The 144179-nt window shown below is 44.0% G+C and overlaps 3 protein-coding genes across 6 annotated transcripts; 2 read left to right on the plus strand and 1 right to left on the minus strand.

Moving 5' to 3' along the window:
- Nucleotides 1-11344: 11344 nt before the first annotated feature.
- Nucleotides 11345-18297, plus strand: btf3 (basic transcription factor 3). Of its 2 annotated transcripts, none has more exons than XM_038964571.1 (6): nt 11345-11422; nt 12544-12612; nt 12795-12908; nt 13142-13343; nt 13768-13824; nt 17978-18297. In XM_038964571.1, the coding sequence occupies exons 2-6, from the start codon at nt 12544-12546 to the stop codon at nt 18022-18024; spliced, it is 489 nt and encodes a 162-aa protein (XP_038820499.1). In that variant the 5' UTR covers nt 11345-11422; the 3' UTR covers nt 18025-18297. The 2 variants fall into 2 exon arrangements, with proteins under 2 accessions (XP_038820499.1, XP_038820501.1); XM_038964573.1 differs by having other exon boundaries at nt 11391-11573.
- A 185-nt stretch (nt 18298-18482) lies between these two features.
- On the minus strand, nt 18483-24341 carry LOC120020929 (ankyrin repeat family A protein 2-like). 3 transcript variants are annotated; one of them, XM_038964568.1, is made up of 9 exons: nt 24264-24341; nt 23428-23814; nt 22605-22763; nt 22317-22382; nt 22022-22119; nt 21677-21802; nt 21438-21504; nt 21193-21273; nt 18483-19572 (listed from the first exon to the last, which is right to left on the minus strand). In XM_038964568.1, the coding sequence occupies exons 2-9, from the start codon at nt 23699-23701 to the stop codon at nt 19517-19519; spliced, it is 927 nt and encodes a 308-aa protein (XP_038820496.1). In that variant the 5' UTR covers nt 23702-23814; nt 24264-24341; the 3' UTR covers nt 18483-19516. The 3 variants fall into 3 exon arrangements, with proteins under 3 accessions (XP_038820496.1, XP_038820497.1, XP_038820498.1); XM_038964569.1 differs by lacking the exon at nt 24264-24341 and adding an exon at nt 24015-24245; XM_038964570.1 differs by lacking the exon at nt 21193-21273.
- Nucleotides 24342-47338: 22997 nt separating this feature from the next.
- Nucleotides 47339-116278, plus strand: LOC120021853 (rho guanine nucleotide exchange factor 28-like). Its single transcript, XM_038965699.1, has 29 exons — nt 47339-47629; nt 55696-55816; nt 56221-56631; nt 60798-60981; nt 61196-61385; nt 65263-65347; nt 85263-85342; nt 85542-85819; nt 87174-87345; nt 87554-87677; nt 91756-91828; nt 94144-94267; nt 95136-95274; nt 96477-96606; nt 96715-96827; nt 96938-97078; nt 97463-97713; nt 98058-98183; nt 99518-99635; nt 99952-100206; nt 100369-100445; nt 100749-100927; nt 101058-101149; nt 101413-101598; nt 101771-102021; nt 105103-105150; nt 110428-110616; nt 110845-111147; nt 115895-116278. Exons 1-29 carry the CDS (start codon nt 47339-47341, stop codon nt 116276-116278), a joined length of 5115 nt encoding a protein of 1704 aa, XP_038821627.1.
- Nucleotides 116279-144179: the final 27901 nt, after the last annotated feature.

The following is a 144179-nucleotide window of genomic DNA, read 5'->3' on the forward strand; positions in this document are numbered from 1 at the left end:
TGCGCTATACGTTTACGGACTGTTATGTCATGATTGTCACCTACATTATTTGGTCTATATGGGGAAAGCATTTAGCCTGTTTGTATCATGTTTTCTATAATTACTCATTTGACATCATTTCGTTAAGTTATTAGTATAGGCAAGGTTTAGCCTATAGCTAAAGGAGGGTGATTTTTTTTTAAACTGACACTTAAAAGCAGGGCTCGCATGTGTGTTTCTAAATTCCCCTCTGCGATCGGAGGGTGTTTCCGTGCCACGGGGTACCAAGAAAGCACTTACTGCTGAACGCAATCCCTGACTCCCTGCCTCTAGCTCTGACAAATCCTATGAATGTCACCAAAACAGTCCGTCTCTCCGGGGACTTGGTAGCCTGTGATTCATATGTATCACATGCATAAAGGGCAAGACAATACCAGTGCACGTATTGTGAGTGCGTGCGGTTGTACGTGTGCATGATTAGGGCTAATGTGTAAAGTGTTGTTTGTGTGTGTGTGTGTGTGTGTGTGTGTGTGTGTGTGTGTGTGTGTGTGTGTGTGTGTGTGTGTGTGTGTGTGTGTGTGTGTGTGTACAGTTTAGGCTACTTCAGGAAATATATAGCATATTTGTGAATAACCTGAGAAATAAATAGGCTACTTAACAAATACTTGTGAAAATATTTTGTTGGGACAAAATAAACATTGCTAACTTTGATCTGGTAATGTAGTGGTGATTCAAAATGACACCCTATTTGCACAGTTTGAGATCAGTTCAAGATGTGTCCACAGAATTTACTTTCCTAACTTAGATAGTTGGTTGGTGTTCCCATCCCATGCATTTAGGCCTATGCCAGATTATCAAATGCAGAGTTCCAATATATTTGATTTACCATACAAATTTGATTTACCATATTCTTCCAGTGAGACAATAAGAACCGTCTGCTCTCTCCTCTCACCTGTGGGAACACTTCCTGGTCTCCTGGTCAGCTAATCTGTGTACCTGTATAGGCTAGGCTACTTGTGACCAGTGACCTATAACCCCATGTGAGAGTGTCACTACTGTACAAAACCAAGTTCAAACATTCCTAGCCAGACAACATATACACAACAGATTCAATGAGCTTGTAAGCAGACCAAAATGGCTTCTACAAGTAAGGTGAATAGATTGACAAGGTGTCACAAAGTTTTCATCACAGGAAGAGCCATGATGCCTCATGTGCTAGCCCACTGTGGAGGGTTATGTTAGGAAGTTCTATTCAAATCTGGACAAAGAGACACTTTGGCCAAAATGGGTGGGCTATCATTGTTTGCTTTTCTGTTGCATAGTGTTTAGTCTACATTAGGCTACATTTTTTGTGCTCTCATTACCATGGGAGTTTTGTACTGGACTGGAGTTTCTGTTGTTGTTGTAATTCTTTGAATATTAGCATTCCACAAATAGGTATACCAGTTTGGCAGTCTGTGTAGGTTACGTCTAGGCTTACTGTTATTGCATTGTAACAGGCTTTAGGTATGAGATCCAAGTTTTATGCTGTATTGAAATTATAATACCATTCTGTACAGGCTAGGGTTGGTCTAGGTCTAGGCTATGGTGACACTTTCCACCTTGTTCTCACACACAGAATGAGAGGGCCTTCAAAATTACATTATGACTGATAACGCAGGATGTAATGCAGCTCATCGCCTTATAGCCATTACTTATAAAACATTTTTTATTTTATTTTTTTATTTCACCTTTATTTAACCAGGTAGGCCAGTTGAGAACAAGTTCTCATTTACAACTGCGACCTGGCCAAGATAAAGAAAAGCAGTGAGACACAAACAACAACACAGAGTTACACATGGAATAAACAAACGTACAGTCAATAACACAATAGAAAAAATCTATATACAGTGTGTGCAAATGAGGTAAGATTAGGGAGGTTAGGCAATAAATAGGCAGTAGTGGCAAAGTAATTACAATTTAGCAATTAAACACTGGAGTGATAGATATGCAGAAGATGAATGTGCAAGTAGAGATACTGGGGTGCAAAGGAGCAAAAAAATAACTAACAATATGGGGATGAGGTAGTTGGATAAAACATAAAGATAGACAAGTGAAAGGTAGGTCTAGGCCTACTCAACAGAATAATTGGCTGCAGTTTTATTCTATAACCGATGAGTAACTACAGATTAAGATCACTTTATTGGCCAATTGCACACAAGGTCCAACCCGCTTTTAAGCCAACCAATTCGAAAGACACATAGGCCTATATACAGATTTTTTGGAGACGTGTGGGGGGCTGCCACACTGGGCGCTGTTGTGCCTTGCTCAAGGGCACAACGGCAACCCTCCAGTTGCCAGCTCACTTCCCACTAGATTTGGGATTCAAACTGGCAACCCTCCGGTTGCTGGCTCGCCTCTCTAACCCCTAGGCTACCTACCGGTTAGAAAGGCTTGCTATTCAATCTAGTCATAAGAATAATATAATTTCACTGAAACAAGCGCTGTCTTGGTGAGGGCAGGGCACTCCATTGGTCTTTCAGTTAGCGGACGTGTGCACAAGCTAAGCATGCGTCAGATAAAGAAACCGACACAAGGTGAGCACGTGAAAACATGTTACAGATGTAAAGGTGATCACATGGCAAGTGAGTGCCATTTTCAGGATGAAAAGTGCCATAAGTGTGGTAAACAAGGTGTCACGTTCTGACCTTTATTTTCCTTTGTTTTCTTCAGACGAAGAGGAGGAAATCAGCCGTTACAGAAACACCCACCAACCAAGGACCAAGCAGAGTGGTAAAGGACATTAGCAGCAGCAGCGGCAGAAGACACAGGATTCATGGACTTGGGAGGAGATTCTGGACGGCAAAGGACCCTGGACTCAGCCAGGGGAATATCGCCGTCCCAGGGCAGAGTTGGAGGCAGCGAAGGCAGAGAGGCGCTGGCATGAGGAGGAAGCACGGCGACGCGGTTGGAAGCCCGAGAGTCAGCCCCAAAAATTTCTTGGGGGGGCACACGGGGAGTGTGGCTAAGCCAGGTAGGAGACCTGAGCCAACTCCCTGTGCTTACCGTGGAGAGAGAGGGCGTCGTACTGGTCAGGCACCGTGTTATGCGGTGGAGCGCACGGTGTCCCCAGTACGCGTGCTTAGCCCGGTGCGATACATTCCAGCTCCTCGTATCGGCCGGGCTAGGTTGGGCATCGAGCCAGGTGCCATGAAGCCGGCTCAACGCATCTGGTCTCCAGTGCGTCTCCTCGGGCCGGCGTACATGGCACCAGCCTTACGCATGGTGTCCCCGGTTCGCCAGCACAGCCCAGTGCGGGCTATTCCACCTCGCCGCACTGGCCGGGTTACGGGGAGCATTCAACCAGGTAAGGTTGGGCAGGCTCGGTGCTCAAGAGCTCCTGTACTCCTTCACGGTCCGGTATATCTGGTGCCACCTCCACGTACCAGTCCTCCGGTGGCAGCCCCCCGCACCAGGCTGTCTCTCCGTTTTCTCTCTACAGTTGCTCCCGCCTGTCCAGCACTGCCAGAGCCTTCCTCTTCTCCAGCGCAGCCAGAGCCTTCCTCTTCTCCAGCGCAGCCAGAGCTGCCCGTCTGTCCGGCGCCGTCTGAGCTGCCCGTCTGTCCGGCGCCGTCTGAGCTGCCCGTCTGCCCGGCGCCGTCTGAGCTGCCCGTCTGCCCGGCGCCGTCTGAGCTGCCCGTCTGCCCGGCACCGTCTAAGCCGCCCGTCTGCCCGGAGCCGCCAGAGCCGCCCGCCAGCCAGGAGCCGCCAGAGCCGCACGCCAGCCAGGAGCCGCCAGAGCCGCCCGCCAGCCAGGAGCCGCCAGAGCCGCCCGCCAGCCAGGAGCCGCCAGAGCCGCCCGCCAGCCAGGAGCCGTCAGAGCCGCCCGCCAGCCAGGAGCCGCCAGAGCCGCCCGCCAGCCAGGAGCCGCCAGAGCCGCCCGCCAGCCAGGAGCCGCCAGAGCCGCCCGCCAGCCAGGAGCCGCCCGCCAGCCAGGAGCCGCCAGCCAGCCAGGACCTGCCAGAGCCGCCAGCCAGCCAGGACCTGCCAGAGCTGCCTGTCACGCCGGCGATGCCGGAATTGCTCCTCAGTCCGGAGCTACCCCTCAGTCCGGAGCTGCCCCTCAGTCCGGAACTGCCCCTCAGTCCGGAACTGCCCCTCAGTCCAGAGGTGCCTTTCAGTCCTATGAGCCCATTTATTGGGGTTACCAGGCCAAGGTCGGCGGCGAGGATCGCCGCTCGTAAGAGGCCACGGGGGCGGTTAAGGAGGCGGACAAAAACTATGATGAAGTGGTGTCCACGTCCCGCGCCAGAGCCGCCACCGCGGACAGACGCCCACCCAGACCCTCCCCTATAGGTTTAGGTTTTGCGGCCGGAGTCCGCACCTTTGGGGGGGGGGGGGGGGGGTACAGTCACGTTCTGACCTTTATTTTCCTTTGTTTTGTCTTCAGTTAGTATGGTCAGGGCGTGAGTTGGGGTGGGCAGTCTATGTTATGTGTTTCTATGTTTAGGTTTGTCAATTGGCCTGATATGGTTCTCAATCAGAGACAGGTGTTTTGCATTGTCTCTGATTGGGAACCATATTTAGGTTGCCTGTTTTCACTGTTGGTTTGTGGGTGTTTGTTTCCTGTGTCTGTGTTCATGCCACACGGGACTGTTTCGGTTAGGTTACTTTGTTATTTTGTATTTTTTGTCGTGTTCAGTGGATTATATTAAAACATGGACACTTACCACTCTGCGTCTTGGTCCGATCCCTGCTACACCTCCTCTTCAGACGAAGAGGAGGAAATCAGCCGTTACACAAGGACACATAAAATGAGCATGTAGGGCTAAATCACCTTGCAGAGAGTTCCAATCCAAAAGGGAGAGGAAAGCAAAAGCAAGAAAAAGGAGTAAAAAACACAGCGGGGAAGCTGAACAAAACAAAGAGGAAGAAGAGGACTCTGTTTACAATGTACAGCATGTCAGAGAAGATTCCCGAAAGTGTCTCCTATCACATTCAAATTGAATGAGTCAGATGGGGAGTTTGAAGTGGATACAGGGTGCAGTGTAACCATAATGAACAGGTCAGAGTACTCAAAGTTGTGGAACGGTATAACCGTTCCGTACACGGGTGAGAGAGTAGACATATTAGGTGTAGCTGATGTAACTGTGCAGCACAGAGACACAGTGACTCGGCTACCTCTAGTAGTCATATCAGGCACTGGACCAAACCTGCTAGGTCGGGGCTGGATAAAATAATTGAAGTTAGATGGGGAACAGAAAATCAGATTGTTGCAGGTCACCAGTGAATATTGGAAGATGTGTTGACAAAACATGAGAATGTGTTCCAAATCTATGCAGACAAGGAGGACACACCAAGGTTTTACAAACCAAGACTTGTACAGACCATAAACCTCTACTGTCTCTTTTTAATGAAATTAAGGCAAATCCACAGAAGGTGTCTCCGAGAATCCAGAGGTCGGCAGTGACGTTGAGCACGTACAAGTATGTCATCGTCTTCAAGGCAGGAAAGTACCATGGGAATGCAGATGCCTTGAGCCGTCTTCTGCTGCTCTACACACCCATTATAACAGCTCAAGAGGACAGAGTGCTGATGTTCGAGGACACGGACACCACACATGTGACTGCAGAGCAAGTGAGAACCTGGACAGGTGAAGAGTCCTGTCTATAGTTAGAGAATATGTGGTAAGGGGATGGCCACAACAAACAGAAGGGACTGAATTCACACCATACAGTGCCAGGAAAGTTGAGCACACAGGATAGTTGCATTTTGTGGGGAGCAAGAGTGATTATTCTACAGCCAGCACTCTAGGATATCCTACAGCAACTACATTAGACTCACCCAGGGGCCTCATGTATGAAAGCGTTGGCTAGGAGTTACTTACGGTGGCCAAAACTAGATGACGAGATAGAGAATCTAGTCAAGACATGTAACACATGTCAGGAACACAGAAAAGCACCAGCAGCAGCCACGCTCCACACTGGGAGTTCCCAGAGAAATGCTGGAGATGATTGCACATACGGTTGAAGTCGGAAGTTTATATACACTTCAGCCAAATACATTTAACCTCAGTTTTTCACAATTCCTGACATTTAATCCTAGTAAAAATTCCCTGTTTTAGGTCAGTTAGGGTCACCACTTTATTTTAAGAATGTGAAATGTCAGAAAAATAGTAGAGAGAATTATTTATTTCAGCTTTTATTTCTTTCATCACATTCCCAGTGGGTCAGAAGTTTACATACACTCAATTAGTATTTGGTAGCATTGCCTTTAAATTGTTTAACTTGGGTCAAACATTTTGCGTAGCCTTCCACAAGCTCCCCACAATAAGTTGGGTGAATTTTGGCCCATTCCTCCTGACAGAGCTGGTGTAACTGAGTCAGGTTGGTAGGCCTCCTTCCTCACACATGCTTTTTCAGTTCTTCCCACAAATATTCTATAGGATGAGGTCACGGCTTTGTGATGGCCACTCAAATACCTTGACTTTGTTGTCCTTAAGCCTTTTGCCACAACTTTGGAAGAATGCCTGGGGTTATTGTCCATTTGGAAGACCCATTTGCGACCAAGCTTTAACTTCCTGACTGATGTCTTGAGATGTTGTTTCAATATATCCACATAATTTTCCTACCTCATGATGACATCTATTTTGTGAAGTGCACCAGTCCCTCCTGCAGCAAAGCACCAACACAACATGATGCTGCCACCTCCATGCTTCGCGGTTGGGATGGTGTTCTTCAGTTTGCAAGCCTCCCCCTTTTCCCTCCAAACATAACAATGGTCATTATGGCCAAACAGTTCTATTTTTGTTTCTTCAGACCAGAGGACATTTCTCTAAAAAGTACAATCTTTGTTCCCATGTGCAGTTGCAAACCGTAGTCTGGATTTTTTATGGTGGTTTTGGAGCATTGGCTTCTTCTTTGCTGAGCGGCCTTTCAGGTTATGTCGATATTGGACTCGTTTTATTGTGGATATAGATACTTTTGTACCTGTTTCCTCTAGCATCTTCACAAGGTCCTTTGCTATTGTTCTGGGATTGATTTGCACTTTTCGCACCAAAGTACGTTCATCTCTAGGAGACAGAACGCATCTCCTTCCTGAGCGGTATGACGGCTGCGTGGTCCCATGGTGTTTATACTTGCGTACTATTGTTTGTACAGATGAACGTGGTACCTTCAGGCGTTTGGAAATTGCTTCCAAGGATGAACCAGACTTGTGGAGGTCTCCAATTTTTTTCTGATTTCTTTTGATTTTCCCATGATGTCAAGCAAAGAGGCACTGAGTTTGAAGGTAGGCCTTGAAATACATCCACAGGTACATCTCCAGGGGGTACTCAAACTGGCTCCGCGGCACTGCATTCTGCATTAGCATCGAATAGCCCCCGTGATATGCAACTTTTCAGGGAAGTTAGGAACCAATATACACAGGCAGTTAGGAAAGCTAAGGCTAGCTTTTTCAAGCATACATTTGCATCTTGTAGCACAAACTCAAAAAAGTTCCGGGACACTGTAAAGTCCATGGAGAATAAGAACACCTCCTCCCAGCTGCCCACTGCACTGAGGCTAGGAAACACTGTCACCACCTATTAATCAACAATAATTGAGAATTTCAAAAAGCATTTTTCTACGGCTGGCCATGCTTTCCACCTGGCTACCCCTACCCCGGTCAACAGCCCTGCACTCCTCTCAGCAACTCACCCAAGCCTCCCCGATTTCTCCTTCACCCAAATCCAGATAGCTGATGTTCTGAAAGAGCTGCAAAATCTGTACCCCTACAAATCAGCCGGGCTAGATAATCTGGACCCTCTCTTTCTAAAATAATCTGCCGAAATTGTTGCAACCCCTATCACTAGCCTGTTCAACCTCTCTTTCGTATTGTCTGAGATTCCCAAAGATTGGAAAGCTGCCGCGGTCATCCCCCTCTTCAAAGGGGGAGACACTCTAGACCCAAACTGCTACAGACCTATATCTATCCTACCTTGCCTTTCTAAGTTCTTCGAAAGCTAAATTAACAAACAGATTACCGACCATTTCGAATCCCACCGTACCTTCTCCACTATGCAATCTGGTTTCAGAGCTGGTCATGGGTGCACCTCAGCCACGCTCAAGGTCCTAAATTATATCATAACCGCCATCGATAAGAGACATTACTGGGCAGCCGTATTCATCGACCTGGCCAAGGCTTTCGACTCTGTCAATCACCACATTCTTATTGGCAGACTCAACAGCCTTGGTTTCTCAAATGATTGCCTCGCCTGGTTTACCAACTACTTCTCCGATAGAGTTCAGTGTGTCAAATCAGACGGGGTTCAATTCTCGGGCCGACTCTCTTCTCTGTATACATCAATGATGTCGCTCTTGCTGCTGGTGATGTCGCTCTTGCTGCTGGTGATTCTCTGATCCACCTCTACGCAGACGACACCATTCTGTATACTTCTGGCCCTTCGTTGGACACTGTGTTAACTAACCTCCAGACGAGCTTCAATGCCATACAACTCTCCTTCCGTGGCCTCCAACTGTTCTTAAATGCATGCTCTTCAACCGATCACTGCCCGCCCGTCCAGCATCACAACTCTGGACGGCTCTGACTAAGAATATGTGGATAACTACAAATACCTAGGTGTCTGGTTAGACTGTAAACTCTCCTTCCAGACTCACATTAAGCATCTCCAATCCAAAATTAAATCTAGAATCAGCTTCCTATTTCGCAACAAAGCATCCTTCACTCATGCTGCCAAACATAGCCTCGTAAAACTGACCATCCTACTGATCCTCGATTTTGGCGATGTCATTTACAAAATATTTTCCAACACTCTACTCAACAAATTGGAAGCAGTCTATCACAGTGCCATCCGTTTTGTCACCAAAGCCCCATATACTACCCACCACTGTGACCTGTACGCTCTCGTTGGCTGGCCCTCGCTTCACTCTCGTCGCCAATTCCACTGGCTCCAGGTCATCTACAAGTCTCTGCTAGGTGAAGCCCCGCCTTACCTCAGCTCACTGGTCACCATAGCAGCACCCACTCGTAGCACGCGCTCCAGCAGGTATATCTCACTGGTCACCCCCAAAGCCAATTCATACTTTGGCCGCCTTTCCTTCCAGTTCTCTGCTGCCAATGACTGGAACGAACTGCAAAAATCACTGAAGCTGGAGACTCATATCTCCCTCACTAGCTTTAAGCACCAGCTGTCAGAGCAGCTCACAGATCACTGCACCTGTACTTAGCCAATCTGTAAACAGCCCATCCAACCCATTCCCAACCCCATTCCCATACTGTATTTATTTATTTATCTTGCTTCTTTGCACCCCAGTATCTCTACTTGCACATTCATCTTCTGCACATCTACCATTCCAGTGTTTAATTGCTATATTGTAATTACTTCGCCACCATGGCCTATTTATTGCCTTAACTCCCTTATCTTACCTCATTTGCACTCACTGTATATAGACGTTTTGTTTATTCCATGTGTAACTCTGTGTTGTTGTATATGTCGAACTGCTATGCTTTATCTTGGCCAGGTCGCAGTTGCAAATGAGAACTTGTTCTCAACTAGTCTACCTGGTTAAATAAAGGTGAAATAAAGTTTTAAAAAATAAAATAAAATTGATTCAAATTAGGTCAATTAGCCTATCAGAAGCTTCTAAAGCCATGCCATAATTTTCTCGAATTTTCCAAGCTGTTTAAAGGCACAGTCAACTTAGTGTATGTAAACAATTGTTGGAAAAAGGACTTGTGTCATGCACAAAGTAGATGTTCTAACCGACTTGCCAAAACTATAGTTTGTTAACAAGAAATTTGTGGAGTGGTTGAAAACGAGTTTTAATGACTCCAACCTAAGTGTATGTAAACTTCCGACTTCAACTGTATATCACGCAGGACCATTCATGGGGGAAATGTTTCTGATATTGATTGATGCGCATTCTAAATGGGTGGATGTGTATCCTGTGAGTCCTGCTTCATCCACCACTATTACAGATTGCCTATGACAGCGCTTCAGTCACCAAAGGATACCGGAGATGGTGGTGAGTGACAACACAACCTGTTTCGTGAGCACTGAAGCACAATAATTCTTCAGAAACAATGGCATTGTGCATGTGACATCAGCTGCATATCAACCATCTTCAAATAGTCTGGCAGAACGCGCAGTACAGACATTCAAAGAAATTATGAAAAAAAGTGCAGAAGGGAGCATAGCAGCAAAAGTGTCACCTGTTCTGTTCAGCTACAGAATAACACCTCAATCGACAACAATACTTTCTCCTGCTGAGTTGTTATTAGGTTGTAGACTACGCTCCACACTGGACCTAGTCCATTGAGACCTGAAAAGGAAAGTTAAACGCAAGCAATACACACAGAAAGAGAACCATGACAAACCAAGGGCTGAAGTTTTGGAGAGGGGGACCCTATCCTTACCAGAAATGTCAGTCATGGGCCAAAATGTATTCCTGGATTCATAGACTCAGTGACTGGTCCTGTCTCCAACGTAATAATGGGAGATGGTAAAGTGGTTCGCATATATGTTGATCAGATTCTTACCAGACATGAGGGAACAACAAGTGAGTTACTAATTGTGATGGCAGAGGACAGGCTGTTCTCTAGCTATCCACTTGCTTCTATGGTGCACATTCCACAGACAGAGACCGTAACAAAGGGAACAGTTCAAGAAGAGGAGAACCCAGTTTCAGAGTCAGATACTGAGCCCAGCTCAGAAACAGCTGGTGACTCCTCCACTGTTGAGAATGGACACTACCCCTAGTGTTCGTCACAAAGCTTCCAAGCTGCTTAAAGGACTTTGAACTGTGAACAGGGTAAACTAAAATGCTTGTGAACATGTGAAATGTAATGTCTATTGTCATGCTTATTGTTTACACTGACTTGTTTAGTTCAGTAGAGTACAGAACAAGTTAAAAAGAATGCTGTTTCAGTTAAAGGAACGCTAGTTCAGCATTAGTTCATTAATGCAATAAAATAGCATAAGGAATGTCTTCTTATGTTGTATATCCTAAAAAAAAGTTTTTTGGGGGGAAGATTTTATATTGAAATCTTAATAAGGGAGGAGGAATGTGGTAATGTGGTATTAACACGTCATTACACATACACGGCACCAGGTCTGTAGCACTTAAAATGAGTACATATAATCATTGTTAGAGTATTGGGGCGCACCAATACACACATTGAGTGCAGCTACGACTGTCTGCCTGTTACACCATGCTCCGGGTTAATAATAAAGTAATCAGTTTATAAAGAGCTACTGCCTTATTTCTTCTAAGGCATAAAGAGTTCCATGGATTATTACAGATAAATCCATTCCTCATTCCCATGAATGAACTGGCCCATCAGCCACTGAGGTATATGAATGACATCAGGCACTTTTGCGGTTGCACGTCTGCCCGCACGTCACTTCCTCCAGCCTCTCTCGCTTCCATCTTGCTCCCCGCGTGTGCTCGCTGCTAATGTGCAGGTCAGTGAGGAGCTCTAAAATACCTTATTTCCTGCACTGTTTCTGCTCTTCTCCAACTGCACACGGTGAACAATGTACTTGGTTATCAGACCGGTAAAAATCGTGGAGTTTGAGCACAAGTGGACTTGGTAATAGAGTTGAGAGCTGGGAGGTGAGGTTTGAGTGACAGGCCCAATACCGCTGGCGCTAATCGAATTTAGCAACTTGGTAGCTAGTCAGAGGCAAAAAGCCCGATACATTGTTTATCTGGCTTTTACTTTTCAGTGGTCATCGTCGACATGTCAAATGTATGTAGATATTTAGCTAGCAGCGGTGTAGATGGCAGTGTTTTTTCATTTTCTCGACATGTTCCAGTTCGCTGACATCAACAGTTACAACGGCCTATTAGCATAGCTAGCTACATACGTGCCTATTATTATCCAGCTAGCTAACGTTAGCTCTCATATCTAAACAGAAATACCTTACTAGCTAAGTACTGGTAAGTTTGTTGATAGTTTGTCTGCTAAACTTAGACAACATGTAGCTAACGTTGTTAGCTAGCTACAGTTCATTGATTTAAGCCGTGGCGTCTCTGCTTTTTTTGGTTGCAGGACTGCGTCTTAACGACGTTGGCAAGCAATTAAGCATCTAACTTTTTTATGTTCTATAACGTTTGCTAGCTGATACTGCTCAACAGGCAGTTTGGTTGCTAACGTGACATATCGTAGTGTTGCCTTTCAAACTTCTCAACCACAATATTGATTTACTGTTTTGGGGATTTTTGCTAATTTACTGTACATCAACAGTACACTCACGTGTGGGGGTGTGCCTTCAACTTGTATTTCATGCAAAAATTAATTTAGGCTACATGTAACGTTACTGGTCTAAGGAAGGGGAAAGGGGGATACCTAGTCAGTTGAACAGCTGAATGCCTTCAACTGAAATGTCTGACGCATTTAACCCAACCCTTCTGAATCTGAGAGGTGCGGTAGTCAGATGTTTGTAGAAAATATTTTCAGTAAGAAAAATACAGGCTTAAGTGAGGCGGGGCTTACAAAGGTATTACAAATGTAACTTTAGTTAACCAGAAACAAATAATCCTAATTATATAATACCAGTAACCCAAATGCTGTCTATTTCAGATGAAAGAAATAATAATGAACCAAGAAAAACTTGCCAAACTTCAGGCACAAGTCCGTATTGGCGGCAAGGTAAGAATATAAGCCATTAACACCAATCAATTTCTTCCTATTATGCTCCGATCATGTTTTTCCACCTAGTAACACAGCACTATTTAAAACAGTATGTTTAGAAAAATAACATGTCATTGTAAAGCTCATCTTGCACCTGGTGTTAAAAGAGCATGCACTTGGATCTGTCTTCTGTTATACAGGGCACCGCTCGCAGAAAGAAGAAGGTCGTGCACAGAACCGCAACAGCAGATGACAAGAAACTTCAGTTCTCCCTAAAGAAACTAGGCGTCAACAACATCTCTGGTATCGAAGAGGTAAGGTCTGGTCAATGGTTAAAGACTGACCCATTCACTCTCTGTAACCATCTCTTTTTAAATGTATGCCAGAGTACTTGAATTGGTGTGAAATTGGAACGCGTTGATCTCTTTGAAAGCAGAGGGTTATTTTCAAGGCACAACTTAGCTAGCTGTGGTCTGTGAGTTTTCAGAAATGGAGATGTCTAGTGCGACTGCAAGTAACATGGCATAACCATTCTCATTCCTCGCAGGTGAACATGTTTACGAACCAGGGGACAGTGATCCACTTCAACAACCCCAAAGTGCAGGCCTCCCTGGCAGCCAACACCTTCACAATCACTGGCCACGCCGAAACAAAGCAGCTGACAGAGATGCTGCCCAGCATCCTCAACCAGCTGGGAGCAGACAGCCTGACAAGCCTCCGGAGACTGGCTGAGGCTCTACCCAAACAGGGTACGTGTTCCTGGGGGAGGTAGCTGGATGGTGAGGGGGTACTGGCCGAGGCGCTGCCCAAACAGGGTACATGCGTCTGGGGGACATTTCAAAAATAGTCTTCACCTCATCTGTTTGATTTGGCCACAGGTACTAGAGACTTCTGTAGTGTTAGTGTGTGAGGAGGTGGATTGGTAATCGAAACAGACAGAAATGCACAGTAATAATTTGAACGTTTTTGCACTTGTAATTGGAATGTTTGGGATTTGAAGTAGGGCTGGAGTTTCTTTGATGAATTTTGATCACTGTGCAGGCACTGACATTGTAATAGAAATGACATTTGTTTTACTTATTCTTCATGGTTGGATAAATCTTCCTGAAGACGCGAGGCATTTGTACATTGCTCTGCAAGAAGTTTGTAACATTTCTTATTTCTTCCTCACAGCTGGAGATGGAAAAGCACCAATTGCCCCCATAGAGGAAGAGGATGATGATGTTCCAGGTGAGTTATATGAAGAGCAGTCTCAACGTGCTGAGGTTGTGATTGTTTGAGTTTCAATCTGAGATTTAGCTCAGACTTCTGTTTCCATTCATGTGGGCGGGCACCTGTTTCTCACTAGCCCGTGGCTCCGGCAAACCTGCTCTGACTTTATGCCAAAGTCAGGCCATTGGTACTTTTCCGCTGGCATTCACTTAAAAATGGCTAGCTGAACTTTAACACTTTCTCACAAAGTAACTGTCTTGATGTAAAAGTAGTTGATTCTGCTCACCCCAAGTCTTTAGTAACACTCCTGATGGAAACACAATTACACAATTACACATTAACAAGAAGCACTAGTGACACACTGGTGTGGGTTAAGTCTTAGAGGAAACCCCCCCCCCTCAAAACCACTCATTCCTTTAATTTACAGTGAGAACATAATTTTTTTGTGAACAAATGTTTAATTTTGGCGTTGTAATAAGGTTGGTAGCAACATGGGAAATCGTTGTGGAAGTCTGTTGCAGCTCAGGTCGACTACAAAATCCACAAAACAATGCTCTCTATGGGCTAGCTAGCAAATGTAGCTACACAATAATACCAAAGACAATATCAGCATGTGAAGGAGCTAGTTTGCTGTAAAATCGCCTAAACCAACTGCACTATCAATTTAAGAGTCAACAATCTCACCATGTTCAACCTGCAGATCGATGTGCCTCAGTGGAGTCGGACATTCGCAACAGCAGATATACTGTTGAGGAGATGGGGAAACGTTGCCCATGCTACGTCAATGGACCGAGCGGTGCGCTCTGAGCGATTCTGGGACGAGCGCTCTTCAAGGAGTGAATGGGAGTCTATTGGGCGCTAGCTCAAAAACCCAACATTGGCACCAATTTCATGAAGAAGTACAACATTACAAATCTTGTCCAAGATGTGAGAATTAACTTGCTATCTGTAATATCGTAACTTTGGATTTGTGTCGTTGCGTTCTCGAGGAAAATTGGCACGTTTCTCGACAAAGTCAGTTTGAGAAGGGATTATGTAACGATTAGCTTAGCAACTGCGGGACGCAGCATGACAACGTGAACGCAATTGGTGGGGCGTTAACTCAGCAAAATAAGAAATGTCCTCTCACTGTCGACTGCGTTTATTTTCAGCAAACTTAACTTGTGTAAATATTTGTATGACATAACAAGATTCAACAACTGAGACAAATTGAACAAGTTCCACAGACATGTGACTAACAGAAATGGAATAATGTGTCCCTGAACAAAAAGGGTCAAAATTAAAAGTAAGTCAGTATCTGGTGTGGCCACCAGCTGCATTAAGTACTGCAGTGCATCTTATCCTCATGGACTGCACCAGATTTGCCAGATGTTACCCCACTCTTCCACCAAGGCACCTGTAAGTTCCCGGACATTTCTGGAGGGAATGGCCATAGCCCTCACCCTCCCTGATCCAACAGGTCTCAGACATGCTAAATGGGATTGAGATACAGGTTCTTTGCTGGCCATGGCAGAACACTGCCATTTCTGTCTTGCAGGAAATCACGCACAGAACAAGAAGTATGGCTGGTGGCTTGTCATGCTGGAGGGTCATGTCAGGATGAGCCTGCAGGAAGGGTACCACATGAGGGAGGAGGATGTCTTCCCTGTAACGCACAGCGTTGAGATTGCCTGCAATGACAACAAGCTCAGTCTGACGATGCTGTGACACACCGTCCCAGACATGACGGACCCTCCACCTCCAAATCGATCCCGCTCCAGAGTACAGGCCTCGGTGTAACGCTCATTTCTTCGACAATAAACGTGAATCCAACCATCACCCCTGGTGAGACAAAACCGCGACTCGTCAGTGAATAGCACTTTTTGCCAGTCCTGTCTGGTCCAGCAACGGTGGGTTGGTGCCCATAGGTGACGTTGTTGTCGGTGAGGACCAGGCCTTACAACAGGCCTGCACGCCCTCAGTCCAGCCTATTGCGGACAGTCTGAGCACTGGTAGAGGGATTGTGCGTTCCTGGTGTAACTCGGGCAGTTGTTGTTGCCATCCTGTACCTGTCCAGCAGGTGTGATGTTTGGATGTACCGATCCTGTGCAGGTGTTACACGTGTTCTGCCACTTCGAAGGACGATCAGCTGTCTGTCCTGTCTCCCTGTAGCGCTGTCTTAGGCGTCTCACAGTACGGACATTGCAATGTATTGCCCTGGCCACATCTGCAGTCCTCATGCCTCCTTGCAGCATGCCTAAGGCATGTTCATGCAAATGAGCAGGGATCCTGGGCATCTTTCTTCTGGTGTTTTTCTGAGTCAGTAGAAAGGCCTCTTTAGTGTCCTAACTGTGACCTTAATTGCCTACCGTTTGTAAGCTGTTAGTTTCTTAACGACCATTCCACAGGTGCATGTTCATTAATTGTTTATGGTTCATTGAACAAGCATGAGAAATAGTGTTTAAATGAAGATCTGTGAAGTTATTTGGATTTTTACAAATTATCTTTGAAAGACAGGGTCCTGAAAAGGGGATGTTCTTTTTTTGTTGAATTTACGCTCCTTCCTTCATTGGATTCCTATCGCCTTTCTGGTATCTCTGGCAATTGCACCATGATATGCACCCTGGACTGAAGAGGCAGACAAATAGGAAAATTGTGCTAGACCCTCTGTTAAATTACACATATCTTGAGGTAGGAATATTGCAAAAATATGATCAATGGCTCATTCGAGAGAAGACATCCTCCCGAGTTATGACATTGGCCAGTATTGAAGTCTGACATGTATGACAGACCTTTTCGCAATCTAAAAGTCGTTTTCCTATTACCTTCCAGTGTAGCGAGAGCAACTATCACAGTGCCTCGTCATACCGGCTGGATTTCTGCCTGCTTGAATGCCAATAACTCAAACATGAAATGACCCAGGGAATCGATAGAACATCACTCAGATGCACAAAAACAATAGAACATTCAAAATTGGTGAATCGTTCCTTTAAGAGCTCTCCAGTCATTTCAGTCTCTGCAAACGGAGCGATCCCAAAATTTCGGCTGTGCAAAAGTACGTGGTACTAAGCAAACAAAGCAATGTCAGATCCGTTGCATACTGTGTGGAGCACTTTAGGTGGAAGTGTAGCAATGGAGGCATCCGTGTGTGAGAATCACACCAGCCTCTGGCAGTACATTTCACGCTGTCCCACTCCCACCCTCTTGGCATGGATGGACACATCTCTAGTTATTGGTTATTTTCCTCCCTGCTTATTTCTACTTGACCATAGGGATTGTGTAGGTATATTCAATAATGGACCATGTTCTTGGCCTCTTGTAAATTTGCTCAGTGACTCAACATCACCCACATGTCTAGTTAGTATACATGTTATACTTTCTCTGAAGTCTGACTCCAGAAGAAGTTACATCTGGGCTTTTACTTTCCCTCTGATTAATAAAACCTTGCCAGGTTTGCTTACTTTTGGGAATTGAAGGGGGTCATGCTCAGGGGATCCAACAATGACTAGAGTAATTGGTGATGGGTGGGAGTCGGGGTGGTGGGTTTAGTGTTTGAAACGTTGTGTTCGTTGTTTATGAGTTCTGAAAGCAGTTTGCTTTTCTTTGTTGGAGAAAATGGGTCCAAACACATGCGGTTGCCATTACAATTACCCACAGCTTTTCCCAGGGCTATCCTTTTCCCGTAACCCAAAGTTTTCTCAAACGATTACACTCCCGTTCAGTGTGGGGAATGGTTGAAGCCCGATGACAGTCTATGTCTATGCCATCATGTTATTACTGGTGTTTAGTTTCCCTTTGTGTCCACCCCCCCCCCCCCCCCCACTAAAATATATTATATTCAGACCGTCGGAATTGTTTCCATTTGAACCCTCAACCCCTCTGAGACAAATATGGACTTGACAGATTTCAGTCTTCATTGAAAAAATAGGACCCTCCTTGTGATCCTCAGTGCCTTTTTGATCCTCTGCCATGATTTTTACATCTGTTTTCTGTAGTTCTGTGTACCTTCCCCTTGCAGAGCGAGACTCGTTCTGAGTCTAAAGGGAGAGCTGTTTGTGTGGGGGGGGATTGTCCTTTTTTCCTTAAGTGATCTGAGATTAGTAGAAAGAGGCATGTATGTTTGTATTTAGGCCTGTTTCTTAACCTTACTGACACGTCACTTACCCACCGTTGGCTCTTGTGTTGTTTTTAGATCTGGTGGAGAATTTCGATGAGGCTTCCAAGGATGAGGCAAACTAAAGAAGAAAAAAAACAGACCTTCAGGAGTCTCAACAGGACTGGGTTGGATAGGGGCACTAGGAGTTCTTTTTTGTTTGTATTTTTATTTCTGAAATGCTATTTTGTGCACTGTGGTGTCTGTGTCCAGTTTGAGTCAGTGAGAGATTGTACGGGTTGTCTGAGGTTCGTGCTCTTCATATTCTCTTCAGCTGTTTCTTCCATGTTACTGAACCTGATTTCTTTGCAGTCTGGCTGAAACCATATCTGGAATAAACATTTGCTATTGTCAATTTATATTTTATCTCCGATTACTGTAAAAAACACTTTAATTGCACCCCATGGTCAACTAAGGCATGGTACAGAGCAGTGCGCTGGACTGCCGACAATGTGACTTAAAGGTCATTTATGCTTGCGCCGACGTGCACAGCATTTACTTTGAATAAATGACGTGTACAGATAAATCTGTGCAGTACATTTGGTGAAGATGGTTTACACGGTGTTTATTTACAATAAAGCAGCACCAGCAAAGATCTGAAGGAACATTCTACAACACTAATGTACCCTGGGATGGCATTTCAACCATATCTTCCAATGAAGTCGCTCAGATAAACACACAAATATACATTAAACTACAACCTACCTACAGCAGGATCTCTCCCCTTTAGGATCGCTGCTCTTTATTAAGCTTTATGTATATTTGAAAAAGCTCTGAACAAGGCCTTGAGACTGATAAGTAAAGCTTAATAAAGAGCAGTGATACTACCAAGAGCAGTGTGCGGGTTTCTTTTTTCTGGACACAATTTGAAAAGCTTTTTGTGGCTATGGAAAATGTCTTTTTTTAAATTTCAGCTCATGAAACATGGGACCAACAATTTATTGATTTTTATATTTATTGTTCGATGTACTTCATTTCACCACAACTTTAGTGTTAAAAGTAGCCCGTGAAATGACGTTACCACGAGCAGCACTGCAGATATTGAGATGCAAGACTTTGTTCCGTCACACACAGTATGTGCACGGGTTCGCTGAATGCCATTACGTGGGAGCTAGGGCACCAAAACAGCATAGAAGTTGACACTCTTAATAGTTGCGGCAGTTGACCCACTAGGCTGTTTACTTTCATGCTAATACCCTTTTCATGAGGGGCAGAATTCTCAAATGACGTGTGCAATTAACTCCACTTTCAACATCCCCCATTTATTAATGCATGATTAGTGTAGACGTTTGGGTTTATGCACTAGTTTCTCACATTGGCATTTTGCTCAGAAGTTATTTACATGGTTACAAAACTCAATAGGACGTCTACCCAAAACAGATACATGGGGTGCCTAAATACTCACACACATGCTTCCTAAACGTTTCACATATGAGCCTAACAGGTGAGTCTCGTAGACGTGCTTCACGTTTGTCCTCAGACATATTTCTTAATTCATTATGGCGTCTGCTGTATACTGTGTTTCCATTCTCAGGCAGTCCATGTCCCCCAGGTTAGTGGCTTTTCCCTGGGATCTGGTCACTCTCGCATCCCCATAAGCAGCTTCAGTAGATGGGCCTCCATCACCTGTTGAACTGATCAGAGAATAGAGGCGTTTCATGAAAGTTTGAGTATTGTACGAAATCAAAAAGGCAAGTATCCGGTAGAGTTGGTTAAAGGTAAATAGGAAAGCTAGGTTGCTTAAAACCTGAACTGACAAAGAAAAGGACAGAATGCTATCCTCAAACAGAGATCACAGCTCAAATGCAGCCATTTTAAACATTACGTCTCTTTATTACCAGAGTACAAATATCCAAGTCATGAAATTGTAACAACTAGTGGGTTAGTTTGAGCATGGCTTGATTGGGATATGTTTCCATAACAGATGACATGTCTAGCCTCGGCATACACAGCACCATGAACTGTTAACTTCCTGGTTTGACTGATCCTAGTCAGGTCTAGTGAAACAGACCCAGAATCAGAAGGTGATCATTCTGAGCTGGCTACTTTATGCATAATTGTATCAAAACACAAAGTCTGATTGCGGAAGAGGATGCGGTTGGTTACTAGCTATGTTTCCACTAACTTGTCCGGCGATTTTAATTGTTAGAAAAATTGACAGAAAATAGATGCGACAATTGCCTGATACGGTGCAGTTCCATTGAACGGTCTTGTGCCACTAAAAACAGCTGGATGTAATGTCACACCTAAAAATAACACTCGCAAAAACCTAGTGTCTAATAAAAATAGTGGTTGGAGTGTTTCCATTATCAATTTTGGCAAATTGTGCATTAAATTCCCGACAGGTGGTGGGAGGGCATACAGGCGTTGTCTCAGGTACACTGGGAAAGCCAGCATGACTAGAATGCAAGAATTGACATTCTAATTCTCATGTGCCAACGTATTGGCATGGTGCATCTGTGTAATGATCACGCTGTTTCAATCAGCTTCTTGATATGCCACTCCGGTCAGGTGGATGGACTAGCTTGACAAATAACTGCTCACTAACAGGGATGTAAACAAATTTGTGCGCAAAATGAGAGAAATAAGCTTTGTGCGCATGGAACATTTCTGTAATCTTATTTCAGCTCATGAAACCAACACTTTACATGTTTATTTTTGTTCAGTAGTTACATATTTAGCAAGCAGTATGCATTTTAAGAATTAAATGTTGAGTGGAGCTTTGTAGTTATGTGATGACATCACGTGCCCCGTGTACCTAATAAATTATTCTGCAATCAGCATTTAAGTTTATTTGTTTCTATATATATATAAAAAAAGAAGTTTGACAAATTAAACATCCACCCGTCGAACAAATACAAGTCGGCCTTTAGAATATTTCTCCTATAGCTGCTGTTTCCATTACACCATGTCAGTGTTTTTTTGCGACATTGCTTTTGTCAAATAAACCAGGGTCAATGGAAACCTGCCTATTGTTATACACTGACTAGAAGGAACTTTCACCAAATACCCTTGTTTCTTTCAAAATATTCTAATATGTAGTTAATAGAGTTGTCTGTCTGCACCATATGTATCTTTATGAAAGTAGCAAGTAGACCTGGCAAAAGACGAGTAATGAACTGCTACATTTCTGCTTTATGTAGCCTGTGTATGCATAGAGTACAATACCGCTTTCGTGAAAAGATTCATGATATTTCAACCTGTTCATGATAAGTATATAGCCTAAAAATGATATGAAATGCATATTTGTATACCATTCCTATGGCCCATTGCCACAGCCATATCCATAGCGTTGAAGCCAGAGTCGGACTCAGTGGTGGGGTCGGCTCCACTTTCTGTGACAGTAAAGGTTTGAATTCATCAGATGACAGACCTGTCTACACAAATACAGCCTACATCTAAACATAATTTACCTAAACATTAAAAGTCAGTTTCAGAACCGCCACTGCTGTTGATAAGTACAGTATGTCTGCTGAGTGGAGGGTCAGTCAGTCCTTACCCAGGAGCATTTCCACACAGGGCACATGGTTCCCATGGACAGCGTAGAGCACGGGAGCCCCGCCGTTCTGAAACCAACCCACAAACACTGTGTCACATTCGGGCAAACACCTTGGGTAGCCTCCAGAAAGGTAAGCTCACCACATTCACATCACTGATTTGGGGGATGCATATCCATTTGTTTACATAAGCCAGACACAAGAATACAGTTTAAAATCCTGAATCGGCTAACTTTCCTACCCAGTCATATTCATTGACGTCCACCCCACAGTCGATCAGCATCTTCACGATGTCTGTGTATCCCTTACTGCATGCCAGAGACAGAGCACTCTCTCTGCCTTTAGCCAACAGGTTGGGGTCCGCTCCCTAAAGGAAGAGAACATGGAGACCATAAGTGAGAAAAGAGTCAGGTCTAAGCGGCCCATTTATTAGTCAAAACGTGATTTCAACAATGTATTTTGCTGTTTTATGTAGTATGTGCATTTTGTAACAATATCGGACTATTTTGCTGCATATTTCTGTACCATGTTCAAATGAATTTAGTAATTTGCTGAGTTATTGGTCTCAACATGTCATTGTGCTTACGTTCTGAAGCAGGAACTCTACGATTGCAATCTGTCCATGTGCTGCAGCCCACATCAGGGGGGTGAAGCCTTCCTCATCCTGTAGGTTAATCACGGTCTCTACAGCCATACAAACACCAAAGCAATCAGTAACATGTTCCACATCTTTCAAGTCAACCAGTGAGAGCCCTATTATAGACATTATTGAGTGCATATTGTTCTTACCAACTGTTAATTATGTGACTCTGCATGGTTCTAAGGAGCCCGACAACATCAATATAACAACACATATAACTCCACCTTGAGGACATCATCACCTTGTTCAATCCTGCTGGCCAGGAAAACCATTTCACCCTGTGCTGCTAGCTGGTGAATGGACAGAGCTGGAAAGACATCATAGGTCAGAGGTCAAGCAGCCATCGTTCGATTCAGGTATGTTTTGTGTTGAAGTCATGTTTGAGGGTAAGTGATGTGTGACAAATCTAGGACGAACGCAGTCATATAGCTGCCCACTGTTCCGACCTCTATCTTTCAGAGGGGTTGGAAGTCTGTGTACATTGGACAAAGAAACCACCTTTTAGTTTAAGATGAGCTCAGGTACTTACAGTGGACCAGAAGAGGTGTGGAGGACACCTCGTTACCACGGTGCTTGTTGGTGAGTGTTGTCGACTGTTTGATGGGAGAGAAGTGTTTGGTGGTGGACGGGGTATAAACATGACGCACTTGTATCCCCGGTGAGGGTGACGTCTGAATATTACACTCGGCTGAAAGAGGGAAAAGAGACAGCATCAACCATTAGCTTAGTTCAATTGAGCAGCAAAATTAGCCTAAGATCATGGCTCTCAGTTCCACTACATTACACATAACTAAGTCATTGGACGAAGGCGTCTTCTAAGACCCCCAACGCTCGGCCTGAACATTAACACGCATCCCTTGAGCTAAGGGTTTGTAAGCATATCAGTGAGAAAAACTATATATTTTTAAAACTTTTATAGGGTTAGTGTTCCTACGTGGCCATTTCTCCATGTTACAGCGCGTGTTTTGAGGAAGACCGAATGACCACCTGTTCTAATTCGTTATCTAGCATACTCCGAACACCTGTGTGAAACGCTAACGGAAGAAGGCCGCCAGAATCATGTCAGTGAAAATACTGTCGGCTTGCAACTGTGAGAAAGCCGGTTATATTTAGCGTTTGTGAAATTATTTTCATGTGATATGAAATTCCTTTGTTTCTAGAACCGTTTCGTGATTGAGAGTCGATTCACGTTTAAATTGATATTTTGTGCTGCCAGTCTACCTCGGAAAATAACACAAGATCCTTGACTGAGGAGTAACGGTAGGCACCTTAAGAGTACTGGGATAGGGTGAAATATGGAAATTGCATTGTAATACCAATGAGTGCTTCAACAGTTGGTAGTTAGTTGGTACCTTTAAATAAAACAGAAGCCACCTCCAAATCGGAGTTGACTTGGTCCTGGATGTTTTTGCTGTCCTCCTCGTTGAGTGACTTGACGAATCTTGAGCACACGTTCATATCGAAGCGGTTGGGCAGAATGAACTTGATCCCCATGGCCACGTTCTGTGCACCTGTGTTGTCCGCACTCCCACCCGGGTGTTCCAACTTGATGCCACTCATATCTGGCATCACACATATCTCCTCTGAGATCGAACTGGTCCTACCTGGTACCAAACCTTTGTCCATGACTGAGTAGTCAGAGGGTCGACTCAGTGCTAGGTGGATGTGATGGCGACTGTCTGGTTAATAAAGGCTTTGTATACCACAACGGGTGTGCCATAAGAGAAGTCAGTGAAAGCCTAGAATGAATTAAAACGTAACATCAGCATTGGGTAGGCCGAGGGTTAGTGCTAATATGCATAAACCCACAGGAGAGTGGTTGCAAGAAAACAGACAAGGATCATTCCTAATTAACAACATAGGATCAAATCAGTCCAGAGGCTTACATCGTTCTAATTCTAGGGCCTAGCTAGCTACTACCAAATGCTGTCTGACTTACCATTACTGGTAGTTAGCTAATACTTTGAAATAAATAATAGACGAAACCAAACTGATTGACTAGTGTTAGCTAGCCCAAGATGGGCCAACTCGTTGAACGAGAGCTAGCTAACGTAACGTTAGCTAGCTAAGTGTTAGCAAGCTAGCTAACAGACCCAGTATAATCAATTGCATGCAACCTAACGTACTGATTAGAAGCACAACTAACACCGTTGTTAGTGATTTACATTTATTAATAATAATTTCTTACTAAGTAGCTAACACATTTTGTGTAATGTCCACCGATGGTGCAAGGATTTGATAGCTGGCTTTTCACTTGTTTCTCGCGCATGAGCACTAAAGGTTGTTTTTATTTTTTTCATAATGTGCCAGACTGTAAAACCAGGTATATGAACCCTAAAACAGTCGATAACATGCTTTATTCTAGCGCGACACCTACAATTATTGAAAACATACAGAAACATATTTTATATTTTAGGAAATTTGACAATGAATGACACTTAATAACCAAGCCTATTTTTTTGTTGTTGTCCATATTCTGGTTGTGGAGGCTTATCACATGCAAATCTTTGAGGCCTTGGGGACCTGTGTTTTACTTGTGTGTCAGCTCCAAAAACCTAACCTGGGTGAATTTAAAGTTTTACCATGACATTTTGCAATGTTTTTGTTAATCCATTTTAATACGAAAGCTTGGATAATAGATTAGGCTACACTGGTTACTCTGCTGTGAGATTACCTTCGGAAGCACAAAGATCACAGTTTTGGTCAAATGCTAAAAATTGGTTTATGGAATGTTAAAAAAAATTGACCACAGGTTCTTTAGAACAATTGCTCAATTTTCCTTGAATATTTTCGTTGAATGAAATGTCTCATTGTAAACCAAAGACAAAGGAGCTGATCGTGGACTACGGGAAAAAGAGGGCCGAACAGGCCGCCATTAACATCGATGGGGCTGTAGTGGAGCGGGTCCCCCTCAGGAGATTTGGCATGTGTCTCCAGATCCTCAAAGTTCTACAGCTGCACCATCGAGAGCATCCTGACCGGTTGCATCACCGCCTGGTATGGCCACTGTTCGGCAGCCGACTGTAAGGCGCTACAGAGGGTAGTACGAACGCCCCAGTACATCACTGGGGCCAAGCTTCCTGCCATCCAGGACCTATATACTAGGCGGTGTCAGAGGAAGGGCCAAGTCACCCAAGTCATAATAAACTGTTCTCTCTGCTACCACACGACAAGCAGTACAGGAACGCCAAGTAGATCCAAAATGCTCCTTAACAGCTTCTACCCCTGAAGCCATAAGACTGCTGAACAATTAATCAAATGCCCCTCCCCTTGTTTTTACACTGCTGCTACTCGCTGTTTCTTATCTATGCATAGTCACCTTACACCTACCTACAGGTACAAATTACTTTGACTAACCTGTACCCCCACACATTGACTCAGTACCGGTACCCCTTGTATATAGCCTTGTTAGTGTTATTTTATTGTTATTTTATTGTAACTTTAATTTTTTTTTTTTTAATTACTTTAGTTTTATAGAGTAAATATTTTCTTAACCAACAACGCAGTTCAAGAAATAGAGTTAAGGGCTTGTAAATAAGCATTTCATGGTAAGGTCTACATCTTTTGTATTCAGCGCATGTGACAAATAAAATTAGATTGGATTTGAATCAAATAAGATGGAAACAGGCAAGTGTTTCTCTCATAAGCATGTTTTAAGTTACTCTTTTCATTCTCAACTTAAAGTAATAGAGCAGTAGAGTGTACGTTTGTAGAAATGTATATAGTACCATTCAGATCAAATTAAAAACATTTATTGACCCAGCTAGCTATCTTAAGTGTTTCCTTTGTGCTGCAAAGTCTCTACATTTGAAGCATGTTACTTCTGCTTGAATAATCTGGAATTACTCATTCGTTTGAGCACTCAGAGGTTTTCCCCTTCACTGGTCAAAGTTGCAACATGCTAATCTGATTTAGGGGGATATGCCAAATATTTCTCCCTAATCTGTCAAGTCCTGCCATAGACGAGTGTAGTCCTAAATTAAGCGCCATTCGTTTTTGTCTGCGTGTTTCACAGCTAAACCCCTGTCCAGATCAGGAAATTAGGAGCCACCTCTCTTAACCGCTAGTATTTCTGTGGCTAGGGCATTTTCAAATGCTGCTAACTTCGCTCATAAAATGTATTAATGACTTTTAATATTTTGGTTAGGGATCAATTGGCCAAGCAATAGATATTATTCGATTTCTGTCTGTGGAAATCTGATCTTGTACAAGGATCAAAAGCAAAATCAACCTGCTATCAACATTTGTCTCACCACAGCTTTCTTTCTTTTGGTGGTTTATACCTGAGTAATAGGGACGTTTTTGTATGGTCATGGTAAATAGTTTAGTTTTTGAATTGGTGACAATAGTTTGTGAATAGCGACCCATTCTAGTCAGGTCTTTCGTGACATCACAACAATTTCTGGGAATTACGCCTTCCTGAAACTAACTGTATGCGATGCAAACCATAACACATGTGAATGTCACATTCATTACGCTACTTAAGTTCCCCTTTACCAGAACATCCCCTGTAGGAAAGTATCCTAGAGTGTGGCGTTGGTAGATTTTAATAGATCCGTTTCACCTTCTATTGCGTGCTGGTTGACTTTACTTTCTTACGTGGCCTTGGCTTTCAAAGTTTGTTTATTTTGAGGTGACTGTGAGGCTAATCAACACATGTCTACAAATCTGCTGCAAAGTGGGGATTATCTAACTACGTGATTAGGCTTATGTTGCCTGGATGAAAACAGTTTTTCAGCCCCTGCCCTGTAGTATTTATGCAGTTCATTAGTCCCATAACCTCTGCTAGTGACATACACTTTGGCAGCGTTTAGACAGGCAGCCCAATTCTCATCTTTTTTTCACTAATTGATCTTTTGACCAATCAGATCAGCTCTGAAAAAGATATGATGTGATTGGTCAAAAGAACAATTAGTGGAACAAATATCAGAATGGGCTGCCTGTGTGAATGCAGCCTAAATAACCTCTAACCTGTTTGCTGTGTGTGCATAATCTCTCTCTCTGCATGCTTACACACAAATAAAGCAAATATTATGTTTTCATAATCATGCATCATTGTGTATCAAAGTGAATAACACTATTCAGCCAAGGCATATCGTGCATGTCTACAGTTGGGATTACCACCACTTGAGGGGCATGAATTAAACACGTGCCCTTTAGGTCAGAAGTCAACTGGTTGCCATCAATATATTTCATACACTTATCATGCTGTCTGATCAAAGAGAAAAGCCTTATAGGTCAATAAGTCTGAACAAGAAAAGTTGAGTAGGGAAATGTTTTATTTTCCCTCTTCTATTAATACAAATGTACAGCACCCCAAGAGAGACAGGGATAGCTTTTACAGTCTTTTAGTTGAGGTAATGAATCAACTTAAATAGCAGACCATCTCAAACCAAACACGTTTTGTGTGACTTTCCAGCCATGTGTTTTTGAGAGGTTAAGAAGAGCTTTAGGAACTGAATTTGCTCGAGTAAAACTAACCATAAGCTGTTGTTCTTGGAAGGCAAAGGTAATACCCTTGCAGTGATATCGAGGAGAGAGGCTGGGGTAGGGGGGGTTGTTCAGGGGCTAGCCTAGCTGTGCCGGTAAAGGGGGCTTTTAGCTTACAAAGGGGTTGGAGAGGGGGCTGGAGTAGGGTGGGTAACAAGGGAGTGAACAGGCAGGAACAAGGGGTGACCATGGTATTTTTTATCTTTTCTTATTTTTGTTGCATTGTCGAGAAGGCACCTGCAAGTAATCATTTTGTTGGACGATGTATCAAATCAAATGTAATTTATCACGTGCCGAATACAACAGTGAAATGCTTACTTACAAGCCCTTAACCAACAGTGCAGTTTTAAGAAAATAGAGTTAGGAAAATATTTACTAAATAAACTGAAGTATAAAAATTATTGATAATAAAAGTAACACAAAATAACAATAATGAGGCTATATACAGGTACTGAGTCAATTTGCGGGTGTACAGGTTAGAAGTTTACTATGCGTATACCATACATACGACTAATGAAACTTGAAACTAGTCATAGACCATGCAATGGTGCATGGAATGATCTGGGATGCTGCTGGTCGGTACACCTGCTTCTTCCAGTCCATAAAACCTTATGAGCAGGCTTCTCTGGGGCCTTGTTGCCAGCAGCGCCAACAGGCCTGCTCACAGCGCCTGGGTCCTTTGTGCCTCCCGTGCCTGGTCCTCTGCCTCCTGCTGTTTGGTGCTGGACTACTGTAGCCCATGACGTGATTTCACACAACACAACCAGCCATGGCAGAAAGAGAGGGGGTTTTGTCCCGGGACACTCTTTTGTGCTGTTTAGTTTGTTTGTTTTCAGAGTTTCTAATGAAGAAGGCCACGAGTTGTAGTCCGTCACTGCCACAGTAGGGACACCAGGGGGTCTGGAGAATAAAAAGCTTCCAGGTCAATAGCATGGAGCAAATCGCCTCGCTCTAATATCTATGTCAGTTATCACACGCAACTCCGGCCTCAGTCGCCTTGTTCCCCCAGCGTGTGAAGGGCACTCGCGTGATAAGTCTGCGCTCTTGCTGTGACCACAACTCATACTCCTCACGGCATCTACAGGATAGCCTACTGAGTTGACTGTTAACTCGACTAACACTCAGCCGTTGAAAGAATGATGCTGAGCTGACCTCAACCCTCTAGCAGGCTGAACTATGTTAAATCTGATTATTGGTGCATATTCATTTATGCCTGTAAAATGCCACAACCACAATTTATTCTAATGTCTTTCACATGTAATCTATGTGAGTAAATGTAATTAGAATGATAATATATCATCATACATTCTTGACTTTATAACAAAAGTTGGATGTGGCAACCAGTCCCAAAATGTTGCTGAAACAGACTGGCAACCGGGCTAATAGAGAACCATAGTGTTTTTTAAACTGCTTGTATGACAAATATATGTTGATAACATAAAAAATAAATGTCAATGGATGTGTAAGAGGAAGTTAAACAGATCTAAGTTTCAGGTTTTACCCAAGCTCTTCACTCAATTGGTGTTTGGTATCAGGGACTAGATCTGCCCCTAGGGGCCACCTACCCCAATCTTGTTATAATTTTCCCCCAGTATGTGATGACATCTAATGAACACATGGTGGCAGTATAGACCAATCTGACACACCGGCACTTGACTTGCAACAAATCAAGTTCATGATGAGTAACTGAACTGAAATTGCTGCTATTGAATGTGACATCAAACAATGAGTTGGCGAGTCTGATTGTACTTAAAGCATCAGAAAGTGTTTTTTTATTGTCTTTATAAAATAATAATATTTAAAAGTGTTTTTCCTGTACTGTGAGTATAAGAGATGCATTTGAGAAAACAACGTGTCATACAGTATATGCAGTCATGTACTCTCATGTCATCTATTGTGTCCAGTTGCACATGTGGGATTAGTGATTTTGACTGCAGATGGCAGAACTGGTTCAGTCCAATAACAACGATGAATGAAGTGTTGTCATCCGAGGGGCCGAGTCCTCTGGTCTTCATTTCACACATTTCTCCATTCATTCAATAATTGCTGCAGGCAATTTGGGTTACAAGCTGTACTCAATGGTAAAACTGTAGTGGTCTCTGCCTGGCATTCAACTGTTTCCCCAGAACCAGCACGCATTATAGGCCTACTCATAGCTTTATATTTGTTTATGGTTGTACTGCTGCTACTGCTGTTGTTGCTGCCAATGAGCAGTAGCCTTAACTGATTCTCCAGTCCATGTTTGCTCAATTTGAGTTAATGGGTTAAGCAGGAAGGGCGGTAACTCCATTTGGACTCCCTCTCATTTCCTCCCGTTGCTATGGGCACTAGTATGAGTAATGACCTTGTATACATGAGTGCAGCAATAAGTTAGTGGAGAACAGCAAGATGTGTTTTCAGTATGGGAGGGGGTTGGGCTCACTTATGGTAGACCATATGGGAGGGCAAGCAGTGCAATAGAAAGTGCAACACTCACTAGCCTTCCCATGCAAATAAAGTGTTTTGGATGGCATACAAATATAACTCCCCATGGAAATAAATTTCGTACAAATTCATTCTTATGTTATTAGTTTGTATTTAGGCTACCTTTCTACCATGTAAGGGGCTACTGTAAAAATAAATGTTGGAAACATTTTCAAAAGACTAGGCCTACTGTCTCTTCAGGAGGCACTGATAAGGGAACATTTTATTTTCTATTATTTTCTACAGTGCCTTCAGAAACTATTCATACTCTGATGTATTCCACATTTTGTTGTGTTACAGCCTGAATTCAAAAGGGATTAAAGAATTTTTTCTCTCTCACCCATCTACACACAATACCTCATAATGACGAAGTGAAGACATGTTTGCAAATGTATTGAAATACAGATATCATGTACATAAGTATTCACATCCCTTTGCTATGTGCTTCTACAAAGTATTGACTCAGGGGTGCTAATACTTATTTAACCCTTGTGTTGTCTTAAGGGTAAAAAAAAATGCTACGTCCTAATCAGCAGCAAACCCGGAGAGCAAAGGGATTCAGAAGGGGCGTGACATTGATGGAGTTCGATGCGCCATGATTTTTGTGTTATTAGCACATAAAGCATGGAGCTTATTTCTACATATAGTACATAATTAATGACTGGGTTGTCACTGATGGAGGAGGGGCTGGACCACCAAGCACCGTGGAGGAGAGGGCCGGCAGAACGAACCTGGCAGCGGTGCTTAGGGAAACCCAGTTCTTCAAAAATAAAGTTTGCCTACACTCTTCGTACCGAACTGAAGACTTCACGGAATAGATTTGCAAACTGTCGTGTTATTGCTCGTTTTTACTATTGCCTATTGGGGGAATTAGTAAACGTTAAGACTTTTAGGAGATAGATAGGACGTTGGAAAGTGATCGCTCAACTTTCTACACAGGAAGCGCTTTCAACAAGTCTAGCGAACAGAGCGCGGACGACTCAGGTAAAGTCAAATCCGACAACACAATGTAGCGCTTTGCATCTAGTCTAGCAAAAAAAATATAGACTGACAATTTGTAATATATATCCCCACTCAATATTCAAGCAGTTGTGTGCCAACGCTCTTCCAATAGTACATTGGCATAGGCTAGCTGACTGCAGGCAGATGATGATGTTACAATGCGTTATAAATACGTATAACACGGTGTACTGCTGAGCTTGGGCTCTCTAGAGAACAGTTCCTCTCAAGGTTTCTTCCATACCTTTGCAATTATTTGCCACTGACACCCAGAGCTTTTCTTTCTAGACACTTGGGTCCAGCCATGTTTTTGTTTAACACTTTGTGACAAATGCAATACAATGACAAAATGTGCTGCAGTGTTAGTTCCTAATGTATTGTTAGAGGGAGGTCATTTGTTCCATAAGGTCTTGGATAAGGATCTATGTTTTGGACTCTAGTGAGAGTGTTGATAATGCATTGCGTATAGAGCTGTTTCACTTTCTTGTACACTTAGGAACAAAAGGTGCTATCAAGAACCTAAAAGGGCTCTTTGTCTGTCGCCATAGGAGAACCCTTTGAAGAACCCTTTTTGGTCCTAGGTAGAACCCTTTTTTGGTTTCAATGTAAAAACCCTTTTCACCGAGGGTTCTACATGGAACCCAAAAAGGGTTCTTTCTACCTGGAAGTGGAACCAAAATGTTTTTTCTTTTCTTTTAAGTGACAAATTATATCGTGTTGGTGGCCTGGACTGACCTGGCACGAGAAGGTTATTTTCCACATTATCTCTGGTTCACTGGAGAGAAAAGTAAGAACCATATTCTATTGAAACCTGCTCCTTAATAACATACAACAGATAACGTTTCCACAACCATAAAATCAATCATATTTTCATACCAGCTATCTTCTAAAATGTTGTGACGTGACGATAATGGAGCACTTGTCAGGATGACATCGTTTTAATAGGTTATACTGTCTGCAACTTTAATAGCATCATAAATCAGGTTGAAAAAGACGTGTCTAGTCGTTTTCCTATCTTGGTTCACCTGCGTATCAGCCCTTACTGGAGCAGAATGATTCTGTTTCCTTGACTGAGGACTCACAATGTGCTTGTCTTGGCAGCTGTGTTACATTGTCATCATTCCAGCTTGCATCCCTTTCTCAGGGGCCATGAATCAACACATACATGAGCATTTAGCTAGATGTTCCTGGGAATCATTTCTATCTCACAACCACACGTGCACCAAAGATAATGAGCTGCTACATTTTGGAATTACCAAACGATATGGTGAAATCAAGATTCACCGGTTCAGGTAATGTACAGTTGACGTGGGTGATGTCATGTGACAGAAACCAGATTCATTCACACTTGACCTCTCAGGATATTGACATTTGAAAATATTTGGGTACATGACCAGATGTCAAAGCTTGTGTTCCTTCTGGTTTTGATGTGCTTGTTCTCTATTGTGTAGAGAATGACTGGTTAGTCATTGTTCACATAAGCTAGTCTCCTCAGGCCCCGTGTCTGGCTAGGGGCCAAAATCAGGTTTCTTACACACAGACGCACTGAAGAGTAGAGCAGTCAGGGTTAAGAGGACGTCACAACACCTGAGGCTTTTTCAAGGTATGCAGGGCACAACACCTGAGTCTTTTTCAAGGTGATGCAGGGCACAACACCTGAGTCTTTTTCAAGGTGATGCAGGGCACAACACCTGAGTCTTTTTCAAGGTGATGCAGGGCACAACACCTGAGTCTTTTTCAAGGTGATGCAGGGCACAACACCTGAGGCTTTTTCAAGGTATGCAGGGCTCCAAATGAATATTTTCCCAACGTAAAAAAAGTTAAAAGCACAACATACAATCTAGGTGCAACAGAATATACATATTTTTTAAATTGAGATATAGCAAGAGAAGTCATTAATTAATTTATATGATCATTGATCTTTTGAAAAAGCTATTTCCTTATTTCTGTGCCCCCAAATGTTTAGATATACTGGTAAAGTAACCAGGTTGTTAGCTAGCTAGCTAATGAGGTAACATAACTGAACAAGGTGTAAACAAATGCCTGTGAGTGGTTTTGGAGCAACCCACAACATGGTTTATGAAGGCCTAAAAACAACCTTTTTGGTCCACCAACCACTGTGGCAGGTAGATGAAAAAATCTACCAGCCACTCATTACCTGCCATTTATAATTATTACCAGCCAATGCATTTATTTGCCATAATAACACCAACAACAAATACGGTGTCTCAGTTTTGTTTTTCCAGATTTTGGATTTCCCCCAGATTTTCTTCAGGTTTTCACACAAAAAAATCACTTATTTTAATAGAACATCCGATTTTGTTGTTTTTCCAAGTCCACAACAACCCTTAAACCACATCAGGAGACGACCTTTGAGGTCTGGGAAGAAAATAAAAATCACATTTTGGAGGGTATAGTTGCCCTTTAATTTAATTTGCGTACCTCTAGAGACCGTTTTTTTGCATGGAGTTTTTTTTCTGTACTGAATGCACAAAATACCACCCGATTGATACAATTCCACATGACATTATATCATTCTGCCAGGGTATCCTGCTTTGCAGTTAATGGTGTGCAGTTACCGGGGTAACGGGGCTCTCCCGTGGTGCCTGAAAAAATAATAGAAAAGATGAGAATCTTCAATGTCTCTTCGCTAGCAGTTCTTTCCAACTCAAACTAACATTGTTTTCTTCACATGCTAGGTTGTTTTCCAATGTAAATATCCAAGAAACACGAAGACAAAGTCACACTGAATATGTTTACATGAGCGCTAATAATCAGATTTTATACTGATTATGGCTGTAGGCCGAGTGTGGCATTTGTCATGTGAACACTTTACTCTGCTAATCTTAATCGGTGTCAATTCAAAATCAAAGTAAGCATACACTGATTGCCCAGAAAAGCAGATGTTTCAATCTTTTTAATTATTAAGACATGTAAACAGCTTAATTTGTGTTGTAGCAGTGTATTTGATATGCGCATGTGCCAGCAATGGTAGTGCAAGCCTCCCTCCTTTGTGTGAGTGAAGAAAGTGCGGGAAAATGTATAGTTTTCACATACAGACTTTATATGTACGATCTCAGAATCAAATAGGCTTTGCAAACATTTATTTAGATTGGAGATTTTCTGCGTTTATTTAAATAGGGACTATGCAGAAATTTCCATCTTTGCCTGGTTGCTAAAATTAGAATAATTCGCCTAATTTCAGTTTGTGACCAAACAACCTTTTTTTTAACTAGGCAAGTCAGTTAAGAACAAATTCTTATTTACGATGATGGCCAGGGGCAGGACGTCAGATTTTTACCTTGTCAGCTCAGGGATTCGATCCAGCAACCTTTTGGTTACTGGCCCAACACTCTAACCACTAAGCTACCTGCCGCCGTAGCAAGTATAGTATAGAGAATCATTGTACCATCTAAACCGCCGTGAAATATAATTTCCATAACCAAAAATATTGTATACCGCTTCTTAGACTTGCTTTCAATGAGAATAACAGATATATAGCTCACATTTTTATGTGAATTTGGTCAGGTCACCTAAAACGTTACATATTGCAGCTTTAAGTCCCATCAGGTAGCCTGATTTCAGATGTGTCCATTAGTGATGCGCAGGTTGATTCATAACCCACAGTCACTGTGGTTATATCCGCAGGGCGGGTAGGTTTAGGGTCATGAAATATTATTTTAGGATATCTGGCATTAGTGCGTAATTCTAGGCTATAGGGCCTAACTGTACGCGCATCAAATAATCCTACACACCAATCACCAAATGCTTTTGGGAACGAGCAAAAAAAGTTAACATCTATTAATGGAGGCAAAAAAGATAATGTCGGAGTTTAATTCATTAAGAGAAAAGCTGCGAAATGGAGAGTAAAGAGTAAGTAAAGAGAAGGGAGGGCCAGAAAAGTAATGTTTTGAAAAGATTTGTTGAAGTGGTGAAAGAGGATGATAGCAGTGTTATGTGTGATGATTGTGAGGCACTATACCATTTCGACAGTCACAAGATGGATTTCAAATAGGCTTGACCTGTAGCCTACTGGTCAGATGGGTTAAATAGAAACTAAAATCTGGACACTGACTGTAGGTCTATAACCTCTCACATAGCCTTATAAACTCCTGCAGAATTAAGCATTTCTTGCAGGTGAACAAACAGCTGACCCGCGCACCACAAGTGTCCATATAAACAGGATTATTAGGGAAAATCATTCTTGTTGCAAAGCATGCAAACGTTTTAACTTCTCTGGGATATCTTGGCCAAAAGCCAGTAAAAATGCAGAGCGCCAAATTCAAATAAATTACTATAAAAATCAAACTTTCATTAAATCACACATGAAAGATACCCAATTAAAGCTACACTTGTTGTAAATCCAGCCAACATGTCTGATTTCCAAAAGGATTTACGGCGAAAGGACACCAAACGATTATGTTAGGTCAGTACATAGCCACAGAAAAACACAGCCATTTTTCCAGCCAAAGAGAGGAGTAACAAAAAGCAGAAATAGAGATAAAATTAATCACTAACCTTTGATGATCTTCATCAGATGACACTCATAGGACTTCATGTTACACAATACATGTATGTTTTGATCGGTAAAGTTCATATTTATATCCAAAAATCTGAGTTTAGGCGGGACGCTACTGTCTCACTTGGCCAAAAGCCAGAGAAAATGCAGAGCGCCGAATTCAAATAAATTACTATAAAAATCAAACTTTCATTAAATCACACATGAAAGATACCCAATTAAAGCTACACTGGTTGTGAATCCAGCCAACATGTCAGAATTCAAATAGGCTTTTCGGCGAAAGCAAACGATGCTATTATCTGAGGATAGCACCATAGTAAACAGAGAGAGAAACATATTTCAACCCTGCAGGCGCGACACAAACGCAGAAATACAAATATAATTCATGCCTTACCTTTGACGAGCTTCTGTTGTTGGCACTCCAATATGTCCCATAAACATCACAAATGGTCCTTTTGTTCAATTAATTCCGTCGATATATATCCAAAATGTCTATTTATTTGGCGCGTTTGATCCAGAAAAACACCGGTTCCAACTTGTGAAACGTGACTACAAAATATCTCAAAAGTTACCTGTAAACTTTGCCAAAACATTTCAAACTACTTTTGTAATACAACTTTAGGTATTTTTTTACGTAAATAATCGATAAAATTGAAGACGGGATGATCTGTGTTCAATACAGGATTAAAACAAACTGTAGCTAGCTTTCTGGTCATGCGCCTCAAACAGTACACAACAAGTGACCCTGATTCAAAATGGCCGTACTTCTTCATTACACAAAGGAAAAACCCTCAACCAATTTCTAAAGACTGTTGACATCCAGTGGAAGCGGTAGGAACTGCAAGAAGGTCAATTAGAAATCTATATTCCCAATGAAAATCCATTGAAAAGAGAGTGACCTCAAAAAAAAAAAATCTGAATGGTTTGTCCTCGAGTTTCGCCTGCTAAATAAGTTCTGTTACACTCACAGACATGATTCAAACAGTTTTAGAAACTTCAGAGTGTTTTCTATCCAAATCTACTAACAATATGCATATCTTATCTTCTGGGGATGAGTAGCTGGCAGTTGAATTTGGGTATGCTTTTCATCCAAACGTGAAAAGGCTGCCCCCTATCCCAGAGAAGTTAAACAATTTGTTATATATATATATTTTTATATTGATCTGACTATCTACAATAATCATATTATTGTGTGCATTTAACCTAGAGGGGCTATCAAGATTAACCAGTGTGAAGGAACAAAGCTTGAGTAGGGAGTATTAGGCAGAAATGAGGAAAAGCGTAGAGCAGCACTGACACTACCCCTAGGAGAGTGCCTGTAACGAAGATGAAGGGGCTCCTCCAGTGGCGGAGGACCGAGAGACAGACTGTGGTCACCTTTATCTTTCGATGTAGGTGACAAAGTACACAGGCACTGGGCAGAGACCCAATGCTGGAAGTCTCTCATCCTCAGTAGTCCCAGTGGTACTACTGAAATGGTGGAAGCCATCAACCCCAGTACTCTGAGACATGTTCTGAACAGGGCAAAACACTGATGGAACGACGTGATGCGGCTGACCGATAGTGTGGTCCAGAAGAGATAGAATACAGTCTGACACCCAGGTGTTCTTTCTAGTCTCTGAGTGGGCACCAAACAGCTCTTTTTCTGGTTGATCTTGAACCAGGATGCCAGAGCCGCTTTCACACACTTGCTGAACGTCTGGGTGGCTAATGCAAGCCCGAAGGAGACAGCAAGGTACTCGTAGGCCGTGCCCTGGAAGGCGAACCCGAGAAACCTGGCAGAATGCTAATGTGAAAATAAGCACCCTGCAGGTAAACTGTGGTGAAACAGTCACCTCGACGAATAGAGCGAGACAGCACGTTGAGCATAAGGAATATGAACTTTCTCAGATAGCTGTTGAGGACCCGTAGGTCCAAAATGGAGCGTTGAAAGCGGGTGGTTTCATAGCAAACTGCAGTGTCTACCCCTTTGTGACTGTGGACAGGACCCAGGGCTGGACTGTGCATGTGTGCCAGTTCACTGCTCTTGTAGCGAGTTGCCCACAAGTTATTTTTCAAACTTATTTCATTTGCTGCTTCACATTTCTCTAGTTTAGGCTACTTACCGTAATGAACGATATCGGCAAAATGCCTGCGATAAGTGATCGGTATGGTCTGTGTCGATGTATTTTCGGTTTATCATCCCAGACCTAGAGTTGAGTGAACTCCCTCCATCTTCCCTGCGGGTGGAAACATAGGAATGAGCCGCTGCATGGGGGATAGGGCTCTTGGAGCGCAAATGTGCCTCTCCCCCGTTTTGTTGGGGGAGCAAAGTCTGCGTTCAGCCCAAGAGGGGACAGGCCAGAACATGATGTGAACTATTGACTGCCCCTCTCTGCCGCTGGGGACTGACCTCTTCTTCGCTCCAAGGGAATCAACGGGGCGGGGCCTCGTTGCAGGTGCAACAAAGCACCGCTTCCCCCACTGGCTGCCTCTGTTATTGGGTCTTGACTGGGGGCTCGCAGTCTGCAGCGTCACAGGGGTTTTAGTGGCCCTAGCGCCAGTGTACTGCCCTCTCCCTGCCACGAAGCCATGCTGTCTTCTTGCTGGGGTTCCACGGTTCCTAGGAATGTGAGGCAAGGCGAAGTTGAAGGCTTCGCCCTCCTCCTTGTGAAGTTCGCACCTCTGCCGCATGGCGGTGGCCTGCCGCCCGCCCAAACAGTTCTTTGGGCTCAACAGGAGCATTGAGGAAGTCTGCCTTCTCCTTGTCTGATAGGCTGGACAAATTCAGCCAGAGGGCTCTCTCCCCAACCACCGCAAGGCTCATAGTGCACCCACGGCTTTAAATGCCGCCTCTGGAGACACAAAAGTTTTTATACAGTTGAAGTCGGAAGTTTACATACACCTTAGCCAACTACATTTGAATTCAGTTTTTCACAATTCCTGACATTTAATCCTAGTAAAAATTCCCTGTCTTAAAAAAATGTGAAATGTCAGAATAATAGTAGAGCGAATTATTTATTTCAGTTTTTATTTCTTTCATCACATTCCCAGTGGGTCAGAAGTTTACATACACTCAATTAGTATTTGGTAGCATAGCCTTTAAATTGTTAAACTTGGGTCAAACGTTTCGGGTAGCCTTCCGCAAGCTTCCCACAATAAGTTGGGTGAATTTTGGCCCATTCCTCCTGACAGAGCTGGTGTAACTGAGTCAGGTTTTGTAGGCCTACTTGCTCGCACACGCTTTTTCAGTTCTGCCCACAAATTTTCTATAGGATTGAGGTCAGGGATTTGTAATGGCCACTACAATACCTTGACTTTGTTGTCCTTAAGCCTTTTGCCACAACTTTGGAAGAATGCCTGGGGTTATTGTCCATTTGGAAGACCCATTTGCGACCAAGCTTTAACTTCCTGACTGATGTCTTGAAATGTTACTTCAGTATATCCCCTTAATTTTCCTCCTCATGATGCCATCTATTTTGTGAAGTGCACCAGTCCCTCCTGCAGCAAAGCACCCCCACAACATGATGCTGCCACCCCCGTGCTTCACGGTTGGGATGGTGTTCTTCAGCTCGCAAGCGTCCCCCTTTTTCCTCCAAACATAACGATGGTCATTATGGCCAAACAGTTATGTTTTGTTTCATCAGACCAGAGGACATTTCTCCAAAAAGTACGATCTTTGTCCCCATGTGCAGTTGCAAACCGCAGTCTGGCTTTTTTATGGCAGTTTTGGAGCAGTGTCTTCTTCCTTGCTGAGCGGCCTTTCAGGTTATGTCGATATAGGATTCGTTTTACTGTGGATATAGATACTTGTGTACCTGTTTCCTCCAGCATCTTCACAAGGTCTTTTGCTGTTGTTCTGGGATTGATTTGCACTTTTCGCACCAAAGTACGTTCATCTCTAGGAGACAGAACACGTCTCCTTCCTGAGCGGTATGATGGCTGCGTGGTCCCATGGTGTTTATACTTGCGTACTATTGTTTGTACAGATGAACGTGGTACCTTCAGCCATTTGGAAATTGCTTCCAAGGATGAACCAGACTTGTGGAGGTCTACAATTTGTTTCTGAGGTCTTGGCTGATTTCTTTTGATTTTCCCATAATGTCAAGCAAAGAGGCACAGAGTTTGAAGGTAGGCCTTGAAATACATCCACAGGTACACCTCCAATTGACTCAAAATATGTCAATTAGCCTGTTAGAAGCTTTTAAAGCCATCACATAATTTTCTGTAATTTTCCAAGCTGTTTAAAGGCACAGACAACTTAGTTTATGTAAACTTCTGACCCACTGGAATTGTGATACAGTGAAATAATCTATCTGTAAACAATTGTTGGAAAAATTACTTGTAGAAAGGTTACCTTTAGAGAGGTTTTGGCCTTTCTAGGGAGTTTTTCCTAGCCACCGTGCTTCTACACCTGCATTGCTTGCTGTTTGGGGTTTTAGGCTGGGTTTCTGTACAGCACTTCGAGATATTAGCTGATGTACGAAGGGCTATATAAAATAAACTTGATTGATTGTCATGCACAAAGTAGATGTTCTAGCCGACTTGCCAAAACTATATTTTGTTAACAAGAAATTTGTGGAGTGGTTGATAAGTTTTAATGACTCCAACCTAAGTGTATGTAAACTTCCGACTTCAACTGTATATGCGACAACACAGATTTCCTCCCAGAGATCATAGTTAGCCGTCCCGATGCATAGGAGGTTGCCCATCTCCTGTAACAGCTCCGACCTGGTAGGCCATCAGTAGGGATGTGTTATTAAATCAAATTTTATTGGTCACATACACATTTATTGTGCATGTAGCAAAATGCTTGTGTTCCTAGCTCCAACAGTGCAGTAATATCTAATAATTCACACCAATACACACAAATCTAGAAGTAAAAGAATGACGTTAAGAAATATATCAGTATTAGGAAGAGCAATGGCGGAGTGGTATTGACTAAAATAAAGTAGAATAGAAACCAGTATATACATCTGAAATTAGTATAGCAGTGTCGTTGGCAAACTCAGTCCATACTGAAAGTGCCACAGACTCGTAGACCTTCTGGATTGAGACTGAGAAGCTTTCCATCTTTCCAGGAAGGGAAATGCTGGTCAGAGGAGACACAGCTGGGGTTGTGGTGGTTGTCCAAGGATTGCTCCACAACCGGAGGCTTGCTGAAACCCAGCACCTCCATGCCCTGCATGTCCAAAGCTGCAAACTCCCTAGTCAGGGCATTGCTGTACAGGAGCTTTTCCTAGTTACGTTTGGCTTCCGCCAAACAGGCTGGGACCATCGGGAGGAGTTGCTTCCCCGGCATTGTGCGAGAGGGGATTCTCTTCTCATCGAATCAGTCCCTCTCGGCATTGCCGCCCCCCTCAGGTGCATTCCACCCAATATTGAGTTTGGCTGCAGCCCGCTTGCAAACATCAATAAGCCAGTACTTCTTCTTGTGTTTCAATGCTCCGCTTAGGGCACTGGAAGGCCTCGAGCCCTGGGCTTGGAGTTCCTCTTCCCGATTGTCTTCGTCAGGGAAGAGACAACTAATGCTGTCATCGTCATCCTCTTCGATAACGAGCTCCCTCTCCCCCGCTGTGTGTTCGTCAAACAGCGGGTGGAAGTTCAGGGAGGGAGCTCAGGAGGTCTGGGGTTGTGGAGTTTCCTCCTCGCCCGAAGGCTATGAGGAAGAGGAGCCTCGAGGAGGGGCTGCTTTGCGCAGTCTCCGTTTGAGGCCGGTCCTCGGCAACTCCTTACAATGCACGCAGGACACCGGGTGAGCGAGAGCCGTCAGTGCATGTTCTTCCCCCAAGCAGGTGATACACGAAGTGTGTATCCTTGCCAGCTATCATAGCCCCACATGGCTATCCAGTGCCGGGGCAGGGGTGTGCTCGGTTCTCCTTGAGTAGGGGTAGCAGGTTCCATAACTCTAAGAGACACACAATGGTTTTATCCTCGAGTTAAAGGGATACTTTGGGATTTTGAGGCCTTTCATCTACTTCCCCAGAGTCAGATTTTTGTGTCTCTGTGTCCAGTATGAAGGAAGTTAGAGGTAGTTTCACGAGCCAATGCTAACTACCGTTAGCGCAATGACTGGAAGTCTATGGGTATCTACGAAGCGAATTTTACTCAAAGCAAATCTTTCCTTTCGGTCAGTACTCACGTTCGGTAGCGTTATGCCTTGCAGTTCGCCTGAGAACAGTGAAGCAGGAAGACAAGGATCAAGTCGTGCTGAGGAAAGCTTATAGAGAGCGAGAATGACCAGAGCGCGGGGCGTGGGGAACTGATAATGAGTAGGGTCTCTCCTCATTCGCCACTCGACCTGTCTGACTTTGAAAGATGTTGTGTGATTGGACCTTCCGTAGTGATAGCCTTGTCCAACGATATCCCATAGTGAGATACCGGAAAAAATATTTGAAAGAGAACATACAGGTTATTCTATATCAGACAGTGACACACATAGAGACCCTACACACACAAACTGTTACGCTGCACCCATATTACAAAAGTTCCATTTTCTATCCATAGTTCCAAAGTTTTTTTCTGACCCCGCAGCCATGAGAGTGATAACACCATTATAGAATGATAATATCCTGAGTGACAATACCAGATAATAGCAATACCTGTTACAGGATCATGAAAATCACGCCCCAGCCCATGGCATCAGGCACCTTATCTATTGACAAGGATACATCTGACTACATTAGCAACCGTCAGTGAAAAGGACAGTGAAATTCATTTCCTGTGACATCCCTCTAGCACACCACTCAGAGTAATCACCTGTCAAAACTCTGGGTTTTGATGTCATTTGAGGGACTTTTATCATGTAACGACAGTGGAAAATGTAACTCATAAGACGAGGAAGATTTCTTGGTTGCTTTCCTCTATGATAGTTGTTTCTCATCATTCCCTTGTCTAGACTGAGCTATACCTCTATAGGGCTGACAGCATCTCTCTTTCACTTTGAAGTCATGCAGTATTCACACACACAAACAGCTGAGAGGTGTATTCAGACCGGATCAGGTGTATGCAGGTGGCTAAAGTTACACTTTCAGCACACTGTCCTCCATTCCTGCAACCTGCCACAAAATAGATAGAGAAACACAGCAAATACTGTACCCTGCAAAGACCGACTGCACACTAAAGCCTTCCAACGTTAGCTGATTCTCTAATTCTGGGAAAGTTAAGGTGAAATACATGTATTCTCGACACCGACAGACAGATTGGATCGCTCTTTCCCATGGAGTAAAAAAAGCCAAATATGAAGGGACGGAGGAATGGAAGGAGAGATGGGATAACAATGAAAGGATAACAGTGTTTCATAGAAGACCTCATGTTCCGACCATACCAGGGTGGAGAGAAGGTCAGGTTGTGTCTCACACGTAGAGTAGAGCCTTGTGGATGCTGTAGCTCTGACTGCCCAATTTAATAAACTGCTCAGTACTGGAATTACTGTAGAGAGGAGTTTGGACAAAATCTGGGATATATTTTCATGGCATGCTGATCATTGTTTTGATGATACCAGTGTGTTAATCAGATGTATGCAGGGTTGTTGTTACCTATTGGTTATTACAGTTGTACTATGGTTGTAATAATATATATGACTGTGTCACCTTTCTTCTTATTGGTTCATCAGATGCTCAGAACATGGAGTTGAACAGAGGAGAAGTGCCTCTATATGTAAGTACTGCTGTACTGTTGTTCACTCTCTCTGTGTGTGTGTGTGTGTGTGTCCTACATGTGTGTGACTACCTGTAATGTTTCTCCTCAGCTACCTCTCTCTCTCTATGCCCTTTCATTTTCCCTCTCTCCGTTTCCTCTCTCTCCGTTCCCTCTCTCTCCGTTCCCTGTTTCTCCCTCCGGTTGGTGGTTGACTGACTGGCGTTGTGTTGAGGTTGGGCTGCAGGTGAAATCTAACCCTGGTGTGTTACACTCCCCTGGGATAGAAACCTTCACATCCGGCCTGTTCTCCAGATGGACAAGGCCTACCGAGACCACTAAAAGCCCATTATTTTATACATACTTGTGTGTGTGTGAGAGAGAGACGGCATGTGTGTGTTTGATAAATAGTGTGCTCAAGTGGTAAGGAAATAGGGCCCAGTAAAAGAGAGAATGAGAACTATAAAAGATGAATGTACTGTTTATTGGTTCTGAGCAGGTAGGCCCAGACCTGAGTGGCTATATGTTTATTCTAAAGGTCAGTACATGTGTTTTCTATTTGAGGTGAATTAGGAGTGGGTTTTCAGAAGGTCATTTTAAAGCTTCTCATTTATTTTCATTAAATGTGTATTGACTCGCTCTCTTACTCTCTCTATCTCTCTCTTCCCCTCACTCTCCCACTGCCCTTTTCTCTCTTCCTCTCTTCTCCTGTGTGGTAGAATCCTGGGTGGGTGGGCCAGCCAGCCGGCCAGGCGCTGAAGTTTTGCCAGATTTCTGGAGGACAGAGCGAGAGTAGAGTATCAGTTTGTTTTTACCAGTGTTTCAGAGTTGACCTGAAGACGTTTTCTTTCTGTTATTGAGAGCCTGGTCGCCTGTTTGGTCTGTAAATCTGGCCGCAATAAGCAGTCATGGAACACGTAACATTCATGATTCATATCCTAGTTTTCTCTCGTTGTTTAGACCGTTATCTCTGGTTGCAGAACTTAAATTCTCTAGTGAGCCGTGACATTTTTACAACAGTACAGTACTCGCTGTTACTTTGAAAGTACTCACAGACACTCACTTACTCTTACTAGAGTTGACTAAACTCTCACTGGTGTATGTCTGTATGGACAAAAATGTACCGTAAAGGTTGAACCTATACATCTGTGTTACAAGATGAAGTGTAGTCTCCACCCTGAGGTCATAGCGCTGCCTCTGCAGCACGGCTCCTCTCACCTCTGAATGAGAGCCAGACTTAAATGCTCTGCTTTGTGGATGTAGGCTGTGCTATATTTCACTCATTTAAAGAGTGTTATTATAACTGGCCTGCAAAAGTGTTATGGTGTAGCGGTCCTGCACAAAGACAACATAGAGCCTTGCCTCTCACCACACCAGAAAGTCCACAATCGGTACAATGAACAGACGGTAGTATTGATAGAAGTTCTCACTGTGTAACTGCCTGTGTCTGGTCTGAAGGGGTGGTTTGTGCTGTGTGTGGAACCTTCAGACTGCGATTTACTGAGTTTGAATGAGATGAAGTGTGTGTGTGTTTTGGGGTGTGTGTGTGTGAGGTGATCTGGCAGTGCTTTTGTTGGCTGGCTATGAGAGAATACCTGGTAGACGACTGGCAGGCCGCTGGTGATTTGCGTTAGAAGAGGAGAATGTGAGGGATTCTATTTAAGTGATAATGCCAGAGAAGCCGGTGTTGGGTGGATATATTGCCACGGGTGTTGTGCGGCCCGAGATGAAGTCGAGCCAATATATCCTCCAAACACCGGCTTCAAGGGCATTAGCACTTTTATACAACATATTCAAATAATGATTTGCATATTTTCATTAAAAATGTTATTTTGATGAATTTATTCATGCCATTTCATCCTTCCACAAGATATAGTCCCGACACAAGTCTAGGGTTGCTACCCAAGCCGGCTGGTCGTTCGTTCTATCGGTTCGGTTGCCAGAAACACGACCCAGTCGTTAAGTCTTTTTGTTCTGTATCTATGGATGCAACCCAGTCGTTTGTCCTAAAAGTTCTATTTCCATACAGGCTGGCAATGTTCTTATCCCTTGCTTACTAGCTAGCTAACTACGGCTAACTTACAGTCATGTCAAACAGTGCAGCCAGAATAACAAAAAAGTATCTGCATCTGTATTTGCATTTGTTTATACTGTTTTCTAGTGACATTTATTTGCATACATCCATAAAAATGAGCTAATGATGCACGATTTCACCTGGCTCTCTCGTCAGGACACTGTTGTTCAGAGGAGCTAGCCAACAACACAGCCAACAACACAGCCAACAACACAGCAAACACAATCACTTCAAACTGAAGCTGGAAAGACTGCAAACTAGCTGCATTTCGTTTCGTTTTACCAGTTTTTTTTTATTGATATTTCTTTGTATATATCCATAAAAATGATGCTGATTCATGATTTTGACTGGCTGAGAAAAGCTGCCTGCCTGTCATCCTGACACTTTCATACTATGCCACAGCTGAGATCGAATTTGAATATTGAAACAATATTGCAAATGTCAGAGAGACAGACCGCAAGGTTTATTCAAATCTCCGCTGTTGAAAACTAAATGTTAGTCTAAAAGAAATGTGAGAATGTCTAGATGCTTTTTATAGTGGAGATCAAGTTTATAAATTGCCTGGCTGGGCTGATGAGACAGTGGATTTGCGCAGTCAGATGGAACAGAGTAAATAGGCCTTTTAATGTCATAGATTTCGCCAGTGGTATTTGTATAAAAATAGTTAACTATGATTATTTAGAACCACTTTTACAAAGAGAAATGAAAGGTATACATATTGGTGTGTGTGTGTATATGTGTATCCCAGGTGCAACTATGCTTTGATAGAGGGGGTAAGAACTGCTGGTTGTGTCAGTATTAAAGCTTGGGTCTCTATCTACTGTACATACAGTTGTGGTTAATGATTACTGTAACCTTCTTTTTAGCAGCGGTGGAAACGGTTGCAGAAGGCGGGGGGGTATGGCTTAACTCTGTCCGGAATTGGCGACAGGGAGAAAAATCAGTATTTTTTTCAGCAGCTTTTTTTTCAGCTGATTCTGCAATTCAAAAAAATTACCCACAGATCTGAGCGAAAATGTAAAAAAATGTGAAAAAATACTCGGTCTAGCTTTTATTTAGGTGATTTCTAGTTCACAAAGATGATATAAAAAATATATATAGGTCAATTATCTTTTCTAAATACTTTGTCTGGGTTTAGTAATTTAACTGTACACTGAAAGCATTTTTCCATCCCAAAAATGGCTTAAACAAATAAATGTTTTAGTTTGTTTGTTTGGTGTGGCCGCTGCTAAATTAATACAGGGGAAACGCTGAACCTTTTTGTGTGTCAGATAATGAAGTTAATGTTTTTGCCATGCCTGGTTTACCAAACTGGGAATAACAGGAAAGTCTCACCATGTTGTTCCTCTATCACTGGATGATAAGCAGCTCAAAGTAGAGCAATAGATGTCACGCCCTGATCTTTCACCTGTCTGTGATTGTCTCCACCCCCCTCCAGGTGTCACCCATCTTCCCCATTATCCCCTGTGTATTTATACCCGTGTTCTCTGTTTAAAATTTTTAGTACGAACTGGCCATGACTGACCCAGCACACTTGGACCAGCTCCGCAATGCCATCTCCTCCCAAGGAGCCACCATTGGTAGGCACGAGGAGTTGCCCTCACGGCCTAATGGAAGGGTTCCAGGTCGTGGTCAAACGTCACAACCTAGCTTTGGATGCATTGCGGGAGCAATTCCGTGGGTTGCCTACTAGGCAGTCTACCACAACAACCTCCCAGCCCCTCAGTAACCCGGCTGGTAGCAGCGCCGTCACCCAGGTTTCCCGGGAACCTCGCTTACCTCCTCCGGAGCGCTACGATGGAGATTCCAGAACCTGCCGGGCCTTTCTCTCCCAGTGCTCCCTCGTTTTCGAGCTGTAGCCTATTTAATTCCCCTCGGACCACTCGAGGATAGCGTACATCATTATGCTGATGTTCAGGAGGGCATTCGCCTGGGCCACGGGGGTGTGGGAGCAACAATCCGCCGTCTGCCTCAGTCTGGAGGTATTTGTGGCGGAGGTGAGAAGTTTGAGGCTCCGGTGTCCGGGAGAGAGGCTGCCCAGAGGTTACTCCAGCTTCGGCAGGACTCCCTCAGTGTGGCAGACTATGCAGTGGAATTCCGCATGCTAGCAGCGGAGGGTGCCTGGAACCCTGAAGCGCTGTTCACCTCGGAGGAAGGAAAGGACGAGCTTGCAGCCCCGGAACTACCGACGGATCTTGACTCACGGATCGATGGACGGCTATGGGAACGCAGAAGGGAGAAGAGGTTGATTGTGGTCCCAATCGCTCATTCAAGGATCCCACCTTCAGAAGTCCCCGGCGTCTACGTCCCCGAGAGGATCCGAGCTTACCCGAGTTCTTCCAAGAGCCTCCGAAGACTGCCGATTTATCTCATCCCGAGCCGATGCAGCTCGGTAGGGCTAGGCTGTCTCCAGACGAACGGGTATGCAGACTTAACACCCAGAGTTGTCTGTATTGCGGTACTGCCGGTCATTATCAAGAGACCTAATTCATTGGTAGGAATGAGTACTCGGGTGGGTCCTAAGGACAATTTAGCTTCCCCCCCTACTCGCCACGTCACCATGCCACCCTGCTGTGGGGCGACCAGTCCAAGTCTCTCCAGGTACTCATCAACTCGGGGGCCGATATGAGTCTTATGGACGTTGCCCTGCCGTCCGAGCTGGGCATCCCCACTTAACCCCTCTCCTTTTCCATGAATGTTAGAGCGCTGGACGGGCGTTCTATAGGCTGGGTCACCGACCATACCACCCCCATCAACCTACGAGTGTCGGGGAACCACAACGAGACGATCCAATTCCTGCTAATTGAGTCTCAGTAGGTTCCTGTGGTATTGGGATTCTCTTGGCTCCAGCGACACAATCCCTCGATTGACTGGTCTACTGGTGCCATCGTCAGCTGGAGCCCGTTCTGCCACACTCATTGCCTGAAATCAGCTCTGCCTCTCCCGGGATGTCTTCCTGGGTGCTTGGAAATTGCCCGGATCTCTCCGCCATTCCCGTGGAGGACCAGGACCTCCGGGAGGGGTTCAGTAAGGCCCGGGACACTTCGCTTCCGCAACACCAACCAGTAAAAAAGGATGTTAAGCCGGATGCTCTGACACGCCACTATAGCCCCGCGGCTACACCCCCGGAAGCCGAGACCTTTCCCCCCTGCTCCAAGATCATTAACCCCTCTGCTGTTCATCCTCTGTTGCCCTGTACCCTCCGTATACTTCCTACTTTTGAGGTGTCTAAACCCATGTCTCACAGCCCTTTGCCAGGTGGCGTCCCTAGAGGGTGGGTACTGTCACACCCTGATCTGTTTCACCTGTCCTTGTGATTGTCTCCACCCCCCTCCAGGTGTCGCCCATCTTCCCCATTATCCCCTGTGTATTTATACCCATGTTCTCTGTTTGTCTGTTGCCAGTTCGTCTTGTTTGTCAAGTCAACCAGCGTTTTTCTCAGCTCCTGTTTTTCCCCAGTCTCTCTTTTTCTCGCCCTCCTGGTTTTGACCCTTGTCTGTCTGGACTCTGAGCCCGCCTGCCTGACCACTCTGCCTGCCCTTGACCCTGAGCCTGCCAGCCGTCCTGTACCTTGACCCCACTGCTCTGGATTATTGACTCCTGCCTGCCTTGACCTGTCGTTTGCCTGCCCCTGTTGCTGCAATAAAAATTGTTACTTCAACACAGTCTGCACTTGGGTCTTACCTGAAACGTTATAATGGGGGCCTTTTGGATGCAAGCAACTATGATAAAACACATTAAGTCTACCACATAATGTGTGTGGCTACATTGCACAGAAGACCCACTAATACAATTATAATCTTCTGCACCAATCATTCAGTGCAATAGCCTTGGGACAAGGTTTTTAAAGACTTACATTTAGACATGATGGTAACTTTCAATGTTGTGTATCATTCTTCATACATGGTATCAGTAGGTTTGCACAAAAAATTACTTTTTACTTACTTTTACAAATAAGTCCCTGTAATGCTTATGATGCCATGCGAGTTTGAGTGTCAGTCATTTTGACTTTTACATTAATGTGTCATTAGTGTGCTATATTTGTTCAGAGGTATGTGGCTCAGGCAGTGTACTGTAACATTTCTCTGTTCCGATGTGCGCACACACACACAAAGCCACCCTGAAGACCTCAGTGTGATTCACATTCTGGAATGTACATCAAGGTTCCCTTTGCCTTGTCATGTGCATAGGTATAAAACACTGTTTTATATCTATCGTCATGTGTGTCTTCCTTATCGTTCTGGATTTTTTGTTTGTTGTTTGTTTGGCTTGATTGATTGTCTTTGAGTAATCTTGAAATGCTTTTGGGTGTAGGATACTCATATATATATATTTTTTTTTTACCTTTTATTTAACTAGGCAAGTCAGTTAAGAACAAATTCCTATTTTCAATGTTGGCCTAGGAACAGTGGGTTAACTGCCTTGTTCAGGGCAGAACGACAGATTTTTACCTTGTCAGCTCGGGGATTCTTCGATCTTTCGGTTACTAGTCCAATGCTCTAACCACTAGGCTACCTGCCGCCCCAGGGGTTCTATGTTGGAATGGCAGAGTTCTAAGCACTATGGCCTCAGATGATCTTTGATGTAACAATGGCGCCGGAGAAGAAGGCTGATGTTTTACGTGTCCCCAACTGATTGTGTTTTTTGTTCGTTTATTTGCAACTTATTTTTAAACTTATTTTGTACATAATTTTGCCGCTGCCGTCTCTTATGACCGAAAATAGCTTCTGGACATCAGGACTGTGATTACTCACCACGGACTGGCAGAATCCTTTTTTCATTTAACGAGTCTGATGAGCCCGATGCGAATGATATACGACTTTCTCGGGAACAGGCCAGATCCCCATGATTTGCGTGAAGAAGAGGCGGAGAAAAGGGGCTAGAGGGCAGGCTGCCTTCTGAGAATTCGTAGACGATCGAATAAACGCCCACTTCCTTCTATTCTGCTAGCAAACGTGCAATCTTTGGAGAATAAAATCAATGACCTACGCGGAAGTTTAAACTTCCAACGGGACTTTCAAAAATGTAATATCTTATGCTTCACAGAGTCGTGGCTGAACGACGTCATTTCAACATACAGCTGGCTGGTTATATGCTGTACCGGCAGGATAGAACAGTGGCATCTGGTAAGACAAGGGGCGGCGAACTATGTGTTTTTGTAAATAACAGCTGGTGCACGATATCTAAGGACATCTTGAGCTATTGCTTGCCTGAGGTAGAGTATCTCATGATAAGCTGTAGACCACACTATCTACCTAGAATTTTCATCTGTATTTTTCGTAGCTGTTTATACATACCACCACAGTCAGAGGCTGGCACTAAGACAGAATTGAATGAGCTGTATTCCGCCATAAGCAAATAAGAAAACGCTCACCCAGAGGCGGCGCTCCTAGTAGCCGGGGACTTTAATGCAGGGAAACTTAAATCTGTTTTACCAAATTTCTATCAGCATGTTAAATGTGCAACCAGAGGGAAAAAAACTCTAGACCACCTTTACTCCACACACAGAGACGCATACAAAGCTCTCCCTCGCCCTCCATTTGGCAAATCTGACCATAATTATATCCTCCTGATTCCTGCTTACAAGCAAAAATGAAAGCAGGAAGCACCAGTGACTAGATAAATAAAAAAGTGGTCAGATGAAGCAGATGCTAAGCTACAGGACTGTTTTGCTAGCACAGACTGGAAAATGTTCCGGGATTCCTCCGATGGCATTGAGGAGTACACCACATCAGTCATTGGCTTCATTAATAAGTGCATCGATGACATCGTCCCCACAGTGACTGAGTACATACCCCAACCAGAAGCCATGGATTACAGGCAACATCTGCACTGAGCTAAAGGCTAGAGATGCCACTTTCAAGGAGCGGTACTCTAACCTGGAAACTTACAAGAAATCCCACTATGCCCTCCGACGAACCATCAATCAGGCAAAGCGTCAATACAGGACTAAGATCGAATCGTACTACACCGGCTCTGACACTCGTCGTATGTGGCAGGGCTTGCAAACCATTACAGACTACAAAGAGAAGCACAGCCGAGAGCTGCCCAGTGACACGAGCCTACCAGACGAGCTAAATAACTTCTAAGCTCGCTTCGAGGCAAATAACACTGAAACATGCATGAGAGCACCAGCGGCTGCGGAAGGCTCTCCGCAGCCGATGTGAGTAAGACCTTTACACAGGTCAACAATCACAAGGCCGCAGGGCCAGACAGATTACCAGGACGTGTACTGCGAGCATGCGCTGACCAACTGGCAAGTGTCTTCACTGACATGATCAACCTCTCCCTGTCCGAGTCTGTAATACCAACATGTTTTAAGTAGACCACCATAGTGCCTGTGCCCAAGAACACTTAGGTAACCTACCTAAATGACTACCAACTCGTAGCACTCACATCTGTAGCCATGAAGTGCTTTGAAAGGCTGGTCATGGCTCACATTAACACCATTATCCCAGAAACCCTAGACCCACTCCAATTTGCATACCGTCCCAACAGATCCACAGATGATGCAATCTCTATTGCACTCCACACTGCCCTTTCCCACCTGGACAAAAGGAACACCTATGTGAGAATGCTATTCATTGACTACAGCTCAGCGTTCAACACCATAGTGCCCTCAAAGCTCATCAATAAGCTAAGGACCCTGGGACTAAACACCTCCCTCTGCAACTGGATCCTGGACTTCCTGACGGGCCGCCCCCAAGTGGTAAGGGTAGGTAACACACATCTGCCACGCTGATCCTCAACACAGGGGCCCCTCAGGGGTGTGTGCTCAGTCCCCTCCTGTATTCCCGGTTCACTCATGACTGCATGGCCAGGCACGACACCAACATCATAATTCATTTTGCCGATGACACAACAGTGGTAGGCCTGATCACCAACAACAACGAGAGCCTATAGGGAGGAGGTCAGAGACCTGGCCGTGTGGTGCCAGGACAACAACCTCTCCCTCAACGTGATCAAGACAAAGGAGATGATTGTGAACTACAGGAAAAAGAGGACCGAGCACGCCCCCATTCTCATCGACGAGGCTGCAGTGGAGCAGGTTGAGAGCTTCAAGTTCCTTGGTGTCCACATCAGCAACAAACTAACATGGTCCAAGCACACCGAGACAGTCTTGAAGAGGGCATGACAACCTATTCCCCCTCAGGAGACTGAAAAGATTTGGCATGGGTCCTCAGATCATCAAAATGTTCTACAGCTGCCCTATTGAGAGCATCCTGACCAGTTGCATCACTGCTTGGTATGGTAACTGCTCGGCCTCCGACCGCAAGGCACTACAGAGAGTAGTGCAAACTGCCCAGTACATCACTGGGGCCAAGTTTCCTGCCATCTGCCATCCAGGACCTCTATACCAGACGGTGTCAGAGGAAGGCCCTAAAAATTGTCAAAGACTCCAGCCACCCTAGTCATAGACTGTTCTCTCTGCTACCGCACGGCAAGCGGTACCGGAGCGCCAAGTCTATGAGGCTTCTAAACAGCTTCTACTCCAAAGCAATAAGACTCCTGAACATCTAATCAAATGGCTACCCAGACTATTTGCACCCCCCCCTTTTTTACAACCCTGCTACTCTGTTGTTATCGTCTATGCATTGTCACTTTAATAACTCTACCTACATGTACATAGTACCTCAACTATCCGGTGCCCCGCTCATTGACTCTGTACCAGTACCCCCTGTATATGGTCTCGCTATTTTTATTTTACTGCTGCACTTTAATTGCTTGTTTCTTTTATTTCTTATCCTTATTTTTTTAAACTGCATTGTTGGTTAGGGGCTCGTAAGTAAGCATTTCACTGTAAGGTCTACACCTGTTGTATTCGGCGCATGTGACTAATAAAATTTGATTTGATTTCATCAAAGCTGATCCATGAAGTCATTTGTTTTTAATAAGGGCCATTCAGATCAGTCCTATTATGATTCTGTAAGAGGATTAGAACCTGTTTCTCTACTTCGGCTCTACTATGCACTTCAGTGAATAACAGAACACAGCTCCACTAGTTGTTATTGTACATTATTCAAGGACCAGGGAAGTTACACTAGGCGGTAGTGTGTGCATGTGCTTGTTTGTGTGTGTGCATGCGTGCACTTGTATGTGTAGGTGAGTCCTGCCAGCATATCAGATGCGTCTTCTGTTTTTCTAAATCATTCTTGTTTTGAGGCTACTAGGCTATTTATACAGGCCACTTGCTGTTGAACTTGTTGTTGTTGTTGCAGTAGCTCAGGGCAGTAGCTCAGGGCCGTCTCCCCTGACGTCACGTGTGTGTGTGGATCACTCAGAAGGATCATGCTACAGAGCCCTGATCTAATGACTCCTGATCCCCAAGAGACCACAGATGGGTTAGCGTGACCTGGCTGTTGTTCTATTCATCACCATCATGAGAACGTTAAGTTAAAAGTCATGTTGGTTATAGGCTTTAGAAAAATAGGCTATAATCAGGATGTGGCAGGCCTGGAGGTTGGAGCAGGGCAAAGGCTAATGGATCCACACTGGGGATCGACCTATTCGGATATAGCTGATTCCCACGGGCAGCACTGGTTTCCAGCTCTGCTTGGCCCAATTTCGGATGTGGCGTACAGTGTGTTTTTGTCAATTCCTGCGCCTACTGGGGATGATGGCTTCTATGATAGTAGTCGTTCCCCTGGGGCTATTATTAATGCAGCCTTTCCAGCACTGGGTGCTAACCACTGGATTGGAGACATCTCATCTAAATCGGTCGATTCAGGTGTCCCTGGCATGCCTTCGAGCACTGGCCTGGGGAGACCCCCAGGTACTGTCGCAAGCGGTTCTCATGGGCCAGGTGTTATTCTGCAAGGTGGTCACGACAGACACATCCCCCCCCAAGGGTGGGGCGCGCTGTGCAATGGCTACCCGATTCTGGGGGTATGGACTGTGGCACAGAGTGTCTGGCATATCAATTACCTGGAGCTTCTAACAGTGCTCACCTGGGTGGTTACCCAGATATGGGAGAGGTTCGGCAGGGCCAACCTAGACCTTTCCACATCGTGGGAAAACATGCAGTGTCGTCTGTTTTTCTCAGAGGGACCCGAGCTTTCCGTTGGGAACAGACGCCCTGGCGCTCCAGTTGCCTCGGACTCTCCTTTATGGATTTCCTCCCGTGGAGCTGATTGGAGCCCACGTCGGAGAGGGTTGCTCCAGGAGGGCTTATCATTGATTCTTTTGGCTCCCCGTTGGCCCAGACGGCCTTGGTTCGCGGAGATCGTTAGCCTGTTGGGCGGGGTCCCGTGGCAACTCCCGTTGCGCAGGGACCTGTTGTCCCAGGCACATAGGCAGGTTTGGCACGCAAAGCCATAGATTTTCTGATTGCTAGAGGTTTACCTCTGAACGTTATTGTTACCATTCAGTCCACAACCTGTATGCGTAAAAGAGGTAGGCGTTTGAGGTCTGGGAGGGACATCCTTATGTTCCTACAGGAGCTTTTTTAGCAGGGTCGGGCATTCTCCAAGTGTACATGGCCGCTATCTCAGGGCGTCATGTGGGAATTGACAGAGCCACACCGGGTGGCCACCCCCTGTGCTGTTCCTGAAAGGTGTGCACAGTCTCAGACTGGTCTCTAAACCTATTACACCTACATGCGTTTTGGCTCTGGTTTTGGAGGCACTGTGTGCGGCCCCCTTTGAGACTCTGGAGTCGGATCTGAAGATCCTCTCCCACAAGACCTTCCTGCTCATGGCTTTGGCCTCGGGTTAAATGTGTTGGGGACCTACACACATTCTCCGTACACCCTTCCTGTACTCAGTTTGCCCCTGGAGACTAAGGTGGCATATAGCAGGAAGGGGCAAAGGTTACCTAGCGGCGAGCGGGCCCACTCCACCAGGGGTCTGGCAGCTTTTTAAAGGGTTGACTGCAGGGGATATTTATGCTGCGTTGAGTTGGGCATCACCACACACTTTTGTGAGGTTGTATTGCTTGGATGTCACTGCACCCAGTGTAGCCCACAGTGTGCTTACAGCTGGGACAGGAGAGGGTCATGAGGCAGCGCGCAGGATGCGCATACCCAGGCTATTGCATCTTGCGGGGTTGAGGTCTGGGAGGTCTGCCATGAGCCATTTCATTTGGTATCCGTTGAGGCGGGACTCCATTCCCCATAGTTTCATTGGCCTTGTCAGGTGTGATTCTTCAATCGAAGTCGCGAGAGTACGACTCCCCATAGTTGTATTGTACCTTGTTTCTTTCCTTCAGAGAACAGTAGTTATCGTCCATGATGTAACGTTATTAACGGTGGCCTTGATGAACAGTCACAGGAATGTGTTGATGCGCTGTCTTATCTTCTTCTAATTTTCTGTTCTTCTCTCTAGATAGAAAACCAATGAAACCATATCGTGATATCACACGGTAAAACCCTTTTTATCCCCACCCCCTTTCTCTCTCTTTCTTTTGTTCTCTCTCTGTCGATCTTCTCAGGGCCAATTGGAAGTGTGTGCTCTTCTGCAGGTTCCAGATCTAGAACCAGAACAGACAGAGTTCTATGTGGTTTTAGAAGGTTCCAGACTAGCCCATGTTACTGTAGGGAAGAGAACAGAGGATGGAAAGTCTCTGTGCTTCACTGTTCCAGGTGAGTCCCACAATTCCTGGTGCCCATTGATCCCAGATCAGTCTGACAGTCACACACAGAGCTACTGACTGAGGTTCGAACAGAACCCTTAGTTTGATACAGGGTCATTGCCTCCAGTTATCATTAGTTCCCCTTTTATTCAAATTTTAGGTCAAAATAACAGCGATTCTAATAAAGTCAGTAGATGTATTCATAGCAGTAGTTTGCCTAACTTAATGAGGACCATGTTGGTCCAAACATTGTTGCTCGATCACAATCTTCAATAGAAATCATGTTTGGGAGCAGAAAACTATTCTTGTCTTATTGTGTCCACATTAGGACAGCCTCGGTGTCAGCAGGACTCTCAGACCGTATTTTTGTCATATTCCATCATCAGTCGTCTGTTCGTCTCCTCTCCTCCACAGGTCATGACCTTCAGGAGACTGTCTCTGTCACAGTGTATTGCCACACAGAGGGCAGAGCCAAGCCCTGTGGAGGCGGGGCCTCGCTGGACTACGTCTGTGATTTGCCACAGGAAGTGGCCGAGTACCTGCTAGCCAATAGCGACTGTCTGAGTCCCCAGAGCCACCTGGAGGTCCTGAGGAGGGTTTCAGCAGCTCCAGGGGAGGGGAACACGGAGGGTGACAGGAGTGCTGGCTCAGGAGAGCACGATCTGGGGAAGACAGACCAGGAGGATGGGTATGGGGGTGGGAGACCCAGACCTGATCCAGAGGTGGAGTGTCGTCTCAGGGAGATGGATGAGAAGATAACCCAGGCCGTGGCCAACCTGGACTACCCTCTGGAGTGGAGCGGCAAGGCCAGCCAACCTAGAGAAGGTAACTAGCTATCCTATACAATACAATATAAAACAACGTTATCCACTTAGCCAATAGGCTTATGTCATATAGATTACAATCAGTAACAGGTAAGGAAGATATGCCCCAAGACAGTTATCCCTGTTCAGAAAGATAAATAATTCTTGAAATGAAACAATGAAAACAATAGCTTCTGTATAGGCTACACAGACGTATTCAGATCAATACCATAATTTTTCAGTCATAACATTTCAGATAGTGCCATGTAATGTGTTCACACACAGCACAACAACACTCACTTAACTCAGCTCGACTTGTACTTACTGTAGCTGGTGCCATGGAACCATGGTAAGGGCAATGCAGACTACACATACTCTCTTTCTCTCTTTCAATGTGCTAATGTCATGTTCATTGTCACATGAGCGTTTTATATGGTGTTACATTGTCTCTACGAGTAAGGGAGGAAATACTATAGACAAACACCATCTCTGGTGCCAGCCTGTTTCTGCATGCAGCACAACAACAATGCCACATGGATACCTTGCCAAACAGGTCAACAGAACAACCAGCTGGCAGAGACAGACTGGCACCGCTATGGCCAGATTCAAACGAAAGCCTACATGCACACACAAAACTCATTATCAAAACTCGTTATTTAACTTTATCAAGCTAGCGAAAGCACACGGATCGCGATGACATTAGTTTGGACTGTGTATGTCATACTGAGAAGGGAAGAGTGAAGGGGGATGGAGAAAAGCGCTTCATTCTAGCCACAGACCAAGTTCACCCACAGCTTCTTACGTAAGAGGGGGGGGATTGTGTTTTGTAAATTGTTCTCTTCAATGCTTGCCCGTCTCATTGGAAAAGTCGCGTATTGTCTGTGTGCCTTCAGGTAGGAGGGGTGGGAATATTTGAGGTGTCCTTTAAAAACAAGTGCAAATGTGACATTTTCATGCAGCGCTAATGGGAAGTTTTAAGGTCCACAAAAATCGGGTCTTAACGTTCACGCAGTTGATAATGTTGCAGCCTATCCAGCCATGACACACTGTGCCCATGGAACGAGAGATGTGCCTTTTGTGCCGGTGAATCTCGTATTTAGAAACATAAAAAATAAATAGGTTTCCCCCCCCCCCGATTTCGTTGAATTTGATTAAAAACAAGCATAACCTACCCTCCCATTAATCAAGGCTAGCTTAGTTGCTTCACATAAGTGCATATTTAAAAAAATACTGGCCATGCATTAGCCAAGCAGCCTATAAATAAAGGGGTTTTAAAGGGTCTACTGAGAGGTTTTTGCCCTCATGCTTTTTAATGATTCACACTTCACATACCTGCCACTTAAGCTATCCGTCCCCATTTTCAAAGAGCGCCTCTCGTCCGATTACCAAAGACACGCTCTTCCAAACTATTCAGTCCTCCTCTAATGCAATATCAACGGCAGATAAAAAAAAAAAAATGTGCCTCAAATTTAAAGTTGATGATACAATTGACAGGAGCGTAGTATTTTGTGCAAATATTATGCGTAAAGACATGTAGGCCTGCGTGTGCACACAGTGCGACACCGATGTGATTTATGATATGTTTCTGACCCCATCCTATTTAGAAATATTGCTGTTATTTTAATAAACAGATTGCTTGTTTTTCTATTTCATTTGACACAAAAACAAGCATAGCCTCCCCTCAATGAAGGCTGTTTTTTGTTTGTCCTGCACAATGCATTCGCCAAATAGCAGCCTATCAGTAAAGTGTTTGGCTCATTCGACTTCTTTGAAATAAATATAAACCACCAAATCTTTATTCAAAGATCAAGTTTGGGAGCAGCAAAACAGTGAGCTTGACATTCTTTTTATCCTTATTTTAGCCAGCTCCCGTTATAATTTTGGATTTGCGTAAAAGCCTCAAGTCGACCTTAATATGATATTCTCGCGGGGAGCAATTATGGTACCTATACCTGTCTTTAGACATACTGTAGCCTATTAAAAACAAGTTGTTTTGTTTAGAATTATTCACTCTTTTTTTAAACCTTGTGAATTTAAATTTTGCTTATTGACAATGTTCTGATAGTCCATGCCTCTGACATGGCAGATATAATGTACAGTAGGCCTCGCCCTTATATCAGTGCGAATGTTAATTTTAACAATGTATTTCCATATTGAAAGCCATGCAATGTGGACTGCAAATATGTTCAACCTATTTAGCAAAGATGGGATAGGCCTACATACATTTTGTTATTTTGTTTCTGTAGGCTATTTAACAAACTAGGCTATAATGGATTAACAGTCAAACTGGAGTTGATGACAACGCAATACATAAAAGACCGTAAATACACAATTTTAAGCAACCACCTATTTAGCCATGGAGCATGTTCTGATTGGCCAGTGAGGGGTCAAGCCTTGACACACCTACAACTTGTTTAGTCATTAAAACCCAGCCTTTTCGCACCACCGCCAGCTACTGCGGCCATAATTCCGGTTGTGGAAATAGCTCAAACATTTCTGGCACTCCCCCGAACCTATAGCGCTAGCGCTAAGATTTAGCATTGCGTTAGGTTTGTTAAAATATTGTCTCTAAGGACATTTTTCAATACATTTTCTTAGTTGACCGAACTTTGACCTGGAAGGTACAGTATTTTTCCCTCATTTACAGTTCTTGGTCAAGTAATTGGGTCGTGGTTATGTGGTACATCGTTAAGCATTTGTGGTACAGCATGGGTAACTGTGGGAACGGACACAGTGTGAAAAAGATATGGAGAGAAAGTTCAAGTTTAGGACAGCGATTCCGAATGAAGAGATAAAGGCCGATTTCCATAGCAACTGTAGCTTTCTTTCTTAGTCTTGCTGGAAAGTATAGAGTATAGACCTGTTCCCCTCCTAAAAAATGTAATTCAGTGTGTGTAATCAAACGCAACAAGGATGTGTGTGCCCTGCTCTGGGCTGCAGCCACCTGATCCCTCCAACGCACCCGCTTCATTAACACATGCTGAGCAGGTTTAGAGGGTTACCGTATTTGTGTGTGTTTCTGGGCTCTTCTGATGCTCTCTCGCTGGCTTCTGTCAATGTCGTTATCATCCCTGTCACTCTCAATGTCTCATCTCTTCATTACGAGGAGGAGTTACTGAAGTCGCCTCTCAAATGACACCCGGTTTCTGGTCATTAGTAGTGCACTAGATAGGGAACAGGGTGCCATTTGATATGCCGCCTGAATCAAACAGGGGTTGAACTTTCCCAAGGACTTGTAGCTAACGTGGTACTTCAATTTTTCTCAATACCACAGCCCTAAGATACAAGCCAGTATAATAACTAACACCAGTGTGACATACCTGACCTGTTTTGTTGGTATGCATTGCATTCTCCATACAGTTTTCTAGTCTAGATGGACTTCACACAGCATGACACCCATCTGGATTGTGTGTTAACTACAGTAGGCCTACATACGGTACCATGTAGTTCTGTTCTTGTCTATTAATGTTCTGTATTATGTCATGTTTTGTGTGGACCCCGGGAAGAGTAGCTGCTGCTTTTGCAACCGCTAACGGGGATCCTAATAAAATAGCAAATACCAAATGTATGTGTTCTAGCTACAGTGCGTACCATCTATGCGCATACCATGTACTACTGTGTGTGTGCGCAGTCAGAGTGTATTTCTGCATTCACACCTGACCTGGAGCCAGGATATGTGTGTTTAGGTCTAGAGAGGGGAGTATATACAATAAGTGTGGACGGTGAAGATATCGTGTGAAGGATAACAGTGATAACAGTTGAGTGATCTATAGTGGAGATGTAAGAGGCCACAATGTTCTTATACGGAGGGCTGGTCACCTCTGTCTTAAATACTGTCTGTATTCATCTATTTTATGGAACACAGTGTTGTCTGTCTGCAATGTTATTAACATTGGCTACCATGTTATTTTACCCCCTCTTACCTTCTCAATTCAATACAAAGGGGCTTTATTGGCATGGGAAACATGTTTACATTGCCAAAACGAATATTAAAACAATAAACGTGAAAGGAATCTTCTGAAATTAACAGTAAACATTACACTCACAAAGGTTTCAAAGGTACAAAGGCATTTCAAATGTTATACTTTTAGCTATGTACATAGTTGAAGTATGAATATCAGGGGGAAATAAATAAATAAACTCTGACACTCTCTGTCACTCTGTCTCTCTCTGTCTCTCTCTCTGCAGAGCACCAGCCCAGAGACACTCTCCTCCACCTCTCCGTGCGTCTGGGTTTGCTCTGTCTCTCCCGCTTCCTGATTGGCCAGCCCAGGGGTCAGAGGGCACTGACACTTCCAAATGAGGAGGGGGCCACACCCCTCCAGCTGGCTCAGAACGGAGGAGACCACACCCTCTTTATGGCACTTACCACGTGAGTCTCCGCCTCTGCACCACAAAAGATTATATCATCATCATGTTTGTTTATTTATTGCCTTCATTTTACCAGGTAAGTAATTGAGGACACGGCCTCTTTTACCATAACAACCCAAGAGCAATGATTCGTGTGAGTGATGATTGTCCATAAAAAAAATGGCCAACTCAATCAGATAACTAACCCATTACCTTCCTACTTCACTTCCATACAGCCCCCCTGTCCCACAGAGGTCTCCCCCTGTCGGGGTGTGCTGTGTGTGGGCAGATAGGACTTGTGTGCTAAGGGTATGTCCTGGGTCTGGCACCCTTAACCTTACCTTCCTGGGGGGCCCTGAGAGCAGTGTTCTGGACAACATCCTGGTTCTCAGAGAGAAACTGACGGACCACAATATCCTCAGACAGGTGAGATCAGGGCTCGTATCCACAAAGCGTCTCAGAGTAGGAGTGCTGATCTAGGATCAGTTTTGCCTTTTGGATCATAATGAATAAGTTTATATCTACCCTGCAATGCTTTGTGGATACGGGCCCAGAATTCAGACCAGTGTTCACTTTAGCTCAATGTGTTTTTCCCTTCAGGTGAGTCCAGTGGATTAGGGAGGAAAACATTGTGAAGAATTTAAGGAAAAACTAAAGCTGACTTAGAGCAAACACCAATAGTTTGTTTGTCTAATACATGTTTGAACTAATCCACACATGATTTGTCTAGTTTTTGGACTTGTTCATACCGGTGGATCTTAAGTGGATACCGGTGGATCTCTTACTTAGGCAGTAAAATGGCTATAATTACAGTTTGTAATGTGGATGTTACACACACTGCGTCGTAAACATGATCACAGGAAATGTGGTCACTTAACTGTTGAATGACATAGATACCACATAGTGACATTAATACTGTTAAAAGATGAAGTTACATAATGTTGTTGTAGCCACCAATTCCTGCTGCTTGATTATAAAATAACTGGGAACATTCATAGGCAAATTGAAACTGTACACAGTGGCCAATTTATTAGGTACACCACCCCGTTCACAGAAATGGTTCACTCCTATAGACAGTAAGTCACATGTAGGGCTGTTACGGTGACTGTACTACCGCCACACCAGCGGTTACGAGTCATGATGGCAGTCAAATTCCATGTGACCGTTTAGTCACGGTAATTAGGCTTCTTCAAGCTCTGATGCTGCTGATGGTCATTAGTAGCCTACCAAACTTGATAACTGCCTGGTACTCAGCACTCTATTGTCCCTCTAATCACTCTGACATCAATGCAAATGTAATCGAAAATCTAATCAAACACTTTGAGAGCCAACATGACCTCATGTTGCGCAACATTTCTATAGGCTATGCAATTGTGAGAGAAAACAGAGTGATGGCCTCTATTAAAAAGTGGAGGATCCCATCAGCTTTCTATAGGCTAGGCCTACTATATTTATTTCTCAACTTTCATAATATTAAGCACATTGCTTCTCTTTACAACAGGAGTATAGTCTACCTGGGTGGCATGAAAATGAACCACGACAAAAGCGTCCTCCATTCGCTATTTAAGTGCATAGATTACATGTGCATGATTATGGTCCATTCTAAATCAAAACAAATTTCACACATATATTATTTAGTATATGTAAAGATAAGATTAAATCAAGAATAGTGGTGACAATATTAGCCTATTACTTGTGAATGATGCCCAGCTTTAGGCAAACAGCGCATGTTTTTTTGGCGACTTTTCAAATCATAGTCGCACACCTCATGTAGCCTAGCACATAGGCCTATATGTTTTGATAAGGTTTGTATCACAGCTAAAGTGGCCAAATAACTTCTTAAAATGAAGCGCATTAATCCGCTTTACAACGGGTTTAGAGCCTAACTGGCAGACATGCACAGCGCGTGAGTTTGGGGGAGATAATTTTCACCATAAAAGTTCACCTTTTATAATAAAATAATTACATGCATAATCACATTTGGGGTCACTTTTGAGAAATGGTGTTTTCCTGCTAATGTAACATTCCCGCTTATAGCCTACTACCGTGTGCGCATAGCGGCGCTTATAATATGAAGAAATAACTAAACAGTTTATCAACATTTTAAGCTAAACGTTCTCATCTGTTGCGTCAGGCTCATTGCTTAAAACCGTTTTTTTATTCTAGTGGTTGTATTCATTTACGATCGATCGCATCTCATAACTGTCCCGTACCATGTTTGTAATATTTATTTATCGTACAAAATGGAATAGGTCAACTTTTGTACCATGGGGGATAGTAGATTTACATAGGCTAATGCTTTTGCTGTTCATTAGGCCTACTCATCTTGTTGGCTGACGGAAAGTAAATGTGGACAGTTCTTCCCATATCTTCAATATGCCCCTTGGAATTGGATAAGGACGCCCGCAGTTGTGTACCCAATGTGTCTGTCTTCACTTGTAGCCTGTGAGAAAGACCCGATAACGTGATGGAGAGCCAATGTGAGTGAGAGGTGCTTTGGCACGCAGCAGGGAGAAGGGAATTATAATTATTATATTCAGCCCAATGGCCACTGGCCGCAAAAGGCATGGATTTTTTTTAGGGGGCATTATGGCCACACAAAGGGGATGCAGCCAGGAAATTCGAGGCATTATCAAGAGCTTGCCAAATTGTGAATGAGAGACTGATGAAGTGTGTACAGCCTGCTCAAAAAAACAAAGCAGCGCTCATGCCTTTCCTGCGACTTTTTTCAAATCATCATTAGTCGCATCATGCAGCCTTAGAATGTATTACACATCAAGACACATTTCCCAACATTTGTATCACAACTAAAGTTACATTAATAACTCTAAATTAAGCATCTTGGAGTACCTGTTTCTTTGTTAACTGCTAACACAGAAAAGCCACATGTGCGCACTCCCTCAAATAATTTGGAGAAAATATCCTTTCTATTTTATTCAGGTATGTTCAATTGTATTCTTCATACTATAAAATAAAATAATACCACTGAATTCTAAGCAAATCTTGTCTGCTAAACGAACTAGTGTAGCCCACAACCATATTGCATAGCCAGATCAGGGCCTTATATAAGGACAATGCAGAGTATGCTATTCTGTTCTTCTGAGATTTACTATATTTTCTTCATATCATGTTTCTTTAGACCAGTTTAAAATAAATAATGGATTTATTGTGATAGTGTAGGCTATATTACATGGATTTATTAACATGTGGATGTTCCAAAGGTCTGCACCGGTGGTTTGTAGGCTATGCGTGGAAGCCAGGAGATGCTAAATGTGTTCATGTTAATTAACAGTCAATTACCGTGAGACCAGCAGGCATTTGCTTGACAATCACCGGCTGACAAGATTTCATGACCGCCACAGCTCTAGTCACATGACAGTGGCTTGCTATATTAAGCAGGCAGACAGGCATCGAGGTATTCACTTACTGTTCGATTGAACGTTAGAATGGGCAAAACGAGTGACCAAAGCGACTTTGAGCGTGGTATGATTGTTGGTGCCAGGCGCGCCAGTTTCAGTATCTCAGAAACGGCCAGTTTCCTGCGCTTTCCACGCACAACATTATCTAGGGTTTACCGAGAATGGTGCGACAAACAAAAAACATCCAGTCAGTGGCAGTCCTGTGGGCGAAAACAGCTCGTTGATGAGAGGTCGAAGGAGAATGGCAAAAATCGTGCAAGCCAACAGGCGGGCCGCAAACAGGCAAATAATGGTGCAGTACAACCGTGGTGTGCAGAACGGAATCTTGGAACGCACAACTCATCGGTCCTTGTCACGGATGAGCTATTGCAGCAGTCGACCACACCAGGTTCCATTCTTATCAGCTAAAAACAAGAAGCGGCTCCAGTAGGCACGCGATCACCAACAGTGGGGTCAGGATTTGGCGTAAGCAGTCCATGGCCCAATCCTGTCTGGTGTCAACGGTACAGGCTGGTGACGGTGGTTTAATGGTTTGGGGAATGTTTTGCTGACACACATTAGGTCCATTGTTACCAACTGAACAATGTTTCCATGACCCAAAGAATTCAGGCTGTTCTGGAGGCAAAGGAGGGTCTGACCCATTACTAGATTGGTGTACCTAATAAACTGGCCAATCAGTGTATATAGCTGCTACTTCAAAACATACTTAAGTGAAAATGTAATTCATTAATTGACTATGTTTTACTGTAATAAAACCTTTATAATATAATGAATGCATTTACATTGAAATTCATAGGCTGTGTATAGTATAGTTTACCTACAGTATATATTATTATTATTATTTTTAAGAGCATGTTGTCACAGAACTCCTGTTTTTTGCACAGATCTCAGCACTGAGAGGTGATGTTGATGTTCAGATGGAGGACAGTGACAGAGTGGATGTCCATACAAGTGATACCAGTGACGGAGGTGAGGGTGAACCACCAAACTCAGGATTGTGGCTTTAACTTAGTGATGAGTCTTTCAAAAACAAACTCTGTTCAGAGAGTCATGGTGCTTTCCTTGGGTCCCCAAAACAGCACTGTTTACCAGTGGACAGTCTCAGTTACCACAAATAGAACAGGAAGACCAGGCCATGAACACAGTGTTTGCACATGAGACACACAGAGAGAAGGGCACAGCCTAGTCCACACACACGCACGCACACACATACACCATGCTGACCTGTGTGTATGTGCCTCCATGACGCCACACACCACCCAGCCAGCACACACGTGTCATGTACATGAGCGTGTTTAAATGAACTAAACAGACGAGTGCTATACAGGATGCACACTGCACAGGGATATATATATATTTTCTTTTACCAGCAACTCAGGTTTTTTTACCAGCCAAAATATTTTGTTTATCCATAATTGCACAAAAAACAGATGAGCATGCTTTCTAATATTTAAAAAACAAGAAATATATTACTAGTAATATAGTATATTACTTGCTTAATTTCATTTCATTTTTGTGACCTGCGTCTTTTAACCAATGTACAGTATTTAGATATAAAAATAAACAGTTCTACAACAGAACATCAATAATCAACTAAGTGCCACAAAATGCTGAGTAATGTGCTTTATTTATTATTATAGTTCAGGGCTCTACGCTGACATTCTTCACAAGGAGTACATGATGTGCTCCTAAGTAGAAATGCAGAAGCACGCAAATATATCTAGTTGAACAATGACTAAAAGTTAATGAATCAAAGTCCATGCTCAATCAAGCACAGTCATTAGGTGTGACAAACATTTTCAGCTGGCCCTTTAATTAAGGGATGGGCTTTTACAGTGGTCATTTGGGCACTTGCTTATCTGTGACGAAAAAAATCTCACACTGTAATGTCTTCTTAGCAGCAGACAGTTGCAGAAAACTCAAACTAACATTGAAAAACAACCTAGCATGTGAACAAAACGATGTAACTGGCCAAGAAACACGAGAACAAAGTCACACTTTATGAGTCTTTCTTGTCTATTCGACCAACTTCTACATCTGGGCTTTGGATTAAAAAAAAAAAAACTTTTTCCAAATGCTCCGCCAACGTGTCTGGTGAAATGTACATTCTTACCCGCCAATGACAAAATCGACCCGCATTTGGCCTGTGTTCATTTCCAACCATGGTCTGTATGAGAGAGATTAATAAGGCAGAGGAGGGAGGTAGAGAGAGGGAGAGGAAGGGAGAGAGAGAGCGGTGGTTGGCCTCACATTGTTGGTCTGAGACCCCTTCTAAGAACCAGTCGAGATGATGAAAAAGATGAAGACACTGACTTACGATGCTAAGTGTGTGGAATGTGTGTGTCTGGGGTTTGCGCGTGTGTTTCTAGGAAAAATGTCCTGCCTGGTGTGTGTCTAGATGCCTCCTTCAGTAAATACAGCTTCATGGAGCAAGTCTTGGATGACCTAATATGACTTGGCATAAAATAATAGCCATACACACACACACTAGACAGATGAGGTGTTGGACATGGTGTGAGTGTCTGTCAGAGCTTTGGCCTCTCCATCTAGAAGCTGTCCATATTTACTGTCTCTCACTCTGTCTGTGTCACAGTGGCTCTGTGAAAGGCTGTAAGTAAAGCTACACAGCTGCTCGGATAAAGCAGGGTTTTTTACTTCAACATCCTGATATCAATTCCAACTGTTTCTCTCTCTCTCTTCCTGTAATTAGTTTAATTTACCAAGCTTTTTGGGACACACACGCACACACACAAACGCATGCACACACACACACACAGAAAGCCCTTTGTGAAAACATCAGTGGTGTAGGTGAGAGGTTAGTTTGGGACTCATTCCCTCTCTCTTCTGGGTGGGCTGCGGTGGTTCCCCCCCCACACACACACACACACACACACACATTGCCTCAGACACACGCTGCCTCTCTCTCCCTCTTGATTCTGGTAACCGTAGTGACGGCAGGCTTGATATCGATGCATACTTAGAGAGACAGGACAGGAAGTCTTATCTCAGTATCGACCTCACCCCTCAGCAGCCCCAGCCAGACTGGAAGGAAGCACTATAGATCTATAGACCTGTACATAACAACCACTCTCTACCATTTTTTTCCTGTTGCTTTAGCTCCGCTGCTCTAGACGTCTTAGTTCCTGCAGAATATTGGCAGAACAGGACATAGCTAGAGGTTCTAGAAGTCAAGCAGTGATTCCAGCATATTTAGTGGAGAGGTCACCTATCTCTTCTTGTGACCAATCACTGCTTAGGGTGTTAAAGGGTGTCGTTAAGTGTCTTTCTCTTCTGCAGGTCTAGGCAGGGGGCTGCCAGTAGAAGACCTTACACTGGTGGTTAGAGTAAGTATACTTTTCTGTTTTTCTTTTCAAATGAAATGACCTGGTACATCAATGAGTTTGGTGTGCATGTGTGGATCTGTTTTTGTGTGTGTGCTTTTGTGAGGCTGATGAGAGTTAATGTGTGCACACATTGTTTGCTCTTTCTCCGGGAAAGCTTTTTACCGTATTGTGTGTGTTTCGTTATGACCGTTCTGAGCAGTGCTTTCGCTAATGGACTGCCCACATGCAGTCACCTCATCCTCTGCTCATAGGCGTGTGCGTGCGTGCGTGCGTGCATGGCTATCTGATTCATTTTAATCAAAAGGGGACCATCGTGTTCTCCAAGAAGCTGGGCTGGTAACACCCGCAAATTCAGACAAACACAAGGCGTAATGGGTCCGCACTCTAAAAGATGTCGCATAAAGCTTACTTCATTTTGTATTTTATTGTATTCTTTTCACCGCATCAGGGACAGCAGACGTTAGGAATAGGAGACGTTTTGGCTTTGCAGCCTTCTTCGGTGTGTAGGTGCAATTTAATTCAAACCAGCAGGTGCTTCTAATCACGGTTGCCGTTCATTTGCCAATCAGGGATGTGGCTTTTTCTGGTCTACCTGTATGCAAGTCAGTCACAAAGAAATACAGAATTCTAAGGTATGCGAGCGGGCACTAAGGGTAATTCATGAATCAATTGACTTACGCGTCTGCTCACTTGGAGACATCATCTCAATTCATGAGATAGCGTACCAGAAAAGCCACATCCCTGATTGGCAGATGAGCGGCATCCCTGATTAGAAGCACCTGCTGCTCGTCTGTTGTTCCCTACAAATGCTGTTTCTTATGGCTTCCCCTCACGGGTGCCCATACCTTGGTTGGGTCTGAGCTATGGAACCTAGGGGTGAATTGGGGGCTTTGGTCTGCCTAGCCTGAGGCGTGCGATAGCTGCCCTTGCTCGACCATGTTGCTGTGTGCTCTGTCGCTGACTAAGGGAGGCAACTTGAAGGGAGAGGGCGGCCTTTCAGTGGGCAACTCCCTGCCGCCTTGGCCTGCCTCAGTCGAGCACCGTTTTACCTCTCTTCCCAGACTTGGTCGATGATCCGGTCTTATGTGGATGGGATCAGACTAGTTAAACAGCGCTGCATAGCCTGACTTGTTAAGGCAGATATCTTAGTGGTTAAGAGCATTGGGCCAGTAACCAAAAGGTTGCTGGTTCTAATCCCTGAGCTGACTAAGTGGAAAATCTGTTGATGTGAACTTGAGCAAGGCATATGTCGCGCTCAGTTGCTTGATTGTTCTAAATGGACCATACTGTGGTCAGAGAGGTTCTCTAGACCGAATGGAATACATCACGTGGTTTACCTCCCTCGTTGGTGGTACATTACTGGTATTCATTGCTGATTCCTCCCTGTAGCTCACTGGTCCCTATGAGGTGCTTACTGATACAGGTTATGGACTCGGTATGCGATTGGCAATCATGCTATTATCCCACACACAGTCTCTGTGGTTCATATGAACTCCAAGAAGTTGGTCTCCTGCTCAACGTATTTCGTTCCTGGGAATTAGATTCAATTGCGAATCGCCCTGTCTGCTAGCACAGATGGGGTCCGTTTTCAGAGTTGTCTGTCCCTTTTCTAACTCGGTTACAAGGTGCAGTGTAACCGGTACCTATGACTGGTTGGCATGATCACATCATTAATAAAAAATTTCCTGAGTCAATTTTTTTATGCGTGCAGCCCACACGCACCTAGCGCGACGAGAGGGGAGGTGGCACAGCTCGGTTCTCGCCTTGCGCCCCTTCCCAGATGTTCACTGTGACAACAGTACCCCCCCGAACCCAGGGTGGACCGGGCTTCAGGCAAACGTTGGCGTTTAAACACATTGTTTCTACCCCACAGTGTTCACTGGTGTCAAGAGTGTTGTGTCGTTCACATGGGAGCTGAATATAAAGAGTTCCACAGTCAGACACTCGGTTGACGAAAATGGTGGAAATGGAAAAATAACCAAATTCTCCCAGTCCACAAGGTGGCAGTCCGCCCCTTCAAATGGGACTTTACGGGAGACTCGTAGTCTGTGTCGATCAGCCCACGAACAGTGACGTTGGGGTACAGGCTATATTTCGTTGTGCGACCCCCACTTTACTATCTATGTCAGAGGTCCAGGATGGCTGGTACAGCCGGTATTTCCTGGTTCCCAGAAGAGGCAGGACTTTGCATCCCTTTTTAAACCTGCGTGCCATAAACAAGCCCTTCACAGTCTACAAATTCAGAAGGCTCACGAGTAGCCGGTTGTTCCAGTCAGTGTGCCCGGGTGATTGGTTCACCTCCATCGATCAGAAGGACGCATACTTTTATGTGGCCATATATCCCCCTCACAGAAAATTCCTGAGGTTCCATTTTGAGGCTGTAGCCTTCGAGTTTCTGGTCGTCCCTTTTGGGCTTTCCCTCCCGCCTCGCACATTTGTGTTGGGAGGATTTGGCACCTATGCGATGTCAGGGGCTCGGGATAATAGACTACCTGGACGATTGGCTGGTGGTAGCGGAGTCGAGGGAGCAGGTGGTGTGTTACACATATCCATGCTGGTTTCCCATGTTCAGTTTCTGGGTTTCATAGTGAGTCAAAAGAAGAGCTGTTTGACCCCGTCTCAGCACAATCTGTTTCTGAGTCTCGAGTTAGACTCAGCCAAGAATCGTGCATTCTTGCCCCAGGAGAGGAAGGCCGGTTTCCAGGGGTCACATTAGGGATGATGGCTTCTATGATAGCTGTGGTTCCCCCGGGATTGTTGCTGATGCGACCGTTCCAGCGGTGGGTGATAGAGACTCACTTGGATGCCACCTGAACCGATCACTCCGGGTGTCCCTGTCATGCCTACGAACACTGGCTCGTTGGAGGAACCCGTGGCTCTTGTCTTTGGTGATGCTCACCAAAGAATAAATTCCCAAAAAATTGGGAAACAAGCAATGTATAAATGTATTATCAGTTCATTAATCTACTTAATTGTTTAGCCTAACAAATTCAAGAATGATTGGCAATAAATAATTGTAATCAAGTTAAAATGTTGATGCATAATAATGAGTTCATTACCTGAATGCATCTCTATAGCCTAGGCGTTACCAAAATATTCATACAAATATGATAGACTCTCATAGACTAGGCCTTGTAGAAACAGGGTCAATCAAGTTAGGTCTGCCAAATTAATGTAGCATTGGGAAAAAATACATAAATCCAGCCATAGAGTAAAACCTTTTAATAATCAACAAAAATGTCTTGTTGTTAACATGCACAATTAGAAGCATCGATCTATATAGATCAAGCGTGACTAAATTCGAGCCCATTAAAAACCTGTTACGGCTAGGGGTTCCGCTAGCGGAACGTTTCGACAACATCCGGTGAAATTGCAGATTATGCGATACCCCATCATACAAACACGTGACAATCATATTTCAACCCACTAGGCGTAACACAAAACTCTGAAATAACGATATAATTCATGCCTTACCTTTGAAGATCTTCTTCTGTTGGCACTCCAAAAAGTCCCATAAACATCACAAATAGTCCTTTTATTCGATAAATTCCGTCGTTATTATCTTCAAATGTCCCTTTATTTGGTGCGTTTGATTCAGAAAAACACCGGTTCCAACTCGCCCAACATGACTACAAAGTATCTAATAAGTTACCTGTAAACTTTGTCCAAACATTTCAAACAACTTTCCTAATCCAACTTTAGGTATTTTAAAACGTAAATAATCAATACAATTTAAGACGGGATAAACTGTGTTCAATAGCGGATAAAATGAAAGTGGAGCGAGCTCCAGGTCACGCGCCCCAAACAAAACAGTCCACTTGGCTATACACCCAGAAAGGAAAGAGCTCCTTCTTCATTACTCAAAAGAAAAACATCAACCAATTTCTAAAGACTGTTGACATCTAGTGGAAGCCATAGGAACTGCAACCAGATGCCTCAGTAATCTAGATTCACATAGAAAACCAATTGAAAACAGTCACCTCAAACCATCCTAGATGGTTTGTCCTCTGTGTTTCACCTGCCAAATAGGTTATGTTATACTCACAGACATAATTTTAACAGTTTTAGAAACTTTTAGAGTGTTTTCTATCCAAATCTACCAATTATATGCATATCTTCTGGGCCTGAGTAGCAGGCAGTTTACTTTGGGCACGCTTTTCATCCGGACGTGAAAATACCGCCCCCTAGCCCGAAGAGGTTTTAACACATAAGTATTCAGACCCTTTACTCAGTACTTTTGTTGAAGCACCTTTGGCAGCGATTGCAGCCTAAAGTCTTCTTGTGTATGACGCTACAAGCTTGACACACCTGTACTTGGGGAGTTACTCCCATTCTTCTCTGCAGATCCTCTCAAGCTCTGTCAGGTTGGCTGGGGAGCGTCGCTGCACAGCTATTTTCAGGTTTCTCCAGAGATGTTCGATCGGGTTCAAGTCCGGGCTTTGGCTGGGCCACTCAAGGACATTCAGGGACTTGTCCCGAAGCCACTCCTGCATTGTCTTGGCTGTGTGCTTAGGGTCTTTTTCCTGTTGGAAGGTGAACCATCGCCCAAGTCTGAGGTCCTGAGTGCTCTGGAACAGGTTTTCATGAAGGATGTCACTGTACTTTGCTCCATTAATTTTTCCCTCGATTCTGACTAGTCTCCCAGTCCCTACCACCGAAAAACATCCCCACAGCATGAAGCTGCCAACACCATGCTTCACCATAGGGATGGTGCCAGGATTCTTCCAGACATAACAGTTGGCATCAGGCCAAAGAGTTCAATCTTGGTTTCATCAGATTAGAGAATCTTGTTTCTCTTGGTCTGAGAGTCCTTTAGCGGGCTGTCGTGTCTTTTACTGAGGAGTGGCTTCCGTCGGGTCTTGGTCACCCCCCTGACTAAGGCCCTTCTCCCCTGATTGCTCAGTTTGGCCGGGCGGCCAGCTCGGAGCAGTGGAGGTTACATGCCATGTCTAGTACGAGCATTACGCATGTACATTGAGCGGTCCAGGGGTGTCCATTTGTGTGACCAACTTTTTGTCTGATTTTGCTAATCCTGCTTGTGGTAGAGTGCTGTCTAAGCAGTGTCTCTCCCACTGGATTGTGGAGGCCATTGCTCTGGCATATGACATCAAAAGGCAGGAATTACTGATTGTAATGAGTGAAAAAGTTACAGACCCCCAAGACATGCTAACCTCTCACCATTACAATAACAGGGGGGGTTAGCATTTTTGGGGGGGTGTGATATTTGTGCATCTAACTTCCTCACTCATTAGAATCACGCCTGACAAGGTCAATGAACACCGTGCCTCACTGGATCATTAGAATCATCATTATTCACAATTCATTCAGGACTATCCTTAATCATGGTAGCATCCACATTAATGTAGAAGTGTCTTATTTACAATAAAGGTGACTCCAAAATGACACACTACACTATTTACCATTTAATTTCTATTGGGCACAAAATACTCTGAAACGCAACCAAAACAAACAGCAAATGCATCCAACAAGTTTGTAGAGTCACAAGCTTGATGTAACCACATACTAAACTTTTGACTTTTTTAATACACATATATGTGAATTTGCCAATACTTTTGGTCCCCTAAACTGGGGGACTATGTACAAAAAGTGCTGTAATGTCGAAACGGTTCACCTGATATGTACCCTCAAATTAACCTCATATATATTGTATAATTTCAAATCCAAATAGGTTTTTGAAGAGCAGCTCGTTCTCTCTCTGGATGATGATGAGGAACTTCCAACATTACAAACAGGTAAGATATATTTATCTGTTTATCTCTCTCTCTCTCAATTTAATTTCAATTTAAGGGGCTTTATTGGCATGGGAAACATATGTTTACATTGCCAAAGCAAGCGAAATAGACAAGAAACAGAAGTGAAATAAACAGTAAACATTACACTCAAATAAGTTTCAAAAGAATAAAGACATTTCAAATGTCATTATGTCTATATACAGTGTTGTAACGATGTGCAAATAGTTAAAGTACAAAAGGGAAAATAAATAAACATAAATAGGGGTTGTATTTACAATGGTGTTCGTTCTTCACTGGTTGCCCTTTTCTTGTGGCAACAGGTCACATCTTGCTGCTGTGATGTCACACTGTGGTATTTCACCCAATAGATATGGGAGTTTATCACATTTGATTTGTTTTTGAATTCTTTATGGGTCTGTGTAATCTGAGGGAAATATGTGTCTCTAATATGGTCATACATTTGGAAAGAGGTTAGGAAGTGCAGCTCAGTTTCCAACTCATTTTCTGGGTAGTGTGCACATTTTTGTGTTTATATTATATTATTGAACCTTTGTTTTACTAGGCAAGTCAGTTAAGAACAAATTCTTATTAACAATGACTGCCTACACCGGCCAGACCCGGACAACGCTGGGCCAATTGTGCGCCGCCCTGTGGGACTCCCAATCACGGCCTGATGTGATACTGCCTGGATTCAAACTAGGGTGTCTGTAGTGACGCCTCTAGCACTTAGATGCAGTGCCTTAGACCGCTGCGCCACTCGGGAGCCATGTCTTCTCTTGAGAGCCAGGTCTGCCTACGGCAGCCTTTCTCAATAGCAAAGCTAGGCTCACAGAGTCTGAACATAGTCACAGCTTTCCTTCATTTTGGGTCAGTCACAGTGGTCAGGTATTCTGCCACTGTGTACTCTCTGTTTAGGACCAAATAGCATTCTAGTTTGCTCTGTTTTTTTGTTAAATATTTCCAATGTGTCAAGTAATTATCTTTATTTCTCATGATTTGGTTGGGTCTAATTGTGTTGCTGTCCTAGGGCTCTGTGGGGTGTGTTTGTGAACAGAGCCCCAGGACCAGCTTGCTTAAGGGACTCTTCTCCAGGTTCATCTCTCCATCAGGCTTTGTTATGAAAGTTTGGGAATCGCTTCCTTTTAAGGTGGTTGTAGAATTTAACGTCTCTTTTCCGGATTTTGATAATCAGCGGGTATTGGCTTAATTCTGCTCTGCATGCATTATTTGGTGTTTTATGTTGTACACTGAGGATATTATTTCCAGAATTCTGCATGCAGAGTCTGTTTGGTGTTTCTCCCATTTAGTGAATTATTGGTTGGTGAGCGGACCCCAGACCTCTCAACCATAAAGGTCCATGGGTTCAATAACTGATTCAAGTATTTTTAGCCAGATCCTAATTAGTATGTCAAATTTTATGTTCCTTTTGATGGCATTGAAGACCTTCTTGCCTTGTCTCTCAGATCCTTCACAGCTTTGTGGAAGTTATTTGTGGCGCTGATGTTTAGGCCATTTAGTTTTTTTGTGTGCTCTAGGGCAACGGTGTGTAGATGGAATTTGTATTTGTAGTCCTGGCAACTGGACCTTTTTTGGAACACCATTATTTTTTGTCTTACTGAGGTTTACAGTCAAGGCCCAGGTCTGACAGAATCTGTGCAGAAGATCTAGGTGCTGCTGTAGGCCCTCCTTGGTTGGGGACAGAAGCACCAGATCATCGGTAGACATTTGACTTCAGATTCTAGTAGGGTGAGGCTGGGTACTGCAGACTGTTCTAGTGCCCTCACCAATTCGTTGATATATATGTTGACGGTGGAGCTTAAGCTGCATCCCTGTCTCACCCCACGGCCCTTTGGAAAGAATTGTGTTTTTTGCCAATTTTAACCTCACACTTGTTGTATGCATTTCCCCCAACACCACTTTCCGTCAATTTGTATAGTAGACCCTCATGCCAAATTGAGTCAAAAGCTTTTTTTTAAATCAACAAAGCATGAGAAGACTTTGACTTTGTTTTGTTTCTTTGTCATACAGTAATTTGGTAAAAAGCCAATTTGACATTTGCTCAGTACATTGTTTTCCCTGAGGAAATGTACGAGTCTGCTGTTAATGACAATGCAGAGGATTTTCCTAAGGTTGCTGTTGATGCATATGCCATGGTAGTTATTTGGCTCAAATTTGTCTCCACTTTTGTGGATTGGGGTGATCAGTCTTTGGTTCCAAATATTGGAGAAGATGCCAGAGCTGAGGATGATGTTAAAGTATAGCCAATTGGAATTTGTGGTCTGTATATTTTATTATTTAATTTAGGATACCATCAACACCACAGGACTTTTCGGGTTGGAGGGGGTTGTATTTTGTCCTGTAGTTCATTCAATGTAATTGGACAATCCAGTGGGTTCTGGTAGTCTTTAACAGTTGATTCTAAGATTTTCATTTTATCATGTATATGTTTTTGCTGTTTGATCTTTGTTATAGGGCCAAAAAGATTGGAGAAGTGGTTTATCCTCTCTCTCTCGTAGTTAAGACAGTTAGTGTGTAAGTGAGAAGGTGAGAGAGCAGATGTTGATGCTGTCAGTAAGGAATGCAATGCAAGTAAAAGCATCCGATGTGTAACTCCGGGGTGCTGGCCTTCTAGGCAGAGTTCCTCTGTCCAGTTTCTGTGTTATTTTGCCCATCTTAATCTTTTATTTTTATTGGCCAGTCTGCGATATGTCTTTTTCTTTGCAACTCTGCCTAGAAGGCCAGCATCCCGGAGTCGCCTCTTCACTGTTGACGTTGAGACTGGTGTTTTGCAGGTACTACTTAATGAAGCTGCCAGTTGAGGACTTGTGAAGCGTCTGTTTCTCAAACTAGACACTCTAATGTGCTTGTCCTCTTGCTCAGTTGTGCACCGGGGTCTCCCACTCCTCTTTCTATTCTGGTTAGAGCCAGTTTGCGCTGTTCCGTGAAGGGAGTAGTATACATCGTTGTCCGAGGTCACTTTTTTTAGACATTTAATGCAACGGCTCGTCTCCTCACTCTGCTGCTGGCTCCTGCACATTGTTTTCAACACCAATATGCTGGTTAACATTGCTATTATACCTATAGCAACATGGTTTATACTTTTTTACAATTTATTTAACCTTTATTTTACTAGGCAAGTCCGTTAAGATCAAATTCTTACTTACAATGATGGCCTACCTGGGAACAGTGGGTTAACTGCCTTGTTCAGGGGCAGAACAACATATTTTTACCTTGTCAGCTCGGGGATTTGATCCAGCAACCTTTCGGTTACTGGCCCAACGCTCTAAACGCTAGGTAAGGGCGCGAATTCAACAGTGCACTGATGTACAGCGACCGCTATCCAACGAGGGAGAAAGCTCATTTGTTATAAAATTATATTATTTTTGACAGACCAGTCGACTAAACTGGGTCAGCCCTAATTCCTACACTATGGACTTCAAGGTAAATCTCAGCTTTGTTAAAAATAAAATCAATAAAATCGATGATATGTATCATAGTGATTCAGGAGTAACATTAAAACAGAATAATATACCCCACCAACATTAGACTATACAGAAAACCCTCAAATTGCTGAAAAATCCAATTAAATCAATGATGAGAGAATAGTCAGAATAACTGATAACTAAAATAGCAATGCAGAGATGTATTATAGGTAATTCATGTTTAGTGGAACACTACAGACTTTGACTTTGTGGCACAGCAGAAAGATCAGTTCAAATCCCAGGTGGGGTCATATTTTAGCTGAACAGTGATACCATGTGGAATTGCACTTTTTGGAATTGCACATGTGAAATGTCACATGTAAAGTGTTCCAAAAACACATGTTTTCACATGTGGCGTCATGTGTAGTGTCCCAAAGCTGCATGTTTTCACATGATTTCATATGTGAAGTTTTCCAAAAACAAAGGTTTTCACATGATTTCACATGTGAAATTTGAAATCACGTGGTTCAAAATGTGATAACATGAAACTACACTGTTAGCCATTGCTGTTAATTTTGTGTTAAGTCATTTATGGTACGTTTCTACAGTAATAAGTAAAATCTAATTTTATTTGTCAAATGCGCCGATTACAACAGGTGAAATGGTTACTTACTATACAAGCCCTTAACAAACGATGCAGTTCAAGAAATAGAGTTAAGAAAATATTTACAAAATAAACTAAAGTTAAAAAAAAATGTGCGGGGGTATAGTTTAGCAGTTGCCATACCAGACGGTGATGCAACCAGTCAGGATGCTCTCGATGGTGCAGCTGTAGAACTTTTTGAGGATCTGAAGACCCATGCCAAAACTTTTCAGTCTCCTAAGGGGGAAAAGGTCTTGTCGTGCCCTCTTCGACTGTCTTGGTGTGTTTGGACCATGACAGTTTGTTGGTGATGTGGACACCAAGAAACTTGAAACTCTCGACACGTTCCACTTCAGCCCTGTCTATGTTAATGGAGGCCTGTTCGGCCCTCCTTTTCCATGATCAGCTCCTTTGTCTTGCTCATATTGAGGGAGAGGTTGTTGTCCTGGCACCAGGCCTCTGATCTCCTCCCTGTAGGCTGTCTCATCGTTGTCGTGATCAGGCCTACCACTGTTGTATCATCAGCAAACTTAATGATGGTGTTGGAGTCGTGCTTGGCAACGCAGTCAGGGGTGAACAGGGAGTACAGGAGGGGACAGAGCACGCACCCTTGAGGGGCCCCAGTGTTAAGGATCAGCGTGGCATACGTGTTGTTTCCTACCCTTACCACTTGAGGGCGGCCCGTCAGGAAGTCCAGGATCCAGTTGCAGAGGGAGGTGTTTAGTCCCAGGGTCCTTAGCTTATTGATGAGCTTTGTGGGCACTATGTTGTTGAACCCTGAGCTGTAGTCAATGAACAGCATTCTCACATAGGTGTTCCTTTTGTCCAGGTGGGCACGGGGACTATGGTGGTCTGTTTTTAAAATGTTTTGGACTCGGTCAGGGAGAAGTTGAAAATGTCAGTGAAGACACTTGCCAGTTTGTCTGCGCATGCTTTCAGAACACGTCCTGGTAATCCGTCTGACCCCACGGCTTTGTGAATATTGACCTGTTCAAAGGTCTTTCTCACATCGGCTATGGAGAGCATGATCAACTCATGCCAGACACCTGACTCAAAGAGCTTTCCTTCCCTCATTCTTCACAGTAGAATCATCAAACAAGGTTCTAAAGACTGTTGACATCTAGTGGAAGCCTTAGGAAGTGCAATATGACCCCAAAGACACTGTATATTGGATAGGCAAACCTAGAAACCTCAGATTTCCCACTTTCTGGTTAGATTTTTTTCTCAGGTTTTTGCCTGCCATATGAGTTCTGTTATACTCACAGACATCATTCAAACAGTTTTAGAAACTTCAGAGTGTTTTCTATCCAAATCCACTAATAATATGCATATCTTAGCTTCTGGGACTGAGCAGCAGGCAGTTTACTCTGGGCACCTTATTCATCCAAGCTACTCAATACTGCCCCCAGCCATACGAAGTTAACTTGGCATGCCTCACTTGCATTTGCATTTAAACTAATAGGATACTATAGATGTGCTTATGGCACAAACTGTTAAATAAAAGTCCTTTAATTTTTGTAGTAAGTTACCTGCTACTGTGCAAATAACTTTTAATGTATTTCTACAGCTGAACTATATTTTCTCATGAAATACACAACAGCAAACTATATTCAGGAAGTACACAGAAATTCCAATTCTAATTCAATTAGTTCCATTCCTGGACATTTAGGAATTGGGTTTACTTTCTGAATTGACTTGAACTTAAATGGAATTGAACTCAACATTGATTAGCACACTTGGGATGCTACCACACCTGGGAATTGAACTCACAACCTCTTAGATGACAATAACCTGAATTTCCTACTTCGCCACCAGGTCTGTGGCCATGACAGAGATCGGCCACATATTTATTGACATGAATACATTTATGCACTTTGCTAAAAGTTGCCTGGAATCATGTCAGTAATTGTGCGAAAATTTGACAACTCCAACTAAAAAGTAGCATTGCTCAGGGACACTTGACATTAAGGCCTATATTCAATCAGATTAAGCCTAAACACGTGATAGCCGACACCCGCATAGCTGGTGTTTTGGCAGAGTCGCAGGTGTAACTGCGTTAGAACTGTCAAGTTCAGAACGAGAAAGTATAGGCTATATAAAATAATGACACTTAAATTAGAAATCCTCATTTATTAAAAAAAAAAAAATTCATCAGCCTTATCGAGGTTTAGATTACATATCACATTTCAGTGTTCTAACTTGTAAACAAGCCTGCATGGGATTTCTCTTAATGCAGATCTGTGCAGCCAATGTCAATTTTCGCTTCAGGTATAATGCCGGGAGACGCTTGTAGAAAATAACAAAATGGAGCTGAAAACAAAATGGAGCTGATCGTGGACTATAGGAGACAGCAGAGAGAGCACGCCCCCATTCACATAGACAGGGCCGCAGTGGAAAGGTTAAAAATCTTCAAGTTCCTTGGCGTGCACATCACTGACCACCTGAAATGGTCCATTCACACAGACCGTGTGAAGAGGCAACCATGCCTCTTCAACCTCAGGAGGCTGAAGAAATTTGGCTTGGCCCCTAAGACCTTCACGAACTTCTGCAGATGCACCATTGAGGGCATCCTGACGGGGTGTATCACCGCCTGGTACGGCAAATGCACCATCCGCAACCTCCGGGCTCTCCAAAGGTTGGTGCAGTCTGCGCCATGCATCACCAGGGGCACACTACCTGCCCTCCAGGACACCTACACATCTACAGCACCCAGTGTCAAAGAAAGGCCAATAAGATCATCAAGGACCTCATTCACCCGAGCCACGGACTGTTCACTCGGCTACCGTCAGACAGACAGAGACAGTACAGGTGCCTCAAAGCCAAGACTGAGTAAACTAAAAAACAGCTCATATTACCAGGCCATCAGACTGTTGAACAGCCATCATTAGCCATCTACCAGGTTATGCACACTCACTACCACAAAACACACACAAGCTATCATACACACACACACCTAATACTCAAGAACAAATGCACTCACAGCCAACACTGCTGTTCCATGTTATAGAGACATTGAACCACTGGTCACTCCCGTTTCACACTGTGTATTTAAATATTGTAAAAAGGAAAGTGGGATACCTAGTCAGTTGTACAACTGAAATGTGTCTTCCGCATTTAACCCAACACCTCTGAATCAGAGAGGTGCAGGGGGCTGCCTTAATCGACATCCACGTCTTCGACGCCCGGAAAACAGTATGTAGCTTATTCTAATATCTGTACTACTGTACATTGTATTTTAGTGACGCTGTTTATACACACCAGATATGTATTTATATACAGTGCCTTCGGAAAGTATTCAGACCCCTTGACTTTTTCCACATTTTGTTACATTATAGCCGTATTCTAAAATGGATTAAATATGATTTTTTTTCTCAGCAATCTACACACAATACCCCATAATGACGAAGCGAAAACAGGTTTTTATAAATGTTTGAACATTTTATAAAAAACTGAAATATTACATTTACATAAGTATTCAGACCCTTTACTCAGTACTTTGTTGAATCACCTTTGGCAGTGATTACAGCCTCCAGTCTTCTTAGGTATGACGCTACAAGCTTGGCACACTTCTATTTGGGGAGTTCCTCCTTCTCTGCAGATCCTCTCAATCTCTGTCAGGTTGGATGGGGAGCGTCGCTAAACAGCTATTTTCAGGTCTCTCCAGAGATTTTCAAGTCCGGGCTCTGGCTGAGCCACTCAAGGACATTCAGAGATTTGTCCCGAAGCCATTCCTGCGTTGTCTTGGCTGTGTGCTTAGGGTCGTTGTCCTGTTGGAAGGTGAACCTTCACCCCAATCTGAGGTCCTGAGTGCTCTGGAGCAGGTTTTCATCAAGGATCTCTCTGTACTTTGCTCCGTTCATCTTTCTCTCGATCCTGACTAGTCTCCCAGTCCCTGCCGCTGACAAAGTTCCCCACAGCATGATGCTGCCACCACCATGCTTCACAGTAGGGATGGTGCCAGCTTTCATCCAGATGTGACGCTTGGCATTCAGGCCAAAGAGTTCGATCTTGGTTTCATCAGACCAGAGAATCTTGTTTCTCATGTTCTGAGATTATGTGCCTTTGTGCAAACTCCAAATGGGCTGTCACGTGCCTTTTACTGAGGAGTGGCTTCCGTCTGACCACTCTACCATAAAGGCCTGATTGGTGGAGTGCTGCAGAGTCGGTTGTTCTTCTGGAAGGTTCTCTGATCTCCACAGAGGAATACCTCCCTGAGCAAGGCCCTTCTCCCCCGATTGCTCAGTTTGGCCGGGCGGCCAGCTCTAGAAATAGTCTTGGTGGTTCCAAACTTGTTCCATTTAAGAATGATGGAGGCCACTGTATTCTTGGGGACCTTCAATGCTGCAGAAATGTTTCGGTACCCTTCCCCAGATCTTTGCCTTGACACAATCCTGTCTCGGAGCTCTACGGACATTACCTTCAACGTCATGTATTGGTTTTTGAACTGACATGCACTGTCAACTGTGGGACCTTTATATAGACAGGTGTGTGCCTTTCCAAATCATGTCCAATCAACTGAATTTAACACAGGTGGACTCCAAACAAGTTGTAGAAACATCTCAAGTATGATTAATGGAAACAGTATGCACCTGAGCTCAATTTTGCGTCTCATAGCAAAGGGTCTGTATGTAAATAACGTATTTCTGTTTTATATTTTTTATACATTTGCAAAAATGTCTAAACATTTTTTGGCATTGTCGTAATTATTGAAAAAATGTATAATTTAATACATTTTAGAATAAGGCTGAAACGTAACAAAATGTGGAAAAAGGGAAAGGGTCTGAATACTTTCCGAATGCACCATATAAGCTTAATGTTTAGGAACATAGAACATTAACTGGGATGACATTCACTCTTATGGGACACCAAAAAGAGCAAGCTGAAAGCCATGCCTAGAATTAGCCATGCCTGCAATCTGCTGATAGGCTGACCCTGTTATAGTATTCTGCCTGTTAGCGAGTGATGTGTTTGCTGTCAACAGAAGAGTCAGTGAAGCCACGGTAAGTTATTGGCAAGGTTGCTAGTGGCAGCACGTGTCCTGTAGGTTACTGGCAACATTCTTCCAGTAAGTTTTGTGACCTTTAGTTTCCAGTTAAGAAATGACAAATTCACCACAACTTCTGGGAACCAGTTGCCATTAATTTACTGGGAAATGCACAATAACCTCTTCACAGTGAAGCTCATTACTGACACATTCTCTTACCGCATTTGCCGAACAGACAGTGTCAAAGGAGGTGCGCTCTACTTGCATCGGAATAACCATCAAACACTTCAACTTCTACAGCACTTCCACTGACGTTTGGCATAAATACTATTATTTCATCATGGCACCAAATATGCTAATGAGGTCCACCAGTACAAGTGCAGTGATGATCACCGTATATAGAAAATATTGGGTAGAAAAATGTCTCATTATACCTACAAGGTACCGAACTGTACCATTTGAGTTCATATGTGTACCAGTGAAGTGTACAGTGCCTTCAGAAAGTATTCACACCCCTTGACTTTTTCCACATTTTGAATATGCCTTTGAGCATATTAATTGCACTTTGGATGGTGTGTCAATACACCCAGTCACTACAAAGATACAGGTGTTCTTCCTAACTCAGTTGCCGGAGAGGAAGGAAACCACTCAAGGATTTCACCATGAAGCCAATAGTAACCTTTTAAAACAGTTACAGTTTAATGGCTGTGATTGGAGAAAATTAAGGATGGATCAACAACATTGTAGTTACTCCACAATACTAACCTAAATGACAGAGTGAAAAGAAGGAAGCCTATATAGAATTAAAACATGCATCCTGTTTGCAACAAGGTACTAAAGTAAAACTGCAGAAAATATAGAAAATAAATGAACTTTATGTCCTGAATACAAAGTGTTATGTTTGCTACAAATCCAATGCAACAATTTTCAAGTTGGTGGGGGCTGGATCATGTTATGGGTATGCTTGTCATCGGCAAGGACTAGAGAGTTTGTTTAGGCTTTCCAACATACACTGGGAGACAAATTCACCAATCAGCAGGACAATAACCTAAAACACAAGGCCAAACATACACTGGAGTTGCTTACTAAGACGACATTGAATGTTCCTGAGTGGCCTAGTTACAGTTTTGACTTAAATCTGATTGAAACCAACTTGACAGAGCTTGAAGAATTTTTTTAAGAATAAATTGCAAATTTTGTACAATCCAGGTAGGCAAAGTTCTTAAAGACTTACCCAGAAAGACTCACAGCTGTGGAATAAGTCAAGGGGTATGAATACTTTCGGAAGGCACTGTACCTTTTTGTACCCCAGGTAACAACATGGTACCCTAATCATTGTTTTTGATATAGAATGAATAAGTAACAAAGAGGTTGCAAGTTCAAATCCTCAAAAAATGAACTCTACGTCAAGTGTCCTTGGGCACTGCTAGTTTTACATTGACGTTATGTTGGTTGTGATTATTTGACAATTATTTACTTTATTCTGGGCAGCTTTTAGCAAAGTGCAGAAATGTATTCTTGCCAATAAGTCTATGGCCATATCTCTTTCACGCTCGCAGATCTGGTGGTGTCATTGCACTCTTGTAGGACATTTCAGGTTGCTAGCGACCAAGAGATTATTAGTTCAAATCCTGTTTAAGGCTGAGTCCCAAGTGTTGTCACAGTATGAAATTATACAAGATTCCTTACACTAATTCAAATTAGAATACAGCAGCATACTGTCATTTAATGGAAATAACACCTTCAAGTTGTTATATTTACTTTATTTTTACTGCAACTTTAGGCAAAGTACAGAAATGCATTCTTGCCAATTTCCATTATGTCCACAGACCTGGTGGCACGGCAGGAACTTCAGGTAGCTTAGCAACCAAGAGGTTGTGAGGCTGAATCCCAAGTAATCAGAATACAGCAGCATACTGTCCTGTTAACATTAACACCTGCATTTAGCTGAACAAATACAAATACATATTTAACATGAGATTGTGTTTTCATTTGCTCACATGTTGTCATGTGTAGTTTCATGTTAAATCCCCATGTTGGCATTTTTTTTTAACATTAATTTCACGAGATCATGTACTCAACGTGCTTACATGTTATCACGTGTAATTTTAATTTATCACATGTAGCTTCACATGTTGTCACATTAACTTAACATTAAATCACATGTGATCACACAAGATCACGTGTTCACATGTGACATTCACATGTTTTTTCTGTAAGAGCAACCAAGCAGCTGATATATGGAGAATAGGAAGGAATCTTTTCCATCATGTATTCTAGAACTACCAAGTCAACAGAAATTGATGTTTTTTTTAGCATTCCATTGTCATAAAGGCCCATTATGCTATTCTTCTCTCAACTGGTATTGGCTAATGGAATGTTCTTTTGATGATTGTGATTGATTGGAACAGACATTCATCTTTGCTGTGTTTTGATAAACATCAATTAGCATATTTTTACCATTATGTTGTGTTCTTACATAGCACTCATTATTTTGTGGTGGTCTTAGCCCCCAGTTTGACTGATGGCTCTCACCCCACACTCTTGGCTGTAGTTAGTCTCATTTTTTTTTTTTTTTTTTTTATTAAACTTTTGTTTAACCAGGAAAAGCCCATTGAGACACAGAGTCTCTTTTGCAAGGGAGACCTGGCCAAGAAAGCAGTAGCAGTCAATATGTAATTTAGCAACATTTATCACTATCATTCAGAGCGTGTCTCTTGTTGCGTTGTTTTCTCCAGTGAAGTCCCAGTCCTCCCACTCTGCTGTGGCAGACAAATCAGCCTCCATGATCAATGGCAGGAGTCAGCTCTCCACAGAGGTAGACCACCTTACCATAACTCATGCGATTGATGATGTGGTATTTGAGCAAATACTTTATTGATCTATTTATCTGTTGCTCTCTCTCTCTCTCTCTCTCTCTCTCTCTCTCTCTCTCTCTCTCTCTCTCTCTCTCTCTCTCACACTCACACTCACACTCACACTCACACTCACACTCACACTCACACACACACACACAGGTGGATGACCTCAAGGCCAAGGTTAGTGTTGCCGGGATAACGAGGGACAGCTCTGTGACTGACAGCAGGGTGTGGGACACAGTGGACTCAGAGGTCCTCCTCCAACAGGCCACCGTCACCCCTCCTCCCTTCGGACTAGAGGAGCAACAGTCCCCCTTCATCTCTTCTTCTCCCTTGTCCTCCCCTGCTGACCGAGCCCTCGCCCGAGTGAACAGCCTTTCCCACTCATACCTAACCAATCAGAGAGGGAGCCCACCTCTGGAGTCACCTAACCTCAGGTATCAAGATCATTCATGCAACCCTCTGTTACTCAAGCCATTGGGTTTCTTTTTAGATCGAGAGAAGTTCTCTTTCAATTATTTGTTTCGATATCTCACATGTGGGATATGGCCAACTCCCGTATCGCAAACATGCTCTCCAAAGCCAGGTATTCTCAACGTATAAACCCTCAGAGGGCCCGAAACTATGATAGGGGCAGCAACGTTAAAGAGGAAAGGGTCTAAACCATCTGACCCAGATGGATTTTTGGGGTCAAGTTTAAGGAGATTCTTTAGCACTTCAGACTCAGTGACCGCCTGCAGGGAGAAACTTTGTAGCGGGGCAGGGGAAAAAGAGGGAGGAGCATTGGGGCTAGTTGCATTAGAAGGGGTGGGAGATGAGGAAATCTTGGCCGGGCAAGGAGACATGGCTAAGTCAAATAGGAATCCTGATGAAGTGGTGATTAAAGGGCTCAGCCATGTGCTCCTTGTCAGTAACAACCACATCATCATCATTAAGGGACATGGGCAGCTGTGAGGAGGAGGGTTTATTCTCCAGGGGCCGGATTCACAAAACACTTCTTACACCAAAATTTAAGACTCTTCTTCAGAAAAAAAAAAAAGAAGTTCGTAAGTGCAATTCCTCTACAATATCTTAAGATTGAATGATTTTCTTATGAACTCTTGAAATATCTTCTTGAGATGTTTGTTGTTAGGCAACCAATTTAGTCAGCTATCTAGCTAGCAATGGCATCATGTTAGCATATTTTGTACTGAGATTACTGTTCTAAAACATGTTCTTGGGTTTAAAATAATCAATACTGAAACTTTCAGATTAAGTTTGAGTGAATTCAACATGTTAAATTTTTTCATGAGCTTTTTCTCTCACTGCCCTGAGTTTAAGACAAGGGTTTAGCTATCTTGGAATTAAGAACATTTCCAATAACTTTATTTTCAATAATCTAATTTCTTCTTAACTTTTTGCTTAAGAAAAAACATAAGAAATAGCACAAGAAAATTTCCAATAACCTTTTTGAGGAATAGCTACTTTGCTAAGAAATGACAGCTAAGAAATGCATTCTTAATACTGTATGTGCTGAAGCCAATTAATTTACTTTTACCTTGCGCCAGCTGTTGGTTTCAGCACTTAGAGTATGGATATGAGAAGGCTTTAGTAATAATATAATATATGCAATTTAGCAGACACTTTTATCCAAAGCGACTTAGTCATGCGTGTACAGATTTTACGTATGGGTGGTCCTGGGAATCGAACCCACTATCCTGGCGTTGCAAGCTCCATGCTCAGAGGACCACCAGTGCGTTCAGATGAGCCTTTATGTTGACGTTCCCTCCTCTCTCTCTCTCTCCCTGACAGCCCCAGTCTGGTAGCTCTAGTGATTGACAGTGAGGAGGAGGGGGTTCTGGAGAAGTCTCCCTTCTCTCCTCTTACCTTTGACCCTCGTAGCAGCGGGGACGACGCCTCCCCAGACCTCACCTGCACACGCACACACTCTGCCTCCTCGGCCGGTGACCCCACCCCCACAAAGGTACCAGGCAGAAGCTTTCTTGTCCACCCTCACACACAGAGACTCGCATAAAGAAATGTCATAGTTTCTCTCCTCCTCCTTTGACAATCTACTGACCGTTCCACTCCAAAGGAGGTTGTAAGGACCAATATATTAGGGCTGACTGTAAATCTAAAATGTATCCCCGTTGTGTTGACCTCAGTGTTTGTGTTGTGTTGTATTTTTCCAGGATATGGGCGACCAGAAGATCAGACACCGCTCCTACTCCTACTCCTCCCCCAAGATCAGCCTGCTGCCCTCCCGCTTCTCCCGTGACACCTCAGCCCAGCCTGCGACATCTGACCTCAGCCCAGGTTAGTGTCCGTGGGACCTTTCACAGTTATTAACCCCCCCCCCCCCCCCCCCCCCCCCCATTGAGAAACCCTTCCTGAGAATGTTCCCAATGGCCACACAATGGTTGAATCAACATTGTTTCCACGTCACTTCAAAAAAATGACGTTAAACCAACCAGGAATAGATGTTGAATTGACGTCTGTGCCCAGTGGGTTATTACTTCGATTGGAATAAAGGTGACAGGGTTTTCTGAGAACATGATGATATTGATAGTCCCGTCACTTCCAATGCCTTGTTCGTCTTTGTATGTTTGGTCCTGTCCTTCTATGTGTAGTAACGGTCTTCAAAATGGATAAAAGGTCACAAATACAGTTCTGATAAATGTTACAGCTGCATAATGGCCTAAGACACTCAACTATTTTTTTATAGAAAAATAATGATTGAATTATAGCACATAAAAAATTGTATAATGAGAAAGACAAAATCTATGGAATCCAGACATTTTGGTGTGACTTCAGGTATTCAATTGAATGTCAAATATACAGTGCCTTCAGGAAAATATTCAGACCCCTTGACTTTTTCCACATTGTTTTTTTCCTCATCAATCTACATACAATACCCCATAATGACAAAGCAAAACAGTTTTTAGAAATATTAGCTAATTTATTTTTAAAAAACAACTGAAGTATCACATTTACATAAGTATTCAGACCCTGTACTCAGTACTTTGTTGAAGAACCTTTTGCATTGATTACCTCATCGAGTCTTCTTGGGTATGATGCTACAAGCTTGGCACACCTGTATTTGGGGAGTTTCTCCCATTCTTCTCTGCAGATCCTCTCATGCTCTGTCAGGTTGGATGGGGAGCATTGCTGCACAGCTATTTGCAGGTCTCTCCAGAAATGTTCGATCGGGTTCAAGTTCAGCCTCTGGCTGGGCCACTCAAGGACATTCAGAGACTTGTCCTGAAGCCAATCCAGCGTTGTCTTGGCTGTGTGCTTGGGGTCGTTTTCTTGTGAACCGTCACCCCAGTCAAGGATCTCTCTGTACTTTGCTCCTTTCATCTTTTCCTCAATCCTGACTAGTCTCCCAGTCCCTGCCGCTGAAAAAAATCCCCACAGCATGATGTTGCCACCACCATGCTTCACCATAGGGATTGTGGCAGGTTTCCTCCAGATGTGATGCTTGGCATTCAGGCCAAAGAGTTCAATCTTGGTTTTATCAGACCAGAGAATCTTGTTTCTCATGGTCTGAGAGTCTTTAGGTGCCTTTTGGCAAACTCCAAGCGGGCTGTCATGTGCCTTTTACCATAAAGGCCTGATTGGTGGAGTGCTGCAGAGATGGTTGTCCTTCTGGAAGGTTCTTCCATCTCAAAAGAGGAACTCTAGAGCTCTGTCAGAGTGACAATCGGATTCTTGGTCACCTCCTTGACCAAGGCCCTTCCCCCTTGATTGCTCAATTTGGCCAGGCAGCTAGGAAGAGTCTTGGTGGTTCCTAACTTCTTCCATTTAAGAATGATGGAGGCCACTGTGTTCTTGGGGACCTTCAAAGCTGCAGAAATGTTTCGGTACCCTTCCCCAGATCTGTGCCTCGACACAATCCTGATTTAGGTATGTGGATGTGTCTGTCTGCTTTCTTTTCTGAGTGGCGACTTTGTTTACATTATCATCTAAATTTTCTATCCCACGAAGGGAAACACTTACTGTAAGTAGACCATTTTCTCTTCTCTCTGTTCACGTAGTTGCCGTGTCAGTGCGTTTAATCCCCATCGATATATCAACTTTGATAAACACGTGGGCCAAAACCTTTTAGTCCAATGTCTATGATTCCCGACGATACCCCTGTCCTTTTGAGAAATCGTTTCACACTTTTCCCCGATTAGGAAAGTCCAAGAGAAAATGTGATTTGCTGTATGAAATGTAACTGTATGAATATTGTCCCTTTCTATTTCGAAAACAGTCTGTGAAGTGACAGTTCGTTGACAATTGGTTATCCACTTCTCCAAACACAGCCAATTGAAAGCTGAACAGAGCTGTGTTCTCAGGTGGGCGTGGCTTGAGCCTTGCTATCCACAAAGTGTCTGAGAGTAGGAGTGCTGTTCTAGGATCTGTCCGTATAATCTTATTTATTGGGATCTAAAAGGCAAAACTGATCATCCTAGATCAGCACTCCTACTACGCTTTGTGGACACAGGCCCTAGATTGATCTTATCTGAGCTAGTCTCTCTCTCTCTTCACTTATTTGGTTTGTCATGGGAGTTTGTCTGGTACAGGAAGCAGTAGGCCTACTGTCTGTTGTTGGATTATCCTGCTCTCTGTGTCGTCACTAACTAACTGTAGCCACTTCAGTAGATAGTCAATACTGTTTATAGCTAACATGTAACTAACGAGGGACCTTTTGACCTTCTCATCCAATGGGTTTTGAGAAGGAGTCGAGAAGAGAGGTCGCAAGGAATTAAGGAAATGCAGTTGAGATTCTCCCCCTACATGGCTCTGGCCACATCTTTTCCTCCCTCTGTTCCTTTGAGTGGCCTAGTGAGTGCTATGTCCACTCTACCCTGTAGATGGCGTGTTCCACAGTGTGAGCCACGGGAGGTGTCGCCTTCAGGCCCTCTCTCTGTCTAAATCTATGTCTCTACTCCACCCTGCTAGTAAGTACAGCTTACCTTAGATCCTCTATCCTCCACCATTCGCTCTGTGCTAAAACTAGGCATGGCAGACATGTGGCTACTGTGTGTGCGTCCGACGTGCATTTGCATATGTATGCACAGTACCAGTCAATAGTTTGGACACACCCACTCATTCAAGGTTGTTTAAAAAAAAAAACTATTTTCTACATTGTAGAATAATAGTGAAGACATCAAAACTATGAAATAACACATGGAATCATGTAGTAACCAAAGACGTGTTAAACAAATCAAAATATATTTTAGATTTGAAGGTTCTTCAAAGTAGCCACCCTTTGCCTTGACGACAGCTTTTCACACTCTTGGCATTCTGTCAACCAACTTCATGAGGTAGACACCTGGAATGCATTTCAATGAACAGGTTCATTTGTGGAATTTATTTCCTTCTTAATGCGTTTGAGCCAATCAGTTGTGTTGTGACAAGGTAGGGGTGGTATACAGCAGATAGCTCTATTTGGTAAAAGACCAAGTCCATATTAGGGCAAGAACAGCTCAAATAAGCAAAGCAAAACGACAGTCCATAATTACTTTAAGACATGAAGGTCAGTCAATCTGGACATTTTTTCCAGAACTTTCCTTTCCTGGGCAATTGCAAAAACCATCAAGCGCTATGATGAGAATGGCTGTCATGAGGACCGCCCCAGGAAAGGAAGACCCAGAGTTAACTCTGCTGCAGAGGATAAGTTAACTAGAGTTAACTGCATGTCAGATTGCTGCCCAAATACATGCTTCGCACAGTTCAAGTTCAAGTAACAGACATCTCAACATCAACTGTTCAGAGGAGACGGTTGAATTGAATTGCTGCAAAGAAACCACTACTAAAGGACACCAATAAGAAGAAGAGACTTGCTTGGGCCAAGAACCATGAGCAATTAGACCGGTGGAAATCTGTCCTTTTGGTCTGATGTGTCCAAATTTGAGATGTTTGGTTCCAACCGCCGTGTCTTTGTGAGACGCAGAGTAGGTGAACTGATGATCTCCGCATGTGTGGTTCCCACCGTGAAGCATGGAGGTGTGGGGGTGCTTTGCTGGTGACAGTTGTCTGTGATTTATTTAGCATTCTGCAACGATACGCCATCCCATCTGGTTTGCGCTTAGTGGGGCTACCATTTGTTTTTTCAACAGGTGAATAATCCAAAACACACATCCAGGCTGTGTAAGGGCTATTTGACCAATATAGAAAATAGGAAAAATAAAGAAAAACCCTTGAATGAGTAGGTGTGTCCAACCTTTTGACTGGTACCGTAGATGTGCTTGTATGTCAGTGTTTATGTAGGGTGAGGGCATAGGAAAGTGCATTGGCTGGCTAGGCTACCCCGCCAAATCACAGTGTAAGCTCAACATTGCTGGGTATTGGGTAGGGGGGGGGGGGGTCATCCATAATGTTGCTCATGCTGTGTCATTTCACACAGCGGGTTCATGTTCTGTCTCATCCTCCACAGAACGGAGAGAGCTCAGCCTATCAAAGCAACCTCAAGATAAAAGGTATGTATCCACTGACGTAGTGTTTGTCTAAAGTGAGTGTGACATTTTTACAGTTCCATACAGTTTTCCCCTAATTCCCAGGCTCTCCAGCCTTCAGCCAAGACTACTTGGTTGGTTGCTGGGCGACCGAGGGCTGTCTCTCTGTCGTGGAGTTCCTGGTTGTCTTCGTATCAAGAAAAGGGGTGGCAGGTAGCCTAGCACTTAGAGAGGCTAGCCAGCAACCCGAAGGGTTGCCAATTCAAATGCCGGGTCTGACTTGTAAAGTCTGGCGGGAAGTGAGCTGGTCACCGGATGGTTGCTGATATCAAAATCCTACATGCCGTTGTGCCCTTGAGCAAGGCACTTAAACCCCCACAATAACAGCTCTTTGTTTAACTCTGTTGTTGTATAACTTTGTTGTTGTGCCACAGCTTGTAGGGCTGTTTTAACCCTGTGTCACAGGTAGTGGCGTAGAGATATGACACTTCTTATCAGTACCCAAACTGTTTGTGTAGACTGAACTGTAAGCCCATTGTGCTCAGTGTTTATTTATCAATGCAAATGTTGTCCAATGCAAATTTCAAATACAAGTACTGTGCTCAGATGAAGTTAGGCTAACGCACTGTAACTTTTGTGACACGGTGAGTGTAGTAGGATTTACTGTATAGTATCCTTTGAGTAAATGGCTCCAGCAAAAGTGGGATGGACACAGAAAAAGGCCTCTTTGTTTCCTGCTTCACTATGTCCTTCGTCGTGATGAGATGCTGCCGGGAACCATGCCAACTGCCTCTGTCCTCCCTCCATTCAGGAGTTAAAATGTCCTGAACGCACACGGTCACAGCACTATAGCTCCCTCTAGAGTATGTTTCCTGTACCTGTCAGTGTGTACCAGATCTGTGTGTGTGTTTATTTCTGTGTGTGCGCATGTTAGTCTATGTGTATGTGTGTGTGTGTGTGTGTGTTCATGTACTGTATGTATCAGAGCTGTGTGTGTGTGTCCCTAGGGAGTTAAAGTTCCGTAAGCGTGCCCAGTCTGCAGACGACGAGGGCAGCGTTGAGCTGGCAGAGTCCCTCCAACACCTCACCCTCTCAGAGTTCCTCAAAGAGTATGTGGGCATCGCCCCCTTCTGGGCTGGCAGCCCTGGCCCTTCCTCTCCACTGGGCAGATAGCCCATAGCTTTTAACCCTACAGTAACTCCCTTGATCTGGAAGCCAGCCATCTAGTCCCTAGCTTCAGCCGCTAACCCCTTTTAAGCCAAACATTTTAACCCTAGAACTCCCCTGTGTGCATCGTCACATTTAACGTCTACGTTTGTGCCCACAATGCTCTCTGCCTAGCATGGCATCAAAAATAACCTTTCGAGATCGCACTTGTATGCTGTTGATGCCAATTAACGAACCATGTTTGATTACCATACGTGTGCTGCATGTGTCTGTAACTACCACTATGTAACCCTTAACCCATAGTGCTCTACCACTGACCTCTGACTCAGGGTGAAAATGAATCCCTTTGTAACACTAAAACTTGTGGCAAATGAGCTGCCACCAACTTTAAGTAGACGACACCTTAATGATGGAGTTTTGACCAGTCTTTTTGTTTGTCTTAATTCTGTAATAAACATCGATGGTTGGCTTTGTGTGGTGCATGTGCTCCAACTGTATACTTGATCCAGCCTGGTATGACCGTCACAGGCTGATTGAACTACTAACCAAATACCATGTTTACTATAAGGCTTGTGCTTTCATAAGTTGTATGCGGAGTTAATACGTTTTTGTTTCCACGTGGCCTCATTAGCTAGGTTTCCATCCAATTGGTGGCAGATTTTCATTTGAATATTCTAAATTTCAACTCTACTGAACTTTTTGACACAAAACATGTTGCGTTATGTGGCATATGTGCCCACTCTGGTCTTTGCAAGTGCGCTCAAGCCAACAACTCGCACATACATGAAGAGATTCCTGTTATGGGCAAATGAGCGAGATACTTTTTTAATTGTCAAACGGAAGAAACTAATCGATCGTCATGTCACCAGAATAAGACCCTCGATATTTATTGAAAGCAGCATCAAGCTCATTACCGTACACTTTCACCACCCTGTGAAGCTCATCATAACTTATTTCATCTGTAGTAAAACAGTTGGATGGAAACCTGGTTATAGATGAAATACTAAGTCAGACAATTACTACTCGCAGAAACGACTGAGTAATAATTAATTTGAGATGACCAGGCAGAAATAAAGAAAGATCAGCAAATAAGACTGGTATGGATACCGTTTATAAAAACCAACAACATATGGAAAGTCACATATGTTGCTGACCCCATTGCGTCTGAACAGAATTGAAGAAGAGGAGTGGGACAAGTACAACATCCCTTCCAAGGTGGCGTCAGAGAAATACAAAATGATTCGTACCTTCAGCTTCCTCAAGAGCCGGATGTCGAGCACACGCAACAAGAACAAGGTAAACACTATTTTAACACTAATCGTGAGACTAGGTCAGCACTAATTTTGCCATTTAGAGCATATGCCATGTTCAGAGACGTACTCAACTGGACTAAATAATCACAGACAGAATGTACACACCGACTGACTCACATGTGATCTACACCTCAGTCTAGATCTAACGATCTACAGCTATAAGGACTGCATGACATACCCATAAAGGGCTGTAAAAACAATATAATTGACTATTATCACACAAAAAAGAAGTTGTGCTGCTATTATCACTTAATTATCGGATACAAAAGCGACTTTTGGGTCGTTGAAAAGCACTATATAAATACCATGTATTATGATAATAGTAATTATTATCGTCATCCCAACCCTTCTCCTTATACTATAGTATTCACATCAGGATCTGTGCTTCACGTGATGACAAGAAGCAGGAAATGTTTTGGGAAATAACTGTAACCCAAAACGCCACTCAAACCCTTGTGTAGCTTCCTTTTAATCATAAACCCTTTGTTGGTGGATCCGCATTTACAACCCCCCCCCAGGTGTTAATGCACTGCTCCGTCTCCTTCACAGTGGACTTTAAAATGGGCTAAAATAAGGCGGGGCTCCTTCTCACTCAAACTGCTTCAATTGGAGTCGGTGCACGTGTGTTGCTATTCGTGGCTACTTCAAGGCTACTTCATAGTACAAGTAACCTGACTGATATTGCTTTAAGTCGAGTCTAGCCTATGGTGTTACAGAGTTACAATTACATGATATGCTTTGATGGATTGCATCTGAAGGGTTTTGATGTAGTTACAGTATGTGGGTGTGCAATAACCAGCCTATCCATACCTCTGATGTTCACCCCTGTGAATCTGCCCTGGTTTTCCAAGGGGAAGGAGAAGGAAAGGGAGAAAGAGAAGGACAGGCAGCAGAATGGACATCGCTTCTCCACGGGGTCCTGTGCTGGACCCACTGTCTGTCTGGTCTGTGACAAACCTGCCACTGGCAAGGAACTTCTGCACTGCTCCAGTAAGTAACACGGTTAATCAATCTGTCAATCAAAATGTATTAATAACAGCTTTTTTACATCAACAATTAACCAGTAGTACATCAACCGATCAGTCAAAAACAAACAGCAATTTGTCGCTCAACGTTACAAACAGACAAGCATATCTCAGTGATCTGTACACTTCTGAACAATGTAAATGAATTGAAAAATATCACATTTATGCATAATACAGTATATCATTACATATTGTGTCTCAAGGAAAATATACTGTATAGGCTTTTTTTGCATTCGACAATGATAATATAATTGACAATGATGGGGAGGCAGGTAGCCCAGAGGTTAGAGCGTTGGGCCAGTAACCGAAAGGTTGCTGGATCGAATCCCCGAGCTGACAAGGTCAAAATCTGTCGCTCTGCCCCTGAACAAGGCAGTTAACCCACTGTTCCTAGGCCGTCATTGAAAATAAGAATTTGTTCTTAACTGACTTGCCTAGTTAAATAAAGTTTAAAATAAATGAACTTTAATTCGCAATTTTTTTGCTGGACAATTGTAGAACTGAATTAATATACGATCCTATTCTATTTCCAGTCTTTCATTTCTTCTCTTTATGAACCTATCCCTCTCTCCCTAAGGTTGTACACTCATGGTCCATAAGGGTTGTAATGACTTTGCTCCCCCGTGTCTAAAGGTGAGTTTCAGCCTGGATACTTCTGCCTCGACCCACAACCACACACACAAACATAGACATGGCTAATCTAGTCCAGTGACACATCTACTCCTCATCTCTCTCTGTTGAACAATGTGATCTAGTTGGAATGTTTGGTTGTCTGGTATCCTACTATCCTTCCTTTTGTTAATCTTTGTTTTAAAACTATAGAAACTTGTGAAGAACCGAACGGCATCCCTCCCGCAGAGTGAGTGTTACATTGCGGAGTTCAAGGGTCACTGACTAAGGACCTTATTACTGATGAATGTGTTTTGTTTTTTATGACTGTGTTTTTCTTTCTTTCTGCTTGCATTTTGTATTTACATTTGGATGTGTGCATTTTCTGTAATTCATGGCTCATTTGTTAAAGAGACCTTGGTCTCAGTATGACTCCCTGATAAAACATAAAATTAAATAAAATGTCACAGCTCTTTGTTGTCATCATGTGTAGCACACAGGAAGGAATGCTGAAACAATAACATTCCTCCCCTCCCTTCCCTCCTTCATACTTCACAGTGCGAGACAGTCCCTCTTCATGTCTGATCGCCACCTCAGCCTCTCTACCTATGATGAGCCAGAGGGACAGGAGGGAAACAGCCTCGCTCCCCAACCCCCTCTCCAGGAGCGTCCCCTATGCCGCTGACAGGTCAGCTAAGCATCCGTTCACTCACTCTCAGTATATTACAGTAAGCTTGTGATGAAGATTTTTTGCGATGATGCCTATGTCATTGACGTATTGTCACTCTCCCAGCAGGCTTAGCGAGAGTCCGGAAGTGGAGTCTGACAGGAGATGGGGTCCTGGCCGATCAGAGGAGCTCCTACAGACCACGGAGTCGTCCTCCTCCACTGACTCCTCCCTCGGAGAAGGTACTGCAGGGACGGGAACCCAGAAGGGACACTTGGAAAAGTGATCATCTTAACGGTTAAAAGGGAAAAGTCACCATCATGTTCTTTTTGTCCCACCTCTCGTCCTGTAGACTGTGTGGACACCGGTCTCCACAGCGACCTGGCTGCTGATGCTCTGGACTACGAGGCTGAGTCTTGGAGTCTGACGGTGGAACACAAGTTTTGTAAGAAGCAGGACAAACGGGTGGTCAAGAGACAGGACGTCGTCTATGGTGAGCTAACGATGTACTCAGAACAGTTGAACCACCATATGTAACCCAACCCTGCTGTTCTGTAATACAGTTTTGAGTTATGACTGAGGTATGACTTCTGAAATGTTATGGGCCGTAGCACAGGAATGTTTACGGTTTGTTATTATGGCATGTCCACGGGATATGTTTGTCTACCGGGACCTTTGTCATCTTCGAAATGTGGGTAGTTGGACTTGGAGGGGATCAGTTTGAGCAAGACGAGACGCGGAATCGCAAAAATGTACACGTAATGCATGGTTGTTTGGGATGCAGGATGGTTTGTAGATCTGCGATCCGGCGCAGTCCAACTGCAATGTAGTAGATCTCAAACACGCACTGTTTTTGTGTGTGTCCCCGTCCTCTCAGAGTTGATGCAGACAGAGATGCACCACCTCCAGACTCTGTGCATCATGGCTGAGGTCTTCCGGCGAGGGATGAGGGAGGAGGTCCAGCTGGACGCCGGCGCCGTGGGGCGTGTCTTCCCCTGTTTGGACGAACTCCTCCTCCTCCACCACGACCTCTTCAACTCCATGAGGGAACGCCGCCACAGCTCCGCCCAGCCATACGGGAACAGGAACTACGTCATAGAACGCATCGGAGACGCTCTGCTGCAACAGGTGCACTGTTAAAATGAAGTGCTTGTAACAACAAGGAGACAAAACCTTAACTTTTCTGGAGTGGGGTCGGGACGGAACAGTATTGTACTTTCTGTCATACGGTCAGGAATCTGTGGAGACAGAATTAACTTACAACCCCTAAAATTACATGGAAGTGCTGATTCTCCCACAAAACATGGATAAATACAGATGTTTTTTTTGTGTGTCTGAAACATTGCCAACATCCACTCAGTCTCTCCTGTAATTCAACCTCAATAGACATGACTGTGGTATTAATGTTCTGTGACTGATTGAGTACGTTGGCTCAATATGAGTGCCTGTATAACATCTCATTTCTGATGCAGTTTTCTGAAGAGAACGCAGAGAGGATGAAACAGGTGTATGGAGACTTTTGCAGCCATCACACTGAGGCAGTCACCTTCTTCAAAGAGCTACAGCAACACAACAAACGATTTCAGACCTTCATCAAGGTACGGGCTTGTCTGTTTATAGCACCTCTATAAGCCTCGAGTTACACTACATGGCCAAAAGTATGTGGACACGCCTTCAAATGACTGGATTTGGCTATTTCAGTCACACCGTTGCTGACAAGTGTATACAATTGAGCACACAGCCATGCAATCTCCGTAGACAAACATTGGCATTAGAATGGCCCGTACTGAAGAGCTAGGTGCCTTTCAACGTGGCACCGTCATAGGATGCCACCTTTCCAACAAGTCAGTTAGTCATATTTCTGCCCTGCTAAAGCTGCCCCGGTCAACTGTCAGTGCTGTTATTGTGAAGAGAAAGCATGTAGGAGCAACAACGGCTCAGGCCACACAAGCTCACAGAACGGGACCGCCGAGTGCTGAAGCGCGTAGCACGTAAAAATCGTCTGTCCTCGGATGTAACACTCACGAGTTCCAAACTGCCTCTGGAAGCAACGTCAACACAATAACTGTTTGTCGGGAGCTTCATGAAATGGGTTTCCATGGCCGAGCTGCCACACACAAGCCTAAGATCACCAATCGCAAAGTGTTGGCTGGAGTGGTGCAAAGCTCGCCGCCATTGGACTCTGGAGCAGTGGAAACACATTCTCTGGAGTGATGAATCACGCTTCACCATCTGGCAGTCTGACGGACAAATCTGAGTTTGTCGGATGCCAAGAGAACACTACCTGCCCCAATGCATAGTGCCAACTGTAAAGTTTGGTGGAGGAGGAATCATTTTCTGGGGCTGTTGGTTCGGGCTAGGCCTCTTAGTTCCAGTGAAGGGAAATCTTAACGCTACAGCATACAATAACATTCTAGACGATTCTGTGCTTCCAACTTTGTGGTAACAGTTTGGGGAAGGCCCTTTCCTGTTTCAGCATGAAAATCCCCCCGTGCACAAAGCAACGTCCATACAGAAATGGTTTGTTGAGATCGGTGTGGAAGAACTTGACTGGCCGGCACAGAGCCCTGACCTCAACCCCACTAAACACCTTTGGGATGAATTGGGACCCCGTCTGCGAGCAAGGCCTAATCGCCTAACATCAGTGCCGCTAATGCTCTTTTGGCTGAATGGAAGCGAGTCCCTGCAGCAATGTTCCAACATCTAGTGGAAAGCCTTCCCAGAAGAGTGGAGGCTGTTATAGCAGCAAAGGGGGGACCATATTAATGCCGATGATTTTGGAATTAGATGTTTTCCAAGCAAGTGTCCACATACTTTTGTAGTAGTGTATCTTGAGAAGATATCTGGAGAAATTATCTGTCCTAACAAGTTAAATTGTCTTAAATATTCCACTTGTGACTAATTATTCAATGTTGATTGTGTGTTTCTATAGCAACAAAGTAATAACTATTTGGTGCGGAGGAGAGAGATCCCAGAATGCATCTTGTTGGTGACCCAGAGGATAACTAAGTACCCTGTTCTGTTGGAGAGGATTCTACAGTACACCCAGGGTCGGTCTGTCTGCCTTTCTCTGCTCTGCTGCCCACTGCTGTTAGGATCAGATAAATCAAATCGTGATAACACGACCAGGCTAGTTTTTTGTTGGACAGGTGGTTTTATCGTACAGCTCAGCTATCAGTGAAAATATACAGCAGTTACAGTAAGATATTACATGAAACGTTTGTTGTTGTATTTGAAATGTAACTTCCATACTGATATGGGGCTGGTAACCGGATGTATAGTTTTGATCCTACTACTTCAATGTGCCTGAATATTTTCTCTCTCTCTCTCTCTCTCCTACCTCGATCCCCCCTTTCCCTCTTTCAGAGGACAGTGAGGAGCACAGGGACCTCTCCAGAGCTCTGGTTTTGATCAAGGAGGTGATCGCAGCTGTAGACCTGAGGGTCAGTGAGTTTGAGCAGGGTCAGAGGTTACAGGATGTCCTAAACCGGATGGACAACCGTAGTGTTGCCAAGCTGAAGAACGGACACACCTTTAGGAAGCAGGATGTTCTGGTGCCAGGCCGGACCCTCAAACACCAGGGCCTGTTACTGTGGAAGACCGCCACCGGACGACTCAAAGGTCTGAGGCACTGATCTATCAATCAATTAATCAACCAATCAGTCAATCAATCAACCGATCAAGCAATACATGAATCAGTCAATCAATCAGTTTCACACTAATGATAATATTGATTAGGGATTACATTGTTCACAATTGTTTTGCTGTCTCTTATCTCTGCAGATGTCTTGGCTCTCCTTCTCACAGACACACTGATCTTCCTACAGGAGAAAGACCAGAAGTTCATATTCGCTGCTGTGGTATGTCTGTGAAATGGTCTCGTGACATTTGCTGTTTATGGAGTAAGACAAAATAAACTCTACTGTTCAATTCAGTTCCTTTGGACTCTGTCTGATAGCTTTGGGCTACTGCTCTCCGTGTTATTATATCGGAGGGGTTGGGAAAAAAGCATCCTGGATAAACTAATAAAGTATATCTGATCATATATGGGGGATTGAGACTCAAAAAGACATGTCAACGGAGACATCAGTGAGTGTTGGCCCCCTGTATTCATTCAATTGACTAATGCTCTCTCATCCTCCCATACTGTCTGTGCTCCTCAGGACCAGAAGCCCCCAGTGATCTCTCTGCAGAAGCTGATTGTCAGAGAGGTAGCCAATGAGGAGAGAGGGATGTTTCTGATCAGTGCATCGGCTGCGGGTCCAGAGATGTACGAGGTCCACACCTCCTCGAAAGACCGACGCAACACCTGGATGAGGCACATCCGAGAGGCTGTGGAGAGGTCAGTAAAGGGTGTGGTTAGTGTGTGTGTGTGCATACGTGTGTGTGTATGCTTATCGCTGTCTGTCTGTCTGTCTGTCTGTCTGTCTGTCTGTCTGTCTGTCTGTCTGTCTGTCTGTCTATCTATCCAGCTGTCCAGAGGATGAGGAGGAGAACACTAGCGAATCAGAGGAGGAGAGAAGAGCATCTGAAGCCAGAGCCCAGAAGATACAAAGACTACAGGGTAATATGCTACTGTTCATTCATAGCTTACAAATAGCTTGTCTGCAATGATCCTTTCACTTTGATTAGCCCACATTTCCTATAGTATGGTCACGTAGTGTGTGTTTGTGGATTGTGGGTGCATGAAGAAACTGCACATTACTTTGTGTATCATTTCTGTGTTGATTGTGTAATACTGACCGTAAAGTGCTATTTGTGTCACCGACTGCTTGATTCTGCGTGTCGATTGTACATGAATGGTTTTATGTCGCGTTGATCTATCAGAGAGCCTGTCCAGTCAGGACCATCAGATATGTTCCACTCTGGAGGAGAAGCTACAGATCTATGCTGAACTGTCCACCTTGAGGGGTGCCACCCAGGAACCACACCTTGAGCCACGCTTACTGGTCCAGCCGCAGCCAGAGGAGGTTCCCCGGGCTGCAGTACTGCTCACTGCCGCGCTCCGAGAGGGTCAGACGAGACACCACACTTTTAGCCTCACTGACCGTTGTTAGCATCATGTACATGTTGTCCATTTCCTGTTGTAGAGTGTCCAATGTCTTTGTCTGTCTGTGGGTCTTTTTGTCTACAGTAAATTCTCTTTCTTCCTCTCTAACCACCCATCTCCTCTCTCCTTCTCCAGCTGAGAACCTGAGGACCACTCTGTCCTCCAGGACCTGTTCTCCCTCCAGCCTCTGCAGCCCTCACAGGGACCCCCTGTCCAACCCTGTGTCCTCAGCCAACCCTCCTACCCCCATGGACACCCCCACAGACGGCAAAGCCTCACATGGGGACCCTGATACCAGGGACGGGGAGTGGTCAGCCTCCCAGGCCCTTGTACTGCAGTCCCTGACTCAACCCCACACTGGGGACACTAATAATATCAACCTTAAGGTAGGTCTTCTATACAAGGTTTTGTTTTCTACCATAGATATTGAACTCGGGTCCCTGTAACTGTCAGTCTAACATGTTAGCCATAACACCAAGTGGCTCAAATACAAATGGGATTTGTAGTTGTAGCCATTAAGCTTATTGTAGTCTTTAGCTGCTGAGGTGTACTCAGTCTGTGTTCATATTGGCCTTGGCTTCTCACCTTCCTCCACCTTCTTATGGTGGTGGAACATTGTTTAAATAATTGAACACCATCTATTCGAATTTCATTTCAGCCTTAATGTGCTAAATTATTAATATCTTAATAATACAGGGAAAGTCAATTTAGCTCTCAAATGTACGTCTCATTAAAAATAGATGGATAATAATATCCCAATTTCCTCGGCCACATTTGTGCTACCGTTAGCATCTTGTCCCGGCTGTGAGGTGAATGACTGTGATAAAAGAGAGTAATATTGACAGAATGTAATGTAGTGTATAGAGCAGGGGTACTCAACTTTTACCCGACGAGGTCCGGAGCCTGCTGGTTTTCTGTTTTACCTGTTAATTAATTGCACACACCTGGTGTCCCAGCAGGTCTAAAACAGTCCCAGTAGTCCTCCAGACCGCATAGGGTAAGATTTGAATACCCCTGGTATAGAGCAATGCAATGTACAGCACGTGTCAATCTCATTCCACGGAGGGCTTAGTGTCTGCGGGTTTCCGCTCCTCCATTGTACTTGATTGATGAATTAAGGTCACTGATTAGTAAGGACCGCCCCTCACCTGGTTGTCTAGGTCTTAACTGAAAGGAAAAACAAAAAACCAGCAGACACTAGGGCCTCCATGGAATGAGTTTGACACCCCTGGTGTACAGATTCTGTGCACAGACACTACCAGACCACAAAGTGGCGCTATATACTTACATGACCACATAGACTTCTCAGACAAATCTCTTTCGAAAATGTGCCATGTAATAAGAGGAGAAGATACTGTACTCTCACCACTACACTCTAGTCTAGTCCGGGAGTAAGACCGTATTGGCTGGCTTCAACTGATACGAGTATACAGTAGTAGTAGGAGACTAAAACTCCCTTGCCATCTACTGTAGAAGTGAACTGTTCATCTTCAGATACAACACACTGAAATAGAACCAGGACATGTATTCCTTAACAGTTTTTCATGGAAGGAATATCATTTGTGAAGTGATTAAGTCATCTACAGTGGTTTGCGAAAGTACTCACCCCACTTGGCATTTTTCCTATTTTGTTGCCTTACAACCTGGAATTAAAATAGATTTTTGGTGGGTTTGTATCATTTGATTTACACAACATGCCTACCACTTTGAAGATGAAAATGTTTTTTTTATTGTGAAACATTTACATTTACATTTTAGCAGACGCTCTTATCCAGAGCGACTTACAGTAGAGTGCATACATTTTATTACATTTTACATACTGAGACAAGGATATCCCTACCGGCCAAACCCTCCCTAACCCGGACGACGCTATGCCAATTGTGCGTCGCCCCACGGACCTCCCGGTTGCGGCCGGCTGCGACAGAGCCTGGGCGCGAACCCAGCCCAGCCTGGGCGCGAACCCAGAGACTCTGGTGGCGCAGCTAGCACTGCGATGCAGTGCCCTAGACCACTGCGCCACCCGGGAGGTTCACAAACAAGCGTGCATAACTATTCATCCCCCCCAAAGTCAATACTTTGTAGATACACCTTTTGCAGCAATTACAGCTGCAAGTCTCTTGGGCTATGTCTCTATAAGCTTGGCACATCTAGCCCCTGGGATTTTTGCCCATTCTTCACGGCAAAACTGCTCCAGCTCCTTCAAGTTGGATGGTGTACAGCAATCTTTAAGTCATACCACAGACTCTCAATTGGAATGAGGTCTGGGCTTTGACTAGGCCATTCCAAGACATTTAAATGTTTCCCATTAAACCATTCGAGTGTTGCTTTAGCAGTATGCTTAGGGTCATGGTCCTGCTGGAAGGTGAACCTCTGTCCCAGTCTCCAATCTCTGGAAGACTGAAACAGGTTTCCCTCAAGAATTTCCCTGTATTTAGCGCCATCCATCATTCCTTCCATTCTGACCAGTTTCCCAGTCCCTTTTATTGACAAACATCCCCACAGCACCAAGGATGGAGTTCTCGGGGTGATGAGAGGTGTTGGGTATGCGCCAGACATAAGAGTTTTCCTTGATGCCAAAAAGCTCCATTTGAGTCTCATCTGACCAGAGTACTTTCTTCCATATGTTTGGGGAGTCTCCCACATGCCTTTAGGCGAAAACCAAACGTGTTTTCTTATTTTTTTCTTTAAGCAATGGCTTTTTTCTGGCCACTCTTCCATAAAGCCCAGCTCTGTGGAGTGTACGGCTTAAAGTGGTCCTATGGACAGATACTCCAATCTCTGCTGTTGAGCTTTGCAGCTTCTTCAGGGTTACCTTTGGTCTCTTTGTTGCCTCTCTGATTAATGTCCTCCATGCCGGGTCCGTGAGTTTTGGTGGGCTGCCCTCTCTTGGCAGGTTTGTTGTGGTGCCATATTCTTTCCATTTTTTAATAATGGATTTAATGGTGCTCAAAGTTTCTGATATTTTTTTTATAACCCAACACTGATCTGTACTTCTCCACAACTTTGTCCCTGACCTGTTTGGAGAGCTCCTTGGTCTTCATGGTGCCTCTTGCTTGGTGGTGCCCCTTGCTTAGTGGTGTTGCAGACTCTGGGGCCTTTCAGAACAGATCATGTGACACTTAGATTGCACACAAGTAGACTTTCTTTAGCTAATTATGTGACTTCTGAAGGTAATTGGTTGCATCAGATCTTATTTAGGGGCTTCATAGCATATGCACGCACCACTTTTCCATAAAACAATTAAAATATGTCTTTCAATCAAGTTATTTTTTTCATTTCACTTCACCAATTTGGACTATTTTGTGTATGTCCATTACATGTAATCCAAATTAAAATCAATTTAAATTACTGGTTGTAATGCAACAAAATAGGAAAGATGCAAAGGGGGATGAATACTTTTGCAAGGCACTGTACCAACATGGGAGACTGACTGTTAGTCGTGTGTTTGATGTCTTCTTCAATAACAGGTGACTCAGAGTGTCCAGAGCTTGACCCAGTTACTCTACAGTCTGCAGGTGAGCTCATCACACACAAACTCTCTCACACACACACACACGCATGCACGCACACACACGCACACACACACACACACACTTTGTCTCTATCTCAGTCACTCATTTCCATTTCCTACAAAGACCAATTGTGTTCTCAAATAAAATATAATCTAACTGTATTTGTCACATGTACCGAACTGGTGTAGACTTTACCGTGAAATGCTTGGTAAAATAGTAATAAAATAGTAACACTAGAGGAATAAAATACAGTACAGGGAGTACCAGTACCAGATCAATGTGCAGAGGTATGAGGTATTTGAGGTAGATATCTACATGAATGCAGGGTAAAGTGACTTGGCTTCAACATAGATAATAATAAAGAACAGAGCAGCAACAAAAGCGTGTGTGTGTTTGTGTAAGTAGTGTATGTGAATGTGTGTGGGTTGCAAACCCCCCCCCCCCCCCCCATCACTTTTTGCCCCAATTCGTCGGGGCATGGACTTTACAAGGTGTCGAAAGCATTCCACAGGAATGCCGGGCCATGTTGACTCCAATGCTTCCCACAGTTGTGTCAAGTTGGCTGGATGGCCTTTGGGTGGTGGACCATTATTGATACACACGGGAAACTGTTGAGCGTGAAATCCAGCAGCGTTGCAGTTCTTGACATAAGCCGGTGAGCCCGGCACCTACTACCATACCCCGTTAAAGGAACTTAAATATTGTGTCTTGTCTATTCACCCTCTGGATGGCACACATACACAAATCCAAGTCTCAATTGTCTCAAGGCTTAAAAATCCTTCTTTAACCTGTCTCCTCCCCTTCATCTACACTGATTTAAAGTGGATTTAACAAGTGGTATCAATAATGGATCATAGCCTTCACCTGGATTCACCCGGTCAGTCTATGTCATGGAAAGAGCAGGTGTTCTTAATGTTTGTATACTCGGTGTATATAAACTCAGCAAAAAAAGAAACGTCCCTTTTTCAGGACCCTGTCTTTCAAAGATAATTCGTAAAAATCTAAATTTCACAAATCTTGTTCAATGAACCATAAACAATTAATGAACATGCACCTGTGGAAAGGTCGTTAAGATACTAACAGCTGGGGCCTCCGGGTGGCGCAGTGGTCTAGGGCACTGCATCGCAGTGCTAACTGCGCCACCAGAGTCTCTGGGTTCGCGCCCAGGCTCTGTCGCAGCCGGCCGCGACCGGGAGGTCCGTGGGGCGACGCACAATTGGCATAGCGTCGTCCGGGTTAGGGAGGGTTTGGCCGGTAGGGATATCCTTGTCTCATCGCGCTCCAGCGACTCCTGTGGCGGGCCGGGCGCAGTGCGCGCTAACCAAGGGGGCCAGGTACACGGTGTTGCCTCCGACACATTGGTGCAGCTGGCTTCCGGGTTGGAGGCGCGCTGTGTTAAGAAGCAGTGCGGCTTGGTTGGGTTGTGCTTCGGAGGACGCATGGCTTTCGACCTTCGTCTCTCCCGAGCCCGTACGGGAGTTGTAGCGATGAGACAAGATAGTAATTACTAGCGATTGGATACCACGAAAATTGGGGAGAAAATGGGATAAAAAAAAATAAAAAAATATATACTAACAGCTCATGGACGGTAGGCAATTAAGGTCACAGTTATGAAAACTTAGGACACTAAATAGGCCTTTCTACTGACTCTTGAAAAACCCCAAAAGAAAGATGCACAGGCTCCCTGCTCTTCTGGGTGAACGTGCCTTAGGCATGCTGCAAGGAGGCATGAGGACTGCAGATGTGGCCAGGGCAATAAATTGCAATGTCCGTACTGTGAGACGCCTAAGACAGCGCTACAGGGAGACAGGACGGACAGCTGATCATTCTCGCAGTGGCAGACCATGTGTAACAACACCTGCACATGATCGGTACATCCAAACATCACACCTGCGGGACAGGTACAGGATGGCAACAACAACTGCCCGACTTACACCAGGAATGCACAATCCCTCCATCAGTGCTCAGACTGTCCACAATAGGCTGAGAGCGGCTGGACTGAGGGAATGTAGGCCTGTTGTAAGGCAGGTTCTTACCAGACATCACCGGCAACAACGTCGCCTATGAGTACAAACCCACCGTCGCTGGACCAGACAGGACTGGCAAAAAGTGCTCTTCTCTGACGAGTCGCGGCTTTTTCTCACCAGGGGTGATGGTCGGTTTCGTGGTTATCGTCAAAGGAATGAGCGTTACACCGAGTCCTGTACTATGGAGCGGGATAGATTTGGAGGTGGAGGGTCTGGGGCGGTGTGTCACAGCATCATCGGACTGAGCTTGTTGTCATTGCAGGCAATCTCAACGCTGTGCGTTACAGGGAAGACATCCTCCTCCCTTATGTGGTACCCTTCCTGCAGGCTCATCCTGACATGACCCTCCAGCATGATAATGCCACCAGCCATACTGCTCGTTCTGTGCGTGATTTCCTGCAAGTCAGGAATGTCAGTGTTCTGTCAAGGCCAGCGAAGAGCCCGGATCTCAATCCCATTTAGCACATCTGGGACCTGTTGGATCGGAGGGTGAGGGCTAGGGCCATTCCCCCCAGAAATGTCCGGGAACTTGCAGGTGCCTTGGTAGAAGAGTGGGGTAACATCTCACAGCAATAACTGGCAAATCTGGTGCAGTCCATGAGGAGGAGATGCACTGATTTTGACCCCCCCCTTTGTTCAGGGACACATTATTCCATTTCTGTTAGTCACATGTCTGTGGAACTTGTTCAGTTTTTGTCTCAGTTGTTGAAACTTGTTGTGTTCATACAAATAGTTACACATGTTAAGTTTGCTGAAAATAAACGCAGTTGACAGTGAGAGGACGTTACTTTTTTTGCTGAGTTTAGTCTAATGAGTGTGCAAGTGCAAGATAGAGTCAGTGCAGATTTTTTTGGTACCATTGATTGACTATTTAGCAGTCTGGCTATTTAGCAGTCTTATGGCTTGGGAGTAGAAGCTGTCTTAGAGCCTGGAGGTCCGAGAGACGATGCTACGGTACCGGTTGCCGGACAGGAGCAGAGTGAACACTCTATGGCTTAGGTGGCTGGAGTCTTTACGGGCCTTCCTCTGACACCGCCTGATATAAAGGTCCTGGATGGCAGGGAGCTCAGCCCAATTGATGTACTGAGCTGTCCACACCACCCTCTGTAGAGCTTTTCAGTCAAGGGCGGTGCATTTGCCATACCATGCGGTGATGTACCAAGTCAAGATGCCCTCGACGGTGCAGCTGTAGAACTTTTTGAGGATCCAAGAGCCCATGCCAAATCTTTTCAGCCCCGTGAGGGGGAAGAGGCGCTGCCGTGCCCTCTTCACAACTGTGCGGGTATGAGTGGACCATCTTAGGTCCTTAGTGATGTGGACGCCAAGGAACTTAAAGCTCTTGACCCGCTCCACAACAGCCTCATCGATGTGGATGGGGGCGTGCTCAGGGTGAAGTTGTTGTCCTGATACCACACTGCTAAGTCTCTGACCTCCTCCCTGTAGGCTGACTCATCACCGTCGTCAGCAAACTTGATAATGGTGTTGGAGTCATACTTGGCCACGCAGTCGTGGGTGAACAGGGAGTACAGGAGCGGACTAAGCATGCACCCCTGAGGGGCCCCAGTGTTGAGGATCAGCGGGGCAGATGTGTTGTTGCCTACTTGTAACACCTGGGGGTGGCCCGTCAGGAAGTCCAGGATCCAGTTGCAGAGGGAGGTGTTCAGTCCCAGGATCCTTAGCTTAGTGATGAGCTTTGTGGGCACTATGGTGTTGAACGCTGAGCTGTAGTCAATGAATAGCATTCTCACATCGGTGTTCCTTTTGTCCAGATGGGAAAGGGCAGTGTGGCGTGCGATTGAGATTGGGTCATCTGTGAATCTCTTGGGGCGGTATGCGAATTGGAGTGGGTCTAGAGTTTCCGGCATGATGGTGTTGATGTGAGCCATGACCAGAATTTCAAAGCACTTCATGGCTACTGACGTGAGTGCTATGGTATTACAGACTCGGCCAGGATGAGGTTGAAAATGTCAGTCAAGACACTTGCCAGGAGCATATACCCACGTGGGTGATTGAAAGATGAACTAAGGTCCACACTCCAATCCAGTTGGTGGTGGTAATGCACCTTAAAGTTGGTTGCCAACCTCCATTTAATGTCCAAAGAAGAAGAAGAAGCCTGAAGGAGGAGAGATTACTAGAAACAAACTAGGTTTACCCTTATATCTGTGGATTAATTGTCGGAGTAGAGGACCTTGTGCATTTCAGGTAAAATAACAACCCAATGTTTATATCCCAGGACAAATTAGCTAGCAACAGCAAGCTAACTAGCTACATTTCCATAAATGTTTAATGCTTTTCGACCTATCCCCAAATTAATATAGTTGGTTCAGAGTTCGTTTTGACATTTCAACCTGCGCGTCCTGATCGCGTCCGGTGTGCGGGGACAACATCAACATGTGCGGACGCACGCACGCGAGCGAGCGGTCTGGTCAGCATTTTATATTCCTTCAAGTGAGCATAAAAGGCATTTAGCTCATTTGGGAGTTCTGGATCGCTGGGCAAATCATGGCTGGGTTTCTTTTTGTAATCTGTTATCGTCTGCAAGCACTGCGACGAGCGTCGGCGCTGGTGTAATAGGATTCCACCTTCGTCCTATATTGTCCTATTTCAGTGCCACGCTCAGGTTGAAGTGTGTGTGTGTGTGTGTGTGTGTGTGTGTGTGTGTGTGTGTGTGTGTGTGTGTGTGTGTGTGTGTGTGTGTGTGTGTGTGTGTGTGTGTGTGTGTGTGTGTGTGTGCTTATGCATGCTACTGTGTGTGTGTGTGTGTGTGACTGCACACCAGCTTCTATAAACAGATAGAACAATCAGCTGGATTGTCTGAATCTTGAACTTCCAGACAGTAAATAAGCGGTTAGAGAGTGGACCCCAATTATCCTATTCTAAGTGGAAGTAAGAACAGAGGATAGGCTTTTACCTTGAACTGCACAGGGGAGCATGTGATATGTAGATGGAGTCTATTCTGTTTGGTCTGTTACAGTATGTGTTTGTGTTAGTAGGTTAATGTGAAGTGGGTGTGTGTGTGTTAATCTAACAACATGTAGCTAAGCCTTTCAAGTAAGTACACTAATGATCAATGTTAAACTGTGTTGACTAACCCATTTGGTATTCAAATCACCTGCTCCTATTGCCCCCCCATTCACCTTGGCTTGGAGCAACTCGTAGTCAGCCACAGTTGGACCAGTTTGGACTCATTCAGCCAGCCAGCCAGCTAGTCAGTTAGTCACGTTATCGTCACATTTTCGTCTCCCCTCTACAGGCAGCGGTAACCATCCAAGACAGTTTCTACGAGGTACAGAAGCTCCTCCTCCGTGAGAGTGACCGCTCCGGCCCCTGCCCGCCAAGACCACACCCCCCGTGTCTCCAGGAGCAGGAGAAGCATCGTAACCAGGAGAAGCGCCGTGAGGAGGTGGCGGCGGCGGTGCGGTTACAGGGTCAGCTGCGCCAGGTAGGGATGGCTAGCGTCGATTAGCTTTTTGATTCGCGTTTTTGTCCTTGAAATGGACAAGTAAGCAAGCATCCATCTAGTATGCGCTCAATTCACTTATTATATTTTTCTTGGAAAACTCAGATTGATTTGTGAAAAATAACTATATTTGGACTATTGATCCATTAATTGGCCCTAGCAACTATCAACCAGTTGATTCTGAAAAACCAATATATTCCTGCTCTCCAGGAGAGGCAGCGGTGGGAGAGGGAGTGCCAGATGCGCCACAGCCAACAGGGGGAGCTGGAGAGCAGGCTAGAGGAGAGGGAGAGACGGTGTCACCTGGAGGCTGAGAGGCTGAAGCAGGAGTGGGAAGAGCTCGAAGAGCAGCTGGGGGAGTACCAGCAGAGCCTGGAGAGGCTGAGGGAGGGCCAGAGAAGCGTGGGGAAGGAGAGGGAGAGGCTGGAGACCCAGCAGAAGCTGCTGCAGAGCTGGAGACACAGCCGACAGAGGAGCCTGCCTGTCATGGTCATACCGCTGGATGGTCATCAGGTGTGTGTGAGGGGGTTAGTGTGTGTGTGTGTGTGATGATGGCTTCAGGTATCTCACAGAAGGCCCCATAGCCTGTAGCTACTAACCACTGCATGAGAGTGTGAATGAGAGATCCTGAGCATGTGGTTTCCATGTGTTTGATACCGTTCCATTCATTCCATTCCAGCCATTACAATGAGCCCGTCCTCCTATAGCTCCTCCCAACAGCCTCCTCTGGTGTACGTATACTGTAAGTGTGTGCATATGTGTGTGTGAGCCAAGGGCATGTTTCACCCTGGGTAAGTAATGCATTAATGAGAAGTGCCTTTCTCCCAGGGAAAAGTATTGCCAGCAGCCAGAGCTACGGTGGCCCACTCAGTCAAACAGACAATTCAATCCAGCCGTTGATATACGACCTGTGGTAATGAGAGGAATTTTAGCGGCATCCGTCTCGGGGCTCAGCAGGTCCGTTCGCTAATAAACATCTTAATGATTGATGATAATTAAACCGCTGTGAATAAAAGCTCCAATTACAAAATATTTAAAAGCAGAGGCACTCAAACCCTGCAAACCAATCAATCCTCTCCAGAAAAACTTTAATTATTCATATCGACGCTTTGTTTGAAAAGCAAGTTGAGCGTGCCTGCAGTGAAATATGCCCCCGAGCTGAGAGGAGAGACATAGAGAATGAGGGAGAGAGGAGAGGCAGGAAGAGAGGGAGAAGGGTAGAGACGGCGAAAGGAGAGAGAAAGAGAGAGAGAGGAGAATAAGGAGAGGTGTTCTTATACCCTGCCCTCTGCCTGCCTCTCTACAGGACCTTGTATGCTAAAACCGATGACCTCAAGAATGCAGAGTATTTACCCTCTAGGCCTCAATGGGGTTTGAGCTTGTGTTGTGATGTTCAGCAGGTGCTATGAGTCAACGAGTAGAGCGTGGAATGGAGGGGGTCTCATATGCGTGTCACTCTCCTCTTTCCCTCTCATTTACGTACTTCTCTTCTGTATGCTATATCCAGGCTAGGTAAGATGTTCTCCTGCCCCATTCATTTGATCTGTGTCAACTGTAATTAGCAGTCCACCACTAACATGCGTGATAGGAGTAGGGAGTCACTGCATGCTGATCTATATGGAAGCAGTGCACTCTCGGGACTACATCCCAAACAGCAACCTATTCCCTATGGTCCCTGGTCAAAAGTAGGGCACTATGAAGGGAATAAGGTGCAATTTGGGATCAGTCTTAGTGTTTCCCTGCTGCTCTGTATGGAGGCAGGGCTCACATTTAGCCCCAGGCAGTGGGTGAGATGGTCAGGGGGTCAGAGACGGATCCAGTGACGTATCAAGACCCTCCGTCCTCAGATCCTCTCTGATGAGATGGCCTCTCTGGAAGGATGGTGTTTACACCACCTTGCCAAGAAGAGGGGACCCAGCTCCACTGCAGCAGTGATCTGGATATGATTTACTGTAAACATAATAAGAATTCGTATACTTAACAGAAATCACACTGAAAATATGGATTAAAATCTCTCAAATATGATTTTGGATGATAATGCTGTTTTTGGATAAACTGTGGATAAAGAGTTATTGTAAAATAGCCACTGTAGCTACTTTACTATCCCAGATGTGTAGCAATGGTTATGCTGTTGACTCTAGCAAACTATTTCCTTCATGAAAAATCTAATCAAACTTTATTTGCCACATGTGCCGAATACAACAAGTGTAGACTTTACCGTGAAATGCTTACTTACAAGCCCCTAACCAACAGTGCAGTTCAAGAAGAAGAAAATATTTACCAAGTAGGCTAAAATAAAAAAAGTAATAATAAAAAGTAACACAATAAGAATAACAATATCAAGGCTTTATACAGGGGGTACCGAGTCAGTGTGCAGGGGTACAGGCTAGTTGAGGTAATCTGTACATGTAGGTGGGGGCGAAGTAACTATGCATAGGTAACAAACAAACAGTGAGTAGCAGCAGTGTACAAGAGGGGGGGCCTAAATGTAAATTGTCTGTTGGCGATTTTCATGAATTGTTCAGCAGTCTAATGGCTTGGGGGTAGAAGCTGTTGAGGAGCCTTTTGGTCCTAGACTTGGTGCTCCGGTACCGCTTCCGTGCGGTAGCAGAGAAAACAGTCTATAACTTGGGTGACTGGAGTCTCTGACAATTTTATGGGCTTTCCTTTTTATTTATTTTTTATTTCACCTTTATTTAACCAGGTAGGCCAGTTGAGAACAATTTCTTATTTACAACTGCGACCTCGCCAAGATAAAGCAAAGCAGTGTGACAAAAACAACAACACAGAGTTACACATAAACAAACGTACAGTCAATACTGTTTCAAGGAACTTTAAACTCTCAACCCACTCCACTACAGCCACGTCGATGTTAATGGGGGCCTATTCGGCCTGCCTTTTCCTGTAGTCCACGATCAGCTCTTTTGTCTTGCTCACATTGTGGGAGAGGTTGTTGTCCTGGCACCACACTGCCAGTTCTCTGACCTCCTCACTATAGGCCGTCTCATCGTTGTCGGTGATCAGGCCTACCACTTTTGTCGTCAGCAAACTTAATGATGGTGTTGGAGTCGTGTTTGGCCACGCAGTCAGGGGTGAACAGGGAATACAGGAGGGGAGTAAGTACACACCGCCGAGGGGCCCCAGTGTTAAGGATCAGCGTGGCAGACATGTTGTTTCCTACCCTTACCACCTGGGGGCGGCCCGTCAGGAAGTCCAGGATCTAGTTGCAGAGGGAGGTGTTTAGTCCCAGAGTCCTTAGCTTAGTGATGAGCTTTGTGGCCACTATGGTGTTGAACGCTGAGCTGTAGTCGATGAACAGCATTCTCACATAGGTGTTCCTTTTGTCCAGGTGAGAAAGGGCAGTGTGGAGTGTGATTGAGATTGTGTCATCTGTCGATCTGTTGGGGCGGTATGCGAATTGGAGTGGGTCTAGGGTGTCCGGGAGGATGCTGTTGATGTGAGCCATGACCAGGCTTTCAAAGCACTTCATGGCTACCGACGTGAGTGCCACAGGGCGGTAATCATTTAGGCAGGTTACCTTCGCTTCCTTGGGCACAGGGACTGTGGTGGTCTGCTTGAAACATGTAGGTATTACAGACTCGGTCAGGGAGAAGTTTGAAAATGTCAGTGAAGACACTTGACAGTTGGTGCGTGCATGCTTTGAGTACACGTCCTGGTAATCCGTCTGGCCCAGCGGCTTTGCAAATGTTGACCTGTTTAAAGGTTTTGTTCACATCGGCTACCGAGAGCGTTATCACACAGTCATCCAGAACAGCTGGCGCTCTCGTGGGTGCTTCAGTGTTGCTTGCCTCGAAGCGAGCATAAAATGCACTTAGCTCGTCTGGTAGGCTCGGGTCACTGGGCAGCTCGCGTCTAGGTTTCCCTTTGTAGTCCGTAATAGTTTTCAAGCCCTGCCACATCCGACGAGCATCAGAGCCAGTGTAGTAGGATTCAATCTTAATCCTGTATTGATGCTTTACTTGTTTGATGGTTTGTCTGAGGACATAGCGGGATTTCTTATAAGCGTCTGGATTAGTCTCCCGCTCCTTGAAAGCGGAAGCTCAGCTTCTGGTTGGGATATGTATGTACAGTCACTGTGGGGACGACGTCATCGATGCACTTATTGATGAAGCCGATGACTGTGGTAGTGTATTCCTCAATGCCATTGGATGAATCCCGAAAGATATTCCAGTCTGTGCTACAAAACAATACTGTAGTGTAGCATCCGCGTCATCTGACCACTTCCGTATTGAGCGAGTCACTGGTACTTTCTGCTTTAGTTTTTGCTTGTAAGCAGGAATCAGGAGGACAGAATTGTCGTCAGATTTGCCAAATGGAGGGCGGGGGAGAGCTTTTAGGATTCCCCCCCCCCCCCCCCTGGTTGCACATGTGACATGCTGGTAAAAATTTGGTAAAACTGATTTACGTTTGCCTGCATTAAAGTCCCCGGCCACTAGGAGCGCCACTTCTGGGTGATCATTTTCATCTTTGCTTATGGCCTTATAGAGTTGGTTGAGAGCGGTCCTAGTGCCAGCTTCGCTTTGTGGTGGTAAATAGACGGCTACGAATAATACAGATGACAACTCTCTTGGTAGATTGTGTGGTCGACAGCTTATCATAAGGTACTCTACCTCAGGCGAGCAATACCTTGAGATTTCTTTAATATTAGACATCGCGCACCAGCTGTTATTGACAAAAGGACACGCACCCCCACCCCTCGTCTTACCAGAGGTAGTGTCTCTGTTCTGCCGGTGCATGGAAAATCCCGCCAGCTCTATATTGTCCGTTTCTTCATTCAGCCACATTTCGGTGAAACATAAGATGTTACAGTTTTTAATGTCCCGTTGGTAGGATAATCTTAATAGTAGGTCATCAATTTTATTTTCTAACGATTGCACGTTAGCAAAAAGAATGGCAGGCATTGGGAGTTTACTCGCTCGCTTACTGATTCTCAGAAGGGTCCTCAATCTTTTCCGGCGTCTTTTCTTTACGCAAAAGGCGTGGATTTGGGCCTGTTCGAGTGAAAGCAGCATATCCTTCTCGTCAGACTCGTTAAAGGAAAACGTTTCTTCCAGTCCGCGGTGAGTAATCGCTTTTCTGATGTCCAGAAGTTATTTTCGGTCATAAGAGACGGTAGCAGCAACATTATGTACACAATAACATAATGTTGCATAATGGTTTCCCTGTATGTTTATGTTCATGCTGTTATCATGGTCAGAGTTGTGTTAACATGGCATTCTTCTCCTTTATTTTCCCATAGGACTCACTTCCTGGTCAGTCCGGCGTCCATCTTGACAATGCCGGCTCAGTGTTTGTCAACGAGGCAGCGTTCACCACGTCAAAGGTGCTTAACAACCGCCACGTGCACCACCACATGCAGCAGCACCAGAGAGGTGGGTCCCTGGGGTACGGAGATGACCCTCGAGCCCACAACAGCCTGAACACCATACTGGCCCGCTCCAGCCAGAGACACACGCTCCAACCCCTCTCCCTCTCCAAGGCTCCCACGCTCCACCCTGAAACAAACACACCCCAGTGCTGGGCGGGGGGTGCCGGTGTCACTGGGTACCTCTACACAACCTCAGGTAGACAGGGGACAGAGCACACAACCAACGGTAAGACCCAGCTCAGTAAAGTTGTGTGAATCCATGTCTGTTAAAAAGATTGTTTGTTCTCTAATCCTAAATACAGGATGAATTCAGGCTTTCTCTGCTGAATTTGACTGATAACACACAGGATGATATGATGGGATCTGTCATTGACTGCTAAATACCATATAACTAACTACATGTGGCATCAGCAATATAACAGGCTCTTTTTCTCCTGTATCACTCTCTCTCTCTCTGTCTGTCTGTGATAACACATGATATCATGAGTCCTACCTCCTATCTGTGAGAGAGTAAACACAACCTTTGTACCCACCACACACACACACACACACACACACACACACACACACACACACACACACACACACGCGTGAAAGCAAATGTAATTCAGCACACTACTGCATGCAGCTGTGGTGGTTGATGTATGACACACACATACACACACACACACATCCCATCCTTTACAAGGCTGTCTCAGTTTCCGTAGAGATGTGAGGCCTTGTTTGTCCTTCTTTCCCAGTTAATCAGTGTCTCCTGGCAAAGAAATCCCCCTCAACCCTGACCCCCACCAGCCCGGCCCCTTCTCGCCTAGGAGAGAGAGAAAAAAATCTATGTTTTCTCTATCTATCGCGCGTCGGGGGCCGGGGCGGACAACAGCGTGTGAATCAGAGCCCATGGCTGATGGGTTGGAACATTGATCTGAAAAAATCTTTACAAAACTCATTACAGCACGATTTGTCATCGCAGGAAGAGGAGGAGGGGAGGAAGGGATGAGAGATGCACACACATATTAATCTGTATTTAACTGCTGACGTGTCAGCCGACATCTGTCTGCGTCTCACAGGTTTCAACTGTTATACCTCACTGGTGTAATGTACATGTATACATGTACATTACACCAGTGAGGTGAAAGTATTACTAGCTATAATGAGGTCCCACGTGTTGAATATACACTAGAAGGGATGCTACTGTTTTAATGGCCTGTTTAATGGTTTTCGCTATAGTAAATATCAGTAAAACAGGCTGCTGCATTGTTTACTAAAGATTGCGACCAGAGCACAATCTCTCTCCATCGATCGCCTTATTATCCCCTACTGTTATTGACCACACATGAGCCACCGTAGAATCACAGTCTCTTGTCACGAAGACAGAGGTGTGGATACTTCTAACCCCATCTACCACAGGGCCTGATCAAACCTGACATCTTACCCACAATGCATCCCTCTGCGACCCCAGACAGTCCCCATAATGCACCGCTCCTGTCCAGTTAGAGATGTACAGTATGTTATCTGACAGGTCAGCAGGATTGACAGGTGTTCAAATCAATCAAATAAAATGATATTTTTCACATGCGCCGAATACAACAGGTGTAGATTTTACCATGAAATGCTTACTTACGAGCCCTTTCCCAACAATGCATAGTTAAAAAGTAAGCAAAATGTAATACAATAACAAGACTATATACAAGGAGTACTGGTACCAAGTCAATGTGCAGGGGCACGAGATAATTGAGGTAATATGTGTACTGTACATGTGGGTAGGGATAAAAGTGACTAGGTAATCAGGATAGATAATAAACAGAGTAGCAGCAGTGTACAGTATGTGAAGGGTGTGAAAGTGTGTCTATTCTATTTGTGAGTGTGTGTGGGGGGGGGGTAGAATCCAGTGAATGTGCATAGAGCCGGTGCAAGAGAGTTGGTGCAAATAAAAATAGTCAGGGTAGTCATTTGATGAACTTTTCAGCTGTCTTATGACTTGGAGGTAGAAGCTGTTCAGGAGCCTTTGCGCTCCGGTACCGCTTGCCGTGCGGTAGCAGAGAGAGCATACTATGACTTGGGTGGCTGGAGTCTTTGACAGTTGTTAGGGCCTTCCTCTGACACTGCCTGGTATAGAGGTCCTGGATGGCAGGGAGCTCAGCCCCAGTGATGTACTTGGCCGGGCCATGCTCACTACCTTCCGTAGCACCTTATGGTCGGATGCCAAGCAGTTGCCATACCAAGGGGTGATACAGCCAGTCAATATGCTCTCAATGATGCAGCTGTAGAACGTTTTGAGGATCTCAGGGCCCATGCCAAGTCTTTTCAGTCTCGTGAGAGGAGGAGGCATTGTCGTGCCCTCTTCACGACTGGTTTGGTGTGTTTGGACCATGATGGGTCCTTAGTGATTTGGACACTGAGGAACTTGAAGCTCTTGACCTGCTCCACTACAGCCCCGTCCATGTGACTAACCGGTGCCCCCTCACATTGACTCTGTACCGGTACCCCCTGTATATTGCCTTGCTTGTTATTTTACTGCTGCTGTTTAATACATTTTTTCCCTTTTAATTTCTGTTTTTTACTTAACACTTATTTCATTTTTTTCTTCAACTTCTTAAAGCATTGTTGGTTAAGGGCTTGTAATTAAAACTTCTTCGTCGGGATCAGTGTCCCTTCCACGGGACGGTTGAGCTAACGTAGGCTAATGCGATTAGCATGAGGTTGTAAGTAGCAAGAACATTTCCCAGGACATAGACATATCTGATATTGGCAGAAAGCTTAAATTCTTGTTAATCTACCTGCACTGTCCAATTTACAGTAGCTATTACAGTGAAAGAATACCATGCTATTGTTTGAGGAGAGTACACAATTTTGAACATTAAAAGTTATTAATAAACAAATTAGGCATATTTGGGCAGTCTTGACAAAAAAATTTTTTACAGAAATGCAAAGGTTCATTGGCTCAGTATAAAACTTTGCACACACGCTGCTGCCATCTAGTGGCCAAAATGTTTATTGTGCCTGGGCTGGAATAATACATTATGGCCTTTCTCTTTCTCTCATTTCAAAGATGATGGTACAAATAAAAAACAAAAGAACGGTTGGTTTTGTCTTTGTATTATCTTTTACCAGATCTATTGTGTTATATTCTCCTACATTCCTTTAACATTGCCACAAACTTCAAAGTGTTTCCTTTCAAATGGTACCAAGAATATGCATATCCTTGCTTCACGGCCTGAGCTACAGGCAGTTAGATTTGAGTATGTCATTTCAGGCAAGAATTGATATTTTAAGGTCTACTCCTGTTGTATTCGACGCATGTGACAAATAACATTTGATTTGATTTGGAATGGGGGTGTGCTCGGCCCTCCGTTTCGTGTAGTCCACGATCAGCTCCTTTTTCTTGCTGACGTTGAGGGAGAGATTGTTGTCCTGGCACCACACTTATCATTGTCGGTGGTCAGGCCTACCACTGTTGTGTCATCTGCAAACTTACCAATGACCTGCCACTGGCATTAAACAAAGCATATGTGTCCATGTATGTTGATGATTCAACCATATACGCATCGGCAACAAAGAGTTGCAATCTGTTTTGGAATGGGTGGCCAGAAATAAACTGGTCCTGAACATCTCTAAAACTAAGAGCATTGTATTTGGTACAAAGCCTTCCCTAAATTCTAGACTTCAGCTGAATCTGGTAGTGAATGGTGTGGCTGTTGAACAAATTGAGGAGACTAAATTACTTGACGTTACCTTAGATTGTAAACTGTCATGGTCAAAACATATAGATACATTGGTAGTAAAGATGGGGAGAGGTCTGTCCATAATAAAGAGATGCTCTGCTTTTTTGACACCACACTCCAAAAAGCAAGTCCTGCAGGCTCTAGTTTTGTCTAATCTGGATTATTGTTCAGTCGTGTGGTCGAGTGCTGCAAGGAAAGACCTAGTTAAGCTGCAGCTGGCCCAGAACAGAGCGGCACGTCTTGCTCTTCATTGTAATCAGAGGGCTGATATAATTACTATTCATGCCAGTCTCTCTAAGAGTTGAGGAGAGACTTGACTGCTTTGAAAATCCCAAATTGTTTGCGTAGTGAATTTACAGACAGCTCTAACACACACACTTACCCCACCAGACATGCCACCAGGGGTCTTTTCACAGTCCCCAAATCCAGAACAAATTTATGAAAGCGTACAGTATTACGTAGAGCCATTATTGCATGGAACTCCGTTCCGTCTCATATTCATATTGCGCAAGTGAACAGCAAACCTTGTTTCAAAAAACAGATAAAGCAACACCTCATGGCAAAACGCCTCTCCCCTATTTGATCAAGATAGTTTGTGTGTATGTATTGATATGTAGGCTACGTGCACCTTTTTTGTAATTTTTTCAATTTATGTAGTTCTGTCCTTGAGCTGTTCTTGTCTATTAATGTCCTGTATTGTCATGTTTTGTGTGGACCCCAGGAAGAGTAGCTGCTGCTTGTGCAACAGCTAATGGGTATCCTAATAAAATACCAAATGGTGGTGTTGGAGTCGTGTCAGCCACGCAGTCGTGGGTGAACAGGGAGTACAGGAGGGGCCCCTCTGTTGAGGGTCAGCGTGGCGGATGTGTTGTTGCCTACCCTCACCACCTGGGGGCACCTCTGCAAAAGTCCAGGATACATTTGCAGAGGGAGGTGTTCAATCCCAGGACTCTTAGCTTAGTGATGAGCTTGGAGGGCACTATGGTGTTGAAGGTGTTCCTTTTGTCCAGGTGGGAAAGGGCAGGTTGGAGTGCGTCATCTGTGAATCTGTTGGGGTGGTATGTGAATTGGACTGGGTCCAAGGTGTCTGGAATGATGGTGTTGATGTGAGCCATGACCAGCCTGTCAAAGCATTTCATGGCTACAGATGTGAGTTGACAGGGCGATTGTCATTTAGACAGGTTACTTTGGCATTCCCTTGGCACAGGGACTATGATGGTCAGCTTGAAACATGTCGGTATTACAGACTGGGTCAGGGAGAGTTTGAAAATGTCACTGAAGACACTTGCCAGCAGGTCAGCGCATGCTCTGAGAACGCGTCCTGGTAATCCGTCTGGACCTGCGGACTTGTGAATGTTAACCTATGTAATGGTATTACTTACATTGGCTATGGCGAGTGTGATCACACAGTCGTCCGGAACAGCTGGTGCTCTCATGCATGGTTCAGTGTTGCTAGCCTCGAAGCGTGCATAGAAGGCATTTAGCTCTTCTGGTAGGCTCGCGCCACTGGGCAGCTTGCGGCTGGGTTTCCCTTTGTAATCCGTGATTGTTTGCAAGCCCTGCTACATCTGACACGCGTCAGAGCTGTTATAGTAGGATTCGATCTTAGTCCTGTATTGATGCTTTGCCTGTTTGATGGGTGTAGTAGGAGTTATTATAAGCGTTCAGATTAGTGTCCCGCTGCTTGAATGGTGTCTGCATCCCAAATGACACCCTATTCCCTATTTAGCACACTACTTTTGACCATCCTTAGGGGTCTGTTCAAAAGTAGGACACTTTATAGGAGATAGGGTTCCTTTTGGGACGCATATGTTGTCTTCCCTCTCAAGGAGTTCATTCTCCTCCACACTCTTCCACTCTTCCACTATAAACACTACATGACCAAAAGTATGTGGACAACTGCTTGTCGAACATCTCATTCCAAAATCATCGACATTGATATGGAGTTGGTCCCATCTTTGCTGCTATAACAGCCTCCACTCTTCTGGGAAGGCTTTCCGCTAAATGTTAACTTGGAACATTGCTGCGGGGACTTAATACCATTCAGCTACAAGGGCATTAGTGAGGTCGAGCACTGATGTTAGGTGAGATCGGGCCTTGCTCACAGTCGACGTTCCAATTCATCCCAAAGGTGTTTGATGGGTTTGAGTTCAGGGTCTGTGCAGGCCAGTCAAGTTCTTCCACACCGATCTCGACAAAACATTTCTGTATGGACCATGCAATGTGCATCGGAGCATTGTCATTCCCAAACAGGACCAGTCCCCAAACTGTTACCACAAAGTTGGAAGCACAGAGTCATCTAGAATGTCTAGAATAGTATGCTGTAGCGTTAAGATTTCCCTTCACTGGAACTAAGAGGCCTAGCCCGAACCATGAAAAACAGCCCCAGACCATTATTCCTCCTCCACCAAACTTTACAGTTGGCACTATGCATTGGCAACAATTTCATTACGCTTTTTTGCCAACGTTTACTGACACCGGCCATATTCAACGGGTGTTGTACACTTTAGCTTAAGACATGCAGCTAGCTAGCTAGCTAGGTGAACAATGAACCTAGCTAGGTAAATAACGTGTAAGATAACACACGTCACGTAACGTTAGCTAACGAGCCAGCCAGCTAACGTTAGCTAGTTAAACAACAATGAACATAGTGCCAAATCATGTCATTACTACCCTGCATGAATCTGCTGGGAGCTAACCAACCAGGTTCACTGTTAGCTAGCTAACATTAGGCTCTAACTAGCAAAGCAAACGGCTCTGGGACACGAATGATAATGTCATACATGTAACATTAGCTAGGGAGCTAGCTAGCTAACAGTACACTTTAGCTTGAAATGAAACCACTTTCTGTCTAAATTAGACACGTGTTATATCTGCGTTCAACAGGATTACCAACACAGACTGACCAGCACAAATGCCAGCACAGATGCCGTCTATATGGCAGACCAATCCAAACTCCTCTCTCGGCATGTTCAGCCCACTCATTATTTCAGCCAATCATGGCTAGTGGGAAGGTTGGTGTCTGTGGCTTAACCAATAAGGCTCGTAATTTAACTATTTTATTTGTATTTACAGATGGCATACAAGTTTGTTATTAAGGCACATGAAAGTTCACATGTTCCAGAAGGCATTTCTGCCTAAAAACGCATTTTGACAACAACAACAAAAACATTCAAATAAATGGCTCTCCTGTGAAGTCGTAACTTGCGACATACGCCTTGTTTCCTGAAATGGGTCACACATAAAACATACATTATACTTACAGTGAAGCCGCTCGACCATCTACATCACATTAGTCATCTAACAGAATCCCATCCACATACTTTTGTATATACAGTGTATCTCACCTTCTTACCTTCTATTGATCTCATAGACGGTATAAGATCTAACCACAATACATAATTCATTACTATTTAATGCATTGTATTTGGTGGTATACTGTATTAGTGCACTCTGAGTCTGTATTACGATCCCACATTACAGAACTCTCACATCCCACAACTAGAATAGCTTCCAGGAAACCAATATCTCACCTTGAATATTTTTCATATAACGTTTATTTAACTAGTATTTGACCTCAAAAAGGTCTTATTTCAGATGGAAATCCTCTATCCTCCATATCTTGCTCAGAGCTATCAGAAGTTTGATTCTATTTCTCATCCTCACCTCCAGGTGTGGACTGTTCTGCTCCCTCACACAGGGCCTTTGGGATTGTTCCCTCTCTCAGGATTTCCATAATGTCCTCCTGCACAGTGATAATGGAAAAAACTGGAAAGATTGAATTTCCTGAAACGACTTTTGATCCAATGATTCCAATCAGATATTCTCATCTCGCCGAGCTGTTGAATAATTATGGCCTTTTGAAAATAAGTCATGTACCAGAATACTAGTTTGCTTCTGAAAAGAAAGACTTGATAAAAAGCTATGAAGATCAGTGCTCAGGATGACGATGTGGTGAGTTATTGTACTGGACCCATAGAAATAGAATCTCATTGTAGTTCTGTGAGTGTACCTTAGTGTGAAGATCATCCTGATTCACCGGCCTTTTAATGAACTGACAAGCCTCCTGACATTACATTTGGTGTTAAATTCATTCAAAATATCCCATTTGCATTTTATGCCACTGATTTGAACAGTGATCCCCTTCTATTACATTTCCAAAATGGCCTCCCTTTCTTGTAGCCTTCCGATCAGTCTGACCCACGTCCCTGTGTGGAGTGTAGTGACTAGTGAGAAAGTCTGTGTCCTATGGCTTTACAGTACAGCCCCGTCTATCAGAACCCAGTGAAAAGCCTAAGATCATGGCTGACAGTGGCATGCACTCACGCACGCACACACACACCAGTGGTATTTAGACAGTCTGACACATTCTGGGGCGGCAGGTAGCCTAGTGGTTAGAGCGCTGGGCCAGCAACTGAAAGGTTTGCTGGATCGAATCCCCTAGCTGACAAGGTAAAACAATGTCTTTCTGCACCTGAACAAGGCACTGTTCCCCGGTAGGCTGTCATTGTAAATAACAATTTGTTCTTAAATGACTTGCCTATTTAAATAAAGGTTCAAATAAAATAAAACAATTCCTGTGGGAACACAAAAAGGCGATATATAGACCACACCATCTTTTACCACAGCCACAACAGCACACCTGCTCTACTGCTAGACAGTTTACGTCCAGAGGGGTGGTTCTCACCCCACCTAATGGTCGAACACTCCCTTCACTCACTCCAAGGCCATGGCTATGCACCTGTCCTATGCATGCACACACACACAAGCACACACTTGCGTGTGCACGTACATGCACACATGCACAAATGCATGCACGCCACAGGTTGTTGGTGGCACCTTAATTGGGGAGGACGGGCTCGTGGTAATGGCTGGAGCGGAATAGGTGGAATGGTGTCAAATACATTGAACATCTGGTTTCCATTTCTTTGATGTCATTCCATTTGCTCCGTTCCAGACATTATTATGAGCTGTCCTCCCCTCAGAAGCCTCCTGTGATGCACGCATCGAGACACACACACACTCTCCCTCCTTCCTCATTCTGAGGGCCCCATCTGGGCTTGCAGGTGTCATTTTTGTTCCTAATGATAATGATGACAGTGCCAAAATGACAACAGTCAGTGAAACTCTTAAGTAAAAGAGAAAAGATAAGTTATCAATGGCTGAACTGAGGCTGTGTTATTCATTGAATCTCTTGTGCTGGGAGGGAACAGGACACTACTTCATGCAGCTGCAGTGGTTGATGTATGACACACACACCCACACACACACACACAGCTGCAGGGGTTTATGTATGACACACACACACACAGACCCACACACAGCTGCGGTCGTTGATGTATGACACATACCCCCCCACACACACCCCCCTACACACAGCTGCGGTGGTTGATGTATGTAGTTAGAGAGGAGATGGATGAGGCTCAACAATTTTAGGATGAACTCATTATAGTGGGCAGTCAGCCGGGTCCATCCTGATGGGCTATTTATCTAGCTAGCTGTTCTATTATTTTATATTTTCTTTCCTGTTCGGTTTCTCTTCATCCCTCTTTCTCCTTTGTCGTTCCCTCCTTCCCTTCTATCCTCTGGCTCTGTGTGTTTCGTTTAAAATTATTATTGTTCATGTCTGGCTGTTGTATGTGAGAGAGATAGTTAAAGGTCCAATGCAGCCATTTTTATCTTAATATCAAACACTTTCTGGATAACAATTAAATACCTTTGATTGTTTTCAATTAAAATGGTACAAAATTAACAAAAAAGCTTAAGCAACAATTTTGGTAGGACTAGTGCTACGCGATTAACCAAAATGTCGATTCTTTTTTTTTTTTTTTTTAAATAACTAATCGACCGACGTCAGTTCAATTATTTCAATTCCATTTCGTTCCGTTTTTTTTCCTGTGAGCTCAATGCGCACCTTGCACTGCAGTTTCTCTAGAGATAAATCAGATCATGCCCAAACTGCGATGTAGTAGGGATTTTCCAACAGATGTTCTACAATGTTCTACATAGTTTAGGGCAGAAAACGTTATAATGAACTAAAATGACCATAATCCATCGCGCGGCTACTTGTCCGTTCTGTTTCTTTTACCTCATGTCCACCAGATGCATGAAACTCTTTGAGTTCCGGCGAAAGTCAATCATTGTCAATGGAGAAGTCCGCAATGCTACGTTGGGGGTGACGCACTAGGCTAGCCGGCCGTAACCGGGAGACCCATGAGGCGGCGCATAATTGGCCCAGCGTTAACCCGGGTTAGGGGAGGGTTTCGCCTGACGGGATGTCCTTGTCCCATCGCGCTCTAGCGACTCCTTGTGGCGGGCCTGGCGCCTGCAAGCTGACTTCTGTCGCCAGTTGTACGGTGTTTCCTCCGACACATTGGTGCGGCTGGCTTCCGGGTTAAGCGAGCAGCGTGTCATGAATCAATGTTCGACACTGCTTCTTGACACACTGCTCGCTTAACCCGGAAGCCAGCCGCACCAATGTGTCGGAGGAAACAACGTACACCTGGCGACCGAAGTCTGCTTCTTGACACACAGGGTCGTGTTTCGGAGGACGCATGGCTCTCGACCTTCGCCTCTCCCCAGTCCGTACGGGAGTTGCAGCTATGGGATAAGACTGTTAACTACCAATTGGATGTCACGAAATTGGGGAGAAAAAGGGGTAAAAGTACAAAAAACTACAAAAAGTAAAGTACGTTGAATGGTTAATAAGTGATAAGCAGGTACAGCATTCAACCCACATAATACATAGTGCATTTAATGATTTAAAAAAATATATTCTAACTGAAACCAACTTCAAAAAGCACTAATCGCTCAGCACTAGCTAGGACTGTCTGGGAGTGGTCTGAGTGGGGGGGGGGGGGGGGGGGAACTGAAAACTAGCTGTTATCGGCAGAGAGGTTTGGAACTCTCTTTATCGGTCTATTAACTAATTTACCACCTGGTGATGTCACCAGCCAGGACAAAACTCCATCCCGCCAATTTCAGGTGTTCTTTTCAAACCGCTCTTACTCTAAAAGGGCATTATCATAATTTTCACAATTTCACAGTATTATTCCAATCTCATGGTGTGGAAATATATATAAAACACAGGAAAATCACGTACTGGGCCTTTAATGCTGGTGGTTGGTTAAGTTTGAATATCTATGATTAATATCTATGATTAATTGCTTAAAGGGATGCTTCATCCAAATTACAAAATGGTTTCCGATTGACAAGGTATGACAGCAATCCATGCTTTGGTTTAGTTTCCCTGGCACTGTTTCAACTTGCTAACGTTTTAGCATTTGTGGCACAAATCCCATTCAAGTCATGGGACTGATATTAGCATTTTTCGCAGTATGTTCAAATCATCCATAAGTTTAAAAAATGTTTGCTTCACAATTCATTGTAAATACTTTTGTGTCATTTTGTAATATGTGTCATTTTGTATTATGGGTGAACTATCTCTTTAATATTAATGAATATAATCATCATGTATTTCTACCCATACAGATATAAACACACACAGCTATGTGAGGGAGACGTGGTCCTCGACGGCAACTGTGGCTGGACAGTATCAGGGTGTACCTCACCATGGCGACCACCAACTGGTCCTCTCCTCCTTGGTCCCCCTGGAGACGGAGAGTGGGGATGGGGAAGAGGGGGGAGAGGAGAACATTGTGTACCTCTGAGGCTGGACAGACAGACCTTAAACCCTCTGGTTCAAATCCAGGACTCAAAAGACTTGATATGAATGTAGGAAGGCTCGGAATCACAGACTGGATTGACTTTGATGGCTCAGACTGGACAGTAAATAGCTAGGCCAGGTTTAAAGAAGAACCAGATCTGGCACATATAAAGTCATCTCCCGTCCCCATCATGCTTTGCCTCTCTGCCCTCCGTGTTCTGTGCCAGGTGCCCTCCATATGTGTCTCCAAGTGTTGTCTGTGAGAGAGACTTTTATACTGCTCTATGTTTATATTTGTCCATGAATGTACAGTGTGTGTTTATCCGTCTCTGTTTAGAGTTCAGCTCCAGGGCTGCCACCGGGCCTCTGTGCCCGAGGCCCTCCATTGACATAATCAATTTCTCTGTTTACCCTGTCCAACCCTTCTGCAGTGCCTTCCCCCTTTTTCCTTACCCCTGTATCAGTCTCCATCTCTTTGTTTCCCTGGCCCACACTGCCCTAAGTCTGCTTCAGTCTACCTCTCTCTGTCCCTCCCTTGTCCTTTAGTCCCCATCTCTCCAGCGCTATTTATTAGGCTCTCCCCAAATGAAATGGCGTCTACTCTGTTACCACGGGGGGAAAAAGCGAGAGCAAGAGGGTCAGATATCACTAGAAAGGCTGAATCTCTCCAGTCGGTCAGTGGTTGATTGTCTAGTGACGGAATATACTGCCGCTCGCGCATTCATCAGACAAGCTCTATTTACAAGGCGAGCGGGATGCGGTAAACACATTAGATGTGACGGAGGAGGTGAAAGGCCATGATCAGAAGGGATTCGGTGCGTTTCTCAGCCTGTCTGACTCTGGCGACGCCTTTGTTTTCATCTGAAGGACTTGTGATTTGTCAGGAATAATGTTGTGAACCGTAGCAATCCATCAATGATACAGTAGAGTACACTGCGCTACTACCGCCTATATGAAGTACAGATTTGATTCGGGTCAACTGCATATCGTGGTCAAAAACCATAGGGCAGAAATATTCCTGTACTGTATGTTCAATGACCCTTGAAGTATTACATCTGTGACAGAGTGCACTCTATATGTAAACAATACTTTGGATGTGAATGATACGAAATATGGCAATATGATTTGTTCTTTATGATTATAATATTATTATTTTTTTTACATTGTTTTCATCAAGGCACATATTTCATAGCACGTTGTTTCTTGTAGTCGGTGTTCAGTCATTTAGGATTTTGTCTGACATATAGTTACTATATTAGCAAAGTCTGCGTGTCAGTAGTAGTTGGGTAGTCAGCCTGGGATCAGTTTATATGCACCACATTGTGACGCATCACATCTTTTTAGCAAAAGCATCACAATATGATGCACGGCAATGATATTGTAATGGGGTAGTAAGCCATGGTTGAAGGATGACTGATGAAATGAATCTTGTACGCACTCGAGGTGACCTTGCTTTTTACTAAGAGCTGTACCATTGCACTTGAATATTCATGTTCTACTTTAGTGCCAATATGTTTTCTTTTTTAATGACCATTGAGATGTCCTGAAAGTCAGGCTTTAGCTGTCCTACAGCCACCATTAAAAACACAAATAAAAAGAAAACGTTAGACCTAAAGGACATTGTAGGGTGTGTCCTGAATGGTTAACTATTCCCTATATAGTGCTCCACGTTTCACCATGGCCCATGAGGCTCTGGTCAAAAGTGTGAAAAATATAGAGAATACTGTGCCATTTGGAAGTCAGTATGTAGTTATACACAAGGGTATTGTAATAGGTAGCTTCATCCACGTACATATAAAACAGCACAATGGTTCTGTTCAGATTTTGTTGTCAATACTATGTGATACAGTCGATTACTTTTATGTGTATATTTCACTGCCTTCATTTATTTATAGTCGATGAGCTTTATCGCTGTTTTATAGTACTCCTTGTTGGGTGATGTTGGATTTGTCTGTAGTGCATCATAACACGAACATATGGTTATGTACATTTTATCTTGTATACATCATTACTCTGTAGTAGATATCTTGGAATATAAATGCAAATAATTTATGTGTGTTTGATGTTTGTATCGTTATTATACAGCGTCTTCTGAATCAGAATGTAACAGGAGGGTAAAACCATAGAAATAGGTTGAATTCATTCAAATTCTATGGGTAAAACCACCAAACTGACAGTCCTTTCAATTCAGTACACTGTACCACTACCTCAGTCATGTTGACTTGACTGAGAGAGTTCTGTATACCAGTCAATGGTTTGAACGTGCCTGTTATTGGAATATGTTATATGGGGATAGATGGTGTTCATCTGGCCCAGTCATCCGCCCTATACAGACACGTACAAACACAGACACCTTGATGAATCAACACACAGGTGCCAGAGGTGGCAGGTGGCAAGCCAGCAGGTGCATGAAAGTCATCGCTTCACTCTCTGGCTCTAAGGTTAGTATGACATGCCTGCCTGTCTCCCTAAACATGAATAAGATATACAACAGCCAGCTACCTCAACCCCCCCCCCCCCCCCCCCCCCCCCACACACCTTCTCTCTCTCCCCCCTCTCTCTAACCCTCCCTCTCCCTTATTTTCTCCTCCTATAATCTCCTGGGAGTGAAGTTGGAGAGTAGTAGAAGAGGACTTATCTTTTTGCTGACCTTGATGGGTTTGTTTAGTCCTAGTGTTTGATCTCCTTCTATTCTCCAGGTAGCCTCTTTCGTGTTTCCACTGTTTCCATTACCCTTATTTCCCAATAGCCAGCTCTGCAGCTCAAACTGAGATTAGTCTTTGCAATATCAGCGCTTTGAGCCTCTGGTGGCATACCTAGTCTAATTGGATTTGCGTGGGTGCGTGCGGCATAGGATTGTTGTACTGTATCAGTATGTTGAAGCTGGAGCAGGAAGCGAGAGTAGCATGAAAATGAAAATGTTCCTTTGTTTTAGTTTAACTCTCCAGAACCTTCACAAAGGGACTCGCTTCCGGATGTTACCATGGCAACCTGGCAGGGCTGCCAAAGGGAGTGAAGCGGAAGGAGAGGCTGGGGTACTGTAAGTGTGTGTGTGTGTGTGCACATGTGTGTGTGTTCACTAGAGCAGCATGCAGGTCTGAATAAAGATGAGCTCTCAATGGGGGACTGATACAAACACACACAATGGAAATATTAAAGGGAAAACATTGTTAGGCTGGTAACTGGTGAGACCAAAGTTGCTAGTGGCAATAGAGTATCAATCAATCAAATGTATTTATTAAGTCCTTACATCAGCTGATGTCACAAAGTGCTGTACAGAAACCCAGCCTAAAACACCAAAGACACCAGGTGTAGAAGCATGGTGGCTAGGAAAAACTCCCTAGAAAGGCCAGAACCTAGGTAGCCTGGTTCCTCTCTAGGTTTCTATGAGGGGTGGCCAGTCCTCTTCTGGCTGTGCCGGGTGGAGATTATAACAGAGCATGGCCAAGATGTTCAAATGTTCATAAATGACCAGCAGGGTCTAATAATAATAATCACAGTGGTTGTCGAGGGTGCAACAGGTCAGCACCTCAGGAGTAAATGTCAGTTGGCTTTTCATAGCCGATCATTCAGAGCATCTCTACCGCTCCTGCTGTCTCTAGAGAGTTGAAAACAGTATGTCTGGGACAGGTAGCACGTCCGGTGAACAGGTCAGGGTTCCATAGCCGCAGGCAGAACAGTGGGAACAGCAAGGAGTCATCAGGCCAGGTAGTCCTGAGGCATGGTCCTAGGGCTCAGGTCCTCCGATAGAGAGAGAAAGAAAGAAAGAGAGAGTATTAGAGAGAGCATATTTAAATTCACACAGGACACCGGTTAAGACAGGAGAAATACTCCAGATATAACAGACTGACCCTAGCCCCCTGACACAAACTACTGCAGCATAAATACTAGAGGCTAAGACAGGAGGGGTCGGGAGACACTGTGGCCCCATCCGACGATACCCCTGGTGAACAGGTCCAAACAGGCAGGATATAACCCCACCCACTTTTCCAAAGCACAGCCCCCACACCACTAGAGGGATATCTTCAACCACCAACTTACCATCCTGAGGCCGAGTATAGCCCACAAAGATCTCTTCCACGGCCCAACCCAAGGGGGGGCGCCAACCCGGACAGGAAGATCACGTCAGTGACTCAACCCACTCAAGTGACGCACCCCTGAGTATCTGAGTCTGACAGTTAGGTGTCTGATGGATTAGCTACTGTAGCATTACAGCGTCATGATAATATGAACAAAAATATAAACACAACATGTAAAGTGTTGGTCCCATGTTTCATGAGCTGAAATAAAAGATCCCAGAAAATGTGCACATGCACAAAAACCGTATTTCTCTCAGATGTTGTGCAACAATGTGTTTACATCCCTGTTAGTGAGTATTTCTCCTTTGCCAAGATAGTCCATCTGCCTGACAGGTGTGGCATATCAAGGAACTGGTTAAACACCATGATCATTACACAGGTGCACCTTAATCTGAGGTCAACCAAAGGCCACTCTAAAATGTGCAGTTTTGTAACACAACATAATGCAATTGGCATGCTGACTGCAGCAATGTCCACCAGAGCTATTGCCAGATAATTGAATGTTAATTTCTCTACCATAAGCTGCCTCAAGTCATTTTAGAGAATTTGGCAGTACGTCCAACCAGCCTCACAACGGCAGACCACATGTATGGCTTCGTGTGGGCGAGCGGTTTGCTGATGTCAACGTTGTGCATACAGTGTCCCATGGTGGCGGTGGGGTTATGGTATGGTGAGGCATAAGCTACGGACAACGAACACAATTGCATTTTATCGATGGCAATTTGAATGCATAGAGATACCGTGACGAGATCCTGAGGCCCATTGTCGTGCCATTCATCCGCCGCCATCCCCTCATGTTTCAGCGTGATAATGCACAGGCCCCATGTCGCAAGGATCTGTAGACAATTCCTGGAAGCTGAAAATGTCCCAGTTCTTCCATGGCCTTCATACTCACCAGACATGTCACCCATTGAGCATGTTTGGGATTCTCTGGATTGCTGTGTACAACAGCGTGTTCCAGTTCCCGCCAATGTCCAGCACCTTTGAACAGCCATTGAAGAGGAGTGGGACAACATTCCACAGGCCACAATCAACAGCCTGATCAACTCTATGTGAAGAAGATGTGTTGCGCTTAGGGCTGTTACAGTTACCATATTACCGCCAAATCAGTGGTCACAAGTCATGACTGCATTTTGTCACGGTAACTAGGCTTCTCCAAGCTCTAATGCTACTGATGGTCATTAGTAGCCTACTAAACTTGGTAACTGCCTGGTACTCAGCACTATTGTCCCTCTAATCACTCTGACATCAATGCAAATGTAATCGAAAATCAAATCAAACACTGCATGAGAGACCATAAGCTCATGTTGCACAACATTTCTATAGGCTATGCAATTGCGTGAGAAAACAGAGTGATGGCCTCTGTTAAAAAGAGGAGGATCCCATCAGCTTTCTATAGGCTAGCTTTCTATATTTATTTCTCCACTTTCTTACTATTAAGCATATTACTTTTCTTTACAACAGGAGTATGGCCTACCTGGCTGGCATGATCCCCCATTCGCTATTTAAGTGCATAGATGACATGTATTGTTTTCCCCTGTCCCTGTTTCGAGATGGTCCTTTCTAAATCAAAAGAAATTCACACACATATTATTTACTATACATGCATTCGGAAAGTATTCAGACCCCTTCCCTTTGTCAATATGAGGTATTGTATGTAGATTGTTCTTTTTTTAAATTTAATCCATTTTAGAATAAGGCTGTAACGTAAACATTTTGGAAAAGTAAAGGGGTCTAAATACTTTCCGAATGCACTATATGTAAAGACAAGATTAAATCAAGAATAGTCTGATGTGTGACAATATTAGCTTATCTCTTGAATGATGCCCAGCTTGTTTGCAGTAAGGGAAGAAACAGTGCATTCTAGGGAGTTTTTCCTAGCCACCGTGCTTCTACACCTGCATTGCTTGCTGTTTGGGGTTTTAGGCTGGGTTTCTATACAGCACTTCGAGATATTAGCTGATGTACGAAGGGCTATATAAAATAAACTTGATTGATTAATGCCTTTTTTTGCAACTTTTTCAAATGATAGTCGCACACCTCATGTAGCCTAGCCCATAGGCCTAAATGTTTGAATCAAGGTTTGAATCAACTGAAGTGGCCAAATAACTTCTTAAAATTAAGCACATTAATCCGCTTTATAACCGATGTAGAGCCTAACTGGCATACATGGGCGGTGCGTGAGTTTCAAGTTTGGGGAAGATAATGTCCACCATTAAAATGCACCTTTATAATAAAGCCTTACGTGCATAATCTCATTTTCGGTCACGTTTGAGAATGTTGTTTTCCCGCTAATTGATTGCATTTTGGAACATTTGTGTGCACATTGCTGCTCTCATAATGTGAAGAAAGAGTCAAATAGTTGATCAACATTTTAAGCTAAACGTTCTGATCTGTTGCATTGGTTATAACAGGTTTTTGTTGTTGCTAGTGGTTGTATTAATGTTGGATCTATCACATCCCACAACTGTCCCAGACTGTTTGGAATATTTATTTCTCGCACAGAAAAGGTCAAATTTTGCACAATGGGGGAGAGTTGTAGCCTACTTGTAGCCTACTTCGGAACTCAGATGTGAAAAGGGCCCGTTCATGTGACGACATTGGTTAATAAGAATTTAGACATCTGAGAAAACCATGTGAATGAGAGGTCCATTGGAGCACGCAGCCGGGAGAAGGGAATTACAATTATTATATTCAGCCCAACGGGCACTGGCCGCAAAGGCATGGATTTGTTTAGGGGGCATTACGGCCACACAAAGAGTAATCCGCCAGGAAATTTGAGGCATTATCAATTGCTTGTCAAACTGAATGAGAGACTGATGAAGTGTGCACAGCCTGCGCAAGAAGCAAAGCAGAGCTTGTGCATTTCGTGCAACTTTTTTCAAATCATCATTAAAGTTGCATCATTCAGCCTTACAATGTATTAAAAATCAAAACGTATAGCCCAACGTTTGTATCACAACTAAAGTTGCATAAATAACTCTAAATGAAGCATATAGGATGACCTGTTTCTTTGTTAACCGCTCAGCATGTGGGCACTCCCTCAGAAATTGGAGAAAATATCCTTTCTATTTTATTCAGCTTTGTTAAATTGTATTCTTCATGCTATAAAATAATGCCACTGAATTATATTCAAATCTTGTCTGCTAAATGAAGTAGTGTAACCCACATCCATATGGCATAGCCTGTTCTGTTCTTCTGAAATATATATTTTTTCATATCATGTTTCTTTAGACCTGTCTAAAATAAATAATGGATTTATTGTGATGGTGTAGGCTATATTTAATGGATGTATTACACTTTTTAAAATGTAGATGTTCCAAAGGTCTGAATCAGTGGCTTGTAGGATATGCATGGAAGCCAGGAGATGCTAAATGTGTTTATGTTATTTAATGGTCAATTACCGTGAGATTGGCAGTTATTTGCTTGACAATCACCGGCTGACAAAGTTTTATGACCGCCACAGCCTTAGTAGCGCTTCATGAGGCAAGTGGTGGTCACACCAAATACTGACCAGTTTTCTGTTTATGTTTTTTATTTTATTTAAAAAAATCTGTGACCAACAGATGCATATCTTTATTGCCAGTCATGTGAAATCCATAGATTAGGGCCTAATGAATTTATTTCAATTGACTGATTTCCTTATATGAACTGTAATTGTAAAATATTTGACATTTGTTTGTTTATACACTATATATACAAAAGTATGTGGACACCCCTTCAAATTAGTGGATTCGGCTATTTCAGCAACCCCCGTTGCTGACAGGTGTATAAAGTCGAGCACATAGCCATGCTATCTCCATAGACAAACATTGGCAGCAGAATGGCCTTACTGAAGAGCTCAGTGACTTTCAACGATGAAACCATCACCATCAAGTATTCTTCTTCTTCTGTATTACAGGAGGGAGAGAGAAGCCAAGGTGCTGCTCAAGCATGGATCGGGGTAAGGGCTGTGTGGTGTGTGTCTGTGAGTGACAAGGGGAGCAGGGAGGGGGGGAGAGATAGTAATCAAGTCGACTCGCGCTGGTCGACTAACGTACAGTAGCGGTGCGTGTGTAAAACAGTGGGGAAGCCAAGACAGAAAAAAAGCCATATTAACAACCTTTGTATTTGCGCGATAACCTGTTAGTTCATACTGTTTGCTGGGGCTCCCTAGTGGCGCAGCGGTCTAAGGCACAGCATCTCAGTTTTGCACTACAGACACTCTGGTTCGAATCCAGGCTGTAACACAACTGGATGTGATTTGGAGTCCCATAGGGCGGCGCACAATTGGCCCAGCGTCGTCCGGGTTTGGCCTGTGTAGGCCGTCATTGTAAATAAGAATTTGTTCTTAACTGACTTGCCTAGTTAAATAAAGTTTGTTTCATCACAAAACTGGAGACCAACATCTGTCCGGTGAAGTCCACAAAGCATATTGCATTTAACAAACAGTTACATGACCTACAGCATGGTCAAGCAAGTTAATGTTTCCAACATTTTCGGACTACTAAACAACTAATAATTTAGAACCACGGAGAGTTACCGCAAGTTGCAAAGAAAACAGGCGCTGCCTCCACTATTCCATCACCATTTCAACTTCAACATTTCAACATCATCAAATCACCTATGCTTAGTCTAATACAGTGACAACTAAAAGATACCAAAAACAATTTAGTCCAATCAAATTAAGCTAATATGATGTAGCTGTCCATGGTACTGATTTGTGTTGGTGTGCGCGCAAAAACATGTTGACTCACTAACCCTACTTGTAGAGAAACGCAAATGCCATTCTCCTCTCTTTCATGTTGACGAAACGGTCTATGACTATGTCATACAGTACACGATTTTAGTTTTTGTTGTCCTAGGCTACCTGGCTAAAATGCTTGCTTGCTAGCCTAACTTCCTTTTATGGGCAATGATGCGCCAGGACAGCTAATTAACATTAGCCTACTACAACTAGCTACATATTGAACTTCCATCCTGCCAGGGACACAATGTATGAATTTATAATCATTAGCCCGTACGGAGAATTAATAAAAATTCATTAAAAGTATAAATTCCTATCTCCATCCATGGCTAATTTAGGAAAGAGCCGATTTTAGCTAGCTAGCCACCGGAGGACAATGACACAACGAGATGCAACATTTAAAGTTTTTTCTGTAAATTACGTTTTGTTTTTGATGTGATTGTTGTGAAGCCAAATCCAACCTGGCTTCCCTTGACGTTTTTGTTGTTGTTTTGCTCCAGGACCATTCACAGCGTACTCAGTTAAGCTCAACGCTGATTGTTTATAATTTTTTTATGAAGGGAGACCAAATGTTCTCTGGCTCCCGATGCATTCAATGCTACCGGCGGCGACAATGTCATACTCTTTTTGAGCAGACAGCATCAGATAGATGGGCTACACATACTGAGACAGAGGGGCGCTGTTTCGCACGCTCAGATGCTTTCTCTAGTGAGATACATTCAGCCTCTTGCGAATTGAAAGAAAATGATGAAACACAGAGGCGAAAGTTGCAATATGTTATTTATTTTTCTTCTTTTCTTGGTACATTTTTGGGGAAGCCTGACTTCCCTTGGCATCGATGAATACACAACACTGCTAACTTATTGCTAGATATTTATCATCTCATCTAATTACACATAGTACCTGTCTTGACAGCATCAAACCGAGAGAAGCTAGTTAAGCTATCTAGCTAGTGTTAGCTAGGCTAATTGAGACTACATAACTTTTACTGTGTGCTTTCTCCCCTTCCTACAGTAAATAACAACAACTCCATTCAGATTATTAAGTAGCGGCTTACCTGTTGGCTCTTAGTGTTGTAACCGGTCCTTTTTTAAATTTAACTTTTAGTTTTGTAATTTTAATTCCATCTTCCATTGATTAGCCTAGATATCTCCTAATAACTTGCCACACGCAGTCTCTAGCTCCTATGACTGTAGCCTAGTGCGTTTTGATGTCTTGTGATTGGATGACAACAAGAAGTTACATGCGCCACTCTCGTGAAAAGCAAGAGCAGCAGCATCAATGATCAAATGTTCTTTCTCTCTCTCTCTGCAGGAAGTGTGATGTAGACCATCTGTGTGGTGAATTCACGTGGAATTGTATACATTTTTCTTATCGTTTTAACAGAAAAACTATTAAATTGTCTGTTAAGAAAAATTATCCATTTGTCACCTCCCTACTTCTGAGTCATCTGCCCCAGAGGAACGTGGAGTGTGTATGTGCATGCGTGTGTGCTCTGTGTGTGTGTGCGCATGTGCGTTCACAACCGCCGAGTGTTGAGAATGCAGAGTGCTTATGCCTTCCCCATGGGGAACTGTAATGAATTCTGTGGGCGTTCGGAATAAAGTTGTCCAGACCCAAATATAAATAACAACCATTAAAACACATCCGGCTGAGGAGGGATTTTATTAGAGATACCAACAATATACAGCATTTATGCAACTTATTGGATTCCTCTCTGGCTGATATATGGTGACCCACTAGCCTCGGTATAACTACAGTCTAGTGTGTTTGGCATCAAAACAAGCTTTATGGGAGGAAAAGCAACTTTAGGTGGACATTTTTTTTTCTCATTTATTTTTTGATTTTGTTTTAAGACTTCCACAAACGAGTTTTCCCTGGGCAGTAGGGCTGTGGTGGCATGCCAGGGTTACATGAGGAATGGTCACAGCAGTGGAGTATGAAAGTTGGGAATTTGAGAACGTTAGTTGCCATTGCTTAGATCTATGGATATCACATGACTGAGCAGGGCTCTAGCCATGAGTGGGCATTGGAGGGCATAGGCCCACCCACTTGGCAGCCAAGCCCACCCACTGGGGAGCCAGCCCCAGCCAATCAGAATGAGTTTTTCCCCATAAAATTACGTTATTACAGACAGAAATACTCCTCTGTACCCACCCCCCTCAGACGATCCCGAAGGTGGGGAAGCCGGATGTGGAGGTGCTGGGCTGGCGAGGTTACACGTGGTCTGCAGTTGTGAGGACGGTTGGACGTACTGCCTTATTCTATAAAACGACATTGGAGGCAGCTTATGGTAGATAAATTAACATTTAATTCTCTGGCAACAGCTCTGGTGGACATTCCTGCAGTCATCATTCCAATTGCACGCTCCCACAAAACTTGAGACGTGTTGCATTGTGTTGTGTGACAAAACTGCACATTTTAAAGTGGCCTTTTGTTGTCCCCAGCACAAGGTGCACTTGTGCAATGATCATGCTGTTTAATCAGCTTTTTTTCTCCCCCTTTTCTCCCCAATTTCGTGGTATCCAGTTGTTAGTAGTTACTGTCTTGTCTCATCGCTACAACTCCCGTACGGGCTCGAGAGAGACGAAGGTCGAGAGCCATGCGTCCTCCGAAACACAACCCAACCAAGCCGCACTGCTTCTTAACACAGCGCGCATCCAACCCGGAAGCCAGCCGCACCAATGTGTCGGAGGAAACACCGTACACCTAGCGACCTGGTCAGCGCACACTGCGCCTGGCCCGCCACAGGAGTCGCTAGTGCGCGATGAGATAAGGATATCCCTACCGGCCAAACCCTCCCTAACCCAGACGACGCTAGGCCAATTGTGCGTCGCCCCATGGACCTCCCGGTCGCAGCCGGCTGCGACAGAGCCTGGGCTCGAATCCAGAGTCTCTGGTGGCACAGCCTTAGACCACTGCGCCACCCGGGAGGCGTTTAATCAGCTTTTTGATATGCCACACCTGTCAGGTGGATGTAAACAAATTTGTGCACAAAAATTTGAGAGAAATATGCTTTTTATGCGTGTGTAATATTTCTGGGATTTTTATTTCAGCTCATGAAACATGGGACCAACACTTTACATGTTGCATAAATATTTTTGTTCAGTGTATATGTATGCCTCCAGACAAGTAGTCAGTATTTGTTGTTGTTGAATTAAATTTTAATCGCATATCAAGTAATAATATGACAAATAAGCGAGGGATGTTATGTTAAAGGCCCAGTGAAGTCAAAACATTCTGTGTTTTATATATATTTCCACGCTGAGGTTTTAATAATACTGTGAAATTTTGCAAATTATGATAATGCCCTTTTAGTGTAAAAGCTGTTTGAAATTACTATTCTGACAGTCATACCAAAATTCTAGTTTAAGAAGCTAGAATGTTTCTTCTTCACAATTTTAATTGAAAACAATCACAGTAAGGTACTTAATTGATACCCAAAAATGATTTGATAGAGACCAAGACATCTGCATTGGACCTTTAACCCTCTCATCTTGACCTCTGACCTATAGGCTTTAAAGTGGCTCATATGTGCCCCCTTTAACACACACATTGTCCCCAACTGTATCAAGGTGGAGTGTGTGCAGCAATCTTTATCCATAAACACTGTAATACAGACACATTTGGTGGCTTTGATGCCATTAAGAACAAAAATTCTCAAAGCTATGGCATGTAATGACAAATTCTGTTGCGGAACAGATCCCAGAGGGATCCCCGTTTTCACGCACACACACGCGCACACAAACACACACATACAGACAGACAAACATACACAAACACACACCTTTGTTTCCGACGCCCCTCTTTCATGTCAGATGACCCATCCAACTCTCAACGTTGTGTGACGGACCTGTGTTGGACGTCATCACAACATTAAGGTTTACATGGCAGAACCAGGGGATTCATTTTGAAGCTGTCACACAGGATTAGTTTGAAAGGGGGAACAAGATTCGCCCAAAGCTTCATCCATCGAGCGTCATGTGAAGGGGTTAGAGGGGGTGTCCCCCCGTGTTGTGTTAGATGTTGTGTGCTGAGCTGCACGTGTGACAGCCTAAGACTTGATCACACACAAAAGCATGTTCCCACTCGCTGCTCTCTGACAGAAAGATCCACCTTCAAAAGACCATAATGGAGATTTTTTGTTGATGATCTTTTTGAATAGTAGAAGAGGATTATTACGTCCTCTTATTGGTTTAGATGACCGTGTGTCTGAAAAGGCTTTGAGCGCATGGATAATCCACAGAGGTGCGGAACACCAAAGGATATACCCTGGGTTCGCTTTGGTTTGACGTGAGTCACCGCAAATGACTGACCAATACTGTACCTGTGAACATATTTTTAACCTGACGATTATATCTGGTACTACCCCCAAGGTTTGGAAGGAGGCCCATGTACTCCCCACTTCACCAAGGTGGTGACCCTTGTGACCTAAATAATTATCGGCCTTTTTTAAACTATAAAAAACTAAGCTATATTAGAATCCTTTATTTATTCTCAGCTAAGGTCTTTCTTATCTTTGAAATGTATTCTAAATGTTGGGTTTTAGACCAGGTCATAGCACTGTCTCTGCTGTGTCCCTACCTCTAAATGATGTGCTTAACTGTCAGGATTAAAGGCGACATTGTGCTGCTCTCTTCATAGACCTGTCAAATGCTTTCAATACGGTTGACCGCTCATTGCAAATTCAGAGGCTTTACTCATGCAGCCCAGACCAGGCTGCATGTAACTGGTTTAAAAATTACTTGACAGATGGAATTCAATGTGTATCTACTGATGGTGTTAAATCAGGTTTCCTGGATATTACGAAAGGTGTCCCGCAGGGGTCGATTCTCTGTCCTTTTCTTTACTTTTTACTGCTTACATGTCTGGAAAGAATTGTAACCTGGACTTGAATGCCAATGATACTGTTGTGTATACTATTTCCACCATGGTTGACCAGGCTCTTTCTGAACTACAGTCTGTCTTCATTGTATTACAGAAAAACTGTATTAAACTGAAATTAGTATTGAATGCAGGTAAAACTATGTATATGTTGTTCTCTAGAGCGCATAAAAATAACTGATGATTTAAGCATATGTACTTTGGATGGTGTCCATATTGATTGTGTCCCTGCTTATAAAAATATCTGGATAGATGAAAGGCTGAGAATACAAATGGGCTTCTATAAAAAATTGGTCCTGCCTCTTGCTAAATAGTAGAAAGTACATTATTCAGTCTACGTTCTGATCGGTCCTAGACTGAACGCAGCTGCCACTTCATTAAAGCCGTTAGATGCAGTTTGTCTTAGCGCGCTGCGCTTTATTACGGGCAACAATTTTAGTACTCATCACCTCATTCCCTACCAGAAAGTTAGTTGGCCCTCGTTGATGTCAAGTAAGTTACTACATTTGTTTTGCACCTTATTTGTGGAATCAGCTCCTGGAATTAAATGTGTTGTTTTGGTGGCTCTAGGCCAATTCAGAAAGCTGATTGAAGACCTGTTTTTTATGACTGTTTTTCTTTTTGCTTGCATTTTGTATTTATGTATTTTCTGTAATGTATGTAATTCAGGGCTCATCTGTAAAATAGACCTTGGTCTCAGTATGTCTCCTTGATAAAATAAAGGTTAAATTAATTCATTAAAAAACGCCCCCATTCTCTTTATCCTCCATCCTCACATCTCTTTTTTCTCCTGCTCTCTGCCATTTTTCCTATCCTCTCTCTCTCTCCCTCCATCATCCTCCGTCCCCCTATTCTCCACCTGTGAGGTGTCCAGGCTCTAAGTCTTTCTCATCCTCTGAAGCCTCATCACCACCACCCCCAGACAGAACTGTGATCTTTCCCAACAGCACCCTGTCTGTCACTTCACTCTCCGCCTTAACAATGTCCTACCCTCCAGGTAACAATGGTTGACATTCTGGCGCTCAGAGAGAGAGGGATTATCTGCTATCTGCGTGTCAGTCTGCAGTGGACTTCAAAAGCAATCGTTTCAGTCATGGTGGGGTCGGGCTGTGTGTTTACCACTTTAAAAAATGTCATGGTAGTTATATGGTGTTGTGATCCTACTGCTGTGATCGTGCTGGCTGGTTTTCAGACATCCCCACAGGCAATAGATGGGGATGGTTTGGGATTTTGGAGACTCAGATGAACTCGTGGATACCATTTGTATGTCTCTTCGTTCAGTATGAAGGACGTTAGAGGTAGTTTCGCGAGCCAATGCTAACTGGAGTTAGCACAATTACTGGAAGCCTACTCCCATATACACTGAGTATCCCAAACATTAGGAACACCTTCCTAATACCAAACGATACCACTTTGCCCTCAGAACAGCCTCAATTTGTCGGGGCATGGACTCTACCAGGTGTCAAAAGCGTTCCACAGGGATGCTGACCCATGTTGACTCCAATGCTTCCCACAGTTGTGTCAAGTTGGCTGGATGTTCTTTGGGTGGTGGACCATTCTTGATACACACGGGAAACTGTTGAGCGTGAAAAACCCAGCAGCGTTGCAGTTCTTGACACAAACCGGTGCGCCTGGCACTTACTACCAGACCGCATTTAAATCTTTTGTCTTGCCTATTCACCCTCTGAATGGCGCACGCACAATCAACGTCTCAATTGTCTCAACGCTTAGAAATCCTAATTTAACCTGTTAATCTACACTGATTTGAAGTGGATTTATCAAGTGACATCAATAAGGGATCAAAATCCAAGCTTTCGCCTGGATTCACCTGGTCAGTATGTCATGGGAAGAGCAGGTGTTCTTAATGTTTTGTATACTCAGTGTACTTCTAGTCATTGAGCTAATGCCAGTTGGCAATTGCGCTAACGCTAGTTAGCAACTTCCTTCGAACTGCACACAGAGACATAAAAGTGGTATCCACGAGTTCATCTGACTGGGGAAGAAGTTGAAGGGCTTCATTGCCAAAGTCACAAACTATCTCTTTAAGCATTGTTAAAATGTAAAATCTGTGTTCTTAAGCCCTCAGCATCACCAGACATGTCTGTCAGTGTAACAAGCAGCTTGCATGCAGTCAGATGGATAGACCGGTAGACCGATAGACAAGCTAGGACACTCAGCCATAGAGCATATGTTTGACAGATGGAGAATAAGGAGTGAATAAGGGGGGACAGGGGAGAATAAGGGGGGGACAGGGGAGAATAAGAGTCCTAGATGACCAGGGACAGAGTGACAGTTGTGGCCAGTGAATGGACTGAACCATCTTCTCTGATGACATGGTGTTTCTGTAGTTTGTCCCCTTGGAGCACACTCCCTATCCCCCAGCTGTCATCAGCCCGATCATCATCCCGCTCTGTGCCAATGGTCTCACAGAATACGTTTTATTTGTCACGTGCCGAATACAACAGGTGTAGACCTTACCGTCAAATGCTTACTTACGAGCCCTTAACCAATAATGCAGAGTTTTAAAAAGTAAGTAAGAAAAATGTGCTAAAAAATAACAATAACACAATAAAATGACAATACCGGGGCTATATACAAGGGGTACTGGTACCGAGTCAATATGCAGGGGTACGGGTTAGTCAAGGTAATTGATGTAATATGTACATGTAGGTAGAGGTAAAGTGACTCTGCATAGATAATAAACAGAGTAGCAGCAGCAGCATATGTGGAGAGTGTGAGGGAATATGTGTGTGTGTGTGTGTGAGGCATCAATATGAATGTGTTTTGTGTGTATGTATGTGTCGGAGTGTCAGTGTAGCTAGTGTTTGGTTAGAGTCCAGTGAGTGTACATCGATAAATTATTAGACTAATTTAAATACTTGCATGGCTCACAACTTCCTCCAGCTAAATCAAGACCAGACTCCGGTACTTATTGTTGGAGCCATGGGCAATAAAGATAAAATACCAGTTCAAACTCAATTTCAAATCACACATTTACTCCTGAGGTGCTCATTTACTCCTGAAGTGCTGACGTGTTGCACCCTCTACAACCACTGTGATTATTATTATCTGACCCTGCTGG

This window comes from Salvelinus namaycush, chromosome 26, assembly GCF_016432855.1.
Source record: "Salvelinus namaycush isolate Seneca chromosome 26, SaNama_1.0, whole genome shotgun sequence".
Classification (NCBI taxonomy): domain Eukaryota; kingdom Metazoa; phylum Chordata; class Actinopteri; order Salmoniformes; family Salmonidae; genus Salvelinus; species Salvelinus namaycush.

Bases quoted from the DNA above. Each gene is read 5' to 3' on its own strand.
- btf3 (XM_038964571.1), top strand. From the start codon at position 12,544: ATGAAAGAAATAATAATGAACCAAGAAAAACTTGCCAAACTTCAGGCA. The intron at 12,909-13,141 runs GTAAGGTCTGGT...CATTCCTCGCAG, and splicing joins ACATCTCTGGTATCGAAGAG to GTGAACATGTTTACGAACCA. The intron at 13,825-17,977 runs GTGAGTTATATG...TGTTGTTTTTAG, and splicing joins AGAGGATGATGATGTTCCAG to ATCTGGTGGAGAATTTCGAT.
- LOC120020929 (XM_038964568.1), bottom strand. From the start codon at position 23,701: ATGGACAAAGGTTTGGTACCAGGTAGGACCAGTTCGATCTCAGAGGAG. The intron at 22,764-23,427 runs GTACCAACTAAC...TCCCTCTTTCAG, and splicing joins GGCTTCTGTTTTATTTAAAG to CCGAGTGTAATATTCAGACG. The intron at 21,505-21,676 runs GTAGGAAAGTTA...GGTTGGTTTCAG, and splicing joins ACGTCAATGAATATGACTGG to AACGGCGGGGCTCCCGTGCT.
- LOC120021853 (XM_038965699.1), top strand. From the start codon at position 47,339: ATGCTAGCAGCGGAGGGTGCCTGGAACCCTGAAGCGCTGTTCACCTCG. The intron at 61,386-65,262 runs GTGAGATCAGGG...TTTTTTGCACAG, and splicing joins ACCACAATATCCTCAGACAG to ATCTCAGCACTGAGAGGTGA. The intron at 85,343-85,541 runs GTAGACCACCTT...ACACACACACAG, and splicing joins GGAGTCAGCTCTCCACAGAG to GTGGATGACCTCAAGGCCAA.